At 44.6% G+C, this 118,567-nt stretch overlaps 6 protein-coding genes across 8 annotated transcripts; 5 read left to right on the top strand and 1 right to left on the bottom strand.

Moving 5' to 3' along the window:
• Nucleotides 1-6,740: 6,740 nt before the first annotated feature.
• RIOK1 (RIO kinase 1) lies at nucleotides 6,741-63,521 on the bottom strand. Of its 3 annotated transcripts, none has more exons than XM_070747217.1 (18): nucleotides 63,500-63,521; nucleotides 52,461-52,609; nucleotides 47,816-48,011; nucleotides 45,778-45,868; nucleotides 43,242-43,311; nucleotides 42,425-42,467; nucleotides 39,545-39,637; nucleotides 30,504-30,616; nucleotides 30,319-30,399; nucleotides 26,287-26,373; nucleotides 24,217-24,354; nucleotides 21,184-21,287; nucleotides 20,155-20,261; nucleotides 17,869-17,934; nucleotides 14,973-15,092; nucleotides 11,842-11,895; nucleotides 8,401-8,553; nucleotides 6,741-8,233 (listed from the first exon to the last, which is right to left on the bottom strand). In XM_070747217.1, the coding sequence occupies exons 2-18, from the start codon at nucleotides 52,529-52,531 to the stop codon at nucleotides 8,123-8,125; spliced, it is 1,698 nt and encodes a 565-aa protein (XP_070603318.1). In that variant the 5' UTR covers nucleotides 52,532-52,609; nucleotides 63,500-63,521; the 3' UTR covers nucleotides 6,741-8,122. The 3 variants fall into 3 exon arrangements, with proteins under 3 accessions (XP_070603318.1, XP_070603320.1, XP_070603319.1); XM_070747219.1 differs by lacking the exon at nucleotides 63,500-63,521 and adding an exon at nucleotides 58,992-59,335 and having other exon boundaries at nucleotides 52,461-52,671; XM_070747218.1 differs by lacking the exon at nucleotides 63,500-63,521 and adding an exon at nucleotides 58,996-59,321.
• Nucleotides 63,522-90,563: 27,042 nt separating this feature from the next.
• Nucleotides 90,564-92,276, top strand: LOC139164747 (hemoglobin subunit alpha-A-like). Its single transcript, XM_070747206.1, has 3 exons — nucleotides 90,564-90,699; nucleotides 91,182-91,386; nucleotides 91,703-92,276. The coding sequence occupies exons 1-3, from the start codon at nucleotides 90,605-90,607 to the stop codon at nucleotides 91,829-91,831; spliced, it is 429 nt and encodes a 142-aa protein (XP_070603307.1). The 5' UTR covers nucleotides 90,564-90,604; the 3' UTR covers nucleotides 91,832-92,276.
• A 3,583-nt stretch (nucleotides 92,277-95,859) lies between these two features.
• LOC139165451 (hemoglobin subunit alpha-A-like) lies at nucleotides 95,860-97,973 on the top strand. Its single transcript, XM_070748625.1, has 4 exons — nucleotides 95,860-95,969; nucleotides 96,381-96,756; nucleotides 97,093-97,116; nucleotides 97,633-97,973. Exons 1-4 carry the CDS (start codon nucleotides 95,860-95,862, stop codon nucleotides 97,777-97,779), a joined length of 657 nt encoding a protein of 218 aa, XP_070604726.1. The 3' UTR covers nucleotides 97,780-97,973.
• A 3,339-nt stretch (nucleotides 97,974-101,312) lies between these two features.
• Nucleotides 101,313-103,214, top strand: LOC139164746 (hemoglobin subunit alpha-A). The gene is made up of 3 exons (XM_070747205.1): nucleotides 101,313-101,590; nucleotides 102,133-102,337; nucleotides 102,654-103,214. Exons 1-3 carry the CDS (start codon nucleotides 101,496-101,498, stop codon nucleotides 102,780-102,782), a joined length of 429 nt encoding a protein of 142 aa, XP_070603306.1. The 5' UTR covers nucleotides 101,313-101,495; the 3' UTR covers nucleotides 102,783-103,214.
• A 3,044-nt stretch (nucleotides 103,215-106,258) lies between these two features.
• LOC139164745 (hemoglobin subunit alpha-A-like) lies at nucleotides 106,259-108,248 on the top strand. The gene is made up of 3 exons (XM_070747203.1): nucleotides 106,259-106,624; nucleotides 107,161-107,365; nucleotides 107,688-108,248. Exons 1-3 carry the CDS (start codon nucleotides 106,530-106,532, stop codon nucleotides 107,814-107,816), a joined length of 429 nt encoding a protein of 142 aa, XP_070603304.1. The 5' UTR covers nucleotides 106,259-106,529; the 3' UTR covers nucleotides 107,817-108,248.
• A 969-nt stretch (nucleotides 108,249-109,217) lies between these two features.
• LOC139165450 (hemoglobin subunit alpha-A-like) lies at nucleotides 109,218-112,697 on the top strand. Its single transcript, XM_070748624.1, has 3 exons — nucleotides 109,218-109,222; nucleotides 111,421-111,799; nucleotides 112,143-112,697. Exons 1-3 carry the CDS (start codon nucleotides 109,218-109,220, stop codon nucleotides 112,269-112,271), a joined length of 513 nt encoding a protein of 170 aa, XP_070604725.1. The 3' UTR covers nucleotides 112,272-112,697.
• Nucleotides 112,698-118,567: the final 5,870 nt, after the last annotated feature.

The following is a 118,567-nucleotide window of genomic DNA, read 5'->3' as shown; positions in this document are numbered from 1 at the left end:
GACTCCTTTGTGGATTGGGGAGGTGTATTAGCAAGAATTTATTTTTTACCTTTTGTAAAGAGTTTTTTTTCTTTTTTTTTCTGCTGCAGGATGTTTCACTCCCCTGCCTCCATGAGTCACCTTCAGTATCTCATTCCTGGTGTTTCCAAAGCACCCTCTCTCTCTCTCTCTCTCTTTCTTTATTTCAACAACCCTAATATCTCCTGAAAGCCACAACTCATTGCAAAATGGCCAGCATGCAATCTTTTCATCATCAAAGCTTGCAACAGGCGATTAAATGCAACTGAGGAATGATGGTATGACAGCTAAACTTTTTCTATCGATTTCCTGTTTTGCTTTTTTTCCACATTGCCAGACAAATGTACACAGTACATTTTGAAAATGGGTGTGTACGTCTGTAGGAGAGTGCTAGCAATTTTGTCTTTGTTTTTGAATACTTTAAAATTAATAAGTGGCAGATATCAACTTCATTGAGTGGTTTGTTCGTTCATTTGCAAATCAGAAATTATCTCCAATCTTTAACCATCCACCTATTTACAAGGCTTGATACTTGATATTGTCATTATCCAATAAACATTCTGAAATATGCTGGCTGGGGAATTCTGGGAGTTGAAGTCCAGATATCTTCAAGTTGCCATGGTTGGGAAACACTGGTCTGGAAGACAGAACGGAAAGTGGGAACATGATCGAAACATTTAAATATGTTAAAATGTCAGGAGGGGAGTGTTTTTAATAGGAAAGTTAGCACAAGAACAAGGGGGCACAATCTGAGGTTAGTTGGGGGAAAGATCAGAAGCAACATGAGAAAATATTTTACTGAAAGAGTAGTTAGATGCTTGGAACAAACTTCCAGCAGATGTGGTTGGTAAATCCACAGTAACTGAATTTAAACATGCCTGGGGTAAACATAAATTCATCCTAAATTAAAATACAGGAAATAGTATAAGGGCAGACTAGATGGACCATGAGGTCTTTTTCTGCCGTCAATCTTCTATACTTCTGTTTCTAAGTGGCTCATGTGGTTAGGATGCTGGGTTGGAAGTTAGCAAGCCTGCATGTCAAATCTGACCCGACTCCATTAGTTGCACCTGCTATGGTTCTCGCAGTTTGTCAAACAGCAACAGGGTGAGTGGGGAATTCTTAAGGAGGGAGGGAGGCTCCGGGATGCGTGAGAGCCTTCTGACACTAAGGTCAAGTTGTGAAATGTCTGAGCAGCACTGACAATCTTTGCCCAAAACGAAAGAGCTGAGCCCAACTTTATTTTATTCTATTCTCAAAAAGTCTTCTAACACTTGATTTGCCCGCTTATGGAGGTAAATTTCAACATGAGGCCTGCATTTAAATTTAAGCAGGAAGGAAAAGTCATAGATTTTCTAAGTGTGATTCCAAACACATGGCATAATTTTGACTTCCACAGAAATATTGGAGTTGAATAGGAATACAGCGTTAAAAATATATTTTTTTAATCCTCTGTAATCCAGCAACGGGAACTACGGAGAGGGGCGGCCTACAAATCTAATAAATAATAATAATAATAACAATAACAATAACAACAACAATAATAATAATAATAACTACATGTGCTGAAAATATCCTATTTATCCTCTTTTGGAAAGAAGAGCTACGTAAAAAAGAAAATAATAATTGCTCTTTTCCATCTTCAGCAATGTAAAATGTATTTAACAATTTATTCTGATTCGTTATTTTCTATCTTATAAGTGTTAGTTTAAGAAACATAACGGTAGAATAAGATTGGGACAATTGGCATTTTAGTGTTCATAATTTATATTTCTTAGCCAAAGCTAATCTTCACTCGAAATTGTGAGATAAAACGGAGGAGAAAAACATTTATATATCCTCGTGCTTCTTAGAGAAAGACCTAAAATAGATGCTATAAATTAATGTCACAGTAGACCATAACCTTTTTAAACAGAAAACTGTTCAAAAAAATACTGAACTCAACTGGTGAACTATGTATTATGAGTGGCCCGGAGGGGGTAAAGGGTTTTACCCAGAGGTCAGTTCGAACTGGTTCACTTGAACTGGCAGCAACCCGCTGGCAATGTCATAGTGATGTCACAGAACTGGTTCGGCCGGCACTGGTCCTTGGTGCTGCCATCTTTTTTTTAAAAAAAATCTTTTTTATTTTTTCTTCTGAGCATGTGCAGAAGCTGAGTTTTCAGCACTGTGTATGCAGTTGCCATCTTGTTTTCAGGTTTTAATTGATTTTTTATTTTTTTTTTCTTCTGAGCATATGCAGAAGCCGAGTTTCCGGCACTGCATGCGGTCGTCATCTTGTTTTTGGCTCCCCCCGCCCCCAACATATTCCAGTATTGTGCATATATGCACATGTTCAACAGTTGGCCTTCTCCGGGTCCCGTCAACTAAACAATGTCGTTTGGCAGGACCCAGGGGAAGCCTTCTCTGTGGCGGCCCCGACCCTTTGGAACCAACTCCCCCCAGATATCAGAGTTGCCCCCACCCTCCTAGCCTTTCGTAAGCTCCTTAAAACCCACCTCTGTCATCAGGAATGGGGGAATTGACATGTTCCCTCCCCCTAGGCTTATAAAATTTATGCATGGTACGCTAGTGTGTATGATTGGTTTTAATTTGTGGTGTTTTTAAATTAATTTAAATATTGGATTTGTCTTACATTGTATTGCTATTGCTGTGAGCCGCCCCGAGTCTGCGGAGAGGGGCGGCATACAAATCTGATTAAACTCAAACTCAAACTATGCTTAAATGAATCCCAGCGACCGATCAGCTCCCAGAGTTGGCCTTTTCCAGATCCCATCAGCCAGCAATGTCTGGTGAGGGGTAGAGCCTTCTCTGTGGCGGCTCTGGCCCTTTGGAAACAACTCCCTCCAAAGATCCGTACCACCCCTACCCTCCTGGCCTTTTGTAAGGTTTTAAAAACTCACCTCTGCCGGCAGGCCTGGGGCCGTTGAGCATTGGCATCATGTTCCAGCCAGATGTATGATTGTGATAGAATAAATATGAATGATTGTTTTTTTTAAAAAAAAATTGGGTTTTTAGATCAGACATAGATTAGTTTTAAATTCTGGGTTTCTCATATGTTTATTATTGTATTTATTCTGTTTTGTAAGCCGCCCTGAGTCTATGGAGAAGGGCGGCCTAGAAATCCAAATTATATACAGTATTTGGTTTTAGCTGTCAGAAATAAGTTTATTTCTGAAGGTATTATTACAATGCAAGGAAATGGTTACTAACCATGGGAAAAGCTAATGTAAGCCATAATCAGTATGTAATCATGGGTTTGCTAAATGTGCTGCAACCTGATTGGCTGTAACCTATATAATAGGGGTAACACCCTTGCATGGGTGTAGTTTGTTACAGTGGTTTGTTACAGAGTGGTTTTATACCGAGTGGTTTATAGTTAGTGCTTAGTGGTTGCAGTGGTGGATGTAATAAGAATTATATAATGGTATTGTGGATAGTTAGTTATAAAGGTGATAGTTTATTTAGAAAAGCATTTTGATAGGAAAAATAAAATATTGGTTGCCGATCAATTTCCGGTCACAATTCAAAGTGTTGGTTATGACCTATAAAGCCCTTCATGGCATCGGACCAGAATATCTCCGGGACCGCCTTCTGCCGCACGAATCCCAGCAACTGGTTAGGTCCCACAGAGTTGGCCTTCTCTGGGTCCCATCGACTAAGCAATGTCGTTTGGTGGGACCCAGGAGAAGAGCCTTCTCTGTGGCGGCCCCGACCCTCTGGAACCAGGTCCCCCCAGATATCAGAGTTGCCCTCACCCTCCTTGGCTTTCGCAAACTCCTTAAAACCCACCTCTGTCATCAGGCATGGGGGAATTGAAATTTCACTTCCCCGTAGGCTTATAGAATTTATACATGGTATGCTTGTATGTATGAGTGGTTCTTTAAATTGGGGTTTTTTAGATTATTTTTAATATTAGATTTGTTTTCATTGTCTTTTCATTGTTGTTAGCCGCCCCGAGTCTTCGGAGAGGGGCGGCATACAAATCTAATAAATAAATGAATGAATGAATGAATGAATGAAAATAAATAAATAAATAAAGCCTGCTGCAGTGTTTTTCATTGAAGACTTCAATTAGATATCGTGGTTAACTGTGGCTACTTGGTGGGTTAACTTCCACATGTGAGCAAAACTCTCCCAACATTACCTATATGGGTTTTCATGGTAAAATCCCAGAACTGAGTTTGCTTCTGCTGTATCTAGATGGATAAAGCCACACTCTTGGTAATTTAAAAGTTTAACCTAATGTTTAAGGCACCAGGCTCGAGTTAACTGTAAAAAATAATAAAGATCGGATATAATAAATTCATAATCTCTCTCCAAAAGCTTTTCTTCTTCTTCCTGCGTTCAGCTAGAGATTGCCTTTCTTCAGTGCTAACTCCATGTAAAACAAATAAAGGAATAATAAATAAGCTCTGAAGGTAATTTTGCTAGTCCAGACAAGATCATGAAGCAATCTCCATCTCTTGGTTCTAACTCTTCTGATTCTGCTCCAATTTCCTTTCACGCCTAACACATAAACAATATGATGATTCTTCAGTTTCTCCCATGGAAGAAAAATCATTCAGAGACTTTCCCAGGGCGTTTTCTGGAAAGTGATATGAGAAAACAGTTGATGGCTTGTTAAAAAAAATATCATCAGCCCAACCTTGTGCATAGCTTCCAGAAGGTATGTTTCAGTGTGTTATCTCCAGCTAAGTGCCCATGGGTTTCCTTGTTCATTGCTTCCACAAAACCTGCCCTTGGTATGTTGGCCGTGGATGGGAAAAGGAAAGCGGATTGCAGAATCACTAACAGCCGAAGAAAATGTTCTCCAGTTAAAGTAGACATCAGACACTGTTAGTTCGGTCTCAACACTAATAAAAACATGACAAAGGCTCCACCTGCTGTGTTTCTGAAGATCATCAGCTTGCTAATAAGAGTACAGTGGTACCTCTACCTAAGAACGCCTCTACTTACGAACTTTTCTAGATAAGATCCGGGTGTTCAATTTTTTTGCCTCTTCTCAAGAACCATTTTCCATTTAGAAACCTAAGCCTCCGAAACTGTAACCGGAAAAGGCAGGGAGAAGTCTCCTTGGGGCCTCTCTAGGAATCTCCTGGGAGGAAACGGGGCTGGAAAAGACGAGAAGCCTCTGTGGGGCCTCTCTAGGAATCTCCTGGGAGGAAACAGGGGTCCCACCCTCCCTGTGATTTTCCCAATCGCACGCATTATTTGCTTTTACATTGATTCCTATGGGGGAAATTGCTTCTTCTTACAAACTTTTCTACTTAAGAACCTGGTCACGGAACGAATTAAGTTCGTAAGTAGAGGTACCACTGTATTAGATCAGCTTACAAAATGTGTGTTTGGCTAGTAAATAATAACAAGCACATTCATTCAGGTAGCCTTGAAACAGAGGGACTACTGGTGCTTCAGGAAAGATAAAAACCACCGTTCTTAGGTTAATTAATGCCCTCTATACAAAGTCCTCTATAACTTTGTTCACTTTGTCTTAACCCAGGGGTGAAATTCAGCAGGTTCTGACAGGTTCTGGGGAACCCATAGCGGAAATCTTGAGTAGTTCGGAGAACTGGCAAATACCAGCTCTGGGTGGCCCCAGACTGGGGTGGGAATGGAGATTTGGCAGTATCCTTTACCTGCCACGCCAAAGCCACAATTAGTAAAACCCTCAGTCTGGCAAGATTTTGTAAAGGTAAACAATAAAGAACTCAATCTGGAATAGGTAAATACCATTCTCAGTTTTGGCTCTGACATATGGCTAGTAAAATGAACTGAATATGAAATTTGATTAAAACACTGAATTGGAAAGATGATTCTAGTGGACATCTTTTATTATATGCAGGCTACATCTGGGTTGCAAAAATCCAAAACATCATTACCCTTAGATGGTAAGAAATTTAAAATGTCTCTTTGCTGACATCTATTGGTCCTCTGGAATTTTGCAGCCTAGATAAACTCTTCCTATTATTGTTCTCTAAATTAGATACCGGTACTTATTCAAAAGCTACACCAGGTACAAGAAATACAAGAATGGATGCAACATTTAGCTCAGAACAATCACATGAAATATCCTGCAATAGTTTTCAACCAAGAATCTCTAGATAACTGTATTTAATAGGCTTAACAATAATTTATAATAGCAAAAGCACTTAGACTTATACAAACTACTTCACAGAGCTTTATTAGCCCTCTCTCTAAGCAGTTTACAGAGTCAGCATATTGCCCCCAACAATCTGGGTCTTCATTTTACTGACCTTGGAAAGATGAAAAGCTGAGGCCACTTTGAGCTTGGTGAGATTCAAACTGCTAAATTGCATGCAACTGGCAGTCAGCAGAAGTAACCAGCAGTACTGCATTCTAACCACCATGTTTATAAGGCACCATAACTCAATGTTTTGAAATAATATTCTTTGTCATAAGTTTCTCTACTGGTATTTGTTTGGCATCACAATTATATTATGTTAGTTTTTAAAAATGAGTGGGACACCTGATATTAATGAACTAATTCTCAGCATTCAGCTGGGTTTTCGGTATTTGTTCAACATCCAAAATGCCCTAGTCTCCCTTATATCTTCTCAAACCAGGGGATTCAAACTTTTTTTAAAATGAAAACAATGCTATCAAATGTATCTCTATATGAAACATCTTTGTTATTATTCCTATAAAACCAGGGAGAGAGTGATAAGGTGTTTTTTAAAAAAATCAACACATAAATAAAATGCAGAATTTTTGAGTTTTATTTTATTTTTTTTAAATGACACCAGTCGGCAATGGATTTATATCACTGACAGCTGCTAAAATATGGCTACCCCTTAAACCTCTGAGCCAAGAATTGTAGTTTGTGGTTTTAAATCAGAATAAGAAACCAATTCGATAAAGTTCGGGGATTCCATTACCGGTAATAGTTCAGAACATTAATTAATGGTTTGAGGATGGTAGTGGCCCATCATTGAACTTGATTTCAATTTTTAAAAACAATTGAGTAATGAATGTGAATAACTGATCCTTGGTGTCAACTCAGTTTGTAAGTATCCTTACAATGCTTCACCCATAGTGAAGCAAATTGAACTCAAATCAAGAACAGTTACAGAAGTATTCTCTTGATCACATAAAGATCACTCTACGCACAAACCTGCACAATGAAGAAAGATCACATTTCCCGAAAGAGGAGAAATCTGTTAGTCTCTTACCTAGGCAACAGGACTCTTCTGAAGCTCCCTACCAGGCAGCCAAATAGGTAAGACTAACTGACAAACAGTAACACATGGAGCACTGTGCCACAAACCAGACAGAGATGAGAGCGAGAAAAACCATGTTATTTATAAATGTAGTTTTGCACTGACGCCCCCTCCCGCACACACACTTCTCAAATGTAGTGTCAATGTTGCAGATGGACAGGATGAGAAGGAATATATTTGCTAGCAGAAAATTCACTGAAATTGAATGTACAGTTTTCATCACAAACAGGCTGCTGTTTGGCCTTCTAGGTGTTGCGGAACTCCAATTCCCATTTGCCTTCATCAGCATGGAAAGAGAAATATTAAGAGGTGCTGTCCAATGTCCGCAGGGCTTAAATGAACGAGACTATGTAAACTCCTCCCATACATTATTTACCTATGCATCTACCGAAATAATTGATCGTGGAAGAAGAAAGGAATCAGTTTACATGTTGGCGTCACTATGCAAGTACAAAATATACAATTGTATGTTGCATCAATTTCTCTGGATTTCTTTAAAAAAAACCACGCATTTGAGAAATCGTTTTCATTTCTCTACAGGAATATACTGTATTTTTTGGAATATAAAACACACATTAGTTGGGGGGAGGAAAACACCTTAGTTTGGGTAGGCGGGGTTACATTTAGAGTATAAGATGCACCCAAATTTTCAGCCTCTTTTAGGGGGGGGGGTGCATCGTATACTCCGAAAAATACAATATTTTTAGTGGGAGCTTCTGATTCCGTAGGAGCACAAGAGCAAGCCAATCTGGTAACAATTTAGCCAGTCACAGTGCCCTGTTGATATGCATCAAAATGGAATCTGCTCCAAAATAGTGACTCACTAAAACAAGAAAAAACTTTTAAAGACGATCACCAGAATTTTATTTGCCCTTTTTCATTTTGGCGACCTTCTCTTTTCGCTTCTTGACGTACTTTGGAATCTTGTGTTTTCTCTTCTCCCTTTGAGCTTCTTTGACTATTTTCTTCCTTTCCTAGAAAAGTAGACCCAAGTAAGAAACATCAATTAAACAAACTTTTTTGCAGTGTTGAAGAACAAAAAAGCAGCAAGGATGTTTATATAGCGATGAACGTGGCACTCATAGTAGCTTCTCCTTCACGCAAAATATTTTCTCCAATTGAAGAAAGGTGTCCCACTAACCTTTTTGTCAACACCTGTTTCAGCAGGTTGGTCTTTATGAAGCACCGACTCTTCCTGTTCTTTACAACCTGAGTCTGAATTGTCAGAGCTATCATCCTCATCTTCATTATTAGAATCGGCCTCATCGTTTTTATTTTCAAGGAGTGCAGGCACCTAAAACAAACCAAAGGATTCATTTTCCCCCCTTCAATCTTGCTCCCCATCAGAAATTCTTTGAATACGTGAAGTTCAGCCTTCACAATATTCTCCAAGAGCTGAATAGTATGGGAAGCCAATGTCCAAGACATACAAAGAATTCCAAAAGGTGGAATTCTAAGTTGGATTTTAAGAATGCAAGGACTGTCAAAGGAGAATCCATACGTTTGAACTTAACATAGCTAACAAAATCCTTCTATAAACTCAAACTGCCCAATACAGTGATACCTTGTCTTACAAACTTAATTGGTTCCGGAACAAGGTTCTTAAGGTGAAAAGTTTGTAAGACAAAGCAATGTTTCCCATAGGAATCAATGGAAAAGCTATTAATGCGTGCAAGCCCAAAACTCACCCCTTTTGCCAGCCAAAGTGCCTGTTTTTGCGCTGCTGGGATTCCTCTGAGGCTCCCCTCCATGGGAAACCCTACCTCCGCGTTTTTGCAATGCTGCAGGGGAATCCCAGCAGGGGAATCCCAGCATTGCAAAAATGAGCGCTTCGCTGGCAACGGAAGTCCGGAGGTGGGGTTTCCAGAGAGGGGAGCATCAGTGAAATCGCAGCATCACAAAAACACCAAAATCCTCAAAACCCCACTTCCGTACCTCTGTGTTTTTGCTATGCTGCGATTTCACTGAGGCTCCCCTCACTGTGAAACCCCACCTCCGCACTTCCATTGCCAGCGAAGTGCCCATTTTTGCGCTGCTGGGATTCCCCTGCAGCATCACAAAAACACGGAAGTCTGGAGGTGAGGTTTCCCATGGAGGGGAGCCTCAAGGGAGTCCCAGCAGCGCAAAAACGGGTGCTTCGCTGGCAACGGAAGTCTGGAGGTGGGGCATCCCAGCAGTGGCGGTGGGTTTGTAAGGTGAAAATAGTTTGTAAGAAGAGGCAAAAAAATCTTAAACCCCAGGTTTGTATCTCGAAAAGTTTGTATGACGAGGCGTTTGTAAGACGAGGTATCACTGTATTTTATCAATTTTTATTGATGTAAAGATGAGATGTTTTGGCAGAAAAACAGCTTTAAGCTCTTGTTCTAACTGTAGAAACATGGAACAATAGAATCATAATGAAGAAAGTGGGAAATCCAGATGGAGAAGATGAGTAATGGTGGTAGCACTATGTATTATTGGAATAAACTAGCTTAAACATATTCAAATTATATTTTAAAAATTATGTAGTTTTTTTAGTTGTAATATTCAAATTTATTTTATATACAATCTATTTTATTATTATGTAATATGATATACTTTGTTATCGGAATAATTACTTTATTAGACATATAGGATTATTCATTCATTCATTCATTCATTCATTCATTCATTCATTCATTCGATTTTTATGCCACCCTTCTCCTTAAGACTCAGGGCGGCTTACAACATGTTAGCAATAGCACTTTTTAACAGAGCCAGCATATTGCCCCCACAATCCGGGTCCTCATTTTACCCACCTTGGAAGGATGGAAGGCTGAGTCAACCTTGAGCCGGTGATGAGATTTGAACCACTGACCTTCAGATCTACAGTCAGCTTCAGTGGCCTGCAGTACAGCACTCTACCTCTGTTATGGTTTTTTTAGACTTTTTGTTGCAATATTGAAGAATTATTTTATATACTGTTTATTCTACTTTGCTTAGATGATTATAAGAAAACTGTTTTTTTGAACAATTAGCTCAATAGATTTGTAAGATTCAAGTAAGATGTGCATTTGATGACCAGCGATTAAGCTATATTTCAAGAGGTTTTTGAATATATAAAATATTATATGTTTCTACAGTCCTTTTGTGAAAGAAGGAGAAAAAAGAAGAGGAAAAAAGGAGAAAGAAGGAGCCTCCATTGAATGATTACAAGGTAAAAAGAAAAAAATGTGTATATGTTTGATAATAAGCTTGATTTTGTGTTGGAAACTATGTATTGTTTTTTATTTTATAAATGTATTAGATTTGTCTGCCATCATGAGTCCTCGGAGAGGGGCGGCATACAAATCTAATAAATTATTATTATTATTATTAATATTATTTATGTTGGAGAAAAAAAATAAAAAGTTATGATGACAAAGAAAGTGGAAGAAATCAGGAAGAAGATCTAATGTGCAGCTGACAATTAAACTTTTTGTTATACCTGTAGGCAGATGACCAGCAAGGATATTCCAAAATCATAGTTAAAGAATAAAAAATAGATTATACAGAGGTCGAGAAGTACCAACACGGATTATATTTGCACATCATTTTAAGTCACACCAAGGTTGGGCTTAGCATGATCCTGAATCTAGTCAGGAGAGGTTTAACCCTAATGTGAATACAGGTAATCCTCCATTTTAAAAAGTTTTAAGTTACAACGGCACTGACCCTTTTTCATATTTACAACCATTGAGGTCACATGACCACATGAACAAAACTGAGGCAAAGGGCAACTGACTCATATTTATGACAACTGCACTGTCTTGGGGTCATGCGATCTCCTTTTGGACTTCCAGGCTCACGTCAACAGGGAAGCCAGATTCACGCAACAGCCCTGTTGCTAAAGTAATCACTGCAGGGATTCGCTTCACAACTCTGGCAAGAAAGGTCCTAAATTGGGGCAAACCCCACTTAACAAATTTTTCACTTAGTAACAGAAACTTTGGGCCCAATTGTGATTGTATGTATGTATGTATGTATGTATGTATGTATGTATGTATGTATGTATGTATTTATTTATTGGATTTGTATGCCGCCCCTCTCCACAGACTCGGGGCGGCTAACAACAACAATAAAACAGTATATAACAAAATCCAATACTAAAAACAGTTAAAAGCCCATTAATATAAAAACCAAACATACATACATACATACCATGCATAAAATTGTAAAGGCCTAGGGGGAAAGTATATCTCAGTTTCCCCATACCTGGCGGCAGAGGTGGGTTTTAAGCAGCTTTCGAAAGGCAAGGAGGGTGGGGGCAATTCTAATCTCTGGGGGGAGTTGGTTCCAGAGGGCCGGGGCCGCCACAGAGAAGGCTCTTCCTCTGGGTCCCGCCAAGCGACATTGTTTGGTTGACGAGACCCGGAGAAGACCCACTCTGTGGGACTTGACTGGTCGCTGGGATTCGTGCAGCAGAAGGTGGTCCCTGAGGTAATCTGGTCCGGTGCCATGAAGGTCTTTATAGGTCATAACCAACACTTTGAATTGTGACCGGAAACCAATGCAGACTGCAGATTGTATGCTGAGGACTACCTTTACTACTGAAGAACACAACCCTGAAATATCACCATCTTACCTTTTGAATACCCGATAAATCCTTCTTTAATCCTGTCACGGTCTGGTAGAGAATCTGCACAAAACCCAAAAACAATAGTAAAACAATCTGAATGTGGATTCTTCAAATCTTTGGTCAAGGATCATAATAAAGATTTGACTTGTATACCGCATTATACTAGGGATGAAATGCTCCCTATCGGTCGCCGGAGAGCTGGTCGTGAAGGGAGCACGAGGCTCCGCCCACCCTCCCGGATACTACCATTTGGGTTCTTTTACCCTCTAGCACAGTGTTTCCCAACCTTTTTTGAGCCGCGGCACATTATTCACATTTTCAAAATCCTGGGGAACATTGAAGGGGGGGGGGGGGAAAGTTTGGACAAAAAAAATCTCTCTTTCTCCCTTTCACTCTATTTCTCCCTCCCTCTTTCTCTCTCTCTCCATCCCTTTCTTTCTCCCTTCCTTCCTCTCTCTTTTGCTCTTTCTCTCTCCCTCCTTCCCCCCCTTGCTGTCTTTCTTTCTTTCTTTCCTTTCTTTCTCTCTCTCATTCTGTCTCTCTTGCTATCTCTTTCTTTCTCTCTTCCTTCCTCTCTCTTTTGCTCTTTCTCTCTCTCCCTCCTTCCCCCCTCTTGCTGTCTCTTTCTTTCTTTCTCTTTCTCTCTCTCATTCTGTCTCTCTTGCTATCTCTTTCTTTCTCCCTTCCTTCCTCTCTCTTTGGCTCTCTTTCTCTCTCCCTCCTTCCCCCCTCTTGCTGTCTCTTTCTTTCTCTTTCTCTCTCTCTCTCTCATTCTGTCTCTCTTGCTATCTCTTTCTCTCTCTCTCTTCCTTTCTTTCTCTCTCTTGTTCTCTCTCTTCCTTCTCTGCAGAGGCCGGCACAGTTTTTCCGGGTAGGCTGGCTGGGGGATAGGGCGCGCGCGCGCGCACCCCTGACGTTCCAAAGAACCTTCTCCGACCTCCGCTGTGAGGTTTTCTCCGAGCGCTCGCCGGAGGAGCTGGAGAAAGGGGCAGATCGAGCGGGAGGGCATCAGCGGCGAGAAGCCAGGGGCGCGAGGGGAACGGAGGCACTGGGGGGTGGGGGCAGCCGCGGCGCCGGCCTCTGCACTTTCATCGCTCCCCACCCCAAACTCCAACGCCCAGCTCCTTGTGCGGCACTGGAAAAGGGTGCTGCATTGCCGGCTTCTACCTGGTGCTGCCAGGGAATCTCCAGCTGGGCAGGGCTCTCCTTAAGCTCTCCTTTTTCCCTAGGAGCTTGGCGGCACACCTGGCTGTGTCTCGCGGCACACTAGTGTGCCGCGGCACACCGGTTGGGAAACGCTGCTCTAGCACATATGTAAAGTGTTCTGTGCATGCATAGAAAGTAAAAGAACCCAAATGGTGGCATCAGGGCGGGTAGGCGGAGCCTCACACTCCCTTTGCGACCAGCACTCCGGCGATAGGCACAAGCGAACCGGAAGCATTTCACCCCTGCATTACACTATACAGTGGTCCCTCGATTTTCGCGGGTTCGAACTTCGCAAAACGGCTATACCACGGTTTTTCAAAAATATTAATTAAAAAATACTTCGCTGTTTTTTCCCCTATACCACGGTTTTTCCCGCCCGATGACATCATACGTCATCACCAAACTTTCGTCTGCCTTTAATAAATATTTTTTTAATAAACTTTAATAAATAAACATGGTGAGCAATAATCTAAATGGTTGCTAAGGGAATGGGAAATTGCAGTTTAGGGGTTTAAAGTGTTAAGGGAAGGCTTGTGATACTGTTCATAGCCAAAAATAGTGTATTTACTTCCGCATTTCTACTTCGCGGAAATATTGACTTTCGCGGGCGGTCTCAGAACGCATCCCCCACGAAAATCGAGGGAACACTGTATTACATTCTAGTGACAGAGAAAGCACCAATTGTCAACTTTATTTATTTATTTATTTATTTATTGGACCAGGTGAAACCAGGTGAAAATGGGTGGAAAACAGGCCTTTTTTCAAAAACAGGGGTGTTTCTGCCTTCCCCCTGCCCCAAGAAGCACTCTGCAGGCTTCCCAAACCCCCTGCGCAGCCTGGTGGGTTTTTTTTGGGGGTGGGGGGGTTGAAAAAAATGAGTGAAAAATGGGCCATTTTTTGCAAAAACAGGGGCATTTTTGCCTTCCCCTAGCCCCCAGGAGCATTCATTTTTGCAAAAAAAAACCCGGCACACAGAGGGTTTGGGAATCTTGCAGAGTGCTCCTAAGGGCAGGGCAAAAAAACTTTTTGTTTTCCTTACTTACTGTTCTGCCTGACTGGGCTCAGGCAATTAGTAACAGTCCAGGGAAAAGAAATCAAACACACGTGCTTTTCTAATCAGCAAACGTGTATTAAACAAACAAAAATGGTTAACGAAAACAGTCCTTATTGTCAGGAATAAATTATAGTGCAAGGCGGACAGTCAGCCACATACAAAGTGCAGGAAAAAGCAACCAAAGATAACCTGCACGGAGCAGAAACGTTTCAGGAGTCCTTTGAATCGTGGAGACTCGAGAGCAACCAGCTAGTCCCAGAGGTTTCACCTCCCACTTGCCTGAAAAGGCTGGGTTGAAATTCAAAGGCACGGAACAGAAACTTCAGAGCAGGAACCACCAAGTCACACAGATAAACAGCCACAGTTTGCCTTTTGCCTCTGTTCCCTTTTATACCTTTAGCCCTCATTAGGGGAACCACACCCAGCCCTCAGTATGAGAACCACACCCAGCCCAGGTGCTACTCTGATCACCGGTAATAGTCCTTTAATTGAGCCCTCCTTTGCATGGCTCTCCGGCTATGCATGTCTATGAGCTGTTCTGCATTGGAATCCAACGAGGAGAGACTGTCTGAGTGGCTGCGTGCCAAATCCCCTGCGCTGTCTGCTGGGTCCTGTGTGCTGTCTGCCAACTCCTCTGAAACAGTGGCCTCATCCTCGGGGCTGTCTGCCACGTCTTCCTGGCTGTCAGCCAGGCTTTCGCACTCACTTTGTGCCTCATCTCTCCTATATGTGGGAGCAATGGCTGGCCCAAGCTCAAACACAACACTTACCTCTTTGAAATCTTGGTGCGTCTTATACACAGGTGCCTCTTATAGTCTGAAATAATATATAAATAAGCATATTTCTTTAGATGTCCAGTCAATCTAGCATTGCTTACATTATCTTGCTGCACAGAGAGGGCTGAATCCTCTTCCTTCAGCTTCATCATTATGTCCACATCTCTCTCGTAGTTCTTCACTTCCGTTAGAGTCCTAGGGATATAGGCTTTCCTGAACACCTAGCAAGGTGAATTAAACATAATTTGATAAACTATAAACCACTTGTTGTATTTTCTCTAGCTATTACCGATCAGCTAAGAGAGATCATAGATTTTCACTCATGTTTACCAGGATTGACTAAAGTGTAAATCAGATTCATTTTTAAAAAAAGCAGAAACATGTTTAGGAGCTGAAGAAGCTTCTCACATGAGAAGCAAAATGTTTTTAAAGAAAAAAAAACAAGGCAGTTTAGTTGCCTCCTGAGACATATTTAAGGGCCATTTTTCTGAAATCATTTTGTAAATGGAGTTGGAACCATTCCGATATAGAAAAAAAAATATCCCGTGCAAACCATATTACACACTTTCATTTAAGCACATTAATTCTATTATAAATTAAAGGCAGTTTCTTAGAGCTAAGAAATAGAGAATAAAAATTGTGGCATTCAAGAAGAGACTTAAGTAAAATATACTTCCATGATGGAGTCTTTATTTTCTTTCATTACTGTATTTTTGGAGTATAAGACGCACCCCACCCCACCCCAAAGAGGATGGAAATGTCAGTGTGTCTTATACACTGAATAGAGACATTTTTTGCCTGCCCCATTTTTGGACAGAGGGTCTGGGAATCCTTCATCCTGGGTGCTGGGGGATGCCAAAAATGTCCCCACATTTGTGAAAAACAGGCTGTTTCTCCCGTTTTTTTTGCAAAAATGAGATGGGCAAAGAGCCTGAGAAGTATGCATAAGCATAACACATATCAGGAAAGACTTAATGAACTCAATCTGTAGTCTGGAGGACAGAAGGAAAAGGGGGGACATGATCAAAACATTTAAATATGTCAAAGGGTTAAATGAGCTTCAGGAGGGAAGTGTTTTTAATAGGAAAGTGAACACAAGAACAAGGGGACACAATCTGAAGTTAGTTGGGGGAAAGATCAAAAGCAATGTGAGAAAATATTATTTCACTGAAAGAGTAGTAGATCCTTGGAACAAACTTCCAGCAGACGTGGTTGGTAAATCCACAGTAACTGAATTTAAACATGCCTGGGATAAACATATATCCATCCTAAGATAAAATACAGGGAATAGTATAAGGGCAGACTAGATGGACCATGAGGTCTTTTTCTGCCATCAGTCTTCTATGTTTCTATGTAGAGAGCTACTGGGGGAAGGCAAAATGTCCCCATATTTGTAAAACAAATGCCAAAAAACAGGCCCATTTTTCATAAAAGAATGGGTGCATTTTTTCCATCCCCCAGCATCCAGGAGTTCTCTGCTGGCTTCCCAGATCCATTGACCACCCCATTTCTGCAAAAAAATGGGCGAAAAAGAACCTGTTTTTCACAGAACCAGTGGCATTTTTGCCATTCACCCAACACCCAGGAGCTCCCTGCAGGCTTCCGAGATCTTTTGCCCACACTAGAAACAAAGAAACATAGAAGACTGACGGCAGAAAAAGACCTCATAGTCCATCTAGTCTGCCCTTATACTATTTCATGTATTTTATCTTACGATGGATATATGTTTATCCCAGGCATGTTTAAATTCAGTTACTGTGGATTTACCAACCACGTCTGCTGGAAGTTTGTTCCAAGGATCTACTACTCTTTCAGTGAAATAATATTTCCTCACGTTGCTTTTGATCTTTCCCCCAACTAACTTCAGATTGTGTCCCCTTGTTCTTGTGTTCACTTTCCTATTAAAAACACTTCCCTCCTGAACCTTATTTAACCCTTTAACATATTTAAATGTTTCGATCATGTCCCCCCTTTTCCTTCTGTCCTCCAGACTATACAGATTGAGTTCATTAAGTCTTTCCTGATACGTTTTATGCTTAAGACCTTCCACCATTCTTGTAGTCCGTCTTTGGATCCGTTCAATTTTGTCAATATCTTTTTGTAGGTGAGATCTCCAGAACTGAATACAGTATTCCAAATGGGGTCTCACCAGCGCTCTATATAGCGGGATCACAATCTCCCTCTTCCTGCTTGTTATACCTCTAGCTATGCAGCCAAGCATTTTACTTGCTTTTCCTACTGCCCGACCACACTGCTCACCCATTTTGAGACTGTCAGAAATCACTACCCCTAAATCCTTCTCTTCTGAAGTTTTTGCTAACACAGAATTGCCAATGACACAGAACTGCCACTATTTTTGCAAAAAAAAAAAAGGGTGAAAATGGCCCCTTTTTTTGCAAAAATTGAGGTGTTTTTGCCTTCTAATTAATCTATCTAGCATGACTGGAGGAAGAACTTCCAAGGTTTGAAGACCCTTGCACTCCTAACCCTTAATCCAAGGGTCTTCAAACTTGACAGCTTTAAAACTAGTGAACTTCAACTCCCATTCCTGAGGTAGCACAACCGGAGGAGGAATTCTTGAAGTCCACAAGTCTTAAAGCTGTCAAGTTTGACGTTTGTAAAAGGTGTACATGGATATAAAAAGTATACATGTTTGTAAAAGGTATTCTGCTACCCTGGCATTTTGTTAAATAATATATTACTACACCATTTGGTTCAGAATACTTTTTCCCTTGTTTTGCCTCTAAAATCTTGGTGTGTCTTATACTCCGATGCATTTTATACTCTGAAAAATACGGTAATTACTTAAAAAATAAAAAAATTATAATGGCGGAATAAGTTGCTGCAATTATTTGAAGGCTATAAAAATGCAGACTGCTAAAATGTTTGATGAATCATTTGAAAACAAACATATTCCTGAGTATTATCAAAATAGGGAGGAATAGTTCAGGTTCTTTCAGAAGAAACCCAATGTATTTATTTAGTCCACTGGCTTACCTCTTCATCTACATTATTCTGATTGGATCTTTCTTCCACTGTTCTCTCACATGCTATTTCCATTACCTATAAAATATTGAGAAATAAATTCCTAACATCAGAAACTCATTCAAAAGAGCCAGTTAGGTTCTTTGACAGTTGCCTTTACCAAAGTATTTTTTTTCCTAAGCACAATTTCCACCAACTTCTTTTTAGCAAGATTTATTGAGATTTTATTTATTTATTTATTATTTGGATTTGTATGCCGCCCCTCTCCGATGGATGGGTTAGAAGAATTCCCAGCAACTAATTGTGTTTAATTTGGTAGCACACTGGGATAGAAATACTCTACTTCTCTAATTGCCTTCCGCAAGGAAACCAATGCCCGCCCTTCAAATAATAATGAAATTTGCGATGGGTTGCTTATCAGTCTGGCAGGTTGGTAGCATTTTTTTTGTAGTTCTAATTATCATCTAAAGTCTGTGTCTGTCTTGTTGAGTTTATTATTGTTGTTGTTGCTGGGTTTATTGTTGTTATATATATAGAAGTAGTATGTTTCATTACTGTTCTACACGCAACAGCTTTGGTTGCATATAAAAATCCGTTTTTACAGTACGTTTTTATTTTATTTTTATTTATTCAATTTTTATGCCGCCCTTCTCCTTAGACTCAGGGTGGCTTACAACATGTTAGCAATAGCACTTTTTAACAGAGCCAGCATATTGGCCCCACAATCTGGGTCCTCATTTTACCCACCTCGGAAGGATGGAAGGCTGAGTCAACCTTGAACCGGTGATGAGATTTGAACCGCTGACCTTCAGATCTACAGTCAGCTTCAGTGGCCTGCAGTACAGCACTCTACCTGCTGCGCCACCCCGGCTCTAGGGTGGAAATTGTACTTAGGAAAGTCTCAAAGAAGTCAGCTCCTCTTATCCACAATAAATAAATACTTTCCCCTAACAAATAGTGAGTTAGGGACAATATCAATATAGATAGTCTTCTTGATATCTTGCCTTTATTATTTTTGCAAATAACTCAAGGCAGCAAACATAATAGTCCTTGTTTAGCAACCGTATTTAGTAATAATTCAGTTAGGACATTTATGAAAAAGTTCATTTATGACCAATCCTTGTAATTTGCAGCTCTGTAAAGCAGTGGTTCTCAACCTGGCGGTCGGGACCCCTTTGGGGGTCAAATGACTGTTTCACAGGGGTCGCCTAAGACCATGGGAAAACACAAATTTCCCATGGTGTTAGGAACTAAAGCTTCTATTCTAGCATCCTGGAACATATTTCTACAATCCAACCAATCAGGCGTTTATAGTGAGGGTATCCATCTGACCTTCCTGCCAATCAGCTTAAAGCTCTGTTGGGAGAATTGGTGCTAGACTTATGGTTGGGGTTCACCACAACATGAGGAATTGTATTAAGGGGTCGCGGCTCGACTACTGTAATGCTCTCTACATGGGGCTACCTTTGAAAAGTGTTCGGAAACTTCAGATCGTGCAGAATGCAGCTGCGAGAGCAATCATGGGCTTTCCCAAAAATGCCCATGTAACACCAACACTCCGCAGTCTGCATTGGTTGCCGATCAATTTCCGGTCACAATTCAAAGTGTTGGTCATTACCTATAAAGCCCTCCATGGCACCGGACCAGGGTATCTACGAGACCGCCTTCTGCCGCACGAATCCCAGCGACCGGTTAGGTCCCACAGAATTGGCCTTCTCGGGGTCCCGTCGACAAAACAATGTTGTTTGGCGGGACCCAGGGGAAGAGCCTTCTCTGTGGCGGCCCCGGCCCTCTGGAACCAACTCCCCCCGTAGATTAGAATTGCCCCCACCCTCCTCACCTTTCGTAAGCTCCTTAAAACCCACCTCTGCCATCAGGCATGGTGGAACTGAGATATTCTTTCCCCCTAGGCCTTACAATTTACGCATGGTATGTTTGCATCTATGGATGTTTGGTTTTACAAATAAGGGGTTTTTAGCTGTTTTAGTATTGGATTTACATGCTGTTTTGTATTACTGTTGTTAGCCGCTCCGAGTCTACGGAGAGGGGCGGCATACGAATCCAATGAATGAATGAATGAATGAATGAATGAATGAATGAATGAATGAATGAATGAATAAATAAATAAATAATAATTAGAAAGGTTGAGAACCACTGCTGTAAAGTAAAGGAAGATCATAAGCACAGTTCCACTTAGCGACCCTTCACTTAACGGATAAGTTGCTGCTAAGAGAGGACAACCTGCATGAACCTCCAACATGAATATTTTTGCACAGAAGATAAATCTTCAAGCCCTACCTTTTCAAGATAGGCATCCATATTCTCATTCGTAATAGATGGATCCGTGACAAACTCAAAGAGCTCTCTCACAGTCATCACCGCAACGTTGTACTTATAAAAGAAATCTGCCAGAAAGGACAAACATGATATTAAAGTTACTATTGCCTACAAAAACTTCGATGGCTCTAACTTAACTTCCAAACTTTGTCCCCCAAGGTTTCGAACAGGGGTTCCCAAACTTGGCAACTTTAAGACTAGAGAACTTCAACTCCCAGAATTCATCAGCCAGCTCCAATTCTTGGGAGTTGAAATCCACCAGTCTTAAAGTTGCTGAGTATGAAGACCTATGATTTAGAAGTGCATTTATTGGCAGAAGCTGTGGATGGCACTACAAAAAGCTTTCCTGGATAATCCACCTTTAAGCATCCCTACTCCAAGTACATTGGAATTACGAACTTAGTTCAGGATTATTTTTAAGGTTGAAATATCCAATCATGTGGTCATAACCATAGTTCCCTCTAAGCTGAGCAGTGAGCAATCGCTCACTTAAAAATCATCATCAACTCAGAGTTTTCCAAACCTGCCCAGAAGCCGAGAGGGAAAGAGTGAGAGGGAAGGAGAGAGAGAAGAAGAGAGGAAGAGAGAGAAACAGATAGAAAAAAGAGAGGAAGGAAAAGAGAAAGAAAAAGAATGGGAGTAAGGAAGAGAGAAAGAAAATCAAAATCTAGTTTGAAACTAGCTCAACTATTTAAGTGGCATTTTGATATTGATAGAGTTGCCCTATTATGAGCTCACTGTTATAGACACACAGTACAGTATTTTATTTTGAAATTCTCTGAGGCAAAACAGGGTGGGTTTTTTGTTAGTTAGTTAGTTAGTTTGTTTGTTTATTTATTATTTCTGTGTCGCCCAGTCCCGAAGGGACTGCCGCTCAGACACTATACTTTTCTGCCCCCCCCCCAAAAAAAAAATTAGAGGGAACACTGGTCATAACTATGATCAACTGGTTTTACCAGCTAAATTACAGAAGGGATGTGATCTCCTTACCGTTGATATTGGCACAGTCTTTCCTCAGGAATTCCAAAGCATGGGGATGATCGTGCTCTACAGACTGGGACACGTCTATAATATATACCTGACCACTGTGATACCTGGAAAAAAAGGAAAAAATACAATAATACATTTCTTTCCAAATATTTTGTGTTTGTTATGACCTATAAAGCGCTACATGGCATTGGACCAGAATATCTCTGGGACCGGCTTCTACCGCATGAATCCCAGCGACCAAGTTAGGTCCCACAGAGTTGGCCTTCTCTGGGTCCTATCGACTAAACAATGTCATCTGGCGGGACCCAGGGGAAGAGCCTTCTCTGTGGCGGCCCCGACCCTCTGAAACCAGCTCCCCCCGGAGACTAGGATCGCCCCCACCCTCCTTGCCTTTCGTAAACGAGTCTACGGAGAGGGGCGGCATATAAATCTAATAAATAAAATAAACAAACTCCTTAAAACCCACCTCTGCCGTCAGGCATGGGGGAACTGAGACATCTCCCCCTGGCCTATATAGTTTATGTATGGTATGTTTGTGTGTATGGTTTTTTTTAATTATGGGTTTTTAGATATTTTTAAATATTAGATTTGTACACTGTTTTTATTACTGCGGTGAGCCGCCCCGAGTCTACGGAGAGGGGCGGCATACAAATCTAATTAATAATAATAATAATAATAATAATAATAATAATAATAATAATAATAATAATTTTATATCTATGAGGATTATCCGGAAAGTAAGGTCACAAGGCATGTAGCTTTCGCGGGGAACGTTTGCAGGGGAAGTTGGTATTACTATCGTGTAGCGCGAAGCCAGCAAAAGGTAATTAGCAGTGCCAGTGGTCAGTAGATCATTGACTGGCATTGTGGTGAAGGTTAGAGATAAACGTCCTCATTCCGTTTCCCTTCAAGTGTGAAGTGTGCTGTATTATTCTACCTGAATGCTAAGGGCATGAACGCTGCTGTGAAGGGGCCCCAAGATGTTTACTGAAGCTCACAAAATCGACAGTCAGTGCCGCCCGAAAATTTCTTGGCCGTTTCGAGATTGAAGGCGAGGCTTTTTCTCAACTGTATGGTGACAGGAGATGAAATTTAAGCTTATCATCATACTCCTAGAGAGCAAACATCAATCAATGCAGTGGCGCCACACCCATTCAAAAAATTCAAAACTCAGCAATCGGCAAGAAAAATCTTAGGCACCCATTGCACACAAATCTTGGACACCAGGTAGTCTATTACAGCGTGCACTTCGCACTTGGAGGGAAATGGAATGAGGACGCTCGTCTCTAATCTTCACCACCATGCCAGTCAATGATCTACTGACCACTGGCACTGGTTGTTTTCTTCCACTGGCTTCCCGCTACATGATAGTAATTATTACTATTATTATTATTATTATTATTATTATTATTATTATTATTATTATTATTATTACTACTACTACTACTACTATTATTATAAATTAGATTTGTATGCCGCCCCTCTCCCAAGACTTGGAGCGGCTCACAACAGCAAAGCACATTACAAATTCAATGATTTTTTTAAAAAAGTTAAAACCCTTAATATAAAAACAGCCATACACCCCAAACAAACCATACATAAAACGGAATGGCCAGGGGGAATCAATTTCCCCATGCCTGGGGGCAGAGGTGGGTTTTTAAGAGTTTGCAAAAGGCAAGGAGGGTGGGGGCAGTCCTGATCTCCGGGAGGAGTTGATTCAAGAGGGTCGGGGCCGCCACAAAGAAGGCTTTTCCCCTGGGTCTCGCCAGACGACATTGTTTCGTCGACGGGATCCGGAGAAGGCCAACTCTGTGGGACCTAACCGGTTGCTGGGATTCGTGTGGCAGAAGGAGGTCCTGGAGATATTCTGGTCCGATGCCATGAAGGGCTTTATAGGTCATAACCAACACTTTGAATTGTGACCGGAAACTGATCGGCAACCAATGCAGACTGCGGAGTGTTGAAGTGACATGGGCATATCTACCATCTCTCAGGTCAAAATTCATTCAGAGAATTCACAACTCAGCCGCAGATGGTTTAAATTACATTGGGAATCCAACAGGTGTCCCAGAGAGTAGCCTTAACAGGCCTCCAGAGAGATACCGATAGGAGGAGGATATACTTTCTGCTAAACAATAGCTACCATATTTTTCAGAGTATAAGATTCACCTTAGTTTTGGGGAAGGAAAACAGGGAAAAACAAACTTCCTACCAGGTAGTCATCTGGCTAGTCTTTATTCTTGTCAGCTTCAGCACGTTAATTTGCTGTTTCTGAGCCCAAATGCTTGTTTTTTACCCTATGGTTGGGGATAAAAAACAGTTTCTAAAACACTTCACTTCTCTTTCTCTTCAGAAAGAAACAATGAGATAAACAGGCAAAAGGAAGATTGTTTAGCTAGCAAAGCACTGGAGATCGCAGTAGCACCTCATCAGGGCTGGAAAAAAGCTTAGTAAAAGCTACATTCAGCATATAAGAGGCACCCCCCCAAAAATCTCCAGGGCGAGTAGCAATGAAAACAAGCCTGCAAAACTTAAGGCTGGGAAAAAACTTCTTTGGAATAGCAATGAAAAAATCCTGCAAGCCGGGAAGATTATTAGCATCTCATTAGGTCTGAAAAAAAACTTTTTTGCAGGGAGTAGCAATGAAAACAAGCCTGCAAAAACTTAAGGCTGGGAAAATCTTCTTTGGAATGGCTATGAAAAAATCCTGCAAGCCAGGAAGATTATTAGCATCTCATTAGGGCTGAAAAAAAACTTTTTTGGAGGGAGTAGCAATGAAAACAAGCCTGCAAGCCAGGAAGAGCTGAGAAGATTGTTCGTACCTGGTTAGGGCTGGGGGGGGAAAGCTTTGAAAAAGTTACATTTCAAGTATAAAACACACCTAAATTTTCAGACTCTTTTAGGGAGGAAAGATGCATCTTATACTCTGAAAAATACAGTATCTTAATGGGAGGATTGTAACCTCCACATAGTCATTATGCAAATAAGTCTCAAGTCCCAATGTTAAAGTTGAAAAACAAAAATAAGACATACAGCATATTAAATTCGCTGAGATCTGCGTGAACAAGCTTGGCATCCTGGTACATTCTTCTCATGTATTGTATGACTTGCAGGTATAGCTCTCGGGCTTTTGACTCCGACAACTGGGCGTTTTTCAACAAAGGAGCAGGCCTTGGAGCAAAGGAGAAAAGAAACAAATAATACAATGTTTATACAGGGGGTGGACAAAACAATGGAAACACCTTGCAGCTGTTCCGTGGAATCCAGATTTGTGAAGCTCCCTTCGAACAGTTTTGGTGGAAACTGGGTTCTGTACGTGTCTATTGAGCTCTGCAGTGATCTTGCGATCCGCTCTAACAATTCGCTTTAGAGTCCGACGGTCTCTCTCAGACAACTTTGACTTTCGACTAGACCTGTGCTTGGCTGAGGACGTTTTCCCTTCTCTTTCAAAAGCAGTCATTACTTTTGAGACATGACCTCTTGAAACGCCAAACATTCGGGCACTTTCTGTTACACTAGCGCCTGCCATTCTAGCACCAACAATTTGGCCTCTTTGAAAGTCTGAGAGGTCTGCCATTTCTAGAAGGTTATAACCAATTTCCTTAAATTTCTGTAAAAAAAAAGGGAGTTTAAAAAACATATCAAATAACAGAATTAAAAAAAACACCATTAAAATATGTCAAGTTTTGATTGATTTGAACATGTTCAAACATTATGTTGCCAAAAAGTCAAGTGTTTCCATTTATTTGTCCACCCCCTGTATATCTCTCCAATTGTCCCTTTTCTTAAATACTGCAATCGACTTTCTGTGAGGAGAACTACATAAGGCCAAAATAAACTTCCACATAAGCAGAAATTTGAATCACAAGAGAAAAATAAAATATTTATAAGGAAAAGTGAAAAACTACAGTATCTTAGTTTTCCCAATTTTTGCATCCCTACACTGAGGCCTGGTGCATCAGTGTAGGGTCAGTCAGTGGAGGTGACTGGGGCTAAGCGTCTTTGTCCATCGGTCTGGGAGGAGTTTGACTTGGTGACACCTGATGAAGTGGACAAGGCCATTGGAGCTGTGAGTTCCGCCACCTGTCTACTGGATCCGTGTCCCTCTTGGTTGGTTTCGCCCAGTTGAGAGGTGACACAGAGCTGGGTCCAGGAGATTGTCAATGCCTCCTTGGGGAGGGGGTCCTTTCCGGCTCCTTATAAGGAGGCACTTGTGCTCCCCCTCCTCAAGAAGCCTTCCCTGGACCAAGCCGTGCTTAATAATTACCGTCCAGTCTCCAACCTTCCCTTTATGGGGAAGGTTGTTGAGAAGGTGGTGGCGCTCCAACTCCAGCGGTCCTTGGAAGAAGCCGATTATCTAGGTCTTCAGTAGTCTGGATTCAGACCCGGCTACAGCACGGAAACTGCTTTGGTCACGTTGATGGATGATCTCTGGTGGGCCCGGGACAGGGGCTTGTCCTCTGTCCTGGTGCTTCTTGACCTCTCAGCGGCTTTCGATACCATCGACCATGGTATCCTTCTGCACCGGCTGGAGGGGTTGGGAGTGGGAGGCACTGTTCTCCAGTGGTTCTCCTCCTACCTCTCCGATCGGTCGCAGTCGGTGTTAGTGGGGGGTCAGAGGTGCTGGCTGGGGAATTCTGGGAGTTGAAGTCCAGATATCTTCAAGTTGCCAAGGTTGGGAAACACTGCACTAGAGGAATAATTCTTTTGCAGCTTTGATTCTACAAATCTGTGCCAGTGTTTCTGAACTGCAGCAATTTTACGATGTGTGGACTTCAACTCCCCAAATTCCTCTAGCCAACATGCTGGGCATTGAAATCCACACATTTTAAAGTGACTGAGGTTGACAAATCGTTGACCTATGCAATGGAAGACACTAATACATCAATACTTGAATTCCTATATAGCCCTTTCCCATGCTAGACTTCTTAAATACTTTCTATAGGAAGTGTTTTAAGAATGTGTTGGTGTGAATCTATAAATCATAAATATTTAAGCTTACTATTCTGTGTGATTCTGGCCACTACGGTTTGCACTGCATATCGTAATTAAAATAAATCCTGGCTTAACACAAAATGGTACACAGCCCTTGAATATACTCACGTATCATTTTTGCCAATAAAGCCCATCACAAGAACATGACTTCTTAGCATAATGGGTTCTGGACATGGGATTTGTGCTGTATGCAACCTACCAAGCAAGAAACCAAAAAGACAAAACTGCTGTTATATGATGCCACCTATTTTTTTTTAAAAAAAATCCTACGCGCAGAAGAGTTTCAGAAATTCAGACGATCATTTAATTTAACAATATTGATCTTGCCTTCATAATTACTTAGTCAAGAAATACTGTATATATATATATATAAAGCAAGAAAATATATAAAGAAACACTCACAAGCTGTCCCAATCTTGCTGACACTTTTCATTCAAATATTAAGTATTGTATATAAATAGTTAACAAATAATTTGTCTTCCCTGGAGCCATTTTTCAATTGGAATCTTCAGTGGTGCCACAGTGATGAATGGGCAAGCTGTGGAAATCAGTAATGGGCTGCTGGTTATGCGGCCAGGTGCGTAGTAGCTTCTGTTGGAAAAACAGGAGCTGTGCCACAGCTGCACATCCTCGACGTGCATACACACGCCCTCGTGTGAGATTTTGCTCCTGCGCATGAGCAGCAAGCAAAATTTTATGTGAGGATGCTTATGGAAGTGAGATTTCGATGATTTTCGGAAAAAATTTGCTTCTGCGCGGAAGCAAAAATATCGGAGAAAATCACCGAATCTTGCTCGTGCACGCATCCTCAAACAAGACATGCACAGAAGCCGAATCTCGTGCCGACGGGCACCTGCGCACCCACCAGAGGCCTGGACGCCTGCGATGGCCTCGGAGGGCAGACTGGTAGTGCCAATGATGAGCAGCCTTCCCTGGTGGGAATGGGAGGGGGGTGGTAGAGACAGTGTGGGGTGTAGTCTTATCAAAAGTTTCCCCCCAGTACTCAAGGATGTTTATTTATTTTATTTATTTATTTATTCGATTTTTATGCCGCCTTTCTCCTTAGACCAGTGATTTTCAACCTTTTTTGAGCCGTGGCACATTTTTTACATTTACGAAACCCTGGGGCATATTGAGCGGGGCGGGGGGGAGGCTAAAAAAAGTTTGGAGAACAAAATTCTCTCTCCCTTCCTTCCTCTTTCTTTCTCTCTCTCCATCCATCTTTCATTCTCTTCCTTCCTTCTTCTCTTTTTTGCTCTCTTTCTCTCCCTCCTTACCTCCCTCTACATCTTTTTCTCTCTCTCTCCTTCCCTCCCTCTCTTTCTTGCTCTTGCTCTCTCTCTTTCTTTCTCTTGTTCTCTTTCTCTTTCTTTCTTTCTCTCTCTTGTTCTCTTTCTTGCTCACTCGCTCTTTCTCCCTCTTGCTTTCTTTCTCTCTCTCTCTCTTTCTTTCTTTCTCTTTTTCTCTCTTTCTTGCTTTCTTTCTCTCTCTGAGCTTCGCGGCACACCTGACCATGTCTCGCGGCACACTAGTGTGCCACGGCACACTGGTTGAAAAACACTGCCTTAGACTCCGGGCGGCTTACAACGTGTTAGCAATAGCACTTTTTAACAGAGCCAGTGTATTGTCCCCACAATCCGGCTCCTCATTTTACCCACCTCGGAAGGATGGAAGGCTGAGTCAACCTTGAGCCGGTGATGAGATTTGAACTGCTGACCTACAGATCTACAGTCAGCTTCAGTGGCCTGCAGTACAAGACTCTACCTGTTGCGCCACCCCGGCTCTCTTCATGTTCAGCCTGCAGCTGGGGAGGTATGACTGGAAGTTCACTATAGTTGGGACAGTGACTTGATTGGACAACATGATGCCCTTGTGGATGCAGGGGAAGGAACTTTGACTTTACTTTGACTTTAGTGTTGGTTATGACCTATAAAGCCCTTCATGGCACCGGACCAGATTACCTCAGGGACCGCCTTCTGCCGCACGAATCCCAGCGGCCAGTTAGGTCCCACAGAGTGGGTCTTCTCTGGGTCCCGTCAACTAAACAATGCCACTTGGCGGGACCCAGGGGAAGAGCCTTCTCTGTGGCGGCCCCGGCCCTCTGGAACCAACTCCCCCCAGAGATTAGAATTGCCCCCACCCTCCTTGCCTTTCGTAAGCTACTTAAAACCCACCTCTGCCGCCAGGCATGGGGGAATTAAGACTTTTTCTCCCCCTTGGCCGTTACAACTGTATACATGGTATGTTTGTATGTATGTTTGGTTTTTATATATTAATGGGTTTTAATCTGCTTTTAGTATTGGATTTTATTGTATATTGTTCATGATTGTTGTTAGCCGCCCCGAGTTTTCGGAGAGGGGCGGCATATAAATCCAATAAAACTTGAAACTTGAAACTTACTTTGGGTGGGGAAAACTGGGGGGTTTTCCCATTCAGTTTTTCCCATATGTGCCAATGTGACATCACTAATAAATTCAAACTTTGAGGAAAATGCCTGCCTTGGAGTTTTGATTTTGTTGAGGGTGTTTCTTGGAACTCTGACCTTAACCCGGATCTATTTTTAAAAACCATTCAGCTTCCCACAGCAGGTCCAGAGACCTGAGCCTTAGGGCACCAGCGTAGTCTATCGGGCGGCACAAAGACTCAGGGGGAAGATACAGGAGGAGACCTCATTATTTTCTGCCCAGTGCCTTTGATAGAGATGCCTCTTTCCTTTTCAGGGTAAACTATTTTTAAAATCTCAGGGTGGGGATATGCGCTTCAATTTTAAAACAGAAACCATCCTCTTGTTTCAAGGATTCACATGAATTGACTGAACACTAATGTTATGTGAAAGAAACTGGCCAGTTTAAATTTGGAACCCAGATACATACTCCAAATTAAGGCCCTCTACTCAGACATTCACTTGAGAACTAAACCGAAAAATATCCATCACTAAGTTTTAGTCAACTCCTAAGAAGGGCCTATTGTAGAACTAGATTTGAGTTTTTGGATTCCATGTCCAAATATCCATCACTAGTCATATGTAGTGAGAAAACGCATCTATTGGTTCCCCAGTCCTCCAACATGAAGGTTGGTTGGTTGGTTGGTTGGTTGGTTATTTATTTACTTGATTTCTATGCCGCCCTTCTCCTGAGACTCAGGGCAGCTCACAGCATGTAGAAATCTAAATAACATTACATATTTAAATCCCCATAATTAAAAGTTAATAGCACATTAATTCATCATCCATCACACATTCATTCACTGGTTGGGGCATGGTGTTAAAATTTCAATGGCCCCAGGCCTGCCGGTAGAGGTGGATCTTTAAAAGTTTATGGAAGGCAAGGAGAGTGGGGGCAGTATGGGATCTCTGGGATGAGCTCATTCCACAGGGGCCGTCACAGAAAAGGATCTTCCCCTAGGCCCTGCCAGATGACATTGTCCAGCTGACAGGACCTGGAGAAGGCTGACTCTGTGGGACCTGACCGGCCACTGGGATGTATGAGGCAGATGATGGTACCGTAATTAATTTTGTTCATGCTTTGTTTGTCAACTGTACAGGTATGCCACTTTAAAAAAAAGGTGGGCATAATCTTCCCTTCCTCTACTCCATTTTCAAACTTGACAACTTTAAGAGTTGTGGACTTCAACTCCCAGAATTCTCCAGCCAATTCTGGGAATTGAAACCCACAAGTCTTAAAGTTGCCAAGTTTGGGGACCCCTGCTGTACTCTGAGACCGCTTGGCCGTTAAAGATCAAAAGCTCTCCTTAGTCTGGGAAAGAAAGATGACAAACACTGATTTGCTTGGAGTGGTTTGTCGGATATCAGTTTTTGAAGATGAGTAACATACAAACGTGATCACTCACTATGCAAAAGTCCTGGCTTTTAAAAAAAATGTCCTAAACATGGAAACACAGGCATTTAAATTATTTTGCTTTTAAAAGGAGAAATTTGTTCTGGAGTTCAGCAGAAATCCTCGAACAAGGCACTCTAATGTTGGCTCTGAATGAATGGTTGAAAGAATTGCATCTCCTGAACATTTTGCTTCTTTAAAAACTTGCAATGCTGTTATTTTAACTTCCAGAGGATTAAAATCATTCCCTAATCCTGTACAAAAATGAAAATCAAGATGAAAATGGAAGAATGGCAATTCTCACCTGGTTAAATTCCTCATTTCTTTTTCTGCCCATGTCCTGACCATCTTTCTTGGGTTTCTTTTACAGTATCCATGACGAAACCTTTGAGTGGCAAGAGGGAAATGGAATTATTTTGTAAAAAAAAAAAGAAAGAAAAAGAAAAAAGAAAAGTGAAATCCAGAAGTAAGTACGCAATGCAGACTCACCTGAATTCTCCACTCACATATTTATCCCGATCTTTAAACATCAAAATAGAAGTTTTATAAATCTTTATTGCCCTGTTCTCGCCTTTTGCAGTGCTGGCGTGGTATACATTAGCCTGGAAAAGATGTAAACAAATATAATTAAAATGTATCAATATATAGACTGATATGTATTATTTGAGAAGTCAAAAGTTTTAAAATTACTTTATTTTAATTAGTTACTACACAGCACAGAGTTTAAGACCCATAATACAGTAGTGTTTATTTTGGATCATTGTCTGTGTTCACATTGTGGTATATTTGAGTTTAATGAACCTAGCCTAGTTTATTAAGCATAATTTGTTATTAGGTTTAGTATTAATTTTGAGATCTATTGTGTATGGTAATCTGGCTGCAAAAAAGGAGGACTGTCAAGAGCCAAATGCATGACCCATGAATCTAATAATTCTGTTAATATTTTAAATTCCCTAAACTCCTTTCCAAACAGGTGAAACATGAACAGAAGGGGAAAAAATGTTGCCCCCCACTTGCATTATTTTGCATATAAATATACTACTCCTATGATAATGCATAGCATTAATGACATGAAAGGACCGTTATACTTACCTGAACGGTCTTCTCGATGCACTGCAAGGAGAGTCCAGGATGGGTTATTCTCAGCCTGATTGGCTGGGACTGAGTTTAATTTAAATATTTAAATATTAGTCAGGCACCGCCCCCCTTAGCCCTCCAGTCTAATAAGCACGAAGGAGCAGTAATGTTAAATTAAGGTTTATTAAACTTGGATCAACTCTCAAATCTAACCATAAGCACAACGATAATTGACCCTGGTCCCAACAACCGGGTGGGTCTGGACTCTCCTTGCAGTGCATCGAGAAGACCGTTCAGGTAAGTATAACGGTCCTTCTCCAATGCACTTGCAAGGAGAGTCCAGGATGGGATATACCCAAGTTAAAGTCAAAGGGAGGGAGAAGGTTGGACCAGGGGTTCTGAAAAAGAGCACACCCCCTGCAACACCCTCCTTCCAAAGGCCGCCTCCGAGGAGGCAAAGGAGTCTATCCTGTAATGTCTTATGAAGGTGGACGGAGCTGCCCACGTGGCCGCTCGGCAAATGTCCTCGAGTGAAGCCTGTGTCCTCCAGGCCGACGACGTGGCCGCACTCCTGGTGGAGTGAGCAGTTATGCCCTGTGGTACGGTAGTGTTCTTGGCAGAGTAGGCCTCTGAGATACAATCCCTCAACCACCTGCTGATGGTTTGAGGAGACACCTTCTTACCCATCGTTCTGGTGGAGAAAGACACAAAGAGACCTTCGGAAGATCTGAACTCCTGAGTTCGACGCACATAGATTTTTAAAGCACGTCTAACGTCCAGTTTGTGCCACCTCAGCTCCGATGGGTGGCTGCCGTGGGTGCAGAAGTCCGGCACCACGATGTCTTGTGACCTATGAAAGTAAGTGTTCACCTTTGGGACAAAGGCTGGGTCTAATCGAAGCACCACCCTGTCTGGATAAAACCGACAGAGGTCTTGTCTGATGGATAGTGCTGAAATCTCCGAGACCCTCCTGGCTGATGTAATAGCCACCAGGAAGGCAGTCTTAATGGAGAGGAACCTCAGGGAGATAAGTCGTAAAGGTTCGAACGGTGGGCCTGTCAAGGCATGAAGGACTAGCGAGAGGTCCCAGGAAGGAAACCTATGCACCGCTGAAGGCTTTAGGTTGGTCGCTCCGTGCAGAAAATCCCTGATCCATGGATGCTTCGAGAGGGAACGGCCGTGACTCCCGACGAGGACCGTTGACAGGGCAGCGACGTGGCGACGAAGAGTATTCGGGGCAAGACCCCGGTCCAGGCCCGCTTGTAGGAAGGAGAGCACCATCAAGGGAGATGCTCCCTGCGGGTCCACCTGTCTCTGTTTGCAGAAATCGGCGAACGCCGCCCAAGTATTCTGGTATAACCTTCTGGTGGAAGGTCTGCGGGCTGCCTGCATAGTGTCTATGACTGCCTCCGGCACGAGCTGGGTCCTCAGATGTTCCCGCTCAAGTGCCAGACGGTCAGCTGCCACCAGTGAGGCTCCGGATGACTCATTGCCCCCTGTGTGAGGAGAACTCGATGATCCGGAATTCTCCAGTAGGCCGAGATCGAGAGTTCCATCAAGTCCGCGAACCAGATGCGTCTCGGCCAATAAGGGGCGAGAAGGAGAACCTCCGCTCGTTCCTCCAGTAGTTTTCGAATGACTCTCGGTATCAGAGGAATTGGCGGGAAGGCATAAAGGAGGCCCGCCGGCCACCTTTGGTGTAAAGCATTCACTCCCTCTGCTCCGGGTGAGGGGAAGCGGGAGAAAAAACGGGGGAGTTGGGTGTTGTGGACAGTCGCAAAGAGGTCCAGTATAGGCTCGCCGAACCTGCTGACCAGCTCCTGGAAGGTCCTGGGGTCGAGGTGCCACTCCCCGGGATCCAGAGTCTCCCGACTCAACCAGTCCGCGTAAACATTGTCGACCCCCGAGATGTGCTCCGCTGAAATAGAGGCCAAATTGGTCTCTGCCCACCGTATCAGGGACTCCGACTCCTTCATTAGGCGACGAGATCGTGTGCCGCCCTGCCTGTTGATATGTGCCCTGGTAGAAACATTGTCCGTGAGGACCAGGACGTGACGCCCTCGCACCATGGGGGCGAAACTCCGGAGGGCCAACGAGACCGCCTTCAGCTCCAGGAAGTTGATGTTGGTGTCCTGTAAGTCCCGACGGTCCCATAAGCCCTGGGCCATCTGGGAGGCAAGGTGGGCCCCCCATCCCAACAAACTGGCATCGGTTGTCAGTGTGATATGTCGTTTTGTGAGATATGAGGATCCCTTGTCCAACGCCGGGGAAATCCACCAGCTTAGCGAGCTGCGAACCCCCTGCGGAAGGAAAATCCTCCTGTGTAGGTGGCTCGACTTTGTCCTTTGGAAAGGAAGCAGGAACCACTGCAACGGTCTTAAGTGGTGTCTGGCCCACGGGACTACCTCTATACAGGAAACCAGGGTCCCCAAAATCTTTGACAGGAAGGAAAGTCTCGGGAACCTCTGACCCTTCAGATCTCTCAAGAGTCTCCTGATGGAGGACCGCCGCTCCGGGGAGAGGGAGACCATACTCTGAGTGGTATCGATGATGGTCCCCAGGTGGGCTAGCCTCCTCGTGGGCGTCAAGTGGCTCTTGTCCCAATTTACTGTGAAGCCATGGCGTTCGAGAGTGCTGATGGTCAATTGCAGATCCCGAAAGGCCTGGTCTCTTGTCTTTGCCAGTATGACAATGTCGTCTAGGTACGCCATGAGGCGTACCGATTTCTGTCGCAGGGAAGAACTGAGAACGTCCAAGAGTTTTGTAAAGGTTCTGGGAGCGGACGAAAGCCCAAAGGGCATTGATCTGTATTGAAAGTGGATTCCACTCAGACAGAACCGGAGAAACCTCCTGTGTGGAGGGAAGATTGGAACGTGTAAGTAAGCCTCTTTGAGGTCTATTGACGTTAATAAGTCCATGTGACGGATAGACGCGAGGATGGTTCTCAGCGAGTGCATTTTGAAGCGTCTGTACCTTACGTAGATGTTCAGTTGACGCAGGTTCAGAATCAGTCTGACCCCTCCAGAGGTTTTGGGGACGAGGAAAACTGGAGAGTAAAACCCCGTGCCTCTTTCGCCTGTTGGAACCTCTTCTATGGCTCCTATCTCCAGGAGATGAGAGACCTCTTGTTGAAGCAGCTTCCTCTTTTGTGCTTCCCGGGGAAGCTGACAGGTGACAAAACGTTGGGGGGGAAGGTGAAGGAATTCGATCCTTAGACCCTCGGCCACAGTGGTCGCCGCCCAGGCGTCCGAAGACAAACCGGCCCATGGTTCCGCGAAGTGAGCCAGCCTGCCCCCTAATGGGAAGGGGGTGAGGGAGTCATTTATTCTTCCTGAAGCCCCGTCCAGCTCCTCTGAAGGGTCTGCGTCCCTGATAGGGCCTGCCGCGGTCCTGAGTAGTAGACCTGTCTGACCGATAAGACCCTTGGTTGAAGGAGCCCTGGAAGTAAGGCCTCGATGACTGGGCTGTGCTCGAGGAGGGCTCCGAGCGAAAGGGCTGGCGCCTTTGATATGGAGTGAAGCGTCTCTCCGGTTTCTTCGACCTTGGCATGACTTTCTTTTTGTCCTTATCCTCGATCAACACGTCGTCAAGGACCTCTCCAAAGAGCTTGCCACCCTTAAACGGTGCTGAGGCCAAGCTCCATTTGGACTTGACGTCCGCTTGCCAGCTGCGTAGCCATATGAGCCGGCGGGAGGACACTGACGAGGCCATGGCCCTGGCCGCGAACTTGGCGGCATTAGCCGTCGCATCTGCCGAGAATTCGGTGGCCGCAAGGATTTTATTTAGATCCTGGTGAAGGCGCCCGTCCTCAGGATCCACCCTTGACTGGAGCTCCTTAATCCAAAGGAGAGTAGCCCGGTTAAAAAAGGAGGCCGCAGAGGAGGCCCGAATGGCCCAGGCCGCCATCTGGTGGGTCTTGCGCACAAGATTTTCGGCTCTCTTGTCCTCAGCCCGTAGACCCTCCTGAGACTCGGAGGGAACCAGGGCATTGGAAACTAAGCTGGTGACTGGCTTGTCCACCACCGGGAACGTTAGCAAGTCCTCCATTTGCTGGTCAAAGGAGTACAGTTTGCGGTCGAGATTGGACGGGCCCTGTGTCGCTGCCGGGTTCTCCCAAGGCCTCTGAACCGTTTCCAAGAACAGATGCGAGGAAGGAATGTCCACTGTCTCTTGGCTTGGTAGAACGAAAAGGCCAGCCTTAGGTTGGGATGAAGCGGAGGCATCTGGTTGTCCGCCCTCCCCTGCCTGTTCGATGGTGAGCTTGGCCTTATTGAGGAGGACCCTAAACAGGGATGACTTGAAAAGACCTGCGAAGGCGGGTTGTTCCGGGGGGTGTTCATCCCCCGACAGGTCATCCTCTCGATCGCTAAAGTCACCTTGAAAGGAATCCTCCTCCTCCATAGACCCAGTCATCGAGTGAGAGGCCGGGGCAGTCCAAGGATCCCTGGATCTCGATGGGGGAGGACCCGCCAGAGCATGTGTTTGATATGCTCCTGTCTCCACTCCCTGGGAAAAAGTATTGGCGATGAGATCTTGCAGGGCCTGTGGCATGCTCTGCCAAGTGTCTTGAGCGGTGCGCAAGCCCGCTGCTGTCGGGGTGAAGGTAGATGACTGCGCTGACACATGGTGAGAAGGGGCACATGATTGAGGTAGAAAGGTGCCCGGCCACATGGGAGTTTGCCTTCCCCAGGTGCGTGCCTCCAAAGGGTTTGGTTGTGTAGGCCTTTCTGGAGACCAGTCCCTTTCAGAAGCCGAGCCTGCTACCCCTGCTGGAATCACGGGGGAGGCTGGCGGAGGCGTGGGGCCAAAGGCTCTAGAAGATATTGAGGCTTGCTTATGTGAGGCCTCCAGTTGCCTCTCCAGGGCTTTTATTCGTTTCTCTGCTTCCTTGAGAGAAGAGCCCTGAGAGGCTTTTGTCTTTTGGCCCTTTTCTTTAGGGGTGTTGGGCCTAGTAATGGTGATGGCCTCCTCCCCTGTTTGGGCTGGTTGTTCTGCCATAACCTTCCCTTTATACACTCACGGTCAGGAGAGAGAATAGAGCACGAGCCAGCCAGAAGCCTTATTATTTTACTTGCAGAAATGGCGATGCAGAAATAACGGAGCTAAGACTCCACTGCGCATGCGTGATATCAGGCCAGAAGGAAAAATACCCCTAGGGAGAGCTCTCCACAGGGCTAGCCCGGCCCTTTGCTCCTATTGGCTAAAATCCCTGTCTGTGACGTTGCCATGGCAACCGCTTGTCGGCCTGAGCAGGGCTGCAGCTCCGAGCGAAAAAAAACAGGGCGGGAGCTAACAAACCAGCAGGGGGCGGGCGGGGACTCCTCCTCCGCCCTGACTTGCTGTCGGAGGGCTGGCCCTCCGTTGCCGTGACGACCGCCGCTGCGGTCTCCTCTGGCAAGTAATAAGGCTTCAGAATCGGGCGGGAACTCTTCTCTTCCGTTCCCGCCCTTATACTGCCCCCCCCAAGATGGCGACGCTCCGTGCCTGCCTATTGAGGTGAGGGAATCCTCGGCAGGGCTCGATGCGAGCGGCAAGTGGTGGGGGGGGGGGGTTTCCTGTCGGGGCTTCTGGGGGCTTCTTCCGGCTTCGAATCCCGATCTTCAAGCGGCATATTCGCCATGGGGAGCAGGCCCCCCACAACGGCAGCCGACCGCCTTCCCACCGGGTGCCACCGCGGAGGTAAGCGACCCGGGCGCTCCTCTGGGACCTGTCAACAGGCCCTTTTGCCTGTTGAGAGGAGCTGCAGCATAGGGGGGTTAAACCCACTGGGAGTATTAACCCCCGCTGCTAACTTGAAGCCGCCCCCTGTGCCTGAAAGAAAGAAAACACAAGAAAACATTATTATAAACAATACTAACAATTTAACAATAAAATTAACCCTATTAAATTCAGTTTAATAGGAGAACTAGAACTCAAAGTCCCATTACTGCGACTGAGTTTTTTAGACTGGAGGGCTAAGGGGGGCGGTGCCTGACTAATATTTAAATATTTAAATTAAACTCAGTCCCAGCCAATCAGGCTGAGAATAACCCATCCTGGACTCTCCTTGCAAGTGCATTGGAGAATAAATAATTCATTATCATGCATGGTCTATGTGTAGAGAAAAAAAATGGCTCTCTGTATTTGTAAACCTATTTCCGCATGTACAAAAAGTTGTTTGGATTGTGTCCTTGATTTGGTGCAGAACTGCTTGAATGAAAAGAGGGGCTTAATGACAGCTGCAAATTGTAACTCTGCAAATTATGTTGTTGCATGCCACATCGATCTTCTCAACATTATTTCAATATCTATTATTTTTGAAAGGGATAGCCTGCCTGGACAGCCTCCAAGTCTAATGTGACATCAAAAGCAGTATTTTTGATTTTAAAAAAGCCTAGAATACACCATCGGATCATATTAAGCTCTGGTTATGAGGAGTCAAACCAGGACTCAGCTTCTGAAACTATAGTTAAGTGTTGTGGTTAGCTCTGGCCCAGCTCCTGCCCCAAGGACTGTGGATGTGGGGGAGACATCCACATGCTGCAGGCCTGTCCCCCCCCCCCCCCGGTGGAATCTGCTGATGAAGGCTCCTCTGACCAAGACGACAGGAGTGACAGGGAAGAGGAGAGTGTGGCAGACAGGTCAGAAGGAGATCAATTATCTAGCTCCTCCTTGGATTCAGAACAAGAGTTAATGATACAGCCACACATGCGGAGAGCGATGCATAGGCAACAACAACTGAGAGATTATTATCAAAGAAAATGAGGCCACCTGTGGTTGGGTGGGGCTGTGGTAATTAGTGAGGCTGCTATAAATAGCAGCCTGTGGGTTTGGCCATTGTGGAGGATTATCTGATCGTTGTGTTTCGTGACTGCTTTACTGACTTTGACCTTTTGTGTGCTGATTTTTCCCCGCTTTGAAACTAAACCAGAGCAAAGTGTGTTTCACTTTGTGAAAGAAGGACTGTGAATTGCCTCACAGCTGCAAGCTAAGTATCACAGAACTGATAAGGGACTTGTACAAATTACCAGTTTGTTTGGAGACAGTTTGCTATACCAAAAGAAGGCTTGGTTTAAGTGAATTTTCATTATAAAGAACATTGTTTTGAATTTTCAAACGTGTGTGTATCTGAAATTTGTACCTGTGAATTTTGGGGAGGATTCTACCAGAGAGCCCGACAGAACAGTTAAGGGTTAAGAAAAAGAATTATAGCAAAATGTACTTGCAACCTGCTCTTCTACAGTCATTTAGGTGGTGTTTAATTAATCACAGGAAAAATATGGGGGTAGAAACTGCTTTCCTCACGTCAGTCTTGTAAACTAGGCAAGAAACATGGCCAGATTCTCCTTTATTATACTACTATATTATATTCCTTTATTAGAATTGTGTACATTATAATATTAACAGACCAGGGATGGGTTCTACCTTACTTTCCCAATGGTTTGCTTCTTCCCATGCCGTATGGCTGCAAGCACATTCGCAGTGCCAAAAACTTCTGCGCATGCGCAGAACCCAAAACCAAGATAAAGGTGCCTATGGCACCGCCACTGGAGCGGTTTCAGGGATGTGGATATCCACATGATGTGTGCGCATGTGCAGTGCCAAAAACCTGGCTTCTGGGCATGTGCAGGACCCCAAAACAAGATGAAGGTGCCTACGGCACCGCCATTAAGCTAGCGCGAGGGTGTGGCTAGCCAGCGATCACTCCCAGTTTGGTGAGCGGAGAGAAACTGTCGCAACCAGTTCTACAGAACCGATCCTAACCCGGAGCAACCCACCTCTGTAACAGACTATTTCAAGTGTGAAAGTATCTTCCCCTATCCTGTTTACAGCCTAAGATACTAAAGAGAGTCTCTTCTGAGCCTTTTGACTCACCCACGTTTCTGCTACACGTTGCCTTTTACATGATTGTTCCCTTGGCTGTGTCTCCCAAGGACATTCCTACATGCCATTACACCTAACTACTGAAACTGAAACTCAATGATTCCAGTCCAAGCCTTACTGCATCTTAGCTTTTTAAAGCTAAACCTTAGGTGTCTATAAATCCTTGCCAGTCCCAATGCAGAAGAACGGAGCCTCTTTGCTCCAAAATGACTTTTCAGAAATATTACAGAAAGTACGTAATACAAGCCACAAGGCTTTTAAAAATGCATTGCAAGTTTACTTTTTGCAAATAAAAGCAGAGCCGGGGTGGCGCAAAAGGTAGAGTGCTGTACTGCAGGCCACTGAAGCTGACTATAGATCTGAAGGTCAGCGGTTCAAATCTCATCACCAGCTCAAGGTTGACTCAGCCTTCCATCCTTCCCAGGTGGGTAAAATGAGGACCCGGATTGTGGGGGCAATATGCTGGCTCTGTTAAAAAGTGCTATTGCTAACTTATTGTAAGCTGCCCTGAGTCTAAGGAGAAGGGCGGCATAAAAATCAAACAACAAGCAAACAAACAAACAAATAAATAAACCATAGGTTCAGCCAACCTCTTTCCCAGTGCTTATACAACCGTTGATCTCAGCTATCACACCTCTGCTAAGCATCTTGAAGAGAATCATTCGTGTTCTTGGGTCCAGGACCTTAGAAACATAAAACACCATCAAATCCATGACTCATAAAAATGTGGATAAATCACTTTCAAGTTTAAAGTCTAAGAAAATCCAGTTTGTTCAAAGCCATGATTTTCCCCCTACAAATATATACCAATTCTTTCAGCCAACTTGTTTTCTTTTGCAAATTTGTAGTCTGCAAATGCTTTTACGCTTAAATAACATTTCACTAAAATGTAGGAACAAAACGTGACTACATCATAAGTCTTAATAGAAGAGGCAACACTGCTGGATTCATGGAGCATCCTGAGAAATATCAACTTTATCAATGAACATGTGTTTCTGTCCATTATTGTCTGATTAAGATGTTACAGATCAATGCAGGCAGTCCTCACTTAATGACCACTCAGTAACCATTCAAACTTACAAGGACACTGAAAGGGTGGTAGCTGTGAACGGTTCTCATAGTTCTGGCTGTTGCAGTGACCCTGCAGTAACATGATCACAATCGGCAATCTTCACTGCCAGCTATCAAGAAGCAAAGTCAATGGGAAAGCTGGCAGGAGGATACAAATGGCAATCATGTGATGTCTTTGCTTACCAACCTGTAATGATTTGCTTATGACAACAGGAAGTCCATAAATGCCATCACTAAGCAACACAGTCATGTGATATTGTGCTTTAACACCGCATTACTTAGTGACTATAATTCCAGTCCCAAGTAAATGCGGGCCACTTGTATAAACACACTTAAATGTGTTGGCTTCAAGGACTACATTATTTCATTTGAAGTAATTCTTTAAAGAAGCCAATTAATTATGGTTTATATTATGTTGTGGTTAGCTCTGGCCCAGCTCCTGCCCCAAGGACTGTAGATGTGGGGGAGACATCCACATGCGGCAGGCCTGTTTTGCCCCCCCCCGTGGAATCTGCTGATGAAGGCTCCTCTGACCAAGAAGACCTGAGTGACAGGGAGGAGGAGAGTGTGGCAGACAGCTCAGAAGGAGATCAATTATCTAGCTCCTCCTTGGATTCAGAACAAGAGTTAATGATACAGCCACGCATGCGGAGAGCGATGCATAGGCAACAACAACTGAGAGATTATTATCAAACAAAATGAGGCCACCTGTGGTTGGATGGGGCTGTAGTAATTAGTGAGGCTGCTATAAAGAGCAGCTGTGGGTTTGGCCATTGTGGAGGATTATCTGATCGTTGTGTTTCGTGACTGCTTTACTGACTTTGACTTTTTGTGTGCTGATTTTTCCCCGCTTTGAAACTAAACCAGAGCAAAGTGTGTGTCACTTTGTGAAAGAAGAAGGATTGTGAATTGCCTCACAGCTGCAAGCTAAGTATCATAGAACTGATAGGGGACTTGTACAAATTACCAATTTGTTTGGAGATGAGTGATCTTTGCTATACCAAAAGAGGGCTTAGGTTAAGTGAATTTTCCTTATAAAGAACATTGTTTTGAATTTTCAAAAGTGTGTGTGTGTGTCTGAAATTTGTACCTGTGAATTTTTGGGAGGAGTCTACCAGAGAGCCCGACAGAACAATATTAATAGAGCACCTTTTTTCTCTCTCTCTCTCTCTGAAGACAGAGATGCAATCATGAAACTGCAGAATAAAACTTCCTTTCTAAGAAAGCTTATATTATTACTATTATTATTATTATTATTATTATTATTATTATTATTATTCCACCCAAATAATAATTAACTTGGACAGAATGTAGTCCAAAAGCATTGATCAATGTGAATTGAAAGTAAACACCTCTCTACCTACATTTTGCCCTCCCAATATCAGACCAGTAGTGCAGTATTCTCAAATAAGATTTTGGAATCACCTGATGAAATTGAGAAAATCCCATCTAGATAAAGCATAACTGTATAATGTAACAGGAGGGTTTCACAGTGAGATTACAATGTTATGCACTGCTCCAACACTGGAAGTTTTTAAGAAGATGTTGGTTAACCATTTGTCTGAAGTGGTGTAGGGTTTCCTGCCTAAGCAGGCAGTTGGAGTAGAAAATCTCCAAGGTCCCTTCCAACTCTGTTATTCTATTCTATTCTATTCTATTCTATTCTATTCTATTCTGCTATTAAAGAACATAGAAATTAGTTTCTTTTTAAAGGATAAACACTTTGAATTCTCACAATTCAGTTAAAACTTGTCTTACGAACTTAATTGGTACCGGGACGAGGTTTGTAAGGTGAAAAGTTCGTAAGACGAAACAATGTTTCCCATAGGAATCAATGGAAAAGCGATTAATGCGTGCAAGCCCAAAACTCACTCCTTTTGCCAGCCGAAGCGCCCGTTTTTGTGCTGTTGGGATTCCCCTGAGGCTCCCCTCCATGGGAAACCCCACCTCCCGACTTCCATGTTTTTGCGATGCTGCGATTTCACTGAGGGTCCCCTCGCTGGAAAACCTCCGGACTTCCGTTGCCAGCAAAGCACACATTTTTGCGACGCTGGGATTCCCCTGCAGTATCACAAAAACACGGAAGTCCGGAGGTGGAGTTTCCCATAGAGGGAAGCCTCAGTGGACTCCCAGCAGTGCAAAAACGGGCGCTTCGCTGGCAATGGAAGTCTGGAGGTGGGGTTTCCCAGCAAGGGGAGCCTTCGGCTGGCAATGGAAGTCCGGAGGGGGGGCATCCCAGCGCCAGCGGCTTGGGTTCGTAAGGTGAAAATAGTTCGGAAGAAGAAGCAAAAAAAATCTTAAATCCCGGGTTCGTATCTCGAAAAGTTCTTATGACGAGGGGTTCGTAAGACAAGATATCACTGTACATGTTTTAACAATTGATAATTCACATCACTTACTTGTTCTACTGTTGCCCTGTCTGATTTATCTTTTACCCGGCACCTAGCAGAAAAAAAAATGTTTTTGATCCATTGTACAACAAAATATAAATATTTCAACTCTTAAGCAATATACCGGCAATACGAGAATATTCCAAGCAGAAAAACAAGACAGAAATATTAAATATTCCCCATGAATTAAAACCAGGAATCTTCATAATGCAACACACACAGACTTCAGTCAAGCAACATTAAGGTGGTTTTCAGGAACATAAAATAGAATCACCATTAGATCAGAAAATGCCAAAACAAAATGGGAAATAACTTAATTTACCAAACCAATTTTAACCTCAATTTTACAGAATGCATGCCTGGTCCTAAATGATCAGGCAAGATTGTAAGGCGGCATCTGCAGGACTGCGATATTAATTTTGCAGACCTCTCTTAGAATGTAATATTACATCAAAACGTAACGTATTAATATATTAATTATACTACAAACCCATGCCTGGGGGGGGGGCGCGAGTATTTAGTCAGACACCAATTGTGCAAGTTAAAATAAATTAATTCGTTAAAAATCAGACAATGTGATTTTCTGGATGTATTTTCTCATGTTGTCTCTCATGGTTGAGGTCTACTTATGATGTCAATTACAGGCCTCTCTCATCTTTTTTTTTTTTTTTTGCACAATTGGTGTCTGAATAAATACTTTTTCTCCCCACTGTATTCTCTACATTTATTTCTGCACATCCATATTTATTTACTTACTTACTTAACTTACTTACTTACTTACTTACTTACTTATTTATTTATTATTGGATTTATATGTATTACTTACATATCTGCTTCTCTTTGCCTAGACTTCTCTGTAACTTTATTTATAACAGAATCAGCAAAAAGCAGCTTGTCTGGAAAACATACACATATACATCCCACTCTTTAAAAATTGCTTCAATACTGTTGTTCAAAAGTAATGTGCATAATTTCATTGTGAACATACCAAAACAAGCAATACATTTGCAATGTTTAAAGTAAGCACGGTTTTGACTGTGTCTGTCAACTGTTCCATCTCCCCCCCCCCCTCCACATTTGTTGTGAAGCCACTCAACTTTTCAATGCCTCTGGGAAATGTGCACAATTAAAACCGCAAAATAAAAAGGAACATTAAAGAGAGAGGCAGAGAGAGTCATCTTGAGGGAATGGATCTTAGAGGGAGTCCTTATTCTACTTTGGCCTGAGCTAAGGGAAAGTCAGGTCTTCAAGACACATTTAACAGAGAACAGAGTTGGTGAGTTGCGTGAAAACTGGAGGGGATTGTGGAAAGTTGAATTGCCCCAGTGAATTTTGGATGATGCAATGTTATCAAAGATTCTTTTTGGGGGGGTGGAATCAAGCTTAATGTCATATAGACATCAAGAACTTGATGGCTTAATAAAAAAAATGTCTCTTTTCTAGCTGTAAACCTGTAAAGCAAGCATTATGTAACGGAGGAGTGGGTCTGCTGTGTATTCTGGAGTTATTTTTGTATGGCGTGGCGATATTGCATCTACCAAGGAGGAGAAATCTCTACTTTAGAGGCCTAGAAAGAGGAGGCAGGTCCTGAGAAGAAGGATCTACTTAGTTGGCTGGTGGAATGGATTCTGAGAACAGACTAGATCAGTGTTTTTCAACCAGTGTGCCGTGGCACACTAGTGTGCCGCGAGACATGGTCAGGTGTGCCGCGAAGCTCAGAGAGAAAGAAAGCAAGAGAGAGAGAAAGCAAGAGAGAAAGAAAACAAGAGAGAGAGAGAGTAAGAGAGAGAGAGAGAACAAGAGAAAGAAAGAGAGCAAGAGAGAGAAAGAAAGCAAGAGAGAGAGAGGGAGAGGAGAGAGAGAGAAAGACATAGAGGGAGGTAGTGAGGGAGAGAGAAAGAGAGCAAAAAAGAGAGGGAGGAAGGAAGAGAAAGAAAGAGGGATGGAGAGAGAGAGAAAGAAAGAGGAAGGGAGAGAAAGAGGGAGGGAGAAAGAAATAGAGTGAAGGGGAGGAAGAGAGAGAGAGAGACTTTTTTTGTCCAAACTTTTTTTAGCTCCCCCCTCCCCGCTCAATGTGCCTCAGGGTTTCGTAAATGTAAAAAATGTGCCGCAGCTCAAAAAAGGTTGAAAATCACTGGACTAGATGACAGTGAAGATAGCTTGGTAAGGGTGGTGGAATCCAGGAAATAGAGGTGTAAGGGTGGTGGAATCCAGGAAATAGAGGTGGTTTGTTTTTCAGCTACAACTTGCAAAATGCAGTATTTTCCTATCTCTGTTTCTTTTTTAGGGAATGTTGTGGTTAGCTCTGGCCCAGCTCCTGCCCCAAGGACTGTGGATGTGGGGGAGACATCCTCATGCTGCAGGCCTGTTTTGCCCCCGGTGGAATCTGCTGATGAAGGCTCCTTTGACCAAGAAGACATGAGTGACAGGGAGGAGGAGAGTGTGGCAGACAGCTCAGAAGGAGATCAATTATCTAGCTCCTCCTTGGATTCAGAACAAGATTTAATGATACAGCCATGCATGTGGAGAGCGATGCATAGGCAACAACAACTGAGAGATTATTATCAAAGAAAATGAGGCCACCTCTGGTTGGGTGGGGCTGTGGTAATTAGTGAGGCTGCTATAAATAGCAGCCTGTGGGTTTGGCCATTGAGGAGGATTATCTGATCGTTGTGTTTCGTGCCTGCTTTGCTGCGTTTGACCTTTTGTGTGCTGATTTTTCCCCGCTTTGAAGCTAACCAGAGCAAAGTGTGTTTCACTTTGTGAAAGAAGAAGGACTGTGAATTGCCTCACAGCTGCAAGCTAAGTATCACAGAACTGATAAGGGACTTGTACCAATTAACAGTTTGTTTGGAGACGAGTGCTCTTTGCTATACAAAAAGAGAGCTTAGTTTATGTGAATTTTCATTATAAAGAACATTGTTTTGAATTTTCAAATGTGTGTGTGTGTCTGAAATTTGTACCTGTCAATTTTCGGGAGGAGTCTACCAGAGAGCCGGACAGAACAGGGAAAGATATGGCTAACAGAAAAAAGAGAAGCTGGGACACATGTAGATTGGCCTGCCCTGAAAGGCACTTGTGCAGGATGATGACCTTTACCATTTCAAAATCTTAAAATCCTGCTACACTTGTTAGTAAAATATGATTTGAAATGTAGAACAGGCGACTTATAAGTCTATTTTTGATGAGCCAAAACTTTATTCCATTACAGAATCAAACAAAGAAAAAAGCTGAGTTTTTGTACATCTTCCAGAGGGGTTTTAATAGTTTTCCCGGGCAAATTAACGCATGAACCCATTGAATTTCATCTTTTAAAAACTATCATCTAATTCAGTCCCTCTAGAATCCTGGAATTCACTTACCTAGATTGATTTTATTCTCAAACTTCCTTAACGCTTTATCTGTAGGTGTAGACATTTTGGCTGCATTGTTGCTGGGAATCTGTTTGTTTGCCTGGAAAAAAATGTTATATAAGTAAAATTCCATTTAAAAACCACTCTAAAGCCACACTTTCACAGATTCTTAATCTGAGAAATGATCAAAAAGGCAATTGTGTCTTTGTCTTTGATTATGTCCCCAAATTCTCCAGGCTTCCAAAACTTAGTTAGCATGCACGGTCAAGTGCTGTTATGATCTTATCCAAGAATAAATTTCAGAGGGAAGTCTCACTAGAGAACGAAATGCAGAATCCTGTGGTCCATTCCAAATGCATCAGTCATAATTAAGGTCACAGGAGCAAAAGCATACATACCAGCTAGCCTGAGAAACAAATTTCATCAAATGCAGGAAGTATGATAAGGCTTGTAACTTGACTTTTGGAAGGCTAAAGACAGCAGGACTTTTGCACTGAGTCTAGTGAGAAACCACAGTATAACAGAATGCACCCAGTGAAAAAGAACCCAAAGAATTTAATAGACGCAAAAAATAAAATTAAAAAATAGCAAAAAAGATTATTTCTTTCTTTCTTTCTCTTTCTTTTTTTCTCTCTCTATTCCTTCCTCTTTTCTCTCTTTCTCTCTCTCTCCCTTTCTTTCTCTCTCTCTTTCTTTCTCTTTCTCTCCCTTCCTTCCTCTTCTCCCCTCTCTCCTCACCTCCCCTCTCTCCCTTTCTTTCTTTCTCTCTCTTTCTTTCTCTTTCTCTCCCTTTTTTCTCTCTCTCTCCCTCCTTCCCTCCCTCTTTCTTTCTCTCCCTTCCTTCCTCTTCTCCCCTCCCTCCTCCCCTCCCACTGAACCCTGGGGCTCAGTAGGCGCTCCAGCCCAGGAGCAGCTTCACCTGGAGAGAAAGGGCGGGGCTTCCACTCCTCCTTCGGGCTCAGAGGCCGACGGGCAGGACGTCTGCAGCACAGGAGCCGCCAGGCTTCCCTGCCCCGATGGTGCCTTGCTGGAGGCGAAGGCAGGAGAGAAGGCGGGGTGGGGAAAATGGGCAAGCAAAGACCCTGCACAGCTGGCCGGAAGTAAGCACAGAGACCTCCGGCCAAGTTGGGTTGGGGCGGGGAGGGCGAGGCAGCAGCGAAGAGCTCGAAATCCCCTCCCTCCAGCCTCTTCCCAAGGGGGCCGGTTGGGAGCGAAAAAAAGCGGGACATTTTTCAAAGGGTGCGGGATGCAGGACAGATAATGAAAAAGTGTGACTGTCCCGCTAAAAGCGGGACATCTGATCATCACACTGTATTAGTTGCAAAAACTCCTGAAACTATCAGCTAGTCATGATTCTAGGACATTTTTTGTTATTCAAAACAAAATGGAATACTTAATACTTAAGCATTTAGACTATTGGTTTTCCCAATGTGACTAGTTTTCTATAAATTAATTTTGAAGGTTCAAATTAAAATGCCTGCAAGTGTAGCTTATAGCCAAACACATTATCACATGGGAACTAAATCCGCACATTGTGATAATCCATGATAGTGGCCTGGTTTTATAGCCATGTTCAACTACAATTTGCTACTAGGCCAAAACAAGCTATACCCACAGTCATATCATTCAATAGTCTATAGTAGGGGTGTCAAAATCAAGGCTCATGAGGTGCTTATATCTGATCCATGGGGCCAGCCTGGAAAAGGACCGGGCTGCAATGCCTCTGCTACCCAAAATGAGGGGCAACACACAGCACCACCACCCCCAAAGCTCATTTTTGGTCTAGACAGCCTCCTGCAGTACCCTGCCAGCCAAACTGGGTGCGCGAGAGGCCTGCTACATCCCATTTTCGGCCTGAATGTCCTCCTGCAATACCATTTTGGCTGGCAGGATGCTGCAGCAGGTGGTTATCCAAACTTCTCCCACATCCACCAACAGAGAACTACAATGATCTGGCCCTTGGAGAAATCCAGTTGGATGCCCCTGATCTATAGGAATCAGGCAAATACATCTAAACGCAACAGATAAAAATCCACTCATTACACACCTGTAGGTTTCTTTCTCCAACCACTGGATTCCGTTTTGTCAGTTTTCCCATATCATCATCCCAATCCCATCCATCTTCCTCATATTCAGAGCTCTCATCAGATTCATCCACATCGGCTTCCTCGTTCAGACGGGATTGTTGCATTTTAACCACCACCTTCTCCTCCTGAGATGCCTCAAAAACCTGCGAGGGTTTGCTATTTTTAAAAAAGAAGAATATTTAGTAAATTCTTAACAAGCTGATTCTATAGTAGGGTAGGAAGTTAGCACCCACCCCACTCCTAGGAAAAAAAAGAAAGAAATATCCTAGGAAATATTAAAAAGGCAGAAAATTATATAGAATATCCTCAGAAACATGCTTTTAGGCAGAAAAAAGATTCACTCTTAGTATCTCCCACCTTTGTCAATGTGCCATCAAGGAATGGCCCACCTCACTCATCCCCCCCACCTTTGTTAATAGCTTGGACCAGTCTGTTCTACATAACGAAGATCTACCTCCTTCAGACAGCCATATTAGAAATTGCCCAATACACTTTTATTACACCATCACCCAGCAAGGCTCAGCCAAACTGGAACTCAATAACACAGCCTACAGAGCTGCCCCTACATGGTCCCTGGGAGTCTGACCACCAATCAGAGTGCATTTTTTTATATATAGGAACAGGAAACTTTGAGGTGGGGCAGAAGTTATAAAAACTCATGGATTCTCAGTAACTGGCCTTTTCTCTTCACCCAGCATCTGAAAGCATGATGTGATCCAACTTTTCTGTTCAGGAACTCATGCCATGTGCTCCTGTTCACCATTAAACCTTCTTCCCAAGCAATTTCCATGAACCCAGTGTCTTTTTCCCCACTTGGAACTGAACCCAGAAGAATATTCCTTACAACAATAGTTTCAAAACAATGGAGACAACATACAATGGACACACTGCTATAGTGAGTATTGCTAGTCATAAAACACCCAGTTACCAGAAGATGCTAACACTCCTGGGATACTTTCTACAATCTCAGTAAAAACTTCATTGAACTCATAAATATTGATGCACATACATAGAGCGATATTGGTGCTTACAGTACACTAGTCTCTTTTTTGCTTTGTTTTACCTAAAAATACATTTAAAAGGACAAATAAGTCATGGTGCCTAGACCTAGAGGAAACCAAGGGATTGATCTGAAGGTGTGTCTATGTATCAGCAGGCCAACAGGGTAACAGAATTCTCCAGACTTGCTGGAGACCAGCTCCCACTCCCCAACTTTTAACTTGGCTAAGGCTGATGGAACTTGGGGCGTGATGAATTCTGCAATTCTATGGTACATAATTGCGGCACACCCGCTGCTGGCGGGCTACTCATGACTCTTGGCCGAATGCGAAGGAAGACACCGGACAACTTCTTCCTCGGGCTGAGGGCCCCAATTGAGGCTCGGGGAACCTCTTTTATTGAGCATAGACAAAAGAGGGCAGGTTAGGTGACGTTGCATGTCACGTGATTGACCAAGTCCAATACAAAATTACAACATGGCAAGCATCATACATAGCAACCAATCCAAAGTTACAGCATGTCTTTAAGGCTATACGTAAGGAGAAAGGAAAAGTCATGGAGGTGCTTGACTGCACTCGGCTTGTGTTGCATGGCTCACGTGAGTCTTACGGTGAGGCTGGAAAGTTCCAATTGCGACATATGGGGTGATGTTGCTTAAATTCCGTATACACGTTCCAGGCAGCTGTGTTGCCCTGCACGCATACTTTGCCAAATAAGGTAATGACTCCAACACATAATAATATAAATAGCTCCCCCTCCATTTAATTTACTATAGCCACCTACATTTTAGTGGCAACTTTTATAAATATCCAAGTCTATGTGCCAATCAAGACTTTAAGTTGGGCATGATTGATCTATAAGAAATTGCTGGAGGTAGTTATTTCAAGATTTGGACAAAAGAACATTTGTATGTATGTATGTATGTATGTATGTATGTATGTATGTATGTATGTATGTATGTATTCATTCATTCATTCATTTATTTATTTATTTGATTTTTATGCTGCCCTTCTCCTTAGATTCAGGGCGGTTTACAACATGTTAGCAATAGCACTTTTTAACAGAGCCAGCATATTGCCCCCACAATCCGGGTCCTCATTTTACCCACCTCGGAAGGATGGAAGGCTGAGTCAACCTTGAGTCGGTGATGAGATTTGAACTACTGACCTACAGATCTACAGTCAGCTTCAATGGCCTGCAATACAGCACTCTACCTGCTGCGCCACCCCGGCTCTTCCATAATAATATCCATCCCTCAAATACAGTACTTTCTTTCCATTCTACCTGAATCAGGTGGGTACATGGACTGGACTAGTATTTGGATGACAGTCAATAATTTAAAATTGAATTCTGATATGATGGATACTCTAAGATCTAATGACATCCTCTTAGCTTTGATGGTGTAACAGACATGAAAATTCAGTTCAGTTGACCATTTAACACATCCTCTTCATGGAGTTTTCTGGGTTCTTCTAATGGAAAGGGAGTTTTTATTCTTTGTTTTTCCAGTTCATTCCATTTACTGTATATCTTAAATCTCCATTCAATGTACAGCTTTATAGCATTTTATTTATATACAGTGAACCCTCGAGTTTCGCGTCCTCAAGGATCGCGAAAGGGCTATTTCGCTAGTTTGCAACCCGGAAGTAAACTCCACCATCTGCCCATGCGTGCCTTTCCACGCATGCGTAGATGGTGGAGTTTCCCCGCCGGGCAGAGGCTTCCCTGGGTCTTCCCCCTCTTGCCCCGTAAGACCCCAGCGGCGGTGGGCTGGAGCGAGAGCTTGGGGCACCCTAGCTCCGCTTCCCAGCTGGGAAGCGGAGCCGGCAACAGCGTGGGCGGGCGGGCGGCGCGCGCGAGCTTGGGGCAGCCTAGCTCCACTCCCCAGCTGGGGAGCGGATCTAGGGAGTCCCCACCGCGCGCGCGTTGCTGGGGAAAGCGCGCGCGCTTGGGAACATCCCCAGCAACGCGCGCGCGGTGGGGACTCCCTAGATCCGCTCCCCAGCTGGGAAGCGGAGCCGGCAACAGTGTGGGCGGGCGGGCGGCGCGCGCGAGCTTGGGGCAGCCTAGCTCCGCTCCCCAGCTGGGGAGCGGATCTAGGGAGTCCCCACCGCGCGCGCGTTGCTGGGGAAAGCGCGCGCACTTGGGAACATCCCCAGCAACGCGCGCGCGCGGTGGGGACTCCCTAGATCCGCTCCCCAGCTGGGAAGCGGAGCCGGCAACAGCATGGGCGGGCGGGCGGCGCGCGCGAGCTTGGGGCAGCCTAGCTCCGCTCCCCAGCTGGGGAGCGGATCTAGGGAGTCCCCACCGCGCGCGCGTTGCTGGGGAAAGCGCGCGCGCTTGGGAACATCCCCAGCAACGCGGCGCGCGGTGGGGACTCCCTAGATCCGCTTCCCAGCTGGGGAGCGAAGCTGGGATGTTCCCAAGCGAGCGGGCACCCAGGGAAGCCGTTGCGCGAGCAACGGGGTGGGCGGGCGAAGGGCGGGCGGCAGTAGAAGCAAAAACACCATCTGCGCAAGCGCAGATGGTGTTTTTACTTCCGCACCGCTACTTCGCTAAAAATCGATCATCGCGTGGGGTCCTGGAACGGAACCCTCGCGATGATCGAGGGTTCACTGTAATCCATTCCATATATAAGTCAAATCTAATTGGATTTATATGAGATGCGGATTTCAACTCCTGAAAATTGCAGGCTGGGAATTTGGGACTTGATGTCCACATCTGATAAAGGGGCTAAGTTTTAGAAACATTGATATAGGGGATTTTACTTGTATATGCATTGTCTCTGATTGGTTATGAAAAACAGAAGATCGTTAATAAAGAACAGAGTAATAATTAATTTCTTCATATAAAGGATGACTATTACATATGTGTGAGGGGAACCTTTATTTTAAAGGACAGAAGATGCAAATAGCATGAACATTAAGATGAGAAGTGCAAACATTTTTGATTATTAGATCTTCAATGTTTCAACCACAGTACAGTGTTCCCTCGATTTTCGCGGGTTCGAATTTCGTGAATAGCCTATACCACGGTTTTTCAAAAAATATTAATTAAAAAATACTTCACGATTTTTTTCCCCATACCACGGTTTTTCCCATCTGATGATGTCATACTTCATCACCAAACTAATAATTTTTGCAAGTAAATAACAAAAAAAAAATATTGTTAATAAATAATTATGTTTATAAATATCAGGATCACTAAGTGCCTTATTCAATGGTGAGTACCAGTAATAATGGTGAGTAAATGGTTGTTAAGGGAATGGGAAATGGTATGGTTTAAAGTCTTAAGGGATGGCTTGTGATACTGTCCATAGCCAAAAATGGTGTATTTACTTCCGCATCTCTACTTTGCGGAAATTCGACTTTTGCGGGCGGTCTCGGAATGCATCCCCGCGGAAATCGAGGGAACACTGTACTGGTTTTTTTAATCTAAAACCATTGTAATAACACTTTGCAAACATGGCAAATCATTTGTTTTCTTAGACGCACACAAAAAACTGTAACTAGTTTCTGATAATAAAGGACCAGAATAGAAACTGAGCCAGATTTACCTAGGAAAGCTCAGTTGCCTTGTATAATCTGAAAAATATTTCTGCATTACCTGTCAGAAGTGTCAGCATCATCAAATTGTCCTGGGACTATAAAACTCATAATTTCTTCTCTGTAATTCATTACTGTTGTTACAGGATCTCCGATACCCGCCTGTGCTGCACTTCCAGTCTTCTATAAAATATTTTTTATGTATGGATGCTATAAAAAGAAGCATATTGTACATTATACTTGATAAGAACTGATAAAGAAATAAAGAGAGACTAGTATAGATCTATTCTGAGCTATTCAGCTCTCATCAGCTAGCCATACCCTTCTAAGATTCGAACCTGCTTGCCTTGCTAGGTAGTTCTTTTAAAAAAAAATAAAATGTAATCTTTATATTTATTTAAAAATATATTTATTTTTTAAAAAATAAAATATAATCTTTATTGAAAATAAATGGTGGAGGGGATAAAGAAAGCAAAAGGACTATGTAAATATTAGTACAAATTTATATGAATTTAGAGTATGAAGTTATAAAATAAAATACACACTTACATAAAGGAAGAAAATAAAGAGGAAAAGCTAAAGAGAGAGAAAGAAAAAGAGAGAAAAGGGGGAGAAAGAGAAAAAAAGAAAAAAGAAAAAAGAAGAAATAAGTTCATCTATGAGTTTATCAAATGTCGTAAACAGTGACAATTTATCTGTTGACCCGATTACTCTACAGCTTTTAAGATCTTTACTATCAATATAGATAAAAGTTTTAGGTTTCTAAACTTGGGTTAAGGTTTGAGTTTTGTGGTTTTGGATCTGTTCATCCTTTTACCAATGATTCATAATATTATTTTATAGGTTTGTGGGATAATTGTTTGGGTGAAGGGTTAAAAGGTCATGATGGAATTGTATATTGTCTTTTATCCAGCCAAGTGTACCATTTATTCCATGCTTTGTAGAAGTCTGATTCCTCTTTATCCTGTAGTTCGAGGGTCATTTTTGTCAACTCAGCACACTCAAGGGTTTTGTTAATGAAATTTAGGGTAGATGAGTTGTGATCCAATTTCCAAAATTGGGCGAATGTTATTCTTGCAGTAGTTGAAATGTTTACCAGTAGGTATCTATCATATTTGTTTAATGGCTGCCTAATTATCCCTAGGAGAAATAGTTCTGGTTTTAAGGGAATTGGTTTCTGTATAACCTGTTCAAGGTATTTTTTAATCTTTAGCCAAAAGGTCCTAACTTTGGGTCATGTCCACCAAAGGTGATACAGTGGTACCTCATCATACGAACTTAATTGGTTCCAGGAGGAGGTTCGTAAGGTGAAAAGTTTGTAAGATGAAACAAAGTTTCCCATAGGAATCAATGTAAAAGCAAATAATGTGTGCAAATCCTTCAGGAAAACCCCAAACTTTAGAAGGGAGGCGAACAGAGGGCAGGGAGGAGCAGCTAAAGTGGGCAGGTGGAAGAAGCAAGGCTAGGCTAAAGGGTGAGTGGGAAGGAAGAAAGGCAAGGGGGCGCCCCTCCCTTTTCTTTCTTCAAAAGACGCCGTTTCAGTGCCTTTGCAAACACGTTGTTCTCTGCAAAAATTTTCCTCCCCCAAGCTGCCCCTCCCTCCTCCCTTTTCTTTCTTAAAAAGACACCCTTTCAGTTCCTTTGTAAGCACGTTGTTCTCTGCAAAAATTTTCCTCCCCCAAGCTGCCCCTCCCTCCTCCCTTTTCTTTCTTAAAAAGACACCCTTTCAGTTCCTTTGCAAGCACGTTGTTCTCTGCAAAAATTTTCCTCCCCCAAGCTGCCCCTCCCTCCTCCCTTTTCTTTCTTAAAAAGACACCCTTTCAGTTCCTTTGCAAGCACGTTGTTCTCTGCAAAAATTTTCCTCCCCCAAGCTGCCCCTCCCTCCTCCCTTTTCTTTCTTAAAAAGACACCCTTTCAGTTCCTTTGTAAGCACGGTGTTCTCTGCAAAATGTTTCCTACTCCAAGCAGCCCCTCCCTTTTCTTTCTTCAAAAAAGGGGGAAAAAAGAAACCCCTTCATCCCAGCAGCAGCTGCTTCGGTTCGTAAGGTGAAAATAGTTTGGAAGAAGAGGCAAAAAAATCTTAAACACCGGGTTCGTATCTTGAAAAGTTCGTTGGAAGAGGCGTTCGTAAGATGAGGTACCACTGTAGTAGGTCCTTATTTTTTGTTTACATTTCCAGCAGAAAAGTTGGAAACATTTTAGATAGGCGGGCTGGAGGAAGGGGCCAACAGTAGAACATCTTATAGATGTTCTCTCTAAAGTTAGTGGATATAGTTAGTTTGAAGTTCTAGGTCCAGATTTTATCCCATTCTGACAAATTTATTGTGTAACCAAAGTTTTGGGCCCAGGCAACCATATTTCCTTTAACTTGTTCTTCGAAAAGTTCACATTGTAATAGAAATTTATAAAGAGTTGATATTATTTGTTTATCTGGACAGAGGATGATTTGATCTAAAACAGGGGTCGACAAAGTTGTTCAGAATCTAGGAGCCAGCCAAAAAATTTAGGAGCCAGAATTTTTTTTAAGCAAACTTGGTTTTTTGCCGAGTCTCCACCTGACATCGCTTTCACCCCCTCCCCCCCGGCGCAGGCCTGGCTCCGCCGAGCCGGCTCTGCTGTACTCCCGTCGGGATCCGAGGGGAGACCGTTAGTCAGAAACCGAAACAGAGAAGAAGGAAAGGGAGACCGGGCCGGGGACGCGGGGGAGGGGGGGAGGGGGGAGGAGGGGTTACTGGTCGGAAGTCACCGCGCACGCGGCCGGAGGAGGAATGAACAAAACCTCACGCCGGGAGGGGAGGGGCTTCCGCTTCTCTCCGAAGGCGGGTGAGCGGCCAAGATCGGAGCGTCTGTGTGCGGTGGGGGGGAGTGAAGGGGTTCGAGTAGGAGGCGGAATGGAGGCAAGGGGGGGAGGGAGAGACGCACGCAAGCGCAGGGGACGCTGGGAAAGCAGCTCGCTCCGAGGTTGATGGGCGGAGCTACGGAAGCCAAGATGTACCATTTCTGGGCGTAAACACAAGGCGGGAAAAAATATACTGTATACCAGTGATTTTCAACCTTTTTTGAGCCGCAGCACATTTTTTACATTTACAAAATCCTGGGGCACACCACCAACCAAAATGACACAAATCTAATAAATAAATAAATAATAAATAAATACATACATACATACATACATACATACATACATACATACATACATACATAAATAACCCCCTCATATATACAATCCCATGTAACATCCCCTTATAAATACAGTCAATCATCAATCATCCCTCCTGAAATTTATACCACTGTCTCATTTCTGGGTACTTCTCCTGTCTTTCCCCCTTTTCTCTCTCGTGTTTCTCATTTCTCTCTCTTCCTCCCTTTTTCCCTCATTCCTTCTCCCTCTCACTTCTCCTCTTTTTCCATCCCTGTCTCTCTCCCCCCCTTATGTGTGTGTATGTATACACACTCCAACCATTTCCAAAACCAGTTGAGGGCTGGGGTTTTTTTCTCTTTTATCCTTTTCAAAAACAGGTGTGGGCTGGGGGGGTTTTCTTATTATTTGGGTGCTTTTTACCATATGCTTCAAGAATCACCTCTCTCTCTCTTTTGTTTCACTCTCCTCTCATTCTCTGCCTCAATCATTTTCTCATTTCTCCTTTTTTCTCCCCTTTTTGTTCTCATTTCTCTCACTCTCCTTTCCTCTCCCTATCTGTCTTGCTTTCTCTCTCTCTTGCTATCTTTTTCTCTCTCTTGTTCTCTTATTTTCTCTCTCTCTCTTGTTCTTTCTCTCTCATGCTTTCTCTCTCTTGTTCTTTCTCTCTCTGTTGCTCTCTCTCTCTTATTTTCTCTCTCTCTCTCTTTCCTTTCTCTCATTCCCTCTTTCTCTCTATCCTTTCTATCTCTCACTCTTTCCTTCTCTCCCTCCCTTTCTCTCTCTTTCCATTCCCTCTTTCTCTCTATCCTTTCTATCTCTCACTCTTTCCTTCTCCCCCTCTCTTTCTCTCTCTTTCCTTTCTCTCATTCCCTTTCTCTCTATCCTTTCTATCTCTCACTTTTTCTTTCTCTCCCTCCCTTTCTCTCTCTTTCCTTTCTCTCATTCCATCTTTGTCTCCTGGGGCTGACTGCGCCTGCCCTGCACCCCCCACCGCGGAGGGAAAGCATTTGGCATCGGCACCGCCAACCCCCCCCCTCCACAAGCAGCAAAAGCCTCTGCGACTGAGCCGGAAGGCAAACGGCGCACCCCACCGCTTAGGCTTTTGCTGCTCCTGGGGGGGGGGAGGATTTTCTCCTCCCCGCCCCCCCGGCAGCCAAACGTCGCTGGTGCAGGAAAGCAGCGTGTTAAAAGGCGCGCTGCTTTCACGGAAAACAAACCCGGCTTTCCTGGCAACGGAGGATGACAAGCAGGATGAAGCGGGGTGGAGCAACGCGAGGCTCAAGCAGGCAGCTTCCGCGCGTTTCTTTCAGCGGAAGAGGAGGAGAGGGAGCGGATCGGGCGGGCGGGGGCTGTGCCTTCTACTGCCGGCGCCTCCCCGCCCCCCCCCCCCAGGCAGGCAGGGGAATGGGGACTGCGCGCCCATGGAAAAGGGCACGCAGGGGGGGTATTTTGGGGTGCGCGGGTAGCGGCGGCGGCGGGCAATAGCCGGGGGGGCGGCTTCTGCAAGTGGGAGCTCCAGGGCTGAAGCCTCAGCCCTGGAGCTCCCACTTGCAGGAGCCACCTCGTGAAAAACACTGCTGTATACATACAGTACAGCAGGCAACATTTTCTAGGCGCCAGACAACATTTTCTAGGCGCCACTGGCGACCAGGCGCCTGGGTTTGTCGATCCTTGATCTAAGATATTCAGTTTTTGAAAGCCTCTTGCTAGGCAATTCTTTGTAAGTTTGAAAATATGGCTTGTAGCCTGGATGGCCCCTGGAATGAGGCTGAAAGGCAAAAGAAAGCAGTATATTCCCTCCAATATTTGGATACACCAGGTGACTCGACAGAAAAACATATACAGTGGTACCTCTATCTAAGAACACCTCTACTTACGAACTTTTCTAGATAAGTACCAGATGTTCAAGATTTTTTTGCTTCTTCCCAAGAACCATTTTCCACTTACAAACATTCCTTCAATATACCAGGGTGATCCAACAGAAAAAACATATAGCCCTTCCCTGGTACAAAGCTGAAGGGATCAGATCTGGTTAATTCTCTGCCTTACATTGCAGAGGCCCCAGGATCAAATCCCAGTAAGGGTATGGATAGCTGATGAGGCCAGAACAAGGCCGAAATAGCGCTATCCTAGTCTCCCTTAATTTTAAATATTCAGCAAAAATATGTGATACATATACATATTTATATATGTTTTTTCTGTTGGATCACCCTGGTATATTGAAGGAACGTCACAGCTCCTTTTTGCCTCTAGTCCCAACCCAGGGCCATTTCAAGGCAGTTAATTTATTCATAGCCAACAAACTATGTTCTGTATGTATCACACGTTTTTGCTGAATTTTTTATTTTAAAAATTCAGCAAAAACGTGTGATACATATATGTTTTCGTAGATTTTCATGGGTACAGGTACGAAGGTCTTGGCATATTCGGGTTTCTTCCCATGTACGATTCAGAGATTTCTGGCGATGTTTCGACGAGGTCCAACTCTTCATCTTCAGACTGGTGCTTCTGTCCTTGTGCTGTACTGTAATGTATTGTATATAAATATATTTTTGCTAATAATGAAAAGGGAGGGTCTTGGCATATTTGGGGTTCTTCCTATATATGTATGTATGTATGTATGTATGTATGTATGTTAGATTGTTCTGAGTTCGGGTTTTGCCCTGTGTAATATTTTGCATGTCTATGCGACGTTTCGGTGAAATCACATTCACCATCATCAGGCTGAAGTTTTAAGCTTCGTGTTGCTGCAAAATATTACACAGGGCAAAACCCGAACTCAGAACAATCTACATACATATACCCGTGAAAATCTACGAAAACAAATATATATATATACATATACATATACATATATATAAAATGTACTGTATATAAATATATTTTTGCTAATAATGAAAAGGGAGGCTAGTATAGATTTGTGTGTGTATATACATATGTACATATACACACACATATATATACACACATATATTCATATACACTACACGCACACATATACATATATATATATATACGCTTCCCAATTTAATATCAATCCTAGGATCCTATCAGGGGATCCCCGGGTTGAAACTAAATTGGGAAGGGGGGGGCGAGAACCATTCTGGAAGGTAGCAAATCACTTCCGCCAATAAGGTTTGTCACCAAGAGACGAGTTTGATCAACATAGTATTATGTTTATTCCGCTTTTCAGGATGGGAGGGCGAGGAAGCTTTCCAAGGCAGTTCAAATAAGAAATTAAACTACAGAGTAGCATTCATTTCTAGTTTAATGATCCAAAGAGACCCAAAATAACTTTGCAGCCCAACAGATCCAGTCATTTACAAAGTGCCAAAGCCAGGGCAGCCATTCTGTACAAGCAGGCTCGCGCCTGGGCTTCCTGCGCTCTTCACACACTGCCAAGGAGGCAACTTGCCAATTGTTTTAATTCAGCACTAAAGCGCATTTTACTCACCAGCCTCAGCACCGATTCGCTCGGAAAGATTCTGACCCACGAGGTCGGAACCGACACGCCTTTCGGGCTCCAAAGCGTCACAAGCTGCGAGCTACGGTTCCTCCAGAGGCTCAGGCTCAGTCGTTTGCGAACGCGTTTTCCCCAACCGTGGTTGGGACGTAGCGGAGGCTTTATTTGAATTTGCGGGTGTCAAATTCACTACTTTTTGGCGAGAGCTTGCAAAGACGCTCCACCCGGGATTACTTAAAATCGGGGAGCTTCTTCCCCCTAATGTGGATTGCAAATATCCGAAAGAGCGCGAAATCACTAAAGGGATATTTCTTGCCACCTCGTGGTCATCTGGGGCTTTGCAGTCCGACGCAATTCGGATGAAGAATGTACAGATCTGTTGTTAAATTAATATAATGACACTTCAATTTTAAAAAAAAGGGAAAATGGAAAAATGTTTTAACAAAACCTCGTGTCTTTAAATTTTTGAATAGTCAACGAGATTTAGGATTATATTAGACTATCCACGATTGACCTCTCCAGGTTCCTTAGAGGTCAGTAAGGGGCGTGCATAAGTGCACCAGTGTGCCTTCCATCCCCTGTCCAATTGTCTCTCCTTATCTCATTTAACTTTTCTTCCTTTCAAATATGTTCACCTATATTTTTATATCTTTTTTTCTATTCTTTTCTTTACTTATATTATTACATATCTTTCTCTTCAATGTGTATTATGTATTGGATTAAATAAATAAATAAATAAATAAATATATTGTTTTGGGTATAAGTGCAATGTGAAATAAATATATTTTATGGGTGATAAAATATAAATTATACATACATACATACATACATACATACATACATACATACATACATACAGCGTATGTGTATACATATACAGTGATGCCTCGTCTTACAAACGCCTCATCATACAAACTTTTCGAGATACAAACCCGGGGTTAAGATTTTTTTGCCTCTTCTTACAAACTATTTTCACCTTACAAACCCACCGCCGCCGCTGGGATGCCCCACCTGCGGACTTCCGTTGCCAGCGAAGCACCCAGTTTTTGCGCTGCTGGGATTCCCGAGGCTCCCTCCATGGGGAACCCCATCTCCATGTTTTTGTGATGCTGCAGGAGAATCCCAGCAGGGGAATCCCAGCAGCGCAAAAACAGGTGCTTCGCTGGCAACGGAAGTTCGGAGGTGGGGTTTCCCATGGAGGGGAGCCTCAGGGGAATCCCAGCAGCGCAAAAACGGGTGCTTCGGCTGACAAAAGGGGTGAATTTTGGGCTTGCACGCATTAATCGCTTTTCCATTGATTCCTATGGGAAACATTGTTTCATTTTACAAACTTTTCACCTTAAGAACCTCGTCCCGGAACCAATTAAGTTTGTAAGACAAGGTATCACTGTACATATATACATGTATGTGTGTGTATATAATATATATTAAGAATTGTCCTAAAAATGCAACTTCCAGGTATAAAGATCTAAGCTAACAAAAGCTTAGTAGTTTTAAATATATTTTTTAAATGTTCCAGAGATTGGGATGTCTATCGCTTCTTTATCCATGTATGTATGTATCAATCTATAGATAGATAAATATATAGATATAATAATATACACTATAAAATATTTCTTGTTGACAATAGTTTGGCCATTGTGGCATATGTCATCTGTGATGTTTATATCCTTACTGAGCCATAATTTACTCAACCCTGTTTGGGGGTTTGCATGACACTCAGAATCATAATTGACAACGATGGACTGGATTCATCTGGTTACATTTGTAGTCCAGAGAGTCAAAGCTGAAAACGTGTTGACACTTCTGTTTTCGGCATATGAAGCAGTAAACTATTGTTTAGGAAGATAATTGGCCCAACCATTTATTGGAACATCCGGGAAGAAGTACTGTGTCTGGAAATCTACAAATTGGAAAGTTTTCTCAGCATGGTTAAAGAATTCCATGCACCCCTTGTTTTAGAAACCCTTCAATTCCTGCACCCCCCCCCCAGGAGTTACTAGCAAACCCCAGAAGTGTAGAGTTGAATATATAGCATAAAACAGTGTGGAAAATTGCCAAGCATCAAAATTAATTTTTAAAAAATGTTTTAAAAACCTGTGTTTGCTATCTGGTATGGAGGCCAAACTGGAGCAGCAAAGATAGGAATTGTTGTGGTTAGCTCTGGCCCAGCTCCTGCCCCAAGGGCTGTGGATGTGGGGGAGACATCCACATGCTGCAGGCCTGTTTTGCCCCCCCCCATGGAATCTGATGATGAAGGCTCCTCTGACCAAGAAGACATGAGTGACAGGGAGGAGGAAAGTGGGGCAGACAGCTCAGAAGGAGATCAATTATCTAGCTCCTCCTTGGACTCAGAACAAGAGTTAATGATACAGCCACGCATGCAGAGAGCGATGCATAGGCAACAACAACTGAGAGATTATTATCAAAGAAAATGAGGCCACCTGTGGTTGGGTGGAGCTGTGGTAATTAGTGAGGCTGCTATAAATAGCAGCCTGTGGATTTGGCCATTGTGGAGGATTATCTGATCGTTGTGTTTCCTGACTGCTTTGCTGACCTTGATCTTTGTGTGCTGATTTTTCCCCGCTTTGAAACTAACCCAGAGCAAAGTGTGTTTCACTTTGTGAAAGAAAAAGGACTGTGAATTGCCTCACAGCTGCAAGCTAAGTATCACAGAACTGATAAGGGACTTGTACAAATTACCAATTTGTTTGGAGACAAGTGTTCTTTGCTATACAAAAAGAGTGCTCTGTTTATTTGCATTTTCGGTATAAAGAACATTGTTTTGAATTTTTAAACGTGTGTGTGTCTGAAATTGTATCTGTGCATTTTTGGGAGGATTCTACCAGAGAGCCTGACAGAACAGGAATAGAGGATTGTGACCATTGTGATTCCAGAGAAGAGTCAGTCCAGCTAAATATAGGAGTTAAGAGAGATTTCACAGCTGTGGCCTAAACATAAGATAGAATGGTGAAATTCTGGTCTGCAAAAAATTCAGAATATTAGATAGCAATGGGATGTATGGGGTATTCAGGGAGGGGTAGCACCTCTGGCATGTCGTGTCCTTTTACAGCAGCTCATCTTAGGGCAGCTTTTAGGGCAGCTCATTCACCTTTGGTCCCCACCTGTAACTCAGCTCTCACCTGTGGCTCCTAGTAGCTGTACCATGCTCAGAGGCCACACCCCAGGCAACAGCTTTGACAGGCTGACCAAACCAGGCTGAGAATAGCCGATGGGTCATTGAGCTTCGGTGAGATAGGGACTCATGGAGGTGATATCACTCCCTCTGAAGGCCATCTGCTGGAAGGCTGCATAGGCTTCCCTGTACAGATGGTGGCCAACTGTGAGACAGACTTCCAGACTAGATAGGCACCTCTCCAGCAGGGCACTGTTATCTTCTGCTTCTAAGCAGCCATTGCTTCGGCCAAGGCTCAGACCTTAATTTCAGAGTTAGCTTGCTCAATATGGGGAATGATCATTATAATGATAACTACAAAGTCTCAAGCCCCATTTCTTGATTGTGTCCCTCGGATCTTCACTGATTTTGGAAAGCTAAACAAAATCAGACCGCAGGGCTATTCTCATAGAAGACCAACAAGAAAATCCAAACTTATAGCCATTCCCCGTGTGTTTTTGCTTTTGCGCATGCACAGGAAGGAAAATCTTGGGAGGGGATGTGCGCATGAGTGATATTTCGTGATTTTTTTTTTTGCTTCTGCGCATGCAGAGAATCTAAGGATTATTTCCTTGGATTTCCCTGCTGGGATGCAGACAAACATGCAGGAGAAGTGAAGCTGTGCTCAAAGCCAACTTTCATTACTGGTGTGCTGTCCTCATGCGTACCGGTAGCAGCCCAATACTGATATACATACACATACACAGAAGCAGTAATAGGAAACATTTTTGCTAAGAATTTTCCAAGATCCAATCAGGGGAGGGTTCAACTTACTTTCCCCACCGGTTCACATTGTGATTTTTCACGGGCATCCCCTTGTGCAATTTTGCTTCTGTGCGTGCTCAGTAGCAGGATTCAGCCTGAAACACAGCTGAGGATCTGACCAAACCAGGCTAAGAGTAGCCGATGGGTCATTGACCTTCAGTGAGATAGGGACTTTATTTTATTTATTTATTTATTTATTCATTTGTCCAATACACAAATACATAGGAAGAAAAATAGACATATGATAATATAAAAGAGGGTGAAAGTGAACTTAGAGAGGATATATGAAAGGAAGAGAATATATAAGATAGGTGAAAGAAAGGAAAGACAATTGGACAGGGGACGAAAGGCACACCAGTGCACTTATGTACGCCCCTTGTCTATCCCAAGCATGTGAAGGCAGATTCCGGTAGACTGAGCAGATGAAACCTACTAGAATAGGTCAACGGTCATGAACGCGGTCTCTCTGCAAGCAATGTAGTATGCTAACAACACAGCAAAACACGAAAGATGCCCTGGTCAACCAGTAGGAGAAGGGAAACTCTGACTACAAACCTCCATTGCCTTGTGGCTACATCCATCATTGGAAAAGGCTTCAGGAGTAAACTTGAGGCAAAATCCGGAGCTGAATTCCTGGAAGCAGTTCGTGACTGTGTACAGACATGTTCTGATAACTCCTGCAAAGTAGTTGGAAATAATCGTATTGGCCTTTGCCATGCCATTGGATTATTTCAGAAATGTGGACAGGGGGGATCTGCTGCTTGAGTAACAATCTTTCCCAAATATGCCCATGTTACACCAACATTCCACAGTCTGCATTGGTTGCCGATCAGTTTCCGGTCACAATTCAAAGTGTTGGTTATGACCTATAAAGCCTTTCATGGCACGGGACCAGATTATCTCAGGGACCGCCTTCTGCTGCACGAATCCCAGCGACCAGTTAGGTCCCACAGAATGGGTCTTCTCCGGGTCCCATCAACTAAACAATGTCGCTTGGCGGGACCCAGGGGAAGAGCCTTCTCTGTGGCCGCCCCGGCCCTCTGGAACCAACTCCCCCCAGAGATTAGAATTGCCCCCACCCTCTTTGCCTTTCGTAAGCTGCTTAAAACCTACCTCTGCCGCCAGGCATGGGGGAATTGAGATACACTTTCCCCCTAGGCCTTTACAATTTTATGCATGGTATGTCTGTATGTATGTTTGGTTTTTATAATAATGGGGTTTTAACTGTTTTTAGTATTGGATTATTATTATATGCCGTTTTATTATTGCTGTTAGCCGCCCCAGGTCTTCGGAGAGGGGCGGCATACAAATCCAATAAATAAATTTTAAAAAATAAAAAAATATATCCTCCATTGAAATTTGATAGCTTTATAAAAGCACTTCAAAAATTAAGCAACAAACACATTCACTATTTCCTACCATGAAATGTAGTACTAGCTATCACTTTGGCCGGCATCAGAAAAGAGTTGGGCCAATTCGTGGAGGTGATATAACTCCCTCGGAAGGCCGTCTGCTTGAAGGCTGCATAGGCTTCTCTGTACAGATGGTGGCCTACTGTGAGACAGACGTCCAGACTAGATAGGCACCTCTCCAGCAGGGCACTGCTTATCTTCCGCTTCCAAGCAGCCACTGCTTCAGCCAAGGCTCAGACCTTAATTTCAGAGTTAGCTTGCTCAATATGGGGAATCATCATTATATTGATAACTACAAAGTCTCAAGACCCATTTCTTGATTGCATCCCACGGATCTTCACTGATTTTGGAAAGCTCAACAAAATCAGACCGCAGGGCTATTCAGATAGAAGACCAACAAGAAAATCCAAACTTGTAGCCATTCCCCGTGTGTTTTTGCTTCTGCGCATGCACAGGAAGGAAAATGTCGCTGGGACGCATGCACTCACACAGCAGAGGGGCCAAAGCTGCATGCGCAGCTATAGTTTTACTACTGATGCAGCATCCTCATCCGTACCGGTAGGAAAACGGCTACTGGATGTTAGTTTGTCTTGGTGCAGCCTTGTGCGAAACCGTCGACATACACCCAGCAGAGTTATTGCAGTGGTGTAGTTGTGTGATCCAGCCAGTAAAAGACACAGGCTTAGTATTTAATAGAAGTATTATTTACATATATACAACACAAAGTAGCAAAAGATAACAAACCGCAAACAGCCACACACAGCTAAGAATATATGAAAGTAAACTCCCCCCACAGGAAAAAGTGCTAGCGCCCTCTTGTGGCCAAACTAGGCAAAGCTCTTAAGGACATATTACAACTTTACAGTTATAAGCTACCATTTGTAGTTTAGTACATGGCAACCCCAAAACAGGCGAGTACCATGTATTAACACTGGATACAGAATACAGCAGCCTCTAAACTTTTATCTAGGGGTGATTCAAATTTGATAGCCTTATAAAAGCACTTCAAAAATTAAGCAACAAACACATTCACTATTTGCTACCATGAAATGTAGTAGAGTCGAGTCTCGGTTATCCGTCCTTCGACACTCCGGATCATCCTAAGTCGCGGCTGTTTGGGGGTGTGGCTGTAGGCATTTCCGTGCCACCAGACCCACCCCCAAACAATGCAGCCGCGATGGGGAAACAGTCCCCAAGGACGCCGAGAAGAGCCGGGTGAAGGAGGCACAGGCTGCTGCCCCAGAAAAACACTTGAGGTCAGCCTGCTGTCCAGAAATCCCTTCCCCACTTCCTTCTTTAAAGTTCCAATTGGGAGGCAGTGGGGGTCTTTGCACCTGCAGGGTCCAATCCCGTAGTCTCCACCCAGGCTTCTTCGGGGAGCTGAAAGGTTTGGAGGGGCCGCTATACCTTCTCCAACGGCAGCGATGGTGTTTCGGGCTGGGCTGTGTCAAGGTGGGACTGGGACAGGTCCTATGCAGCGGCCGCCACCAGGCTGTAAAAACCCACTTCCACCCATCAGAGGCAGATGTGACTAAAGAGCCCATATAGCCTCCCCAGCAAACAAGGGAACACTGGGGCGGACGGAATGCTTTATCCCAGGACCTCTTATTTGTTTTACTCCTGCCTTGACAGTAGAGTCTGGATTATCCGACATTTTCAAGTATCCAACTATCAGCCCCCCCCCCCTGTTTATGTCGGATAATTGAGACTTACTGTACTAGCTATCACTTTAGCCAGCATCAGAAAAGGGTTGGGCTAATTCGTGGAGGTGATATCATTCCCTCTGAAGGCCATCTGATGGAAGGCTGCATGGGCTTCCCTGTACAGATGGGGGGCTACTGTGAGACAGACTTCCAGACTAGATAGGCACCTCTCCAGCAGGGCACTGCTTATCTTCTGCTTTCAAGCAGTCACTACTTCAACCAAGGCTTAGACCTTAATTTCAGAGTTAGCTTGCTCAATATGGGGAATCATCATTATACTGATAACTACAAAGTCTCAAGGCCCATTTCTTGATTGCATCCCGGTGACCTTCACTGATTTTGGAAAGCTCAACAAAATCAGACTTCAGGGCTATTCTCATAGAAGACCAACAAGAAAATCCAAACTTATAGCAAGTCCCAGTGTATTTTTGCTTCTGCGCATGCACAGGAAGTAGCAGGATTCAGCCTGAAACACAGCTCAGGAGCTGGCCAAACCAGCCTGAGAGTAGCCGACGAGTCATTGCCCTTCAGCGAGAGAGGGACTTGTCTATCCCGATCATGTTAAGGCAGATTCCAGTAGACTGAGCAGATGAAACCTACTAGAATAGGTCAATGGTCATGAAGGCGGTCTCTGCAAGCGATGTGGTATGCTAAGAACCCGACAAAACAGGAAGGATGCCCTGGTCAACCACTAGGGGAAAGGAAACTCTGACTGCAAACTTCCACTGCCTTGTGGCTATATCCACCATGGGAAAAGGCTTCAGGAGTAAACCATGAAGCAAAATCTGGAGCCGGAGTCCCGGAAGCAGTTTATGGCTATGTACCACCCTTTTTCTGGTGCATCGTAGCTGGAACCAATCATATTGGCCTTTCCCATTCCATTGGATTATTTCAGAGATGTGGATAGGGGGGATTCTGCTGGTAGCGTAACACTCTACCCTCCATACTAATGTACCCAGGCTCCGTGCTCTAGGGAGTCCAGAGCATGTCAATGCAGATAGCAGAAAAATGATGCAGACAGGTGGAAGTTGCCGCTACCACTGCTACCGGTGTACTGCACATGTAGCTTTGCGTCTCCGGCATGTGCATGCACACATCCCAGCAAGATCTTGTTTATGTGCATGCACAGGAAACAAAATCTTGTGAAGGACTACGCGTGCATGAGATTTTGGCAATTTTTTTGTTCCTGTGCATGCGCCGAAGCAAAAAAAAATCACCAAAATCTCACGTGCATGTCCCCTTGCAAGATTTTGCTTCCTGCGCATGCACATGAGCAAAATCTCACTGGGACGCATCCACACACGTGGCAGAGACCCAAAACTGTTTGCGCAGCTGTAGTTTTACTACTGATGCAGAATCCTCATCCATACTGGTAGGAACCCACTACTGGATATAGAATACGGCAGCCTCTAAACTTTTATCTAAGGTTGATTCAAATTTAATAGCGTTATAAAAGCACTTCAAAAATTAAGCAAGAAACAGGTTCACTATTTGCTGCCGTGAAATGTAGTACAGTAGAGTCTCGGTTATATGTCTCTTTGTAATCCGACACTCCGGATCATCCGATGTTGCGGCTGTTTGGGGGCGTCGCTGTAGGCATTTCCATGCCAACAGACACACCCCCAAACAATGCAGCCGTGATGGGGAAACAGTCCCCACGAACGCCAAGAAGAGCCAGGCGGGGAAGGCACAGGCTGCTGCCCCAGAGAAACACTTGAGGTCAGCCTGCCCCAGAGAAACACTTGAGGTCAGCCTGCTGCCCAGAACTCCCTTCCCCACTTCCTTCTTTAAAGTTCCAATTGGGAGGCGGTGGGGGTCTTCACCCCTCTCTCAGCCCGAAGCAACAGCAGGGTGAGTCAGCGTGTCATTAAACAGGCAGCTGCAGGGTCCAATCTTGTAGTCTCCTCCCAGGCTTCCTCAGACGTCGAGGAGCCAAACGGTTTGGAGGGGCCACTATACCTTCTCCGACGGCAGCGGTGGTGTTTCGGGCTGGACTGTGTCAGGCTGGGACTGGGATAGGTCCTCTGCGGCTGCCACCACCAGGCTACAAAAACCCATTTCCAACTAAAGAGCCCATTCCTCCCCGGACTAGCCAGCAAACAAGAGAACACCGGGGCAGATGGAATGCTTTATCCCATGACCTCCTATTTATTTTACTCCTGCCTTGACAGTAGAGTCTGGATTATCCAACATTTTCAGGTATCCGACTATCAGTCCACCCTTTTATGTCAGATAATCAAGACTCTACTGTACTAGCTATCACTTTGTCCGGCATCAGAAAACGGTTGGGCCAATTCATGGAGGTGATATCACTCCCTCTGAAGGCCGTCTGCTGGAAGGCTGCATGGGCTTCCATGTACTGATGGTGGCCTACTGTGAGACAGACTTCCAGACTAGATAGGCACCTCCCCAGCAGGGCACTGCTTATCTTCTGCTTCCAAGCAGCCACTGCTTCAGCCAAGGCTCAGTCCTTAATTTCAGAGTTAGCTTGCTCAATATGGAGAATCATCATTATAATGATAACTACAAAGTCTCAAGCCCCATTTCTTGATTGCGTCCCTCGGATCTTCACTGATTTTGGAAAGCTCAACAAATCAGACCTCAGGGCTATTCAGATAGAGGACCAACAAGAAAATCCAAACTTATAGCCATTTCCAGTGTGTTTTTGCTTCTGCGCATGCACAGGAAGCAAAATCTCGGGCGGGGATGTGCGTGTGAGTGATATTTCGTGAATTTATTTTTAATTCTGTACATGCGGTGAATCTAAGGATTATTTCCTTGGATTTCCCTGCTGGGATGCAAGCAAACATGCAGGAGAAGTGAAGCTGTACATGCAGACAACTTTCAATACTGGTGTGCCGTCCTCATGAGTACTGGTAGCAACCCAATACTGATATACTGTATATAAACATTTCAAACAGTCCCCAAGGACGCCGAGAAGAACCGGGCAGGGGAGGCACAGGCTGCTGCCCCAGAAAAACACTTGAGGTCAGCCTGTGTCCAGAACTCCCTTCCCCACTTCCTTATTTGAAGTTCCAATTGGGAGGCAGTGGGGGTCTTTGCACCTGCAGGGTCCAATCCCATAGTCTCCACCCAGGCTTCTTCAGGGAGCCGAAGGGTTTGGAGGGGCCGATATACCTTCTCCAACGGCGGCGATGGTGTTTCGGGCTGGGCTGTGTCAAGGTGGGACTGGGACAGGTCCTCTGCAGCTGCTGCCACCAGGCTGTAAAAACCCCAGGACCTCTTACTTATTTTACTCCTACCTTGACAGTAGAGTCTGGATTATCCGACATTTTCAGGTATCCGACTATCAGCCCCCCCCCCCCCTGTTTATGTTGGATAATCGACACTTACTGTACTAGCTATCACTTCAGCCGGCATCAGAAAAGGGTTGGGCCAATTCGTGGAGGTGATATCACTCCCTCTGAAGGCCGTCTGCTGGAAGGCTGCATGGGCTTCCCTGTACAGATGGTTGCCTACTGTGAGACTAGATAGGCACCTCTCCAGCTGGGCACTGCTTATCTTCTGCTTTCTACCAGTCACTACTTCAACCAAGGCTCAGACCTTAATTTCAGAGTTAGCTTGCTCAATATGGGGAATCATAAATATAATGATAACTACAAAGTCTCAAGGCCCATTTCTTGATTGCATCCCACGGATCTTCACTGATTTTGGAAAGCTCAACAAAATCAGACCGCAGGGCTATTCAGATAGAAGACCAACAAGAAAATCCAAACTTGTAGCCATTCCCCGTGTGTTTTTGCTTCTGCGCATGCACAGGAAGGAAAATGTCGCTGGGACGCATGCACTCACACGGCAGAGGGGCCAAAGCTGCATGCGCAGCTATAGTTTTACTACTGATGCAGCATCCTCATCCGTACCGGTAGGAAAACGGCTACTGGATGTTAGTTTGTCTTGGTGCAGCCTTGTGCGAAACCGTCGACATACACCCAGCAGAGTTATTGCAGTGGTGTAGTTGTGTGATCCAGCCAGTAAAAGACACAGACTTAGTATTTAATAGAAGTATTATTTACATATATACAACACAAAGTAGCAAAAGATAACAAACCGCAAACAGCCACACACAGCTAAGAATATATGAAAGTAAACTCCCCCCACAGGAAAAAGTGCTAGCGCCCTCTTGTGGCCAAACTAGGCAAAGCTCTTAAGGACATATTACAACTTTACAGTTATAAGCTACCATTTGTAGTTTAGTACATGGCAACCCCAAAACAGGCGAGTACCATGTATTAACACTGGATACAGAATACAGCAGCCTCTAAACTTTTATCTAGGGGTGATTCAAATTTGATAGCCTTATAAAAGCACTTCAAAAATTAAGCAACAAACACATTCACTATTTGCTACCATGAAATGTAGTAGAGTCGAGTCTCGGTTATCCGTCCTTCGACACTCCGGATCATCCTAAGTCGCGGCTGTTTGGGGGTGTGGCTGTACGCATTTCCGTGCCACCAGACCCACCCCCAAACAATGCAGCCGCGATGGGGAAACAGTCCCCAAGGACGCCGAGAAGAGCCGGGTGAAGGAGGCACAGGCTGCTGCCCCAGAAAAACACTTGAGGTCAGCCTGCTGTCCAGAAATCCCTTCCCCACTTCCTTCTTTAAAGTTCCAATTGGGAGGCAGTGGGGGTCTTTGCACCTGCAGGGTCCAATCCCGTAGTCTCCACCCAGGCTTCTTCGGTGAGCTGAAAGGTTTGGAGGCGCCGCTATACCTTCTCCAACGGCAGCGATGGTGTTTCGGGCTGGGCTGTGTCAAGGTGGGACTGGGACAGGTCCTCTGCAGCGGCCGCCACCAGGCTGTAAAAACCCACTTCCACCCATCAGAGGCAGATGTGACTAAAGAGCCCATATAGCCTCCCCAGCAAACAAGGGAACACTGGGGCGGACGGAATGCTTTATCCCAGAACCTCTTATTTATTTTACTCCTGCCTTGACAGTAGAGTCTGGATTATCCGACATTTTCAGGTATCCAACTATCAGCCCCCCCCCCTGTTTATGTCGGATAATTGAGACTTACTGTACTAGCTATCACTTTAGCCAGCATCAGAAAAGGGTTGGGCTAATTCGTGGAGGTGATATCACTCCCTCTGAAGGCCATCTGATGGAAGGCTGCATGGGCTTCCCTGTACAGATGGGGGCCTACTGTGAGACAGACTTCCAGACTAGATAGGCACCTCTCCAGCAGGGCACTGCTTATCTTCTGCTTTCAAGCAGTCACTACTTCAACCAAGGCTCAGACCTTAATTTCAGAGTTAGCTTGCTCAATATGGGGAATCATCATTATAATGATAACTACAAAGTCTCAAGGCCCATTTCTTGATTGCATCCCGGTGACCTTCACTGATTTTGGAAAGCTCAACAAAATCAGTCTTCAGGGCTATTCTCATAGAAGACCAACAAGAAAATCCAAACTTATAGCAAGTCCCAGTGTATTTTTGCTTCTGCGCATGCACAGGAAGTAGCAGGATTCAGCCTGAAACACAGCTCAGGAGCTGGCCAAACCAGCCTGAGAGTAGCCGACGAGTCATTGCCCTTCAGCGAGAGAGGGACTTGTCTATCCCGATCATATTAAGGCAGATTCCAGTAGACTGAGCAGATGAAACCTACTAGAATAGGTCAACGGTCATGAAGGTGGTCTCTGCAAGCGATGTGGTATGCTAAGAACCCGGCAAAACAGGAAGGATGCCCTGGTCAACAACTAGGGGAAAGGAAACTCTGACTGCAAACTTCCACTGCCTTGTGGCTATATCCATCATGGGAAAAGGCTTCAGGAGTAAACCCTGAAGCAAAATCTGGAGCCGGAGTCCCGGAAGCAGTTTATGGCTATGTACTACCCTTTTTCTGGTGCATCGTAGCTGGAACCAATCATATTGGCCTTTCCCATTCCATTGGATTATTTCAGAGATGTGGATAGGGGGGATTCTGCTGGTAGCGTAACACTCTACCCTCCATACTAATGTACCCAGGCTCCGTGCTCTAGGGAGTCCAGAGCATGTCAATGCAGATAGCAGAAAAATGATGCAGACAGGTGGAAGTTGCCGCTACCACTGCTACCGGTGTACTGCACATGTAGCTTTGCGTCTCCGGCATGTGCATGCACACATCCCAGCAAGATCTTGTTTATGTGCATGCACAGGAAACAAAATCTTGTGAAGGACTACGCGTGCATGAGATTTTGGCAATTTTTTTGTTCCTGTGCATGCGCCGAAGCAAAAAAAAATCACCAAAATCTCACGTGCATGTCCCCTTGCAAGATTTTGCTTCCTGCGCATGCACATGAGCAAAATCTCACTGGGACGCATCCACACACGTGGCAGAGACCCAAAACTGTTTGCGCAGCTGTAGTTTTACTACTGATGCAGAATCCTCATCCATACTGGTAGGAACCCACTACTGGATATAGAATACGGCAGCCTCTAAACTTTTATCTAAGGTTGATTCAAATTTAATAGCCTTATAAATGCACTTCAAAAATTAAGCAAGAAACAGGTTCACTATTTGCTGCCGTGAAATGTAGTAGAGTAGAGTCTCGGTTATATGTCTCTTTGTAATCCGACACTCCGGATCATCCGATGTTGCGGCTGTTTGGGGGCGTGGCTGTAGGCATTTCCATGCCAACAGACACCCCCCCAAACAATGCAGCCGTGATGGGGAAACAGTCCCCACGAACGCCAAGAAGAGCCAGGCGGGGAAGGCACAGGCTGCTGCCCCAGAGAAACACTTGAGGTCAGCCTGCTGCCCAGAACTCCCTTCCCCACTTCCTTCTTTAATGTTCCAATTGGGAGGCGGTGGGGGTCTTCACCCCTCTCTCAGCCCGAAGCAACAGCAGGGTGAGTCAGCGTGTCATTAAACAGGCAGCTGCAGGGTCCAATCTTGTAGTCTCCTCCCAGGCTTCCTCGGACGTCGAGGAGCCAAACGGTTTGGAGGGGCCACTATACCTTCTCCGACGGCAGCGGTGGTGTTTCGGGCTGGACTGTGTCAGGCTGGGACTGGGATAGGTCCTCTGCGGCTGCCACCACCAGGCTACAAAAACCCACTTCTGACTAAAGAGCCCATTCCTCCCCAAACTAGCCAGCAAACAAGAGAACACCAGGGCAGACGGAATGCTTTATCCCATGACCTCCTATTTATTTTACTCCTGCCTTGACAGTAGAGTCTGGATTATCCAACATTTTCAGGTATCCAACTATCAGCCCACCCTTTTATGTCAGATAATCAAGACTCTACTGTACTAGCTATCACTTTGTCCGGCATCAGAAAACGGTTGGGCCAATTCATGGAGGTGATATCACTCCCTCTGAAGGCCGTCTGCTGGAAGGCTGCATGGGCTTCCATGTACTGATGGTGGCCTACTGTGAGACAGACTTCCAGACTAGATAGGCACCTCCCCAGCAGGGCACTGTTATCTTCTGCTTCCAAGCAGCCACTGCTTCAGCCAAGGCTCAGTCCTTAATTTCAGAGTTAGCTTGCTCAATATGGAGAATCATCATTATAATGATAACTACAAAGTCTCAAGCCCCATTTCTTGATTGTGTCCCTCGGATCTTCACTGATTTTAGAAAGCTAAACAAATCAGACCTCAGGGCTATTCAGATAGAGGACCAACAAGAAAATCCAAACTTATAGCCATTTCCAGTGTGTTTTTGCTTCTGCGCATGCACAGGAAGCAAAATCTCGGGCGGGGATGTGCGTGTGAGTGATATTTCGTGAATTTATTTTTAATTCTGTACATGCGGTGAATCTAAGGATTATTTCCTTGGATTTCCCTGCTGGGATGCAAGCAAACATGCAGGAGAAGTGAAGCTGCACATGCAGACAACTTTCAATACTGGTGTGCCGTCCTCATGAGCACTGGTAGCAACCCAATACTGATATATATAAACATTTCAAACAGTCCCCAAGGACGCCGAGAAGAACCGGGCAGGGGAGGCACAGGCTGCTGCCCCAGAAAAACACTTGAGGTCAGCCTGTGTCCAGAACTCCCTTCCCCACTTCCTTATTTGAAGTTCCAATTGGGAGGCAGTGGGGGTCTTTGCACCTGCAGGGTCCAATCCCATAGTCTCCACCCAGGCTTCTTCAGGGAGCCGAAGGGTTTGGAGGGGCCGCTATACCTTCTCCAACGGCGGCGATGGTGTTTCGGGCTGGGCTGTGTCAAGAGGGGACTGGGACAGGTCCTCTGCAGCTGCCGCCACCAGGCTGTAAAAACCCCAGGACCTCTTACTTACTTTACTCCTGTCTTGACAGTAGAGTCTGGATTATCTGACATTTTCAGGTATCCGACTATCAGCCCCCCCCCTCCTGTTTATGTTGGATAATCGACACTTACTGTACTAGCTATCACTTCAGCCGGCATCAGAAAAGGGTTGGGCCAATTCGTGGAGGTGATATCACTCCCTCTGAAGGCCGTCTGCTGGAAGGCTGCATGGGCTTCCCTGTACAGATGGTTGCCTACTGTGAGACTAGATAGGCACCTCTCCAGCTGGGCACTGCTTATCTTCTGCTTTCTACCAGTCACTACTTCAACCAAGGCTCAGACCTTAATTTCAGAGTTAGCTTGCTCAATATGGGGAATCATAAATATAATGATAACTACAAAGTCTCAAGGCCCATTTCTTGATTGCATCCCGGTGACCTTCACTGATTTTGGAAAGCTCAACAAAATCAGACCTCAGGGCTATTCTCATAGAAGACCAACAAGAAAATCCAAACTTATAGCAAGTCCCAGTTTGTTTTTGCTTCTGCGCATGCACAGGAAGTAGCCGGATTCAGCCTGAAACACAGCTCAGGAGCTGACCAAACCATGCTGAGAGTAGCCGATGGGTCACTGACCTTCAGCGAGATAGGGACTTGTCTATCCCGATCATGTTAAGGCAGATTCCGGTAGACTGAGCAGATGAAACCTACTAGAATAGGTCAACGGTCATGAAGGCGGTCTCTGCAAGCGATGTGGTATGCTAAGAACACGGCAAAACAGGAAGGATGCCCTGGTCAACCACTAGGGGAAGGGAAACTCTGACTGCAAACTTCCACTGCCTTGTGGCTATATCCACCATGGGAAAAGGCTTCAGGAGTAAACCCTGAAGCAAAATCTGGAGCCGGAGTCCCGGAAGCAGTTTATGGCTGTGTACCACCATGTTCTGGTGCATCGTAGCTGGAACCAATCATATTGGCCTTTCCCATTCCATTGGATTATTTCAGACATGTGAAGATTTGGGATTCTGCTGGTAGGGTAACACTCTATCCTCCATACTAATATACCCAGGCTCCGTGCTCTAGGGAGTCCAGAGCATGTCAATGCAGATAGCAGAAAAATGATGCAGACAGGTGGAAGTTGCCGCTACCACTGCTACCGGTGTACTGCACATGTAGCTTTGCGTCTCCGGCATGTGCATGCACACATCCCAGCAAGATCTTGTTTTTGTGCATGCGTGGGTTCCTACCAGCCGAAGCAAAAAAATCCACCAAAATCTCACGTGCATGTTCCCTTGCAAGATTTTGCTTCCTGCGCATGCACATGAGCAAAAATCTCACTGGGACGCATCCACACACGTAGCAGAGACCCAGTGGTGTTTCAGGCTGGGCTGTGTCAGGCTGGGACTTGGACAGATCCTCAGCGGCTGCTGCCACCAGGCTGTAAATTCTACTTCCGCCCATTAGAGGCAGGCGTGACTAAAAAGCCCATTCCTCCCTAGACCAGCCGGCAAACAAGGGAACACCGCGACAGGCAAAATGCTTTATCCCATGACCTCCTATTTATTTTACTCCTGCCTTGACAGTAGAGTCTGGATTATCCAACATTTTCAGATATCCGACTATCAGCCCGCCCATTTATGTAAGATAATCGAGACTCTACTGTACTAGCTATCACTTTGTAAAGCATCAGAAAACGGTTGGGCCAATTCATGGAGGTGATATCACTCCCTCTGAAGGCCGTCTGCTGGAAGGCTGCATGGGCTTCTCTGTACAGATGGGGGCCTACTGTGAGACAGACTTCCAGACTAGATAGGCACCTCTCCAGCAGGGCACTGCTTATCTTCCGCTTCCAGGCAGCCACTGCTTCAGCCAAGGCTCAGACCTTAATTTCAGAGTTAGCTTGCTCAATATGGAGAATCATAATTATAATGATAACTACAAAGTCTCAAGGCCCATTTCTTGATTGCATCCTGTGGATCATCACTGATTTTGGAAAGCTCAACAAAATCAGACCTCAGGGCTCTTCAGATAGAAGACCAACCAGAAAATCCAAATTTATAGTCATTCCCCGTGTGTTTTTGCTTCTGCGCATGTACAGGAAGGAAAATCTTGGGAGGGGATGTGCGCATGAGTGATATTTCATGAATTTTTTTTTTGCTTCTGCGCATGCAGAGAATCTAAGGATTATTTCCTTGGATTTCCCTGCTGGGATGCAGACAAACATGCAGGAGAAATGAAGCTGTGCTCAAAGCCAACTTTCATTACTGGTGTGCTGTCCTCATGCGTACCTGTAGCAACGCAATACTGATATACATACACATACACAGAAGCAGTAATAGGAAACATTTTTGCTAAGAATTTTACAAGGTCCAATCAGGGGAGGGTTCAACTTACTTTCCCCACCGGTTCACATTGTGATTTTTCACGGGCATCCCCTTGTGCAATTTTGCTTCTGTGCGTGCTCAGTAGCAGGATTCCGCCTGAAACACAGCTGAGGAACTGATCAGCTGTGCTTCGGGTGAAGAAATAAAGGTCAATAGTAACCTGGGAGTGGGCTGGAGGGCTCTTTTTCAAGCAGTGGTTGATGAGAAGCCATTTTCCAAACATGGAAAAATTCGCCAAAAAGATGGCGGTGCCCATGGACCAGCACCGACTGAATCGAATCTGTGAAGCCGTCGTCGCATCACCAGTGGGTCGCTAACAGTTTGGGTGATCTGGTCCCAACACGGAGGAACCCATCTGTAGGTCCAATGTCTTAAGTCATAGGAACCAGATTTGACGGGAAATAATTATTTATATGGAGCAAAAATGCCCTGGTGACTTCATCGTATCTTGCAAATGTTTAGCCCGGATGAAAGACAGCATATATTGAGGATGGTCATCTGGATAGCCAGCTGAGTGATTTTTGAGCTAGTCACTCTCTCTCAGCCCAATTCACCTCACAGAGTTGTTGTTTATTTATTTATTTATTTATTTATTTATTTATTTATTTAATTAATTAATTACTTAGATTTGTATGCCGCCCCTCTCCGAAGACTCGGGGCGGCTCACCTAGGTATACACGTGGAAACAAATCATAAATAATCTAACAAATTTAAAATTAAAAGATTTAAAAGACCCCATATACTAACAGACATACACACAAGCATACCATATATAAATTAAACATGCCCAGGGGAAGATGTTTCAGTTCCCCCATGCCTGACGGCAAAGGTGGGTTTTAAGGAGTTTACGGAAGGCAGGAAGAGTAGGGGCAGTTCTAATCTCCTGGGGGAGTTGGTTCCAGAGGGCCAGTGCCGCCACAGAGAAGGCTCTTCCCCTGGGGCCCGCCAACCGACATTGTTTAGTTGACGGGACCCGGAGAAGGCCCACTCTGTGGGACCTGATCGGTCGCTGGGATTCGTGCGGCAGGAGGCAGTCTCGGAGATATTCTGGTCCAATGCCATGAAGGGCTTTAAAGGTCATAACCAACACTTTGAATTGTGACCGGAAACTGATCGGCAACCAATGCAGACTGCGGAGTGATGGTGAAACATGGGTATACCTAGGTAAGCCCATGACTGCTCTCGCAGCTGCATTCTGCACGATCTGAAGTTTCCGAACACTCTTCAAAGGTAGCCCCATGTAGAGAGCATTACAGTAGTCGAACCTCGAGGTGATGAGGGCATGAGTGACTGTGAGTAATGAGTCCCGGTCCAGATAGGGCCACAACTGGTGCACCAGGCGAACCTGGGCAAACGCCCCCCTCGCCACAGCTGAGAGATGGTTTTCTAATGTGAGCTGTGGATCGAGGAGGACGCCCAAGTTGCGGACCCTCTCTGAGGGAGTCAATAATTCCCCCCCCAGGGTGATGGACGGACAGATGTTGTTGTTGGAAAATAGAACAAGAAAGGTATATTGGATATGCTTCCCACCCTGAGTTATATGTCTAAATAATAAAGACAGAATACGAATAAATAAAATTAAGTAGCCAAAGATGTTGTTTGGCCAGAAAGCCTCTGTACTTACTTCAATGCTTTTTGAGCAAAATTAACTAAGTTGACACATAGTGGAATGTGTCAAGGGTATAATTTACGTTGAGGTGCAGCCCGGCCACATTCAAGAGACTCTATGGAGCTTGTGTATGTATGATTTGGTGGAGGAGTACCTGAAATTAATTAATTAATTATTTATTTATTTATTCATTCATTCATTCATTCATTTATTGGATTTGTATGCCACCCCCTCTCTGGAGACTCGGGGCGGCTAAAAGCAATAATAAGACAGCATACAATAATAATCCAATACTAAAAACGATTAAAAACCCATTAACATAAAAACCAAACATACATACAGACATACCATGCATAAAATTGTAAAGGCCTAGGGGGAAAGAATTTGAGTCTGTTGACACCCATCCAGGCCCCAACAGCCTCCAGGCACCGGCACATCACTTCCACTGCTTCGTTGACTGGACATGGGGTGGAGATGTATAACTGGGTATCATCGGCATATTGATGATACCTCACCCCATGCCCTTGGATGATCTCACCCAGCGGTTTCATGTAGATATTAAATAGCTACATTAATTGTGCAAAGCAATACTGGCTGAGGAACTTTGGGAGCTGAAGTCCACAAGTCTTAAAGTGGCCAAGATTGGAGACCTCTGGTCTAGACTGAACACAAAGCCTAAGCCTTAATAATTATTTAAAAAATAATTTTGAATCTCATTTTGAGGCCTTCTCCAAGAACAACTGTTGGGTTTATTAGGGGCTCTGCTCCATGGCAAAAGTGCCCCACTGATGCTACTGCCCCAAAAATTGGGGAGGGGCTCCTTCTGTTATCTGTTCACAGCAGCAGCCTGAAGCACAGCTACTCCTGGGCAGTGGCTCTGGGTGGGGCAACTCAGCCATTGATAAGCAGGTGGGGCCTGGAAGTATCTTTCTATCCTGGAGGACCAAGAAGGAATGGATGTCGCCAAGTTTAGACCTATTTGCCTATCTTTTTTTAAAAAAGACACAATTGACTGGTTTCATTCAGCACAATAACTCTAATCCATAATTTATAAGTCAAATAAAATGCTAAGTCATGAAATCATGTCAAATACAGTACATCATAACTAACTATGGTTTAATTGACTAAATCAGAACTGGCTGGACCGACCAGTCTGCTGAAGATGGACAAATCACCTTAATCTTGTTTCTGATGAATAATGTTGCTTTCCCTTTTTCTGTTTGGTAAGCAAATCTCTATCTAGTTCAGGGGTAACCAAACGTGGCAATTTTAAGACATGTGGACTTCAACTCATGGAATTCTGAAGCCAGCTGGCTGGAGAATTCTGGGAATTGAAGTCCACAATTCCTAAAGTTACCAGATTTGAACACCTCTGATCTAGTTAATAGAAAGGCAAAAAGTGGCCACATCTCAAAATAATCCTATAATTTTCTTGTGCAACAATAGTCTGCAGATTATTTGAAGGAATATTAAGAAAGGGACTAGGGATTCAAGAAAAATGACCTCATAAATATGTCATTAATACAGTTTTTACCATTTCATTATTTTATATGATTTTTCTTAATTATTTCTGCTTCTTATTATTTGTTTTTCTCAAATGAAACTGTTGCACATTCTGGGATTCATCTTTACTGTGGTTGCCTAAAAACCCCCTATCCCTTGTCAGGATATAAACCTGAAGTAATATTACAAGTACAGTAGAAGTAAAGTGAATGCTGAGTCATGGTGCTTCAGCAGAATGATGCAATCTGTTGTATGATCTGATTGGTCAGTACATGTATATAATGTAATACAGTGTTCCCTCACTTTCAGCGGGGGATGCGTTCCAAGACCGCCCGCGAAAGTTGAATTTCCGCGAAGTAGAGATGCGGAAGTAAATACTCTATTTTTGGCTATGGACAGTATCACAAACCTTCCCTTAACACTTTAAACCCCTAAATTGTGATTTCCCATTCCCTTAGCAACCATTTAGATTATTACTCACCATGTTTATTTATTAAAGTTTATTAAAAAAAATATTTATTAAAGGTGGACGAATGTTTGGTGATGACATATGACATCATCGGGCAGGAAAAACCATGGTATAGGGGGGAAAACGCGAAGTATTTTTTAATTAATATTTTTGAAAAACTGTGGTATAGACTTTTCACGAAGTTGGAACCCGCAAAAATCGAGGGAACACTGTACACCTTTTGTGTGGGTTTGGTCTGGTCTGGTGGTTTGGGTTAGTGGTTTAGCATAGAGCGATTGGTTGGTGGTTTGTTCTGTAATATAGTGTAGAGTAAATAGTTACTTTTGATACTATTGAAGAAATAAAAAAGCCTTCTGAAGAAAGAACTCCGGCTGTCTTGTTTTTATTGAGAAAACTGCTTAGTGATTGGTATCCGCCATGTTTCCAACACAAATTCAAAATAACGCTGACATCCCTCAAGCATAGGTAGGACTATCAACCCTGAACTACAAAAATCTAGATGATACTAGATGGCAGCAAGAATAAAGAACAGTGGATCAATGTTTCTTAAACAGTTTGAACCAATGACCTCTTTACCCAATCCCAAATAATGTTGTTATTTCCACACACACATACACAAAACACCACAAACTCTGTAATTTTACACAAGTGGCTTAGCAGTAGCATCCCAACTGGATGGACTCAGAAATAAGAACAATTACAAATTATATCATCACTGCCAAGAAAGGCCCAAATTGCCCCCAGTTTAAGAACCATTAGACTAGATCAGTGTTTCCCAATCTTGGCAACTTGAAGATATCTGGACTTCAACTCCCAGAATCTGGGGCTGGGGAATTCTGGGAGTTGAAGTCCAAATATCTTCCAGTTGCCAAGGTTGGGAAACACTGGACTAGATGATAGCAAAATTTTCAGCATCTCTGTGGATACTTTTTGCAATCCAGAGCTAGATGGATTGATTTAAGTAAAGACACTGATGGAGAATTAATTTACAGCCCAAGATCTATCTTAGGTCACTAGCTATACTGATATCAGCTGACCATAAAAGATGTCAGAAATACGCCATGTAAAATGTTCATTAGTGTACTGGAGTGATTTTCTTTAAATATACTATTGCAAGAAAAGATAATTTAGTGTGTCTTTCTGTAAATGTCAGGAATCTTCAAATTCTCCAGAGTTCAGGTGGACATGAAAATATTTGCATTATTGTTATTAGGCATATAGACAATTGTTAATATCAAGAATACAAAGGAGTAGGAACCTGGTACAGCTGCCTCATCCCACTGTTTGACTAAGAGATAACCTAGAACAGTGATGGTGAACCTATGGCATGGGTGCCACAAGTGGCACACAGAGCCATATCTGCTGGCACGCGAGCCATTGCCCTAGCTCAGCTCCAACATGCATATGTGTGCCGGCCAGTTGATTTTTGGCTCACACAGAGGCTCTGGAAGGGTGTTTTTGGCTTCCAGAGAGTCTCCAGGGGGATGGGGGAGAGGGTTTTTACCTACCCTCAGCTCCAAGGAAGCCTTAGGAGCCTGGGGAGGGTGAAACACGAGCCTACTGGCCCCACCAGAAGTTGGGAAACAGGCTGTTTCTGACCTCCAGAGGGCCTCCAGGAGATGGAAGGTGTTTTTGCCCTTCCCAGACATTGAATTATGGGTGTGGGCACTCGAGCATGCACAATAGCAGTCGTGTACACTCTTTTGGCACCTGAGGGAAAAAAGGTTCGCCATCACTGTCCTAGAACATGTGCAAAGCTAGAAAAGCACAGGACAAAACCATATTTTGCTAGAACGTTTTGACACTGGTGGTGCCAAATAGAAAACAAACTGAGAAACATGAGATAGGTAGATTGGAAAGAAGGTGTCACTTCAGAAGCAAATAGAATTCTATTTATTTGTTTATTTGATTGGTTGGTTGATTGGTTAATTATGGTCAGCGAATGAAAGCAAAATCCTAGGTACCTTCAGATTAGATTAGATTTAGATTAGATTAGATTTATTGGATTTATATGCCGCCCCTCTCCGCAAACTCGGGGCGGCTCACAACAATAAACATAATCCAGTCCTTAAAGAGAACTTTTGTCCATTAGTTTCCAGGGTGCTTCAATGGGCGCTAATAAAGGCTATATTCAGAAAGACAGTTTAATCCAGAATTTCAACTTCCACCCCCAATGTAGGTTTTTGGCCACCATCTCAAAATAATCCTATAACTTTCTTGTGCAACAATAGTCTGCAGGTTATTTGAGGAAATATTAAGAAGGGGATTCAGGACTAGGGATTCAAGAAAAATTACCTCATAAATGTGTCATTTATACAGTTTCTTGTGCAACAATAGTCTGCAGATTATTTGAAGGAATATTAAGAAGGGGACTAAGGACTACCATGTTTCCCCGAAAATAATTCAGCGTCTTATATTAATTTTTGTTCCCAAAGATGTGCTATGTCTTATTTTCAGGGGATGTCTTTTTTTTCAATGAAGAAGAATTCACATTTATTGCTGAACAAAAAAAACCCCATTTATTATATACTTTACAGTAATTGTCATCACAAACCAACATAACCAATCAAACTGTGAACCCTATCAAGAATTTCTTACTATTACCATACCATTATTTCCATGTACGACAAACTAAGATGAACAAAAGAGTCACTTCCTCCAAGACAGGAATAGGAAATGCAATAGATGCGGTACTGTGGAGGAGGGGGGCTTCTCCTTGCAGGAACACCCCCCCCCCGTTTCTACGGCCTTTCTCCAGTCCACATTTGCTGGCTCTGCTCCTCCCTTCCCCTCTTGCAGGCCTGCAGAAATGCCGATATTTTGGGTGAGTTTATTATATATGACTTACTTTCAGGGGTGACTTATTTTCGGGGAAACAGGGTAGGAATTCAAGAAAAATTACCTCATAAATGTGTCATTTATACAGTTTCTTGTGCAACAATAGACTGCAGATTATTTATTTATTTATTTATTTATTTTATTTATTTATTTAGTCCAATACATAATACACATTGAAGAGAATAGATATGTAGTAATATAACTAAAGAAATGAATAGAAGAAAAGATATAAAAATATAGGTGAACAAATTTGAAAGGAAGAAAAGATAAATGAGATAAGGAGAGACAATTGGACAGGGGACAGAATATTAAGAAGGGGACTAGGGATTAAAAAAAAATTACCTCATAAATGTATCGTTTATGCAGTTTTTACCATTTCATTATGTTATATGTTTCCCACAATCCCTTTCTCTGATCCCCCACCCCAAATTGTGTTCACTTAATATACTGAGATGTGTCATAATATGCTTGTACAGTATTTTGACTTAACCTAATACAGGGATGTTCAATCTTGGCAATTTTAAGACTCAGACATACTGGCTAGGGAATTGTGGAAGTAGTAGTTCACAGGTTCAAAATTTGCCAAGGTTGGACACTTTTAATCTAGTCTAAAGTATAGTTCAGGGTTACTTAGTAGAATGAACCCAGTTAGCTGTAGTTTATTTCATAAAGCAACTAATGATGGTTTGGTATGATATATGAAATCAGTCGGTGGCAGCCATTCCCTTTGATATCTGGGAAATAGTCTTCTGCTTGCTTATCAGGGACCTAGCCACCCACCCAAGAGCCACTGTCCAGGCACTGAGACAATCCTCACTTTGCTATGAATTCTTAGGGGAACTCTGGTTCTATTCAGTCTTGTTTGCATAGTTCTGATTCTCATCCTCATCATGTATGCTTTATAACTGGTGCTCTGCAGACCATGCACAGCACATTTATTTATTTATTTATTTATTTGTTTGTTTATTTATTCATTCATTCATTTATTCATTTATTTATTTATTCATTCATTCATTCATTCATTTATTCATTTATTAGATTTGTATGCCGCGCTTCTCCAAGGACTCGGGGCGGCTCACAGCATATAATACAACAATACAGTACAACGGCAAATCTAATTAAATTTAAAATTACAATCTAAAAATCCAATATTTAAAAACAATCATACCAGTTCAATCACACAACATATATCTCATTTCGCTGGCCAGAGGGCTGAGACCTAATTGCCCCAAGCCTGGAGAGATAGGTGAGTCTTATGACTCTTATGGATGGCGGGGAGGGGGGGTTAGTGCGAATCTCCAGGGGGAGCTGATTCCAGAGGGCTGGGCCCCCCACAGAGAAGGCTCTTCCCCTAGGCCCCAACAAGTGATATTGTCTGACTGATGGGACCTGGAGAAGGCCAACTCAGTCGCTGGGACTCATATAGCAGAAGGTGGTCCTGCAGGTAATCTGGTCCGATGCCATGTAGGGCTTTATAGGTCATTACCAACACTTTGAATTGTATCCGGAAACCAATCGGCAACCAATGCAGTCCGCAGAGTGTTGGAGAAATATGGGCATGCCTAGGAAGGCCCATGACCACTCTCACAGCTGCATTTTGCACAATTTGAAGTTTCTAAACAGTCTTCAGAGGTAGCCCCGTGTAGAGAGCATTGCAGTAGTTGAACCTCGAGGTGATAAGGGCATGAGCAACTGTGAGTAAAGACTCCTTGTTCAAATACGGCCGCAAATGGTGCATCAGGCGAACCTGGGCAAACGCTCCCCCCTCACCACAGCTGAAAGATGATGGTCCAAAGTTAGGTGTGGATCAATGAGGATGCCCAAGTTGCATACCCTCTCTGAGGGAGTCAGAATTCCCCCCATCCCACCCGAGTAATGGACGGACAGATGGACATGTCCTTGGGAGGCAGAACCCACAGCCATTCCATCTTGTCAGGGTTGAGTCTGAGTTTGCATATCCACAGAAATAGTGAGGGGGGAGCCATTTGTGTTATCCATACCTTAATCACTATCTGTCCACAGCCTTGTTGTTGTGAGGGAAAGCAGGAGCGGAAGAAATATTGTGCAATTTGCTACCTTACTTATAAAGTAATAAAGACAGAATAAAATCTAATAATGCATTAATCTTGGAGAGAGGGACTAATAATAATGACTCAGAAGAACCCCACTTATCCTTTTTTTGTTGGCACCGTGGCCGCGAGAGCCATCGTGGGGCTTCCTAGATTCGCCCACGTTTCTGCAACACTCCGTGGCCTGCATTGGCTGCCGATCAGTTTCCAGTCACAATTCAAAGTGTTGGTTACGACCTTTAAAGCCCTGCATGGCATTGGACCAGAGTACCTCCCGAACCGCCTGCTACCGCACGAATCCCAGTGACCGATAAGGTCCCACAGAGTTGGCCTTCTCCGGGTCCCGTCGACCAAACAATGTCATTTGGCGGGCCCCAGGGGAAGAGCCTTCTCTGTGGCAGCCCCGGCCCTCTGGAATCAACTCCCCCCTGGAGATTAGAACTGCCCCCACACTCCTTGTCTTTCGTAAATTACTCAAGACCCATCTATACCGCCAGGCATAGGGGAGTTGAGACACCTTTCCCCCAGGCTTTTTTATATTTATGTTTGGGTATGTATAGGTTGTTTGCTTTTTAAAATATGATAGGGTTTTATGTGCTTTTTAATATTAGATTTGTTTTCACTGGAATATTGTTTTTATTATTGTTGTGAGCCACCCTGAGTCTTCGGAGAGGGGCGGCATACAAATCTAATAAATTGAATTGAACTGAATATTTCTGAGAGCAGCCTGCAGAGCAGCAGAGCTCTTCAGGTAAATGCAGGTAATCCTCAATTCGGTAATCTAAGCCACAGTTTGGAGGGAAGACTTGAATGCAAGCTAGGGAGACACTGAACGGTCCACAAAAACTTTCCACAAAATGAAGGACCTAGTTGTAATAGCCATAAATATATATTATTACATAAGCTAAATTAAACTATTTTCATGAGCTAAATTAAACACTTGTTTTGCGTTTCTTGGACTTTCCATTAATTATTTGAGTGCCTGTTTGAAGAGACAGATAGGATAGAAATAAACTATACCTTGGGTTTCTTCAACAATGTTAAGCCAATTTTTAGCTTCTTGTCCCTTCCATACACTTCTCTCTGAATACACAGAAAATTACTTATGTACTACTTTGTACATGGGACCCGGATTGTTGAGGGGCAATATGCTGACTCTGTAAACTGCTTAGAGAGGATTATAAAAACATCATAAAATGGTATATAAGTCTAAGTGCTATTGCTATTATACACATAATAGATATCATTAAGCTCTGAGTAGCTGCATGCGCTACAGAGGTAGCATAAGAGCTGCTGTAAGACAGAGAGGGCAATCTACCCCAGAAAGAACGTGTACCCCACTGCTTAACAGCAGATAGCCATATATCAGGGTCCCCTTCAGTCCTTAATAACTGGACTGTATTTCAAATAACTTCCACTCCACTATCTATATTTTTCCTTTAAAAAAAAAAAAGCTTATCAAGAAAGAGCAGTTCTGGCTCAAGTTGCAAATTTGTCACCTATTATTCTGCATCTTGAAATGGATAGAACAACATAGGTTTTGCTTTAAACTTCAGCTTCCAGAAAGGAAATGCACTAGTTATTAGTGTAACTGGAAATCTGGACATTATAAACAGTTTGTTTGTTTGTTTGTTTGTTTGTTTGTTTGTTTACTTACTTACTTACTTATTTATTTTTATTTATTTATTTATTTATTTATTTATTCATTCATTCATTCATTCATTCATTCATTCATTCATTCATTTATTTATTAGATTTGTATGCCGCCCCTCTCCGAAGACTCGGGGCGGCTAACAACAATATAAAAAGACAATGTAAATAAATCTAATATTAAAAACAATCTGAAAAACCCCAATTTAAAGAACCACTCATACATACAAGCATACCACCATGTATAAATTCTATAAGCCTAGGGGGAAGGGAAATTTCAATTCCCCCATGCCTGACGACAATCCATTATATGATGATCGTGTGAATTGTTTGCAATCAATGACTGGTTAGAGTTTTTCCCTCCAGATCAGGCAAGGCAGTTAGAAATATTTGGTAAAAGGACATTCAGATATGACAAAAATAACATAATTGAAAGGAAGTTTGGGAGGTCTTCTAATCCAATCCCCTGCTGAAGCAGAAAATCCTATACCATTTTGAACAAATGGTTGGCAATCTTTTCTTTAAAACTTCCAATGTTGGAGCACATACAACCTCCGGAGTTAAGTTGTTCTACTGATTGTTTTAAGCATCAGGAAATTTCTCCTTAGTTCTACTTTGGTCCTGTCTTTGATTAGTTTCCATCCATTTTTCTTTTCTTGCCTTCAGGTGCTTTGGAGAATAGATTGATCCCACTTCTTTGTGGAGTCCCTGAGATATTGGAACACTGCTATCATATCACCCATAGTCTGTATTTTTTGTTAAACTAGACCAAAGGTCTTCAAACTGGACAATTTTAAGACTTGTGGACTTCAATTCTCCAGCTGGAGAATTCTGGGAGTTGAAGTCCACAAGTCTTAAAATTGCCAAGTTTGGGGACCCTTGAACTAGACATACCCAATCTTCACATGTTTTCTCCTCCAGTCCCCTAATCATTTTTGTTATTCTTCTCTGTATTCTTTCTCTAGAGTCTCAAGATCTCTTTTTATATATCGTGGCAACCAAAACTGGCTGCAAAGAATGCCTAGGTTCTAAAGAACTCAACCCAAAGGTGGTAAGAGGTGTAGGCCATTTGACATTATACCACACTTCATTTCATACTCTGCTACAGAATAGGAAGCAAAGGGAATCTCTTTTCCTTTCAAGTTCAAGTTAAAATTTCAAGTTTTATTGGATTTATATGCCGCCCCTCTCCGAAAACTCGGGGCAGCTAACAACAATCATGAAAAAATATACAATAATAATCCAATACTAAAAGCAAATTAAAAACCCTTAATATATAAAATCAAACATACATACAAACATACCATGCATACAATTGTAACAGCCTAGGGGGAGAAGAAGTCTTAATTCCCCCATGCCTGGCGGCAGAGATGGGTTTTAAGTAGCTTACGAAAGGCAAGGAGGGTGGGGGCAATTCTAATCTCTGGGGGGAGTTGGTTCCAGAGGGCCGGGGCCGCCACAGAGAAGGCTCTTCCCCTGGGTCCCGCCAAGTGGCATTGTTTAGTTGACGGGACCTGGAGAAGACCCACTCTGTGGGACCTAACTGGCCGCTGGGATTCGTGCGGCAGAAGGCGGTCCCTGAGGTAATCTGGTCCGGTGTCATGAAGGGCTTTATAGGTCATAACCAACACTTTGAATTGTGACCGGAAACTGATCAGCAACCAATGCAGACTGCGGCGTGTTGGTGTGACATGGGCATATTTAGAAAAGCCCATGATTGCTCTCGCAGCTGCATTCTGCACGATCTGAAGTTTCCGAACACTTTTCAAAGGTAGCCCCATGTAGAGAGCGTTACAGTAGTCGAGCCTCGAGGTGATGAGGGTATGAGTGACTGTGAGCAGTGACTCCGGGTCCAAATAGGGTCGCAACTGATGCACCAGGCGAACCTGGGCGGACGCCCCCCTCGCCACAGCTGAAAGATGTTTCTCTAATGTGAGCTGTGGATTGAGGAGGATGCCCAAGTTGCGAACCCTCTCTGAGGGGGTCAATGATTCTCCGCCCAGGGTAATGGACGGACAGATGGAATTGTCCTTGGGAGGCAGGACCCACAGCCACTCCGTCTTGTCTTCATACTTCTAAGCCCTGTAGTGTAAAATTCTCAAAGTATGTTAATCATGGAAGCCCACTACAAATTCAAACCAAATTACTGCATTTGGAAGAAATGGGGCATGGCTGTTTTTGCAAAAGTAGGTTTGGCTGCAAAAATCCAAATGACTCTTAGATGGCAAGAAAGAAATAGGGTTTGTTTACTGTTATTTGGTAGTTGCCAGCATCTCAGCAGTCCAGATCTGGTAGTTCAAGTTTCTGTTTCCACCACAAGTGAGTATTTGTTTTCCTCCTAGGTCCACCCCATTAGATAAGGTAGCCCTTCCCCCCCCCAAAAGGACCTGACATTGAGGGACGTCACTTCCCTAATGATAAAGAAGTGTCTTTCAATGTGTACCCCAAACCACTCATCGTGGCTTCATTCATGCAAAACCATAATGGAACTGTTTGGTTTTTGGGCTCAGTGTTATGTTGTTTATAACTTGCTGAATAGGGGCACTGTATTCAGTGAAACAGAGTACCCCTTTCTATTTGGGGTGAGTTGTTTAGTACAGCATACAAGGGCATCCAATGCTGGTTCCCATGCTATAGGTAGGTCCGGCTGGTGGCATCCATTCATTCTGCCTGTGGAATTTAGGAAGAGGCTTCAAGGCTGCTGTGCTGCTTATCAGGCTCAGCTGCCCCACCCAGAGACACTGCCTAAGGGCATCTATGTCCTTGCAGATGCTTTGTGTAGATAAAAGGAGGAGCCTCTCCCCATCTCTCAGCTGCTGCTTGAAATGGGCATCTTCATCACCCCCAATGAGCAAAGCCCCCTCCCCCCAGTTGAGGGAGAGGGGATGAATCTGGATTCCCTACTTTGAAAAAAAGAAAAAGCTCCGGGAGGGGATTTTCACGGCCACTCATCAATAGTAGAAACCCATTTACTCAATAGACAACGTGTCAATAACTCCAGCTCTGCAATGGCCGTTCGTAGAATACTTGGAGATGGAGGTATGCTTGTCTCCAAATTAGACCTTCATCCATACCCCAGAAACTAGAATGGAATGGAGTGGAATGGAATATTGAATGGAATGGAATGGAATGGAATGGAATGGAATACAATACAATACAATACAATACAATACAATACAATGCTGAATGGAATGGAATGGAACAGGACAGGACAGAATATTGAATGGAATGGAATAGAATAGAATAGAATCACAGTTGGAAGGGACCTTGGAGATTTTATACTCCAACTGATTAGCCAAGTATGATTGGACACACAAGGAATTTGTCTGTGGTGCATATGCTCTCAGTGTGCATAAAGGAAAAGATACAGTTGTCAAGAATCAAGAGGTACAACCCATGATGGTCACAGGGTCCAAAGAAGCAGTGAAATCATATTAGAAGACCAGCCACGATCTGAACTCACTTCAACCGTCCCTCTCTTCGACAAGAGACAAAGGGGTTCCGTCAAATCTGCTCTTGTCTTTGTCTCCCACCCATAATTTCCCTCCCCGTTCTTCAGCTACTCCCCATCACAGGTCTCCGACCAGGCTTTCCTGATCTCTCCTGACGTGTCAGTGGGGGAGGGGGGAGACGCGGGGAGGGGGGAGCGAAGACCAAGCGAAAGGCTGGGATCCCCCTCCGGAGCCTTTACTTCCCCACCCCGCGAGGAGGGGTGTGGTGCCTTGGGCGGGAGGGAGAACAATGTGTGCCCCACCCCCGGCGCTGCTATAAAAGGCAGCCCGGGCCGTCGAGGACCACCTACCTGCCGAGATGGTGCTGACCGATGAAGACAAGGCCAGGGTGCGGGCTGCCTGGGTCGTCGTGAACAAAAATGCCGAAATCTACGGGGCCGAGACCCTTTCTAGGTAACCCTCTCTCCCTCCCTCCCTCCCTCTCGCTTGCACTGGTCTCGCCTCGCCTTCGCAAGCGACTTTTTGGTGATCGCCGGCTGCCGACGGTTTGGCAGTTCGACTCTCAGGAGGGCTCAAGGCGGACTCAGCCTTCCATCCTTACGAGGTCGGTAAAACGAGGACTTCGTTTGTTGGGTGGGGCCTGCAAAGGGTAGGCAAAGTTGACTCTTCTATGATAAGTGGGCTTCAAGTCCCAGAATACCTGACTTAGCATGACTGGCTCAGTAATTCAGGGAACTGAAGTCCACAAGTAATACAAGAGACAACTTTGCCTACCCCTGGGTGGGGGCAATACGCAGACTCTGTGTAAACCGCTTAGAGAGGGCTGTGAATTACTGGGAAGCAGTATATAAATCTAAATGCTATTTCTATGATTGCCTGGGCCAGGGGTAGGCAAGGACTTGCGTCATTCCCATCCCACCCACCCCTCCCTGCAGGCTGTTCATCGCTTACCCGGCCGCCAAGACCTACTTCCACCACTTCGACTTGAGCCCTGGCTCCAGCGACCTCAAGTCCCACGGCAAGAAAGTGATCGACGCGCTCACCGAAGCCGTCAACAACCTGGACGACGTGCCGGGGGCCTTCTCTCACCTCAGCGACATCCATGCCCATAAACTGCGCGTGGATCCAGTCAACTTTAAGGTGAGCGCGCCCTTTCCTACCCAAGGCAGGATCGGGGCCAGAGAATGAGGGCCCCCTCACACACGCCTCCCCGCCCGCTTTCCACTTTACATCCTTTGGTGGAGGGGTACGCAAAAGTGGGCTCTTTTAGGACTTGTGGACTTCAACTCCCAGAATTCCTGAGCCACTCATGCCATCTCAGGAATTCTGGGAGTTGAAGTTCACGTGTCATAGAATAGCCCACTTTGGTGGGTGAATGGGGAAATCCTTGAAAACCATCTCTCCGAGCGGGCTGCGCTCTGCCTCTCTTTAACGGCGCCTCCTCTCTCGCCCACAGCTGCTGGGCCACTGCCTGGAGGTCACCATCGCCGCTCACAACGGTGGGCCCCTCAAACCCGACGTGATTTTGGCCCTCGACAAGTTCCTGGCCCAAGTGGCCAAGGTGCTGGTGTCCCAGTACCGCTAGGAAAGGAGCGTTGCCCGTCCTGCCTGTGCTCGGAAATAATCTCCCTCTCTTCCTCTCTGGTATCTCCTCTCCCGCTTTCCTGGATCACCTTTGTCGACACCTCTCGTCTTCTGCCCGGTGGGGTTCACTTGTGGAACTCCCCTACTCTGCACTTCTCCTCGCAGCCTAAATTGCTAGGTTGCCCTGTGAGCTAAATCGACCGAGCCAAAAGGTCTGAGCTCTCTGCAGTGGGACTGAGCAACTGAAGATCTAAAGAAGGTGTGGGTGGTATTTTTTTTCAACCACCCTAATGCCATCACCCTTGGCACCATTAATTTCTGAACTGGTTCTACAGTATTACTGCTGTTGTGCAAACTCTCGTTTCCATTGCTTTCTCTCCCTTGTTGGATCTTCATTATGACAACCAATTAATAAAAAAAAGCACAGGAAAACAAGTGCAATAGCCTTTTTCGGTGTCTGTCTAATGTTTCAAGTTGTTCTGCTGCTTTCTGGGCACTGCGTGTACAAGTACATGGGCAGAAAACATTTGTCACCTCTATGCTGGTGGGCAGTTTGTTGGAGTGGGGCCATTGCTGCATTTTCAGGACAGCAATTGCAAGAAAAAACGTGTCACATATGAAGGAAGTGGCACAAATGTCTGCCCTTTGTTTGGGAATGTGCACGGCAACATCTTAGAAAGTTTGGGAAAAGCTTAAGCAAATTCATCCCAAAAAACAATGCTTGGGTTTACATAACATTCAAGGCAAGTTACTGTATTTGGAAGAAATGGGGTAGGGCTGCATTTGCAAAAGTAGGCTTGGCTACAATAATCCAAATGACTCCTGGATGGCAAGAAAGAGATAGGTTTCCTTTACTGTGATTTGGTAGTTGCCAGCATCTCAGCAGTCCAGATGTGGTAGCTCAAGTTTCTGTTTCCACCACAAGCGAGCATTTCTTTTCCTCCTAGGTTCACCCCATCAGATAAGGTAGCCCCTCCCCAAAAGGACCTGACATTGAGGGGCATCACTTACCTATTGAAACTTATTTCAAACCTACTCGTCATGGTTTCATTCATGCAAAACCATAATGGAGCTGTTTTGTGCTCGGTGTTATGTTGTTTGTAACTTGCTGAATAGGGGAACTGTATTCAATGAAACCGGGTACCCCTTTCTATTTGGGCTGATTTGTTTAGTACAGCCTACAAGGCAGAAAAAACAATTACTGCCAACCTGCCTTCCATTGAGGACCTGTACACTGCACGAGTCAAAAAGATGGTGGTGAAAATGACCCCTCGCATCCTGGACACAAACAGTTTCAACTCCTGCCCTCAAAACCTCCCTACAGAGCACTGCACACCAAGACAACTAGACACAAGAACAGTTTTTCCCAAATGCCATCACTAAACTTATTAAGTCTGCACGTCTATTTCTACTAGTTTTTTGTCATCATTCCTATCATCCTTTTCCTCCCACATAGGACTGTATGACTTATGACAATCATTAGGTGTTGTACCACATGATTCTTGACAAATGTATCTTTTTCTTTTATGTACGCTGAGAGCATATTTATTTATTTATTTATTTATTTATTTATTTATTTATTTATTTATTTATTTATTTATTTATTTATTTATTTATTTATTTATTTATTTATTTATTTATTTATTTATTTATTTATTTATTTATTTATTTATTTATTTATTAGATTTGTATGCCGCCCCTCTCCGCAGACTCGGGGCGGCTCACAGCAATCATAAGAACAAGGTATATTAACAAATCTAATATTAAAATCTAAAATAACAATTTTACATTAAAAAGCCTAAAAACTCCAGTATATAAAAAACATACACCCAAAGTATCATACATAAAACTACATAGCCAAGGGGGAGACGTCTCAGTTCCCCCATGCCTGATGGCAGAGGTGGGTTTTAAGAATTTTACTAAAGGCAAAGAGGGTGGGGGCAGTCCTAATCTCTGGGGGAGCTGGTTCCAGAAGGTCGGGGCTGCCACAGAGAAGGCTCTTCCCCTGGGTCTCGCCAGCCGACACTGTTTAGTCGATGGGACCCGGAGAAGGCCAACTCTGTGGGACCTAACCGGCTGCTGGGATTTGTGCGGCAGAAGGCGGTCTCGCAGATATCCTGGTCGGGTGCCATGAAGGGCTTTATAGGTCATAACCAACACTTTGAATTGTGACCGGAAACAGATCGGCAACCAATGCAGACTGCGGAGTGTTGGAGTAACATGGGCATACCTAGGAAAGCCCATGATTGCTCTCGCAGCTGCATTCTGCACGATCTGAAGTTTCCAAACACTCTTCAAAGGTAGCTCCATGTAGAGAGTGTTACAGTAGTCAAACCTCGAGGTGATGAGGGCATGAGTGACTGTGAGCAGTGACTCCCGGTCCAAACAGCCTCCAGACACCGGCACATCACTTCCACTGCTTGGTTGACTGGACATGGGGATATGCACCAAGACAAACTCTTTGTGTATCCAATCACACTTGGCCAATAAAGAATTCTATCCTGTCCTATTCTATTCTCTCCAATGCTGGTTTCCATGCTATAGGCAGGTCCAGCTGGTGGCATCCATCCATTCATTCTGCCTGTGAAATTTAGGAAGAGGCTTCAAGGCTGCTGTGCTGCTTATCGGGCTCAGCTGCCCCACCCAGAGCCACCGCCTAAGGGCATCTATGTCCTTGCAGCTGCTTTGTGTAGATAAAAGGAGGAGCCTCTCCGCATCTCTCAGCTGCTGCTTGAAATGGGCATCTTCATCACCCCCAGTGAGCAAAGCCCCCTCCCCCCAGTTGAGGGAGAGGGGGTGAATCGGGATTCCCTACTTTGGAAAAAAAAAAAGCTCCAGGAGGGGATTTTCACCCCCACTCGTCAATAGTAGAAAGACCCATTTACTCAATAGACAACGTGTCAATAACTCCAGCTCTGCAATGGCTGCTTGTACAATACTTGGAGATGGAGGTAGGGGAGAAAATAGGATGACTTGTCCCGAAATTAGACCTTCATCCATACCCCCAAAACTAGAATGGAATGGAATGGAATAGAATATTGAGTGGAATGGAATGGAATAGAATAGAATCTAGAATAGAATGGAATGGAATGAAACAGAATAGAATCTAGAGTAGAGTAGAGTACTGAATGAAACGAAATACAATATGATAGGAGAGGAGAGAATTCTTTATTGGCAGTGTGATTGGACACACAAAGAATTTGTGTACATAAAAAGGTATAGTTTCAAGAATCATCAGGTACAACCCATGATAGACATAACGTCCAAATAAGCAATGAAATCATATTAAGAAAGCAGTTACGATCTGAACTCACTCCGACCGTCCCTCTCTTCCACGAGAAACAAAGGGGCTCCTTCAAAACCTGCTCTTGTCTTCGTCTCCCACCCCTAATTTCCCCAGCTCCCCTCCCCGTGCTCCAGCTATTCCCCATCACAGGTCTCCGACTCTTTATTGGCCAAGTGTGATTGGACACACGAGGAATTTGTCTTTGGTGCATATGCTCTCAGTTTACATAAAAGAAAAGGTACAGTTGTTGTCAAGAATCAAGAGGTACAACCCATGATAGACATAATGCCCAAATAAGCAGTGAAATCATATTAGGAAACCAATCGATCTGAACTCATTCAGACCGACCGTCTCTTTGATAAGAGACAAAGGGACTCCGTCAAAACCTCCTCCTGTCTTCCCATCCCATTCGGAATTTTCCCAGCTCCTCTCCCTGTCCTCTGGCAACACCCCATGAAAGGTCTCCGACGTGGCTTTCCTGATCTCTCCTGACGTGTGTGTGTGGGGGGGGGGGGGGGACACACACACCATTCTCAGTGGGATGATGGCTAAGGACAAAGACGCGCGTGGGGTGGGGGGGGGAGAGAAGACCAAGCGAGAGGCTGGGACCCCCCTCCGGAGCCTTTACTTCCCCACCCCGCGAGGAGGGGTGTGGTGCCTTGGGCGGGAGGGGGAAGAAGGCGTGCCCCCAGACCCTGATACAAAGGGCAGCCCGGGCCGTCGAGGGCCACCAACCTGCCAAGATGGTGCTGACTGACGAAGACAAAGCCAGGGTGCGGGCTGCCTGGGGGCCCGTCAGCAAGAATGCCGAACTCTACGGGGCCGAGACGCTTACTAGGAAACTGTTATTGTTGTGAGCCGCCCCGAGTCTTCGGAGAGGGGCGGCATACAAATCTAATAAATAAATTTAAAAATTTAAAAAAACCCACCCTCCCACACTCCCTCTGGCTTGCGCGGGTCTTGCCTCGGGGGCGCAGCGATTAGCGCGCAGCCCTCGCAAGCTACTTTCTGCCCATCGCCGGCTGCCGGAGGTTTGCTGGTTCTGAGGAGGGCTCAAGATTGACTCAACCTTCCATCCTTCCAGGGTCGGTAAAATGAGGACCCCGGTGGTTGGGTGGAGGCAACACACTGACTCTCTGTAGAGAGGGCTGGGAATCACTGGGAAGCGGTATATAAATGTAAATGCTACGTATTGCTATTATTGCCTGGGCCAGGGGTAGGCAATGACTTGTGTCTTCTATGGTTTGTGAACTTCAACTCCCAGAATTCCTGAGCCAATCGTTCTAGCTCAGGAATTCTGGGAGTTGAAGTCTACATGTTATAGAAGAGCCAACTTTGCCTACCACTGGCCACGGCGACGTTGCTGCTGTTGCTGCCTCCCCGGGGGCTCCTATTCACTCTCCCTTTCCTTCCTATCCCACCACCCTCCCTACAGGTTGGTCCTCGTTTACCCGGCCACCAAGACCTACTTCCACCACTTCGACTTGAGCCCCGGCTCCAGCGACCTCAAGTCCCACGGCAAGAAAGTGATCGACGCGCTCACCGAAGCCGTCAACAACCTGGACGACCTGCCGGGGGCCTTCTCCAAGCTCAGCGACCTCCCCGCCCATAAACTGCGCGTGGATCCCGTCAACTTTAAGGTGAGCGCGCCCTTTCATCCCCAAGGCAATATCGGGGCTGGAGAAGGAGGGCGGACGCACACACGCCTCCCCGCCTGCTTTCGCCTTTATATCCTTTGGTGCACGGGGTAGGCAAAAGTTGTCCCTTCTCGGACTTGTGGATTTCAACTCCCAGAATTCCTGAGCCAATCATGCTATCTGAGGAATTCTGGGAGTTGAGGTCCATATGTCATAGAAGAGGCAACTTTGCCTACGCCTGCAAATTTGATGGGTGGATGGGGGAAATCCTTGAAAAGCGCCTCTCCGGGCGGGCTGCGCTCTGCCTTTCTTTAACGGCGCCCCCTCTCTCGTCTACAGCTGCTGGGCCACTGCCTAGAGCAGTGATTTGCAACCTTTCTTGAGCCGCGGCACATTTTTTACATTTATGAAACCCTGGGGCACATTGAGCGGGGGGGGGGGGCTGCTAAAAAAAGTTTGGACAAAAAATTCTCTCTCTCTCTTCCTCCCTTTTGCTCTATTTCTCTCTCCCTCTTTCTCCATCTTTCTTTCTCTCTCTCTCCATCCCTCTTTCTTTCTCTTCCTTCCTCCCTCTCTTTTTTGCTCTCTCTCTCTCTCCCTTCCTACCTCCCTCTATGTCTTTCTCTCTCTCTCCTTCCCTCCCTCTCTTTCTCTTTCTGTTGCTTTCTCTCTCTCTTGCTCTCTCTCTTTCTCTCTTGCTTTTTCTTGTTCTCTTTCTTTCTCTCTCTCTTGCTTTCTCTCGTTCTCTTTCTCACTCGCTCACTCTTTCTCTCTCTTGCTTTCTTTCTCTTGCTTTCTTTCTCTCTTTCTCTCTCTCTCTCCCTTTCTTTCTCTCTCTGAGCTTCGCGGCACACCTGACCATGTCTCACGGCACACTAGTGTGCCGCGGCACACTGGTTGAAAAACACTGGCCTAGAGGTCACCATCGCCGCTCACAACGGTGGGCCCCTCAAAGCCGAAGTGATTTTGTCCTTCGACAAGTTCCTGGAAGTAGTGTCCAAGGTGCTGTCCTCCCAGTACCGCTAGGAAAGGAGCCTTGCGCGCGTCCTGCCTGTGCTCGGAAATAATGGCCCTCTCTTCCTCTCCGGCCTCGCCTTGTTGAATCTTCATTATGACAACCAATTAATTAAAAAAAAGCACAGGAAAACAAGTGCAATAGCCTTTTTCGGTGTCTGTCTAATGTTTCAAGTTGTTCTGCTGCTTTCTGGGCACTGCGTGTACAAGTACATGGGCAGAAAACATTTGTCACCTCGATGCTGGTGGGCAGTTTGTAGGATTGGGGCCATTGCTGCTTTTTGCTGGTGGGCAGTTTGTAGGATTGGGGCCATTGCTGCTTTTTCGGGAGAAGCAATTGCAGGAAAAAATGTATCACATACGAACGAAGCCGCTCAAATATATGCCCTTTGTTTAGGAACGTGCATGGCAACTTCTTAGAGAATTTGGGAAACGCTTAGGAAATTCAGCCGAAAAAGCAATGGTTGGGTTTGCATAACATTCAAGGCAAATTACTGTACAGTATTTGGAAGAAACGGGGCATGGCTGCATTTGCAAAGGAGGCTTGGCTGCCTCCTTTGCAAATGTCTCCTGAATGGCAAGAAAGAAATAGGTTTCCTTTACTGTTAATTGGTAGTTGCCAGCATCTCAGCAGTCCAGATCTGGTAGCTCAAGTTTCTGTTTCCACCACAAGTGAGCATTTGTTTTCCTCCTAGGTTCACCCCATTAGATAAGGTAGCCCCTCCCTGTTCTGTCTGGGTCACTCCAGAAGCCAATACCAACCCCAAAAGAGAAGCCAGACACGCTGGTAAAAGGCAAAGGCAGTTTATATAATTCAAGGAAAACACAGGTAACAGAAAATGTCCTTACAAACAGGAAAAACGCTGGAACTACAAATATATACAGGAAGGGAATAGTCCATGAAGCAATACCAGATTCTTGCTGCAAGATTCTAGCAAACAGACACCTCCCACGAGTCTTCCACACTGCGAGGCCACAAGCCAAGATCAGAGACGCTGAGAATCAAAACAGGTCACCGCAACTCCAAATGATAACACTCCACATGGCTTCAAGGCCTTGCCTGCCTTTTAAACCCTGCTGATGAGGACCACACCCAAACCCAGCTGTTTCTAATTCAATGGTGAAAATATTTCTTTAACTGCTCCTTTTGTTGCTCTGAACATAGCTGTCTCATGTCAATGACAGCTTGTGCGTCATCACCTAATGACTCCAAGCTACTGGCTGGGGAGAGCCCCCCCCCCCCCCCCGGGGTTCTCATGCTGTTCTCCTTCATCCCATTCCTGACTCTCCTCTCCCCCGTCCGACTGTTCAGCCCCCTCCTCTGCGCTGTCATCCTCCTCTGGGCATGGAGCCAGCAGAGACACAGCTGGTCCCTGAGCAGCCTCAGGCTGCATCACAACACTCCCCATCCCCAAAAGGACCTCACAGTGAGAGGCATCACTTAACTATTGATAAAGAAACTTATTTCAATGTATACCCCAACCCACTCGTCATGGTTTCATTCATGCAAAACCATAATGGAGCTGTTTTGTGCTCGGTGTTAAGTTGTTTGTAACTTGCTGAATGGGGGCACTGTATTCAGTGAAACCGAGTACCCCTTTCTATTTGGGGTGAGTTGTTTAGTACAGCCTACGAGGCAGAATAAACAGTTGCTGCCAACCTGCCTTCCATTGAGGACCGGCACACTGCACGAGTCAAAAAGAGGGCGGTGAAAATATTTACTGACCCCTCGCATCCTGGACACAAACTGTTTCAGCTCCTACTCTCAAAGCGTCTCTACAGAGCACTGCACACCAAGACAACTAAACACAAGAAAAGTTTCCTCCCCCCCCCCAAAGCCATCACTCTACTAAACAAATAATTCCCTCAACAAAGTCAAACGTACTAAGTCTGCACTTCTATTTTTACTATTTTTTTCTCATCATTCCTATCATCCTTTCCCTCCCACTTAGGACTGTATGACTGTAACATATTCCTTGTGTCCTTAAGATTTTTTATTAATACTGACTGTTTCTTCATTGCTTATTTGGCCCCTATGACAATAATTGAGTGTTGTACCACATGATTCTTGACAAATATATCCTTTTCTTTTATCTACACTGAGAGCATATGCACTGAGACAAATTCCTTGTGTGTCCAATCAGTTGGCCAATAAAAATTCTATTCTATTCCATTCCATTCCATTCTATTCCATTCCATTCCATTCAATATTCTATTCTATTCTCTCCAATGCTGGTTTCCATGCTATAGGCAGGTCCAGCTGGTGGCATCCATTCATTCTGCCTGTGGAATTTAGGAAGAGGCTTCAAGGCTGCTGTGCTGCTTATCAGGCTCAGCTGCCCCACCCAGAGCCACCGCCTAAGGGCATCTATGTCCTTGCAGCTGCTTTGTGTAGATAAGAGGAGGAGCCTGTCCCCATCTCTCAGCTGCTGCTTGAAATGGGCATCTTCATCACCCCCAGTGAGCAAAGCCCCCTCCCCCCAGTTGAGGGAGAGGGGGTGAATCGGGATTCCCTACTTTTGGGGGGGGAAAGCTCCAGGAGAGGATTTTCACCCCCACTCGTCAATAGTAGAAAGACCCATTTACTCAAAAGACAACGTGTCAATAATTCCAGCTTTGCAATAGCTGCTTGTACAATACTTGGAGATGGAGGTAGGGGAGAAAATAGGATGACTTGTCTCCAAATAAGACCTTCATCCATACCCCCAAAACTACAATGGAATGGAATGGAATGGAATGGAATGGAATGGAATGGAATGGGAGGGGAGGGGAGGGGAGACGAGGAGAGAAGAGAATATTGAATGGAATGGAATACAATGGGAAGGGATAAGATAGGACAGGATAGAATATAGAATGGAACGGAACAGAACAATTGATATATCCAAGTATTTTATAAATAATGATAAAGTTAGTTTATTTTTTAATTTTTTTCCTTATTATAAATATAAAAATAACTTCTACTTTGAGAGGAGCGATTGTTGCTCCACTAAATGTTACATGTAATGTATGTTTTGTCTGTCTTTGCAATTTAATAAAAAAATATTTTTTTAAAAAAAGAATATTGAATGGAATGGAATACAATAGGATAGGATAGGATCGAATTCTTTATTGGCCAAGTATGATTGGACACACGAGGAATTTGTCTTTGGTGCATATGCTCTCAGTTTACATAAAAGAAAAGGTACAGTTGTTGTCAAGAATCAAGAGGTACAACCCATGATAGACATAATGCCCAAATAAGCAGTGAAATCATATTAGGAAACCAGTCACGATCTGAACTCATTCCGACCGACCGTCTCTTTGATAAGAGACAAAGGGACTCCGTCAAAACCTACTCCTGTCTTCCCATCCTATCCGGAATTTTCCCAACTCCTCTCCCTGTCCTCTGGCTACTCCCCATGAAAGGTCTCCGACGTGGTTTTCCTGATCTCTCCTGACGTGTCGGTGGGGGGGAGACACTTCAGGGTAGATATTGGGGGGGGTTGCCGTTGAGAGAAAAACACCCACACCATTCTCAGTGGGATGATGGCTGAGGGCAAAGACGCGGGGAGGGGGGGGGAGAGAGAAGACCAAGCGAGAGGCTGGGATTCCCCTCCGGAGCCTTTACTTCCCCACCCCGCGAGGAGGGGTGTGGTGCCTTGGGCGGGAGGGGGAAGAAGGCGTGCTCTCCCCCTCCGGTCCTGATATAAAGGGCAGCCCGGGCCGTCGAGGGCCACCTACCTGTCAAAATGGTGCTGACCGAGGAAGACAAGGCCAGAGTGCGGGCTGCCTGGGGCCCCGTCAGCAAGAATGCCGAACTCTACGGGGCCGAGAGCCTTATTAGGTAACCCCCCCTCCCTCCTTCCCTCCCTCCTTCCCTCCTTCCTTCCCTCTCGCTTGCGCGAGTCTCGCCTCAGGGGCGCAGCGGTTAGCGCGCAGCACCCGCAAGCAACTTTCTGCCGATCGCCGGTGGCCGGAGGTTTCGCAGTTCGAATCTGAGGAGGGCTCAAGTTGGACTCAGCCTTCCATCCTTCCGAAGTCGGTAAAATGAGGACCCCGGTGGTTGGGTGGGGACAATACGCTGACTTTCTGTAAACCGCCTAGTGGGGGCTGGGAAGCACTGGGAAGCGGTATATGCTATTGCTATTATTGCCTGGGCCAGGGGTAGGCAAATACTTGCGTCCTCTATGACTTGTGAACTTCAACTCCCAGAATTCTTGAGCTAATATTGCTAGCTCCGGAATTTTGGGAGTTGAAGTCCACATGTCGTAGAAGAGCCAACTTTGCCTACCCCTGGCCTCGGCGATGTTGCTGCTACTGTTGCTGCCTCCCCGGGGGCTCCTATTCACTCTCCCTTTCCTTCCTATCCCACCACCCACCTCGCAGGTTGTTCGCCGCTTACCCGGCCGCCAAGACTTACTTCCACCACTTCGACTTGAGCCCCGGCTCCAGCGACATCAAGGCCCACGGCAAAAAAGTAATCGACGCCCTCACCGAAGCCGTCAACAACCTGGACGACGTGCCGGGGGCCTTCTCTCACCTCAGCGACGTCCACGCCCATAAACTGCGCGTGGATCCCGTCAACTTTAAGGTGAGCGTCTCCTTTCCTACCCAAGGCAGGATCGGGGCCAGAGAATGAGGGCGCACGCACACACGCCTCTCCGCCTGCTTTCGCCTTTATATCCTTTGGTGGAGGGGTAGGCAAAAGTGGGCTCTTCTAGGACTTGTGGACTTCAACTCCCAGAATTCCTGAGCCAAACTTGCCATCTCAGGAATTCTGGGAGTTGAAGTCCACATGTGATAGAAGAGCCAACTTTGCTGGGTGGATGGGGAAACCCTTGCAAGGCGCCTCTCTGGGCGGGCTGCGTGCTGCCTCTCTTTAACGGCGCCTCATCTCCCTTCCTCAGCTGCTGGGCCACTGCCTGGAGGTCACCATCGCCGCTCACAACGGTGGGCCCCTCAAACCCGAGGTGCTTTTGGCCGTCGACAAGTTCTTCTGCCAAATCGCCAAGGTGCTGGCGTCTCAGTACCGCTAAGAGAGGAGCGTTGCCCGTCCTGCCTGTGCTCGGAAATAATCTCCCTCTCTTCCTCTCTGGTATCTCCTCTCCCGCTTTCCTGGATCACCTTTGTCGACACCTCTCGTCTTCTGCCCGGTGGGGTTCACTTGTGGAACTCCCCTACTCTGCACTTCTCCTCGCAGCCTAAATTGCTAGGTTGCCCTGTGAGCTGAATCGACCGAACCAAAAGGTCTGAGCTCTCTGCAGTGGGACTGAGCAACTGAAGATCTAAAGAAGGTGTGGGTTATTATTATCATTTTGTCAACCACCCTAATGCCATCGTCCTTGGCACCATTAATTTCTGAGCTGCTTCTATTACTGCTGTTGTGCAAACTCCCGTTTCCATTGCTTTCTCTCCCTTGTTGAATCTTCACTATGACAACCAGTTAATAAAAAAGCACAGGAAAACAAGCGCAATTGCCTTTTTCGCCGTCTGTCTAATGTTTCAAGTTGTTGTGCTGCTTTCTGGGCACTGCGTGTACTTCTGAATTGGGCTGAAAACATTTGTCACCTCGATGGTCATGGGCAGTTTGTAGGAGTGGGGCCGTTGCTGCTTTTTCAGGACAGCAATTGCAAGAAAAAGCTTGTCACATACGCACGTAGCGGCTCAAATGTCTGCCCTCTGTTTGGAAATGTGCATGGCAACTTCTTAGAGAATTTGGGACAGCTTTAAGCAAATTCAGCCAAAAAAGCAATGCTTGGGTTTGTATAACATTCAAGGCAAATTACTGTACAGTATTTGGAAGAAAGGGGGCATGGCTGCATTTGCAAAGCAGGCTAGGCTACAAAAATCCAAATGTCTCCTAAATGGCAAGAAAGAAATAGGTTTCCTTTACTGTGATTTGGTAGTTGCCAGCATCTCAGCAGTCCAGATCTGGTAGCTCAAGTTTCTGTTTCCACCACAAGTGAGCATTTGTTTTCCTCCTAGGTTCACCCCATCAGATAAGGTAGCCCCTTCCCATCCCCAAAAGGACCTGACATTGAGGGACATCGCTTTCCTAATGATAAAGACACTTATTTCAATGTGTACCCCAACCCACTCGTCATGGTTTCATTCAGGCAAAACCATAATGGAGCTGTTTTGTGCTCGGTGTTATGTTGTTTGTAACTTGCTGAATGGGGGCACTGTATTCAGTGAAACCGGGTACCCCTTTCTATTTGGGGTGAGTTGTTTAGTACAGCCTACGAGGCAGAAAAAACAGTTGCTGCCAACCTGCCTTCCATTGAGGACCTGTACACTGCACGAGTCAAAAAGAGGGCGGTGAAAATATTTACTGACCCCTCGCACCCTGGACACAAACTGTTTCAACTCCTACTCTCAAAGCGTCTCTACAGAGCACTGCACACCAAGACAACTAGACACAAGAACAGCTTCCCCCACCCAACGCCATCACTCTACTAAACAAATAATTCCCTCAACAAAGTCAAACTTACTAAGTCTGCACTTCTATTTTTACTATTTTTTTCTCATCATTCCTACCATCCTTTCCCTCCCACTTAGGACTGTATGACTGTAACATATTCCTTGTGTCCTTAAGATTTTTTATTAATACTGACTGTTTCTTCATTGCTTATTTGACCCCTATGACAACAATTGAGTGTTGTACCACATGATTCTTGACAAATATATCCTTTTCTTTTATCTACACTGAGAGCATATGCACTGAGACAAATTCCTTGTGTGTCCAATCAGTTGGCCAATAAAAATTATATTCTATTCCATTCCATTCCATTACATTACATTACATTACATTCAATATTCTATTCTATTCTATTCTATTCTCTCCAATGCTGGTTTCCATGCTATAGGCAGGTCCAGCTGGTGGGATCCATTCATTCTGCCTGTGGAATTTAGGAAGAGGCTTCAAGGCTGCTGTGCTGCTTATCGGGCACAGCTGCCCTCAAATGTCTGCCCTCTGTTTGGAAATGTGCATGGAAACTTCTTAGAGAATTTGGGACAGCTTTAAGCAAATTCAGCCAAAAAAGCAATGCTTGGGTTTGCATGACATTTACTGTATTTGGAAGAAATGGGAGACAGCTGATTTTGTAAAAGTAGGCATGGCTGCAAAAATCCAAATGCCTCCTGGATGGCAAGAAAGAGATAGGGTTTGGTTTTTTTTACTGTGATTTGGTAGTTGCCAACATATCAGCAGTCCAGATCTCGGCTGTTCCTTGAATTAGCCATCTTCATCACCCCTATGAGCAAAGCCCCCCCCCCCACCGCCAGTTGAGGGAGAGGGGGTGAGTAGGGATTCCCTACTTTGAAAAAGAAAAAAAAAAGCTCCAGGCTGCTGTGCTGCTTATCGGGCTCAGCTGCCCCACCCAGAGCCACCGCCTAAGGGCCGCTATGTCCTTGCAGCTGTTTTGTGTAGATAAGGGGAGGAGCCTTTCCCCATCTCTCAGCTGCTGCTTGAAATGGGCATCTTCATCACCCCCAGTGAGCAAAGGCCCCCCCCCCCCAGTTGAGGGAGAGGGGGTAAATCGGGATTCCCTACTTTGGGGGGGGGGAAGCTCCAGGAGGGGATTTTCACCCCTACTCGTCAATAGTAGAAAGACCCATTTACTCAAAAGACAACGTGTCAATAATTCCAGCTTTGCAATAGCTGCTTGTACAATACTTGGAGATGGAGGTAGGGGAGAAACTAGGATGACTTGTCTCCAAACTAGACCTTCATCCATACTCCCAAAACTACAATGGAATGGAGTGGAATGGAATGGAATGGAGTGGAGTGGAATGGGAGGGGAGGGGAGAGGAGAGGAGGGGAGGGGAGGGGAGAGGAGAGGAGAGGAGACGAGGAGAGAAGAGAAGAGAATATTGAATGGAATACAATGGGATGGGAAGAGATAGGATAAGATAGAATATAGAATGGAACGGAACGGAACAATTGATATATCCAAGTATTGTATAAATAATGATAAAGTTAGTTTATTTTTTTATTTTTTTCCTTATTATAAATATAAATATGACTTCTACTTTGAGAGGAGCGATTGTTGCTCCACTAAATGTTACATGTAATGTATGTTTTGTCTGTCTTTGCAATAGTTTTTTTTAAAAAAAGAATATTGAATGGAATGGAATACAATAGGATAGGATAGGATCGAATTCTTTATTGGCCAAGTGTGATTGGAAACACGAGGAATTTGTCTTTGGTGCATATGCTCTCAGTTTACATAAAAGAAAAGGTACAGTTGTTGTCAAGAATCAAGAGGTACAAACCATGATAGACATAATGCCAAATAAGCAGTGAAATCATATTAGGAAACCAGTCACGATCTGAACTCATTCCGACCGACCGTCTCTTTGATAAGAGACAAAGGGACTCCGTCAAAACCTACTCCTGTCTTCCCATCCTATCCGGAATTTTCCCAACTCCTCTCCCTGTCCTCTGGCTACTCCCCATGAAAGGTCTCCGACGTGGTTTTCCTGATCTCTCCTGACGTGTCGGTGGGGGGGAGACACCTCAGGGTAGATATTGGGGGGGGGTTGCCGTTGAGAGAAAAACACCCACACCATTCTCAGTGGGATGATGGCTGAGGGCAAAGACGCGGGGGGGGGGGGAGAGAAGACCAAGCGAGAGGCTGGGATTCCCCTCCGGAGCCTTTACTTCCCCACCCCGCGAGGAGGGGTGTGGTGCCTTGGGCGGGAGGGGGAAGAAGGCGTGCTCTCCCCCTCCGGTCCTGATATAAAGGGCAGCCCGGGCCGTCGAGGGCCACCTACCTGTCAAGATGGTGCTGACCGAGGAAGATAAGGCCAGAGTGCGGGCTGCCTGGGGCCCCGTCAGCAAGAATGCCGAACTCTACGGGGCCGAGAGCCTTATTAGGTAACCCCCCCTCCCTCCTTCCCTCCCTCCCTCCTTCCCTCCTTCCTTCCCTCTCGCTTGCGCGAGTCTCGCCTCAGGGGCGCAGCGGTTAGCGCGCAGCACCCGCAAGCAACTTTCTGCCGATCGCCTGTGGCCGGAGGTTTCGCAGTTCGAATCTGAGGAGGGCTCAAGTTCCATCCTTCCGAAGTCGGTAAAATGAGGACCCCGGTGGTTGGGTGGGGGGACAATACGCTGACTCTCTGTAAACCGTCTAGTGGGGGCTGGGAAGCACTGGGAAGCGGTATGTGCCATTGCTATTATTGCCTGGGCCAGGGGTAGGCAAATACTTGCGTCCTCTATGACTTGTGAACTTCAACTCCCAGAATTCTTGAGCTAATATTGCTAGCTCCGGAATTTTGGGAGTTGAAGTCCACATGTCGTAGAAGAGCCAACTTTGCCTACCCCTGGCCTCGGCGATGTTGCTGCTACTGTTGCTGCCTCCCCGGGGGCTCCTAGTCACTGTCCCTTTCCTTCCTATCCCACCACCCACCTCGCAGGTTGTTCGCCGCTTACCCGGCCGCCAAGACTTACTTCCACCACTTCGACTTGAGCCCCGGCTCCAGCGACATCAAGGCCCACGGCAAAAAAGTAATCGACGCCCTCACCGAAGCCGTCAACAACCTGGACGACGTGCCGGGGGCCTTCTCTCACCTCAGCGACGTCCACGCCCATAAACTGCGCGTGGATCCCGTCAACTTTAAGGTGAGCGTCTCCTTTCCTACCCAAGGCAGGATCGGGGCCAGAGAATGAGGGCGCACGCACACACGCCTCTCCGCCTGCTTTCGCCTTTATATCCTTTGGTGGAGGGGTAGGCAAAAGTGGGCTCTTCTAGGACTTCGACTTGTGGACTTCAACTCCCAGAATTCCTGAGCCAAACTTGCCATCTCAGGAATTCTGGGAGTTGAAGTCCACATGTGATAGAAGAGCCAACTTTGCTGGGTGGATGGGGAAACCCTTGCAAGGCGCCTCTCTGGGCGGGCTGCGTTCTGCCTCTCTTTAACGGCGCCTCATCTCCCTTCCTCAGCTGCTGGGCCACTGCCTGGAGGTCACCATCGCCGCTCACAACGGTGGGCCCCTCAAACCCGACGTGCTTTTGTCCGTCGACAAGTTCTTCTGCCAAATCGCCACGGTGCTGGCGTCTCAGTACCGCTAAGAGAGGAGCGTTGCCCGTCCTGCCTGTGCTCGGAAATAATCTCCCTCTCTTCCTCTCTGGTATCTCCTCTCCCGCTTTCCTGGATCACCTTTGTCGACACCTCTCGTCTTCTGCCCGGTGGGGTTCACTTGTGGAACTCCCCTACTCTGCACTTCTCCTCGCAGCCTAAATTGCTAGGTTGCCCTGTGAGCTGAATCGACCGAGCCAAAAGGTCTGAGCTCTCTGCAGTGGGACTGAGCAACTGAAGATCTAAAGAAGGTGTGGGTTATTATTATCATTTTTTCAACCACCCTAATGCCATCGTCCTTGGCACCATTAATTTCTGAGCTGCTTCTATTACTGCTGTTGTGCAAACTCCTGTTTCCATTGCTTTCTCTCCCTTGTTGAATCTTCACTATGACAACCAGTTAATAAAAAAGCACAGGAAAACAAGCGCAATTGCCTTTTTCGCCGTCTGTCTAATGTTTCAAGTTGTTGTGCTGCTTTCTGGGCACTGCGTGTACTTCTGAATTGGGCTGAAAACATTTGTCACCTCGATGGTCATGGGCAGTTTGTAGGAGTGGGGCCGTTGCTGCTTTTTCAGGACAGCAATTGCAAGAAAAAACTTGTCACATACGCACGTAGCGGCTCAAATGTCTGCCCTCTGTTTTGAAATGTGCATGGCAACTTCTTAGAGAATTTGGGACAGCTTTAAGCAAATTCAGCCAAAAAAGCAATGCTTGGGTTTGCATGACATTTACTGTATTTGGAAGAAATGGGAGACAGCTGCTTTTGTAAAAGTAGGCATGGCTGCAAAAATCCAAATGCTTCCTGGATGGCAAGAAAGAGATAGGGTTTGTTTTTTTTTACTGTTTTTTGGTAGTTGCCAACATATCAGCAGTCCAGATCTCGGCTGTTCCTTGAATTAGCCATCTTCATCACCCCAATGAGCAAAGCCCCCCCCCCCCCCCCCCAGTTCAGGGAGAAGGGGTAAATCGGGATTTCCTACTTTGAAAAAAGAAAAAAAGAGCTCCAGGAGGGGATTTTCACCCCCACTCATCAATAGTAGAAAGACCCATTTACTCAATGGACAACACGTCCATTATTCCAGCTCTGCAATGGCTGCTTTTAGAATAATTGGAGATTGAGGTAGGGGACAAAATAGGGTGACTTCTCTCCAAATTAGACCTTCGTCCATGCCCCCAAAACTACAACTGGAATGGAGTGGAATGGAATAGAATAGAATATTGAATGGAATGGAATAGGATAGGATAGGAATGGGCAGGGCAGGGCAGGGCAGGCAGGGTAGGGTAGGGTAGGGTAGAATTCTTTATTGGCCCTGTGATTGGACACACAAAGAATTTGTCTTTGGTGCGTATGCTCTCGATGTACATAAAGGAAAAGGTACAGTTGTCAAGAGTCATGACGTACAACCCATGATAGACATAACGTCCAAATAAGCAGTGAAATCATATTAGGAAACTGTTCTGCTGGACTCTATGGTATGAGTCTCCGGAAAATTCAAGGGTACAAATTTCAGACACACAGGCACTTGAAAGTTCAAAAACGATGTTCTTTATCACAAAATTCAAAAGAAACAAAGCACCCTTTTTTGTATTGCAAAGAGCACTCTTCCCAAAATAACCTTATAAGCTGTACAAGCCCCTTAAACAGTCCTTAAGTACTTAGCTAGCAGCTGTGAAGAAACGTCACAGCCCTCCTTCCTCCACGAAGTGAAACACACACACTTTGCTCTGCTTTGACAAGTCTTGAAAAATCAACAAAGTCCTGAAACAGCAAGGCACGGTCCTGAGGAATTGCGATCAGATCATCTTCCAGGTGGCCTTTCTTATCTCCTGTAATATTTCTTCAATTGGTCTCCTCGATGCATAATTCTGCACCTGCGTGGGTCTAACACTTCCTCATCCGAATGGACCGAAGATAATAGAGATTGGCTTCCTGGGCTGTGTGCCAAGCCCCCCTCTTCCAAGTCACCCCCACCTTCTTCTTCGTCAGAAGAAACTGCACTACCTGAGTTTGTCAGCAATAAAACAGGCCTATGACATGTTGATGTTTCCCCTGCATCCACCTCCACATTCCTTGGGGCAGGAGCTGGGCCAGAGCCAACCACCACAAAACCAGTCAGGATCTGAACTCACTCGGACCATCCTTCTCTTTGATAAGAGACAAAGGGGCTCTGTCAAACCTGCTCTTGTCTTCCTCTCCCATCTAGAATTCAATTCTATTCTATTCTATGCTGGTTTCCATGCTATAGGCAGGTCCAGCTGGTGGCATCCATTCATTCTGCGTTTGGAGTTTAGGAAAGGACTTCAAGGCTGCTGTGCTGCTTATCAGGCTCAGCTGCCCCACCCAGAGCCACTGCCAAAGGGCCTCTATGTCCTTGCAGCTGCTTTGTGTAGATAAGAGGAGGAGCCTCTCACCATCTCTCGGCTGCTGCTTGAATTGGGCATCTTCATCACCCCCAATGAGCAAAGCCCCCCCCCCCCCAGTTCAGCGAGAGAGGGTGAGTAGGGATTCCCTACTTTGGAAAAAAAAAGCTCGAGCTGGGGATTTTCACCCCCACTCATCACTAGTAGAAAGACCCATTTACTCAATGGGCAACACCTCAATAATTCCAGCTCTTCAAATGCTGATTGTAGAATACGTGGAGATGGAAGTAGGGGATAAAATAGGATGACTTGTCTCCAAATTATATCTTCATCCATACCCCCAAAACTACAATGGAATGAAGTGGAATAGAATAGAATAGAACAGAACAGAATGGAATAGAATAATGAATGGAATGGAATACAATAGAATAATGAATGGAATGGAATACAATAGGATAGGATGGGATAGGATAGGATTGGATTCTTTATTGGCCAAGTGTGATTGAACACAGAAGGAATTTGTCTTTGGTGCATATGCTGTCATTGTACATAAAGGAAAAGGTACAGTTGTAAGGAATCATGAGGTACAACCCATGATAGTCATAGGGTCCAAAGAAGCAGTGAATTCATATTAGGAAACCAGTCACGACCTGAACTCACTCCGACCCTCCCTCTCTTCGACAAGAGACAAAGGGGCTCCTTCAAAACCTGGTCTTCTCTTCGTCTCCCACCCCTAATTTCCTCAACTCTCGTCCCCATCCTCCAGCTACTCCCCATCCGACGAGGCTTTCCTGATCTCTCCTGACGTGTCCGTTGGGGTGGGGGAACCCACACCATGCCCAGTGGGATGATGGCTGAGGACAAAGGCGCGCGGGGACGACGACCAAGCGAGAGGCTGGGATCCCCCTCCGGAGCCTTTACTCCCCCCCCCCCCCCCCGCGAGGAGGGTTGCGGTGCCTTGAGCGGGACTCGCAATCTATTTTCTGCCGATCGCCGGCTGCCCGCGGTTGGGCAGTTCGAATCTAAGGAGGGCTCAAGGTGGACTCAGTCTTCCATCCGTCCGAGGGCGGTGAAATGAGAATTCCGGTTGTTGGGTGGAGGCATTACGCTGACTTAGAGAGGGCTGGGAAACACTGGGAACAAGTATATAAATCTAAATGCGATTGCTATTATTGCCTTGGCAAGGGATAGGCAAATATTTGCGTCTTCTATGACTTGTGAACTTCAATTCCCAGAATTCCTGAGCCAATCTTGCTAGCTCCGGAATTCTGGGAGCTGAAGTCCACATGTCGTAGAAGAGCCAACTTTGCCTACCCCTGGCCTCGGCGACGTTGCTGCTACTGTTGCTGCCTCCCCGGGGGCTCCCATTCACTCTCCCTTTCCTTCCTATCCCACCACCCACATCGCAGGTTGGTCCTCGTTTACCCGGCCACCAAGACCTACTTCCCCCACTTCAACTTGAGCCCTGGCTCCAGCGACCTCAAGTCCCACGGCAAGAAAGTGATCGACGCCCTCACCGAAGCCGTCAATAACCTGGACGACGTGCCGGGGGCCCTCTCCAAGCTCAACGACCTCCACGCCCATAAACTGCGCTTGGATCCCGTCAACTTTAAGGTGAGCGTCTCCTTTCCTACCCAAGGCAGGATCGGGGTAGGAGAAGGGCACACGCGGCTCCCCCCCCCCCTGCTTTCGCCTTTATATCCTTTGGTGCAGGGGGAAGGAAAAAGTTGGCTATTATAGGGCTTGTGGACTTCGACTCCCAGAATTCCTGAGCCAGTCATGCCATCTCCAGAGCCAGGCTCCCATCTCTGGGAGTTGAGGTCCATATGTCATAGAAGAGACAACTTTGCCTACCCCTGCAGATTTGGTGGGTGGATGGGGGAAATCCTTGAAAAGCGCCTCTCCTGGTGGGCGGGACTCTGCCTCTCTTTAAGGGCGCCCTCTCTCCCGTCCGCAGCTGCTGGGCCACTGCCTAGAGGTCACCATCGCCGCTCACAACGGTGGGCCCCTCAAACCCGAAGCGATTTTGTCCCTCGACAAGTTCCTGGACCTAGTGTCCGAGGTGCTGAAATCCAAGTACCGCTAGGAAAGGAGCCTTGCGCGCGTCCTGCCTGTGCTCGGAAATAATGACCCTCTCTTCCTCTCCGGTATCGCCTCTCCTACTTTCCTGGACCACCATGTCGACACCTCTCGCCTGCCTGTCTTCTGCCCTGTGGGGTTCACTTGTGGAACTCCCCTACTCTTCTGGGAGCCTGAATTGCTAGGTTGCTGTGTGAGCTGAATCGACGGAGCCAAAAGGTCTGAGCTCTCTGCAGTGGGACTGAGCAACTGAAGATCTAAAGAAGGTGTGGATGATGATGATGATTTTTTTCAAGCACCCTAATGCCATCACCCGTGGCACCATTAATTTCAGAGCCTGGTTCTACTACTGCTGTTGTGCAAACTATTGTTTCCATTGCTTTCTCTCCCTTGTTGAATCTTCATTGTGACAACCAGTTAATTAAAAAAAAAAAAGCACAGGAAATGAGATGCAATAACCATTTTCGTTGTCTTGTCTAATTTCCCAATTTGTTATGCTGCCTTGTTGTGTGTGTGCTTCTGAATTGGGCGGAAAACATCTCTCCTATTGATGGGGGGGAGGCAGTGTGTAGGAGTGGGTCATTGCTGCTTTTTCAGGACAGCAATTGCAGGAAAAAAATGTGTCACATAGGAACGAAGTGGTTTAATAATAATTAATAAATAATAATAATAATAATTTATTGGATTTGTATGCCGCCCCTCTCCGTAGACTCGGGGAGGCCAACAACAATAATAAAAGCAACATGTACAATCCAATAGTAAAAACAACTAAAAACCCCTATTATAAAACCAAATATACACACAGACATACCATGCATAACTTGTAATGGCCTAGGGGGAAGGGCTATCTCAACTCCCCCATGCCTGGCAGTGTAAATGAGTCTTGAGTAGTTTACAAAAGACAGGGAGGGTGGGGGCAGTTCTAATCTCTGGGGGGAGTTGGTTCCAGAGGGCCGGGGCCGCCACAGAGAAGGTTCTTCCCCTGGGGCCCGCCAAACGACATTGTTTAGTCGACGGGACCCAGAGAAGGCCAACTCTGTGGGACCTTATCGGCCGCTGGGATTCGTGCGGTAGTAGGCGGTTCTGGAGGTAATCTGGTCATACCCTGTACATACCCTTTGTTTGGGAATGTGCATGGTAATTTCTTAGAGAATTTGGGAAAAGCTTAGGCAAATGAAGCCAAAAAAGCAATGCTTGGGTTTGCATAAATCCTGGGAGAGGAGCGGCATATCAATCCAATCAATCAATAAATAATCAGGCTAATCAAAGTAAATAGTTGGAGCCAAATAATGGCAATATACTAAAAGAAAACATGTCATAATCTGGTTTACACACAACATGATATGATGATGTCTAAATTCCTGTATAACTTCCCATCAACCTATTGAGGGTAATAGCAAATTATCAAAATGTACTTTTTGATCAGCCTAGTCTAACAACAGTGTGCTCACCTCAAACACATTACTTTTTAACAGCACTTTACAGAATATCCTAGGGCAAATCCTCTTAAGCAGAGGACTGTAGGAACTTTTAACCATTATGTTTTTGCACTTTGATTTTAAATAACAGGCATCCCTCTAAATAGGGCTTATGCTAAAAGACCTCCCAGGTGGGATAATCACCCTACTTGTTGGTGAATTCTAATTATTTGGAACATGCAACTGATGTTCCAACTTAGACATTCAAAAAAAAAGAAATTTTGAATAAGATGTGGCAGTTAATAGTCTTTGTGTCCATTTCATAACAGTACGCCTAGAATGAAGGTGGTATAGTAACAAAAACTTTTGTGGATCAGCTGGGAGAACCTGGTATTAGACGGTGCATTCTAGAATGGGATAGATTACTAAGTGGAAATAAAAGGTGGAGTGCTAGCAATATATAGACATTCCTGAATATGATTTCTTTAATTAAAAGTCTGTTTGATTTATATCTCACCGTTCCTCCAGGAATTGTTTACACAGGGATTTCCATTCATTTTATCTCACCGTAGTTGTTCTGTCGGGCTCTCTGGTAGAATCCTCCCAAAAATTCACAGGTACAAATTTCAGACACGTTTGAAAATTCAAAACAATGTTCTTTATAATGAAAATTCACTTTAACCAAGCCCTTTTTTGGTATAGCAAAGAGCACTCATCTCCAAACAAACTGGTAATTTGTACAAGTCCCTTATCAGTTCTGTGATACTTAGCTTGCAGCTGTGAGGCAATTCACAGTCTTTCTTCTTTCACAAAGTGACACACACTTTGCTCTGGTTTAGTTTCAAAGCGGGGGGGGGGGGGGGATCAGCACACAAAAAGTCAAAATCAGTAAAGCAGTCAGGAAACACAAGGATCAGATAATCCTCCACAATGGCCAAACCCACAGGCTGCTATTTATAGCAGCCTCACTAATTACCACAGCCCCACCCAACCACAGGTGGCCTCATTTTCTTTGATAATAATCTCTCAGTTGTTGTTGCCTATGCATCGCTCTCCTCATGCCTGGCTGTATCATTAACTCTTGTTCTGAATCCAAGGAGGAGCTAGATAATTGATCACCTTCTGAGCTGTCTGCCCCACTCTCCTCCTCCCTGTCACTCATGTCTTCTTGGTCAGAGGAGCCTTCATCAGCAGATTCCACCAGGGGGGGGGGCAAAACAGGCCTGCAGCATGTGGATGTCTCCCCCACATCCACAGTCCTTGGGGCAGGAGCAGGACCAGAGCTAACCACAACAGTAGTGATGCTGGGAAATAACAGCGGCCGAAAGGGAGTGAGTGGACCAAAGTTACACAGAGTTTCTGTGACTGTGTGGAAACGTGAACTTGGGACTCACTAATCTCCCTCCCGCAATTTAACTACTATGTCATTTTAGGAGTTGATGTGGTGCAGTGATCTGAATGCAAGTACAGTACTGCAGGCTAACTCTGCCCATTGTCAGGAGTTTGATCCTGACTGGGTCAAAATTGACCGCCTTCCATCTTTCAAATGTTGGTAAAATGAGGAGCCAGATTGTTGGGGACAATATGCTGATTAAACTGCTTAGAGAGCGCACTACGAAGCAGTGTATGAATCTAAGCATTGTTGCTATGTTTCACAAGAGAAATTGGAGGAGGGGGAAAGGGGAAGTGGTTGCCCCTAGTCCAAACAGAAAAGCAGGAAACTGTAGAGATGAAAAACCTACGAACTTCTTTTATTTTCAGCTGGCCAATAGGAGAGGTATTTCAAAGACTTCATAATTTGTGATATCTATCCGTTTGGTGCTAATGAGACTTGCCAGAAATAAATTTCATAGAGATGAGGGGTAAGCATAGGAGAGTATCAGGAGGAAATTATTATTAATAATATTATTATTATGTATTGATATTAATAATTATTATTATTATTATGTTGTTGTTGTTTTGTTGTTGTTGTATTGACATTAATAATAATAATAATAATTATTATTATTATTATTATTTCTAGAAAAAGATCAGACAAGATTTCCCCTTCAAAAACCATTTCTGCCATTTCGTCCTGATAAACTCTCCTATGCTTATCCCTCATCTCTATGAAATTTATTTCTGGCAAGTCTCATTAGCACCAAACGGATAGGTATTACAAATTATGAAGTCTTTGAAATGCCTCTCCTATTGACCAGCTGAAAATAAAACAATAATAATAATAATAATAATAATAATAATAATTATTATTATTATTATTATTGTCAATATAACACAGCAAACGAGATCACTATGCTGGATTTCGTATTTCATCACCAGTCGGGCGCTTCCCAAGCACCTGGGACTGCGTGATGTAGCGGCGAATTATGTTTGCCGATCCCAGTAAAGCGGCCTTTTGCAATTGATAGGTGGAGATTTTGTCCATTCCGATGGTTTTCAAATGTCCGCTGAGATCCTTTGGCACTGCGCCCAGTGTGCCAAGTACCACTGGGACCACTTTCACTGGCTTATGCCAGAGTCGTTGCAGCTCGATTTTTAGATCTTCGTATTTCACTAATTTCTCTAGCTGCTTCTCCTCAATTCTGCTGTCTCCTGGGATTGCGATGTCGATGATCCATACTTTCTTTTTGTCCACGATCACAATGTCTGGTGTGTTATGCTTCAGATTTCGGTCAGTCTGAAGTCGGAAGTCCCACAGTAGTTTTGCTTGCTCATTTTCGACCACTTTTTTGGGCTTATGATCCCACCAGTTCTTTGCCACTGGTAAATGGTAGTAGTAGTAGTAGTAGTAGTAGTAGTAGTAGTAGTAGTAGTTGTTATTATTATTATTATTATTATTATTATTATTATTATTATTTAGATTTGTATGCCACCTGGAGATCCGGGGCAGCTCACAACAGAGAAAGTGTAAGAGGAAACAGAAAGGAGAGAAAGGAGAGAGAGTAGAAGGGGCGGTACAGAAAGAGGAAGGAAAGAGGAGGAAGGAGAGAGAGTAAAAGGAGAGGCAGAGAAAGAAAAAGGAAGGAGGAGGAGGAGGTACTACAAGTGGAATAGCCACCTGGGATAGAAAGTGGGGAGTACAGAGGGAAGATTGAAATGGATTGAATAATAAAATTAAAATTGGAATGTAATTTAGGTTATTATACTATTGTTTTTAAGCGACAATATTTGTATATTGATTTTTGTTGAAGGTGTAAAGGTATGTGATGACTTATTGACCGCTTTTCACACTTACGACCATTGCAGCATCACTTGATCACAATTAAAATGCCTGGCAAATGACTCATCTTTATGACGGTAGCGAGTGTGGTCACTTTGTGACCTTCTGGCAAGCAATGGGGAAGCCAAATCCACTTTAAAACAGTGTTGCTAACTTTACCACTGCAGCGACCCACTTAACCAGTGTGGCGAGAAAGGTTGCAAAATGGGGCAAAACTGACTTAATAAATGCCTCACTTAGCAACATAAATTTTGGGCTCAATTGTGGTTGTAAGTCGAGGCCTACTTGTATGGCAAAAGTGCTTAGGAGAGTGGAATGGCTGGTACCAAGACCTACTGTGAGGGAACGCCAGCAGTTAACCCACTGACCTGCTCCTCTCTCTGGCTGCAGATCCCAAATCACAGGAAAAGGGTTAATCACACTGCAGTGTGCAATTGCACAAGTGAAAAGCTTTTGGCTGGATTGATGGCTTTTCCGTGGTACTATAATTCTCTTTGCTCAAAGTTTCCTTGAAACACTGCCTGATTCCACCATCCATGATCCAGCATAAAATTGTACTAAGGTAATATTTGCTGCCTCCATTGTTCATCCCTATGCTGCCATAGGCGTGACACCCTGAATTGATAGTCTCTTGTTTCCTAGTGCACAACAAAGAGTTTTCCACTAGCATTTGTTGCCTTACTTCCACTTCCAGTTGATGGGGGAGGGGCAGATGACAAAGCATTGCAGGTTTTACAGGACAGATATAAAAGAACATAATAAAACATTTCCTCTGCCAGCTTGCTTCTCTCAGATTGATTTTATGGCAAATCAGTATTTAATTTTTGTGGACGTTTCTTTGATATATCCAAACTTACACATCACTAAAAACTGTAGTCCCTTACTATGCATTTTAAGATAGTATAGGTTTTTGCACACTTGAAACTATAATAAGACTGTAATGAAATAAGAAAGGAAATACCTCTGTTATACTGGTACAGCTGTTGATTTAAGATTGCCTTACAGGATGGGGATAAAATAAGACCAACTTTGTACAACCAAGGATTTATCAATCTTCCACCAAGCTGGGACAAATGATAGTGCCTTGAAATGTCATTGTCCCTTTGTCAGTCCCTATCTTGTTTCTACCGAGAGTCTTTCCAAAGATTCTATCAAAAACTCTAATAAAATAAAATAAAATATTTAATTAAATAAATTTAATTTAATAAATTAAAAGGTCTAATGGTGAAAGAAGGAGTAGGAACTTGGTCTTTGTACTAGGCAACTAAAGAAGAACTAAAGGAACCTTTTTACTTGCACATTTCAGAGAGACTTTGGCATCTGCATCTCCTAGAATTTACTGGCAACAGCAAGATTTATCCATCCTCACAATGCTGGCCTTTTCCTGTGTTCAAACATGATTTTTAGGTTATCCAGCACACCATGGACAGAATTAATGGAGCAAAGGTTTAATTTTGGAAGGAGCTATTTAGGTCACTGAGTGTATAGTGCAGAAATCCACATTTTAGTCTCTGTGACAAAATATTTCCTAGTTGTCATTTGAACATACCAGCAAAAGAGTGTCCATCCCATCAGATAAATTACCTTTGCCTATTGCTGTTCTGGTTCCCAGCTAGGGCCTTGGTTAATTGGAAATAAGGCTTACTGAATGCAGAGATTTATAAA

This window comes from Erythrolamprus reginae, chromosome 3, assembly GCF_031021105.1.
Source record: "Erythrolamprus reginae isolate rEryReg1 chromosome 3, rEryReg1.hap1, whole genome shotgun sequence".
Lineage (NCBI taxonomy): Eukaryota > Metazoa > Chordata > Lepidosauria > Squamata > Dipsadidae > Erythrolamprus > Erythrolamprus reginae.
Note: the sequence above shows the minus strand (reverse complement) of the source record. Positions and strands in the feature narration are given on the sequence as shown.

Bases quoted from the DNA above. Each gene is read 5' to 3' on its own strand.
- RIOK1 (XM_070747217.1), bottom strand. From the start codon at position 52,531: ATGAATTACAGAGAAGAAATTATGAGTTTTATAGTCCCAGGACAATTT. The intron at 45,869-47,815 runs GTGTGTAATGAG...ATTTTTTTCCAG, and splicing joins TTGGAGAAAGAAACCTACAG to GCAAACAAACAGATTCCCAG. The intron at 15,093-17,868 runs GTAAGCCAGTGG...TCACCTTGCTAG, and splicing joins AGAATAATGTAGATGAAGAG to GTGTTCAGGAAAGCCTATAT.
- LOC139164747 (XM_070747206.1), top strand. From the start codon at position 90,605: ATGGTGCTGACCGATGAAGACAAGGCCAGGGTGCGGGCTGCCTGGGTC. The intron at 90,700-91,181 runs GTAACCCTCTCT...CCCTCCCTGCAG, and splicing joins GGGGCCGAGACCCTTTCTAG to GCTGTTCATCGCTTACCCGG. The intron at 91,387-91,702 runs GTGAGCGCGCCC...TCTCGCCCACAG, and splicing joins TGGATCCAGTCAACTTTAAG to CTGCTGGGCCACTGCCTGGA.
- LOC139165451 (XM_070748625.1), top strand. From the start codon at position 95,860: ATGGTGCTGACTGACGAAGACAAAGCCAGGGTGCGGGCTGCCTGGGGG. The intron at 95,970-96,380 runs GTGAGCCGCCCC...TTCAACTCCCAG, and splicing joins ACTAGGAAACTGTTATTGTT to AATTCCTGAGCCAATCGTTC. The intron at 96,757-97,092 runs GTGAGCGCGCCC...TCTCGTCTACAG, and splicing joins TGGATCCCGTCAACTTTAAG to CTGCTGGGCCACTGCCTAGA.
- LOC139164746 (XM_070747205.1), top strand. From the start codon at position 101,496: ATGGTGCTGACCGAGGAAGACAAGGCCAGAGTGCGGGCTGCCTGGGGC. The intron at 101,591-102,132 runs GTAACCCCCCCT...CCCACCTCGCAG, and splicing joins GGGGCCGAGAGCCTTATTAG to GTTGTTCGCCGCTTACCCGG. The intron at 102,338-102,653 runs GTGAGCGTCTCC...TCCCTTCCTCAG, and splicing joins TGGATCCCGTCAACTTTAAG to CTGCTGGGCCACTGCCTGGA.
- LOC139164745 (XM_070747203.1), top strand. From the start codon at position 106,530: ATGGTGCTGACCGAGGAAGATAAGGCCAGAGTGCGGGCTGCCTGGGGC. The intron at 106,625-107,160 runs GTAACCCCCCCT...CCCACCTCGCAG, and splicing joins GGGGCCGAGAGCCTTATTAG to GTTGTTCGCCGCTTACCCGG. The intron at 107,366-107,687 runs GTGAGCGTCTCC...TCCCTTCCTCAG, and splicing joins TGGATCCCGTCAACTTTAAG to CTGCTGGGCCACTGCCTGGA.
- LOC139165450 (XM_070748624.1), top strand. The intron at 111,800-112,142 runs GTGAGCGTCTCC...TCCCGTCCGCAG, and splicing joins TGGATCCCGTCAACTTTAAG to CTGCTGGGCCACTGCCTAGA.